We start from the raw sequence: 121,896 nt of genomic DNA on the forward strand, positions 1-121,896 counted from the left end.
CCTGGGCCAGCACCGTCCTCACAATTGTGCCATTGTTTGAGCCCATTGTGTAGCCACTGGGTCAATTCGTCTTGTAGAATCTTCCTCATTTTTACTGCTCCCCTACTTCACCAAGCATGCTATCCTTTTCCAGGGACTGATCTCTCCTGACCACAAGTTTGCGTCCTTTTCATAGAGTGATTGTTCATTTATCATGATGAGCTAATGAACTCACCTCTCTTGCCCTTTTGTCAGGAATGTTGGCATCACTGCTGTTCTGGTCTTTCTGAATTTCCTTTATTAATTTTCTTTAAAGTTTCTTTTGTCCTGGATTCTAAACAAGTTCTAACACAGTAAATAACTGCTGACAGTTAATGTGTGATTTCAAGAAAATTTTCAAAGATGAAGGAGATTTGTTCACTTTTTAAAAGCTCCCAAAGTTTCTGTACATTTTACAAATCTAAAATAATTGGCTCTTCCCACTGTCCCTTCCTTTGTGTCTCACACAGAGTACAGAAGTTAAGGAATTATTGTATAACTAATTTTTATTTTAAAATTTCTTTTAATCATATTTTAATTATAACTTCTTGGTCATTTGAAAGTAACTTGATAAGCAAAAAATGGGATAACAGGTTTTTGAGGCAAAAAAATCTGGAAATCAATCACAGAAATATGATTACATGAGGGGGTACCCCCCAAAAACAAACAAACAGGAAAAGCTCCATGGGGAGGAGCTTTCATAGTACACATTCTCCCCCACTAGGCAAGCATCCAACAACTTGCTCTGAGTTAGTGCACCCACTGGTGTCCGCCTGGGAGGTTCTCTCTGGTCCCAGTGATTTTTTTGAGTGTGAAAGCAGTTTCTCTCGGACCTCATTTCTTCAGATGGCCGATTTAAAAGAACAATGTGCAGCTGTTTAATTTTGTTTCTTGCTTGAGAAAAATCACAGAAGTCGTTGTGATTTTGAACACAGTTTACAAGGACGGCGCTCTGGAAAAAGAGTGGTTTTCTCATTTCAAGACTGAAAAGTCGATTGATGACAAACCTTGGTCTGGATGTCCTTCAACTTCCTGAATGGATGAAACTGCTGAGAAAATTCATGCACTTGTGCTCCAAGTCCAGCTACAGACCATCGAATTGCTAGGGGAGTTCTCGGGGATATCTTGGAGCTTGGTTCAGTGAATTTTGATGGGAGATTTGGGAATGACAAGGGTCGCTGCAAAATGTGTGTCTTAGGTTCTGACTGCCCAGGAAAAAGAGCGTTGAGTGGAAGCATGCCATGCTTTGAAAGACCAGCTCCAACGTGACGCAGACTTTTCTCCCAAGGTGACGAGACATGGTGCCATTCTTATGACCGACCCTGAAAGGAAACATCTTCAAGCCAGTGGTAGAGGCCATTTTCACCTTACCTCCAAAAAGCTCGTCAAGGGAAATCAAAGATCAAAATTGTGCTTATTTGATTTTTTGATGTGAGCGAGATAGTGCATTTGGAGTTCCACCAGGTCAGACTGTTAATCAAGCTTTCTATTTAGAGGTTCTGAAAAGATAGCGTAACAGTGTGAGAGAAAAAAAGGCCTGGTTTGTGGCAATGGGGGACTGGTTTTGCCACCACGACAGTGTACCTGCTCATGCAGCCATCGCAGTGCACCAGTTTGTTTGTTTGTTTTCCCCAAAAAACAGCATGCCTCTCTTGCCCCACACATCTGACTCACCTGCTATCGTTCCATGTGACTTAATTTTGTTTCTATGAATGAAGAGGGACATGAAAGGACAGTGATTTGACGACATAGAATAGGTGAAGAAAAAAAGAGGGAGGTGATGGCAACCATTCATACAGATGAGTTTGTAAAATGTTTTCAAGACCGAAATCACAGATTTGACAAATGCATTAAGTGTAATGGAGAGTCCTTTGAAGGTGACAAGGTTGTTTTATATAAAAAAATTAAATACATAGCTGGGAGGGGTCCAGTTTTTTTTTTTTTTTAGTATGCCCTCATATGAGTATCACTGGATTTGGTTCTCTAGACATTCCAGCCTAATACAAAGGTCAATGTTTAACATTTCATTATTTGATAATTTGTTTGCATTTTAGATAAAAGGCTACTTACAATGTCAAAAGACAAGAGATAAACCCCAATATGAAACAAACCCCACACATAAAATATGTTATAAACCAGATCAAGCCCAAAGTGTATCAGGAGAGGGATCAAGAGACAGGGTTTTAACCGTTCATGTCAGATTTATCATTTTAATCTACTGTAGTCATCTCTCTAATTCTCTCTGACAACCATGCTATTCCCACCCCTCAAGTATGTTCAGAGGGAAGTCACTGGAGCCTTATTCCCTGTGTAGATCCTGCACATGTATTTCGGGCTTCCACTCAGTCACAGCAGCGCTCCTTCCAGTTCATACCTGCATCAGTTTATCCAAACAAAACATGTTTAAACATGTCACTGCCATCCGTGGATCACTGTGAACAACTGCTGTCAATAATATCCTGTCTCAGCCTTAGCAGAAGGAGCCCTGATTATGCTCTGAGCTGATGACTGTCACGTTCGCAGTTTGAAACCACTGGCCGCTTGAGAGGACGCAGATCAGGCCTGCGACTGCTCTAGAGTTAGTCTTAGAAACCACAGGGAGAGTTCTGCTCTGTCCCGTAAGGTTGCTATGAGTTGGCATCAACTTGATGGCAGAGAGAGAGAGAGAGAGAGAGAGAGAGAAAGAGAGAGAGAGAGAGAGAGAGAGAGAGAGAGAGAGAGAGAGAGAGAGAGAGAGAGAAGTCTTTATAGAGTGCCTTTTAAAAATAGCCCAATCAGAACAGTGTTTTTGGGAGATGTGTTGGGCAAGTTAAACAGTGATTTTGAGGATATGTATTAGGAACATTAAATTCAAAGCCCAGAGCTCATGGTGACTGTTTCGAGGATCCTTGACAGGTTTTCTTGAAGGAAATAGCATGATCAGGGGACTAATTAGGAAGGCATTTTAATCAAATTGAAAGTGTATTGGTGAGGGGAATTGTGCTGACGAGTTTTTTTTAATCACAATAAGGCATCTGCTCATTCTTTAAGAATTAGCAAAGGCTGTCCTACAATCATTTCCATGGGAAATTTTATCCATCCACCTGATGGCCCTGATCTTACCCTTCAGACTTTTTGATCCTAAAACTCAAAGAATATTTAAACGGAACATAAGTTAAATCCCTCCAGGATATCAAAATTGCCACTAAGTTGAAAAACGCAGAATTCAGGGAGAGTTAAAACTAGCAAATTCACTGCCATTGAGCTAATTCAGACTCAGAGCAGCCCTGTAGGATAGAGAAGAACAGCCCCTTGGGGTTTTGAAACTCTAAATCGTTCCAGGAACAAAGAGCCTTTGTCTCCCTCTCCTGGACTGGTCCCTGTGTTCAAACCGCTGGTTTTGCCCTTAGTAGCCAGAAGCATAATCCATTCAAAAGCCTCACTGCCACTAACCTGATGCAGACTCATGCGGCCATTTATGACAGGGTAACACTGCCCCCGTGAGTTTCTGAGACTGTACCTCTTGATGAGAGTTCCAGAATGCCCCCTCCCTTTCTCCCTTGGAGTGGCTGGTGGTTTTGAACTGCTGTTCTTATGTAAGGTTAGCAGGACACCGCATAACCACCATGCCACCAGAGTTAGAGAGATGGGAACATTGCCTTTGGAAGTGTCTATTGCTTGCTGGGGGTATGTTGAGAAACAATGGCTTCACATTGGATAGTTTTACTTAATAAAATTTTCTATGATTTTGTAGCAGTACTCCCTTACCCTTGTGTGTGTGTGTGTGTGTGTGTGTGTGTGTGTGTGATTCACTCTGAGCCAGGAAAAGTCCTGTCCTCAAGGAGATAGACAAATAAATAGGCATTTAACTTACCGTAATTGTCACCCGCTATGACAGAGACGAGTCCCAAGAATAAGACCATCTCAGGAGCACCAAATACAAAGTCTGCAGTAGAGAGAAGAAGGAGTAAAGCCCCGGGAATGCTTCTCGGAATGAGCACCTGCAAAGCGAGTCTTTAAGAACTAAGAATTGTTGGCTAGAGGAGAGGAATACAGGCATGGAGGCCGGAGGGAGGACTAGGCAGTCACAGAACTTTGCATAGTTTGATTTGGCTGGAGTTCAGGAGTACTAGCAAGGAGCAGCAGGAGATGGGCAGAAAGGACGCTGGAGCCCACCCACATCATAGCTAATGTCCTGAGTTGGTATTTTTTTATTGTGTAATAATTAACACATCACACAATTAAATGACTCAACTCTACCCAGAAGGGCTGTACAAATGTCATCACAATCAACTTGCTCATCCCTGTGTCCCTCTCCCTCCCCCTCCGAGTTGCCAGGTAAGCACCAATTCCATTAGCATCTCCTGTTTCTTTGATCCAGAGTTGTTGCAGTGAGTCAAGTCCAAGGCATCCCTTACCTTGTGCTGCAGTCCTGTACTTGGTGGCATTCCCTTCCTCTAGGCCCTAAGGGCCAGAACAAAAATAGAGCGAGAAGGGCGAGGGGTGGTGGCGACAGTTACATACTTTCCTGTCAACTTGAAGATATATAGTAGTGTAGGGGTGGCATCCAGTCTGTCAATGGGTCACAGCCTGATGGTGCCTCCTGGTAGGCATGGCCTTCTCATATGGAGGGTCCTGGGAACCGCCCTCTGCCTTCACCTTCCTGCTGGCTGACTCTGGTTGCTGCAAGACCCGTGAGGCAGCCACCGCCATTGGATCCACACGACTCTGCACCCACCGCCTGTGATCATCCTGCATCCCGCATCGTTGCATGTGGCTCTGTGACTCTGAAGAGGGACTCATGGACTAGGATCAGACTTAAGGACTTGAGTTGCACTGGGCTGGGATATTTTCCTGATACACATTTACTCTTTGATACAAGGCTCTTCTTACACATATATCAGTTTCCCTGGATTTGTTTCTTTAGTCAACCCAGCCTGACACAGGGAGTCAAAAAAATATTTTCACAGGTTGCATGCTTGCCTCTGAAGACATTTTTTGTTGCCAAGTGTACTGAAACAGAGAAACAGGGCTACTGAAAAGACATCATTTCAGCCTGACCGCAGGGGAATGATTGAGAGGTGATGGTCCAGCATGGCCAGGCCAGGCCATGTTTGCTCTTTGCAGGTTTTATCCCGGAGCATCGCATTAACTCCTCTGCTACTGCATAGCATTTGCATGAGGCGAGTTGTGGAAAAGGGAGGGCTGTCTCCTTAAGGGAGGCTGGGCAATTCTTTTGCTAGCAGAATGTGAAGAAGAATTCCAGGAGTGGCAGCTAGCCTCCGCCCGCTCAAAGTGCACAGCAAGCAGGCGACTTGCTTAACAGGACGAGAGGCAAAAGCTGAATTACCCATGGTACAATCTGATGGTCAAAACCATTAATTAGGAGTCCTCTGACCTGAGCCTTCAACTTAAACACTGAGCAGTTTCCGGCCTCACCACTCCAGATCAGGGACTGGTGATTTCTTTCTTTCTTTCTTTCTTTCTTTCTTTCTTTCTTTCTTTCTTTCTTTCTTTCTTTCTTTCTTTCTCTCTTTCTCTCTTTCTCTCTTTCTCTCTTTCTCTCTTTCTCTCTCTCTTTCTCTCTTTCTCTCTTTCTCTCTCTCTCTCTCTCTCTCTCTCTCTCTCTCTCTCTCTCTCTCTTTCTTTCTTTTCTTCTTTCCTCTCTCACTGGTTTTGATTCACCCCATATGAGCTCTGAGCAGCACTTCTTCACAATAGCCTGAAGTGGGTCATCGATTTCCTGGGTCACTCGAGGAAGAGACAGGGGTGGAATGAATGTGGTTGCGGGGGATCTTTGCGTTTGCTGTTTATTGGACAGTGTAACAGCAGAATATATGTGATTTAATAAAATATAAAACAGCAAAATGTACTGTGGAGTTACACACACACACCATCTAAAAAATTGACATTCTAAGAGGCCTAGAGCAGTGGTTCTCAACCTTCCTAATGCCATGACCCTTTAATTCAGTTCCTCATGTTGTGGTGACCCCCCCCCCAACCATAAAATTATTTTCGTTGCTACTTCATCACTGTCGTTTTGCTACTGTTCTGAATCGGGTCAGCCCTGTGAAAGGGTCGTTCGACGCCCAAACAGGTCGTGACCCACAGGTCGAGAGCTGCTGGCCTAGAATGAGGTTGGGCGTGTTGCTGCTTTGGGGGTTTTAAGCGTTTTTAAAGTAGATAGCACGTGGTGTTGCCTAAAATTAAAGGGAACACCAAGTTAATAGCACAGCGTAAATGTTCTGCCCAGCTCTGAGTTCCTGTCCCCAGAGGTAGCCATTGCTTCCAGCTTCTGCCACATCCTTCTAGAACTAGTCTGGGTGTACAGAAGCATGTCAAACCGTACACTTTGTGTGGATCTCCCTCTTTTAAACAAGTTGTACTAGCTTCCTTTATCCATCATGTAGAACTTTGCCAGAATACATCTTTCTGGGCTTTTTTCTTCTCCACATCTCCCATTTTATGATGTAGAGTTATAAGCACAAAGAGGGTCAAGAGCTAGTAACAAACTACATTTATCGAGAATTTACTATGACTGCCTTTCCCATAATAAACCTAGCAGGGGAGTGAAATTTCTCAGGATGGTTCTTCTACGTAAGTCTCTGTAACTCCCATCAAAACAGGGTGTGGGGAACACTGATAAAAGGGGCTGGTCAGTTTTCATAACCTCCCACCCCCAGCCCCCACCCTAGCTCATAGGATGAGATGCTTTTGAAGCAGGAAAGATAAATTCAAGGAAAATGGTGTTGCGTTCATTATCAGAAAGAACAATTCAAGATCTATATCGAATTACAATACTGTCTGGGATAGGATAATATCCTTATGATTACGAGGAATACCCATTAATATGACGATTACTCAGATTTAGACACTAAAACTAGTGATGAAGAAATTGAAGAATTCTATCAATTTCTTCTATTTGAATTTGATCAAACATGCAATAGAAATGTATTTACTGATAGTTACTGGTGACTAAAATTTAAAAATTTGGAAACAAAGAGGAAGGATCAGTTGTCCCAAAATATGACCTTGGTGATAGAAACAAAGCTAGAGATCTCCTGATAGAATTTTGCAAGACCAAGCACTTCTTCACGGCCAGACCCTTTTTCAATAATAGAAATGACAAGTATCCATCGGGACCTGGTCAGATGGAATACATAGGAATCAAATTGACTAAAACTTTGGAAAGCGATGCTGAAAAATCCTAAGCCATCAACGGAAACAAGATCAGGGACCTACTGTGGAACAGACAGACCATTAATTACTCACACGCAAGTTCAAGTTGAAGCTGAAGAAAAGTAAAACAAGTCCAAGAGTGTCAAAATACAACCTTGAGTGTGTCCTACTTTAATTTAGATAGTTTCTGAATAAATTTGACACATGTTAAAACTCATGCCAGAATACTAGCTGAGCTGGGGATGATATCAAGAACATAATACCTAAAGAGCAAAAGGTCATTAAAAAGACAAGAAAGAATGAAAAAATCAAAGTGGGTGTCAGAAGAGACTCTGAAGTTTGCTCCTGAAAGTAGCGATGCTAAGGTGACGAAGAAATGATAAAGTACAAGAGTTGAACACAAACTTTCAAAAGACAGCTCAAGAAGACAAAATAAAGTATTGTAATAAAATGTGGAAAGACCTGGAGTTAGAGACCCCAAAAAAGAAGACTATGATTGGTGTTTCTTAAGTTGAATAAACTGGGAAAAAAACACCCCCAAAAAACATCACGACTTGAGTTGTGCTATTGCAGGGTTTTATAGCTAAAATATTGAATGATACAAGAAGCATCAGAATAAGAGGGAAGGAATACATTGAATCACTGTATCAAAATGAACTGGTTAATGTTAAAATATTTCAAGAGGTAGCATATAACCAAGACTGATTGTATTAAAGAAATTCAAGCTGCACTGAAGGCTGACGCCAAGAATGAACAGAATACCAATGCAAATGTTTCAAGAAACTGCTGAATGCTGGAGGTACTCACTTGTCTACATCAAGAAATGGGGTTGGTCAAGTGCACTGTATCCGTGAGGAATCACAGAAAGCTGAATGGAGGCTGAGTATGATAGTGGGAAAAGAGGAAGGTGAAAGGAAATAGAGGAAAGAACTAGGAGGCAAAAGCTATTTATAGAGGTATAGCTATAGGCATGTATAAATGTAAATATATTATTTTATAAGGAAAGGGATAGAAACTGATGTACATATATTTATATGTTAAGCATTAAAATAGCAGACTGTCTTTTGGGTCTCGACTCAAGGCCTCCCTTAACACAAGAACACTTTCTTCTCATAACCTGGCACTCTTTGATATTCACCTTCCCAATATGATCCCTGAAGACAAAATGGGTGCATAAGCAAATGCGGTGAAGAAAGCAGAAGGTGCCCAGCTATCAAAAGATATAGTGTCTGGGTTCTTAAAGGCGTGAAGTTAAACAAGCAGCTATCTAACAGGGAAGCAAATAAGTCCACATGGAAGAAGCACCCCAGCCTGTGTGATCATGAGATGTTGAAATCAAAAGACTCAAAATAAACAATTATATCGATGCAAAAGAGGGGGTTAAGGTGAAGACCCAAAGCCCATCTGTAACAATTGGACATCCCCCCACAGAAGGGTTATGATTCAACCAGGGTTCAGTATAGCATCGATGACACACACATCATTCTAGTTCCTGAATGCTCCCCCGCCCCACTACCATGACCCAATTCTAGCTTACAAATCCGGCTAGACCAGAGTACACACATTAGTACAGATATGAACTCTTGACACATGGAATTCAGGACAGAAACCCCTCAGGAACAGTAGTGGGAGTAGAGATATCATAAGGGTAGGTGGATTGTGGGAGTGGAGTGGGGGATGGGGGAGAAAGGGGGAACTCATCAGAAGTTTGGATATATAGCACTGCCCCCACCCAGGGGGATGAATAACAGAAATGTGGGTGATGGGAGATAACAGACAGTATAAGATATGAAATAATAATATATAATTGATCAAGGATTCATGAGGGTAGGAGGATGGGGGAGGGAGGGGACAAAAGAGGAGTTAATATCAAGGGCTCAAGTACAAAGAAAATGTTTTGGAAATGTTGAAGACAACACATGTACAAGTGTGCTTAATACAATTGAATGGCGAATTATAAGATTTGTAAGAGCTCCCCAATAAAATTATTAATGAAAAAATAAAAAGACATTTGGAAAACAGCTACTTCATGAACTGAGTGGAAGAGATGCATATATTTGTACCCATTTCAAAGAAAAGTGACCCAACTAAAAGCAAAAATTATCAAATAACATCATTAATATCACATGGAAGTAAAGTTTTGCTGAAGATAGTTACAAACAATTGCAGCACAACATCAACAAAAAAGATTCAGAAGAGGACATGAAAGGAAGTCAGATGTATCTTGATTGAAAGCAGAGAATACCAGGAAGATGTGCAACTGTTTTGTTGACTAGGTGAGGTCATCTAACTATGTGGGTCATAAATTATGGGTAACCTTGCAAAGAATGTGGCTTACTAGTGGTCCTGTGGAACCTGTAAAAGACCAAGAGGCAGTTATTTGAACAAAAACAAGAGGATACTGAATGTTTTAAAGTCAGGAAAGGCGTGCATCAGGGTGGCATTCTTTTACTTGCTTATTATTTACTTTTAATTTTTTATTGTGAAGGTTTACAGGGCAGAAAGCTAGTTTTATATTTAACAATTTGTGCACTTTGTTTCAACTTGTCCATTGTAGTCCCCTCAATGTACCATTGCCTATCCCACGACCTCCCTGCGTTTGTTTACATCCTTTCTTCTTTCCTAACTCTTGGACTTTGTCCCTGGTAAATGTTGACCTCTTGAAGGTAATAAGTTGATTATTCTAACCAGGGGTGAGTTCAGTTCCAGACCTGAAGGGTGATTTAGGGTAATAGTCTCAGAGTTCCACCAGTCTCTATCCAACGAAGAAGCTTGGTCTCTTTTATGATTTTGTTCCATATTTTTCCCTCACTGTATCCAGGACCGTAGCCAGGCACCACATAGTTCTTCTGGCCTCAGGGTTGTAGAGACTAATATTTTCATGGTCCATTAGTCCATTGGACTAATTGATTCTGCACGTCTCTCAGTTTTCATCATTCTTCTTTTCGCCTATGTCAAAATACGTATTCAGTCTGTATCATGAGCAAGATGGACTATATAAAGAAGAACATAGTGTCAGGCGTAGAGGAAGCTTCAGTAACAACCCTTGATATGAAGATGACCCAACCTTGGGCTCAGGCACAGGAACCGTTAGAAGGATGACCCAGGGCCAGGCAGTGTTTCATTCATTTCGCTCTCTTGTGCATGGGGTCGCTATGGGTCAGGACTGACTCAATGTCACCTAACAACAACCACTGCCTTGCTTGCTGAAATTCACAAAAACTTGAAGCACTTACTGATAAAGATCAGAGTTTTCTGTAGGAGTTACATCTTAATATGTAGAAAATAAAAATCCTTACAAGTGGATCAATATAAACTTCATGATACACGGAGAAAAGGTCAAAATTGCCAAAGAGTTCATTTTACTTGGGTCCACAATCAACATATATGAAAGCAGTTGTCAAGAAATCAAATAACATGACACACTGGGATGCTAACGCCACCAGCAGCATAGAAAATTATATGTAGACATTGGCTCTGTCGTTTTAATTTTAAGGCATGACCTTAAGATATTTGAATGACATGGAAGGAGTTGCTATTGTTTGTGTTTATTTCTTTCCATATGCTATATGATTAGTATTGATGGATTGGCATATCAATACATATATACTAAGAACTGTTTTTCACACTCTAAACCACTGGTTGGTTCTCAACCTTCCTAATGCCATGACCCTTTAATACAGTTCCTCATGTATGACCCCCAAGCATAAAATTATTTTAGTTGCTACTTCATGACTGTAATTTTGCTGTTATTAATCAAAATATAAGTATCTGATATGCAGGATGTATTTTCATTGTTACAAATGGAACATAATTAAGTGTAGTGATTAATCACAAAAATATGTAATTAATTACATATTGTGAAATATTTTTCTTTTTTTTTTGAGTATTTAAAAATTTTTTTTTTTGCCTTTTCTTTTCTTTTTTTTTATTTTAACAATTTATTGGGGCTGATACAATTCTTTTCACAGTTCATACATATACATACATCAATTGTATAAAGCACATCTGTACAGGAAATATTTATTTCTAATTACAAGTAAACGAAATTTCGTCTTGAAGCATGGTGTAGCATGGGTAACAATCTTCATGCCGGGTACTCACTCTTATGTGGGTGCATCTGCATGTGGGCACATCCGCCTGGAGATGGTTAGAGGAGCGGTGTCTCAGTTCCTGAGACCATCGGAAATAGGTGTTTTCAAACAGTCTTACGCAACCCCCGTGAAAGGGTCATTCGATCTCCAAAGGGAGCACGACCCACAGGTTAAGAACCACTGCTCTAAACATTGTTTACTAAAGCTTTACTTCTTCTTTGGCACTACTTCCCACAAAGACCTTAAGGCAAAGCTACCTATAGATATGGAATGAGCTGACCCAAAGATTGACTTAGTATTTGTTTTGAGGGAGTTCCGGCATAGTATGTTGATTACATTTTTCAAGTTGGGTAACCATTTTACTATCCCCTCACCCCCCGAAAAAAATTATCCCACCACCATTAGAATCCTAGTAGCTTGGTGGGTTGCACATTGGACTGCTAACCATAAGGTCGGCAGTTCAAACCCACTAGCACTCTGTGGGAGAAGGATGATGCTTTTTGCTCCCACACAGATTTATGGCCTTGGAGACAAAGGGACAGTTCCAGTCTGACTCATAGGATGGCTATGAGTCAGAACGGGCTCCGTGATAGTGCATTCAGATGAGCGTACTTTCAATGAATTCTAACACAAATCCCCACTTTCTTTTTACCCCTCTCTCTCACCCCTGGTAACTTCTAATCCTTATGGATTTTATGTTTATTTCATACAAGTGAAACCACACAGTATTTGTTCTTCTGTGTCTGATATTGCACTCAGCATAGTAGCTTCTAGGTTTAACTGTTTTGAGGAGCTCTGGTGGCAAAGTGGTTCTCTAACTGCAAGGTCAGCAATTCAAAACCACCAGTTGCTCCTTAGAAAATATAACAGGGCTTTCTACTCCCATAAAGAGTTAACAGTCTTGGAAACTCATGGGGGCAGTTCTACCGGGTCCTAGAAGGTCACTGTGAGTGGTCATCTACTCCATGGTAGTGAGTTTGGTTTGCTTTTTGATTTAACCATTTTGTGGCATGCATCAGAATTTTATTTCTCTTCAGGGCTCCATTGTTTGTATATACTATATTTTGTTTATTGTTATCAGTTAATGGAGAGTTCAGTAGTTTCTACCTTTTGTTTATGAGAACTGTGTTACAATGAACATGGGTGTATATAAGAAGCCTGCTCGGGTCTTTTGGGTACATGCACAAGAGCGGAATTGCTGAGCCATAATCGCCATTCTGTTCTGAGGAGCCACCAATCAGCTTTCCACAATGGCTGGACCAATTTACAATCCCACCCGCAGTGGATGAAGTTCTGGTTTCTCTATAACATCCTCAATACCTAGTATTTTCTGTGTTTTTTATTATTGCTGTTCTAAAGAGTGTGATTGTGTCTCATCATGGTTTTAATTTGTCTCTCAATAATGGGCAACATTATAATTTTAAGATAAGGGATTGATTTATGGTTAGAAGTTGATGTATTTAGACTAGGAAATTATTATAGGTCCAAGGATGCAGCTATATTTCACATTCTGACTTAATGAAGGAAATCATGCGGAGAAAAGTTGAGACTGAAAAGGGTGTTTGTTAAATGTTTGCAAGAATGAATTTGAATGAATACATGATAGAGATATGTAAAATATGCAAATTAAAATGTAACACTTCCATGGCTTATCATAGAGCAGAGTTCAAACGTATGCTTAAAGAAAAAATGCATTCAATATGTTACTTTCCATAACTAACAAAAATACAGTGCACTAATTTTTAAAATTACTAAATATCTTGTGTAATTTAAACTCTTTCCAGTGTATGTGGTAAAGTGGCTCCACAGTAAAAATATGCAAAGAAAATGAGAATATTGATTCCTTCTTAACATTGATTACCTTATAAAATACATAGTATAAAATAGAAATTACATGGTAATTGGCTGTCCAAATAAGTCAAGTACACCACCAGGGGTCCTTCCATAAGACTGTATTGAGAATGAAAATTTAAAATCTGAATAATCATTATTATTTTAGTAACAAAATACAGTGCTAGGCATATTTATTCCTGTGTTGAGGTGATTTTTACATTTAATTACTTTGTTTAAAGATTGTTGAAATAAATGATTTTTACATCATCAAAGAATTTTGAAAATTACAAATGAAATACTTTTAAATGTAAAATTATAGTAATGTAAAACAACAGAAATTTTAATCTGAATTGTAATATTCATCTTGATGCCCAACGATCTAACATTTTGAAGAGAAATGAGAAGTTTTAAGCGTGAATTCTATTGAGAAACTCTGGAAGAAAAATATTTATCTAAGAGGTAAGCCGCTGTGTTCAATGGAGGAATTATGGATGCCAATGTTGGAGATGATCTTTACATGTAAGTGGTAAGTTATTATACCTTTTAAATCATGTCACAATGTTTATTGCACTAGTTATGATAAATCTTTGTATAAGGATGATTCTGAGTAACAGATCATTCACTTAATAAATATATTTTCCATTACTCATAAAGGTTACATGTGATTACTACAAACAGAGGATAAGAGGAAGGGAAAGGGTTTGTGGAGGGCAGTGTTAGGTGATGCAAATATTCTTAAAGGAATTTCAAGCAAAATAGAGGCAGCAGCATAGAACAATATTAGAAAGTAAAAGCGTTAGTCAATCCTTCACTGTATTTTCACAGCATGACAAAACTTAAGCATTTAGAAATTGCTTAGAATGGAGTGAGTTTGTATGCTTAAGTTGACATCAAGAGAGTGGGCAAAGCATTGAGCAGAAGTGGTGGGTGGGTGGTCGGGAGGGCTCACGTTAGCTGCTTCAGCCCTAGGTGAGCACAGCAAGTTAGGGGATAGGGATGTAGGCGGAAGAGTCTGGGGCACACGGGCAGGCTGGTAGGGGAGTAGTTTCAAATGGGGACACTGCTTGTTGAGACACAAGAGAACGTTTTTAAGACACTGTTCGAGAAGTACTCTAGTCGTTGACTGGATTGAAATGTATTTTATTCTCTATAGGCGAAAGGCAGTTAATACTCAGGCGTTTGTTAGGGAGCTGGTAAACGTACTTGATCTTTAATAGTACCAGTCAGGCATGCTGAATGCAGTTAATGATTGCTCAGAAATCCCGGGAAGTAACTGCAGAGGAAAAAGGAAGTGGTGGATCTGTCTCAAAGGTTCCGATATTCTGAGATGAGAGATATGCATACGGAAGAGGTTTCTTTGAATGACAGGGTAGGCATCTGACTCCCCTCCACCCCACACACGAGGTGCCAAAGCCAGAAATGGGACAAGCTCTGTTCTCATCTCCTGCTCACGTTTGTCCATTTGTTTTCCATTTGATGTCAGGGCAACATTCTATAATGGTTCCTGGAAGACCTGCCAAGTTATAAAATTAGGCTGTTTTATTAAAAACATCATGGGGCGTGTTGCATTCACAACCGACGTCCCACTTCCATACGTTTTCCAAACCGAAAAGCCGAAATCCGTCGCCATCTAAGTTGATTTCAACTACACACACCCTGCAGATGGTTTCTGGGATTGCATTTACGAGAATGGGGCCCCCTCAGCCTCTTCTTCAGCGGAAAGGCGGCTGGGTAGGCTTGAACCATCAACCTGATGGCTAGCATACATTTCAGGGGTTCCCAAAATTCGTGGTGGGGAAAGACGGCGCTCAGGTCTGAAATGAGAGCGCATTCAACCCAACGTGCATTTTAAGTAAATAAAACGCACTGCTCCACAATCTAGACCCGATAACAGACGACTTTGTAAGTCAGGAATGAGAGGTAGAGAGGCAGGTAACGCGAGCTGCCTCATCTCCGGGGCTCAGAGCAAAGGAAGGGAGAGGTGAGCGGTGGTGGGCGTCTATTCTCGCCCTCCCCCCGGGATGCAGGGTCGGAGGGGCTGCGGGAACGTCCGCGCGTCGGGGGGAGCCGGGGAGGCACGGCCCGAAAGAGGACGGCGAGGGGCGGCAGGGGTGGGAGCGCAGGCACGGGCAGCGAGGAGCCCCCGGGCGGCCGCGTGCGGCCCGCCCCGATCCCAGGGTGCACCGCGCCCGCCCCCTCCCCGCTCCGCGTCCCGCCTCTCCGGCCCCAGCCCCCTCCCTCCCGGCTCGGGAGGCGGGGACGCGGCGGCGGCGGCAGCGGCTCCTCAGTCGCGTCTTTCTCACTCACTGGGGAGCCCAGCGGTGGCGGTGCCTTCCAAGGTAGCGCAGTGCAGCCGCGAGCCCGCCGGCCCGACAGCGAAAGGACGGGCCGACTGACCGGAGAGCCGACGGGCGGACGGACAGCGGGACAGTCACGGCCGCAGTCGCCTCAAGTTCCGCCATGAGCTGGGGCACAGAGCTGTGGGTGAGTGGGGTGCGCCGCGCGGACCCCGGCCCTCGGGAGGCGCGGCGCGGGCGGGGAAGGCGCCGCTGGCCGTCGGCGGCGGGGGCGCGGCTGGCCCTCCGCGCTGGCAGAGCCTGGGGGTCCCGCTCCTCTTTGTGTGCAGACCCTCCTCCCTCGTCCGCTGGGGGTCGGCTGCGCGGGGCCCGCGCTCCCGCCGCTGCGGCGCGCAGGGTCTGGGCAGCGCCTGGACGGTCGGGGGAGCTGCCCGCGGGCGGGCGGGCGGGCGGGCGTGCGGGCTCCGGCGCCCTGGGCCGTCCGCGCCAGTCCCCTCGCCCCCTCCGCCGATCGCTTCCCCGACGCCTGGCTCCGCGCGGGCCGCGCGCCTCTCCCTTTGTATCCCCGCGCCTGGCGCGGGGGAGGGGGGCCCATTGTCCCGAAGGGGCGCCGTTCCCGTGCTGCTCGCAGGCTCCGCCGACCCCCGGCGGGCCGAGGGGCTCCGTGGGGCGGGCGTTGGCGGCGCGGGGAGCCGGCCGGCGCCGCCCGCAGCCCTCGCTCCCGCCCCGGGTCGGGGGAACCGGGCGGCTTTGTTCGGCGCCCGGCCCGCGGCCAGCCAGGCCCAGCCCACACGCCCATTTCCCTCTCCCGGTCTCGAGACCAGCAGCAAATGGTCGGGGCGCTCCCGCTGGGTCACCTGAGGCTGCAGCCCTTGGGCGGGTGGGTTGGCTTTAGGGATCTGAATTAAATTGAGGGTGAGGGATCGGTGGGGCGGCCGATTGTTGCCAAAAGGCGCGCTCCGGGATTCTACTTCCCCTGCCCTTCGTCTTCCTCCTTACTCGCCCCCTCGCCTGCTCCTGCCTTTCTTGGGCGCGGGAGGATCCAGACAATGCCCAGTGTCTCGCCAAGGTGCGGGTTGTGTAATAGGTCGGGGAATTTGCGCCCGCCCGACGTCGCCGCGGAAGGGTGGCGGTGTGGAGGGCTGTGATTTCTCAGGTGGCGCCGGGGGACAGGGGGCGTGGGGGCGCTGTCCCGAGAGCCGCCGAGTCCCAGCCACTCCCCTTTTATCCCACCTGTGCATATTTTCCAGGCCTTTTGTTAGCACGGACCTTGTGATAGCACGGCAGAGAAAGGGGTGGGGGGGAGAGAGAGAACTTTTTTTGGTGTGTGTGTGTTTATGGTTAGGGTGGGAGTGGAGAGAGATCCGTTAATTGACGGAGAAAATGTTATCTTTATTAATTTTCACATCTTACTAATAGATTCGGAATCTCAGGAACTGAAAGAGACTTTAGAGCTCATCTAGTTGAACACCCACTTAGCCCAGGAATCTGTCTCTCTTGCAACATTCTGTACAATTGTGTGGCCTATGAATACCTCCTTTCCTGTGTTTCTTAGATAGCATTAGCTGGCCACATAATGAGGAGGCTATGAATTAAATAAGGAGCTGTGGTGATGTAATGGGTTACGAGCGGACTGCTAACTAGTTCGAAACCAGCTGCTACACGGGGACGAGGCTTTCTATTCCCATAAAGGATTACAGTCTCAAACCACCAGCGGTATATTTTGCCCTGTCCTACAGGGTTTGCTATGAATAGACTCTGTGGCTGGGAGGTTTTTTGTTTTTTTTTAAAATGCTTTTGCCCTTTCATTTTGTGCAGGAGCCTTGGTGGCTTATGGTTATGCATTGGGCTGCTTATCTCAAGGTCAGCAGTTCAAAACCACCAGCCACCCTGCAGGAGAAAGATGAAGCTGTTTGCTTAGAGTTCAAGTCTTGGAAACACAGGAGCAGTTCTGTCTTGTCCTGTGGGGGTTACTATGAATTGGAATCGACTTGATGGCAGTTTTTTGTTTTAATAGATGATTATAGTGTATCATCAATGAAAATAATTGGTATAGCTTTATTTTCCACTTTCTAAAAACCAAAATCAAACCCATTTTCCTCCAGTCAGTTCCCTCACAGGGAGACTCCTGTAGGAGGAGGACAGAGTAGAACGACCCTGACAGGGTTTCCAAGGCTGTAAATTCTTGCTGGAGAACCGCCACCTCCTTCTCCCTGTCATCGATGGTTGACTTTCAGCTTGACAGCTGAGTGCTTTAACCACTGGACCACCATATTGCAAAGGAAGCTACTTTTAGCAGACAGCATAAAAAGGTACATATAGAAAAACAACGGGGAAATAGTACTTAGAAATCATTTTTCATTTACATTTTAAATACTCAATTTGTGTCACATAGAAAAACGGGGCAAATTATTTTAGTGAAGACTAAGATCCATTTTAATGACTAGTTTTTAAAGAATATACTTGGTACAGAAGCTTGTCTAATCCCCCACTGTCACCTGCTGTTTGGCTGTTAGCCATTTAAATAGTTTCTTAGCAGTTTGAAAAGGTAAACTATAGAAGAGATGGGCTGGAAATTCTGATGTCATACAATTTCATATACTAAGGTTGTTAGAGGTTTGATAATTTGAGGGAGTATTAGAAACTAAATAATATCAACTAGTAGAAGTTGGTGTAAAGGGCTATTGTTGGGACTAGGAGAGACCTTAGGAAAAACTGACTTCCTGTTTCACTCTGCTCAGTTTTGAATAAAGATACTGTACTTCCAAGGAATCGTAATACAAATACCTACACTGTACCCTTGCCATTGAGGAAGCTGAGGTCAGAAAATTCCTTTGAAATTTTGAATTATTTCATGTTTAGGCTCATGTTACCACTCCAGACCATTTTAATCAGTCAAAATTTGTTGTATTATATAAAAAGATGGTATGTGATTATGCAATCAAACTTAAAGTCTGTTTTTTATAACATCCACTGGATTTTTATTGCCATTTTAATGCTTCTTAAATTAAAAAAACATTTTATTGGGGACAGCTCTTATCATAATACATATACATCCATTTATTGTGTCAAGCACATTTGTACATTTGTTGCCATCATCATTCTCAAAAGATTTTTTTCTACTTGAGCCCTTGGTATCAGTTCCTCATTAAAAAAAATTTAATCATTTTTGGGGGGTGCTTCTTAAGTCTTGTTAAATTTGAGAATAAAGTGATTCTATAGAACTACTTTAACACTGACTCTGGGGGACAGGACTAGCACCTAAGTGAGGTTATGTCAGCTAAGTGGGTTATGCCAGGCTTCTCTTGTATGGTTGTGAAGGAACATGAATTAATTGGTAACAAATTTAAGCTGTGCTTTAGGGAATTTCTTGTGTTGAAAATGAGCATTTAATAAGATGGTGTATATATAAAAACAAATCAAACCCAAACTCACTGCTATCGGGTCAATTTTGACTTACATTGATTCTATTGGTCAGGGTAGAAACTGCCCCTGTAGGTGTCTGAGACTGTAACATAGGAGTGGAAAGCTCCTCTCTCTGAAGGGGCTTAAACAATTTCATAACTTTTGAAATTTCCAGTCTCTTTTCATTCCATTGTTCCATGGCCTTTTTGAAGCTCCCTTGACTAGAGTTACAATTGTAGCTTCTGAGTAACCCCAAAGATGACTGTTTTCATTCCCTCAGGATGCGTGCAAAGTAAATTATAAGATAGCATCTTAAGCAATTCTTATTGTGTTGATTTCCAAGAATGGTTAAGTCAGTCCAAATTAGAGAAGTGTTGAGTCAATACAGTCTTCTAACAAAGAGAGAAGGCTTTTTTGTTTTTTCAGGAGCCAGATAGAGTTCAACAGAAATGAAATCTGTATATGGGTTGTTTTGTGTGTGTGTGTGGATATGAAAAATAACATCACACCCATGTTATGATTTATTTTTAAATTTGCTGCTTAAAGGAAAGAGTAAAACATTAGAAGCTGACAATGGATTAACTAGTCTGGAGTTAAAAAGACAGGCATAAATATGTGGTTTAATTCATGTTAGTTCAAACCATTGTATCTCTGTTCTACCTCACAGAGGGCTGTTTACAAAAGAATGAGCCACAACCCAGTCCTGTGCCAGGCTTAACACTTGTTGCTGTGTTTGAGCCCATTTTTGGAGGCACTGTATCAACCAGCTGATTGAAGGCCTGCTTTTTTTCCCCCCACCGACCCTCTACTTAACTAAATCTGACGTCCTTTTCCAGGAGCTGGTTTCTCTTGATAATGTGTCTAAAGTAGATGAGATGTCTTGCCGTTCTCTCTTCTAAGGAGCATTCTGGCTGTACTGCTACAAAGACAGATCTGTTCGTTCTGGCTATTCGTGGTATATTTAATGAATAGGCTTGACCAACACCATAATTCAAAGGCATCAAGTCTTACCTTTCCTTTATCATTGCTTTGCTTTCACCTGCATTTGAGGTGGTTGAAATGCTATGACTTAGGTCAGGTGCACCTAGAACCTTAAAGCCACATTTTGTTTTTTAACACTTTCAAAATAAGTATTTTGCAGAAAATTACCCAGTGTAATAAGTCATTTGATTTCTTGACTGCTGCTTCCATGGTTGTTTATTGTGGATCTCAATAAAATGAAATCCTTGACAACTTTTTTATGCCTTAGCTTTCTATACTCGTGATCTTTAGACTTTAGTTTTAAGAAGGTATAATTTAAGAACCATTGTTATTTTCATCATGTTAATAACAATGCATATGACAAAGCTCTTACATGTATTTGTGAGAAATTGAAATATGTGAGTTGGGTGATAGTTTAGATGATTTCTTAATATTAAACCGACAGTTTTAACCTTTTGTTAGCTGCTTCCTCATCTTTGTCCTTACTGCACTTTATATTTGGGGGCTTAGAAAATTTTGTGGAGAATTTCATTGTCTTTCAATTTTCCACAAACTGCTTGAAGCCCCCCAATATAGTACTTACATTTTTGGAACACTTATCTTTTAAGTGTACTAGATTATGAGGCCCTTGACTCATAGAAACGTATAGGGCAATAGATCAACTTCTTAAGGTTTCCATGCTTTAAATCTTTATGGGAGCAGGCTGCTCTGTCTTTCTCCCATGTATCAGCTGGTGGGTTTGAGCTATTTACCTGTAGTTAGCAATCCAATACTTAACCAAGTGACACCGAGACTCCTAGTCTCTATTTTAACATGGTTTAAATGTACTAGATTAGAAGGCCCTTGTAGAGGCTGGGTTAAACTTTGTTTCTTCAGTTTTTACTGACTAAAACAATGCCTATAGCTTGATCTGCATATTTTGCCTAATTGAATTAATAGCTGTTTGCTTTATCCAGTGTATTGATTACTGATTAGTGAATGTTCTAGGAGGACTTTAAAGAAAGTTTCTGAGACTAGTCTTCCCTTAGACCTTAAAGGGGATATAAAAACAGGTGAAAAGAGTAAATTTTGATGCTTAAGTTAAAAAATTCATAGATTAGGAAAGAACTGTTCTAAAGCCAATTAGTATGATTGTATTTGACTCACAGCTTGGTGATACAGCTGCCAGAATAACTGATGGTATTTTAATCAACCTGTCTGGATCAGAGCGTTCGAGTTCCATTGTAACCTGTACTGGCTAGACCATTTCTGTAATCTTGGCTTAAGTTTGGTTTCATACTCGTAGATGACATTTCTCTACGAGAAGAATCTATATGTTAGAATGCTGCTCTTTGACAGGCCATGAAACTGCTCTGATGTAGGTTACACATTAAGCTACTAACTACTCACTCTGTCTACTGTAAAGATTTAAAGTTTTGGAAGCCCACAGGGATCATTTTACCCTACCCTAAAGGATTACTTTGAGATGAGAATGGACTCAATGGCAGTGATTCTTTTTTTAAAAAAAGTAACTTAATATTGAAAATCTGTCATAGGTGGTAGCTCACTGGTAGAATTCCTGCTATCCATGGCAGAGACCCAAGTTTGATACCTGGTTTTGATTCCTGACTGATCCACCTAGTGTGCTGGTATTTGCCAGTAGGAGATTTTTTTGCTATGATGCTGAACTAGTTTTAGCAAAGTGTCTAGACCAAGACAGACTAGGTTGAGAGCCTGACGATGTACTGTAGAAAACAGCCAGTGGAAACTATGGAACATAGCAGTCTGATCCCGTTTTGCATAGGGTTGCCGTAAGTTGGGGTCCATTGGATTGGCAGTAACAATAACAATTATACAGTGAGCACTTCAAAAGATGTTGAGCATTTACAACAGCTTTTAATACTAGCCTTTCCGTGACGGAACTTGAGTCATCTTGAGGCTATACTGTTTTCCTCGTTCTGCAGTACTCCTTTACATTGCTATTCCTTTCCTAAATGTTGTCTGTTGAACAATGCTTACCAACTCTGTGCTGTTTTATAGTTATTCCTTGTGCATTCAAATCTTTGGAAAACAGCATTGAATACATATGTGGGGTAGCTCCCAAACCCCAGAATTTTTATCAAAGCTGTTTATTTAAATTTTTTATTGCAAAACAACCATAGCACTTTCAAAGTACTTTCCATTACACTTAATATATTTGTCAGATCTGAGATTCCTTTCTTGGGAACATTTTTCAAACTCAACTGTTTGAATGACTGGCAGCACCTCCCTCATTTTTTTCTTCACCCCTGCTCAGGCCTCAAATTGCTGTCCTTTTATGCTCCTCTTCGTTCTCGGAAACAAAAAGAAGTTGCACGGAGCAAGGTCAGGCGAGTAAGGTGGATGGGGCAAGAGAGGCTATTTTTTGCCAAAAACTGGTGCACTAAGATGGCTGTGGGAGCAGGTACATTGTCATGGTGACAAAACCAGTCCCCCGTCTGACAAATCAGGCCTTTTGTTGCACATTGTTATGCAACCTTTTCAGAACCTCTAAATAGAAAGCTTGATTAACAGTCTGATCTGGTGGAATGAATTCCAAATGCACTCCTCCTCACATCAAAAAAACAAATTAGCATAGTTGGGTTTTTTTGGGGGGTACCCTTTGACTTATGTGTGCTTTATGGTATAAATTGTTGTGCTCAACATTGTATTACAGATGTTGCCATTAGTTAAGGAGGTGACAAGTTGCAGGACACTTTGGAAACGCCTTAACAACCTTACTATTACTATAATGAGGTGCAAACTGGAGTGCTGCTTCTATAATCAGGATAAACTCTGTGTCATTTTTACCTTTACCTGCCCCATATTGATGTCTATTGAGATCTATATTTAGGCTTGTTTAAAAAATCCAGGAGAATGTTGGACAAAGACTACAAGCCTTCAGTATGGATTTCACCTTAACAAAACAAAATTCCTACAATCAGATCATTAAACAATAATAAATGGAGAAAATATTGAAGTTGTCCAGGATTTCATTTTACTTGAATCCACAATCACTGCCCATGGCTCAGTCAAGAAATCAAATGATGTGTATTGCATTGAACAGATTTGCTGCAAACCAGAAAACAGCCAAACTTACTGTCACCGAGTTGATTCCAACTATGGGACAGGACACACCTACCCCCTTGGGTTTCTGAAACGAAGTCTTGATAGTAGTGCCCACAGCCTCCTCTTTCTCCCTTGGAGTGACTGCTAGTTCAAACAGCTTACTTCATAAGTCACCTTCTACATCACCAGGGCTTCTCTGCTGCCAGAGACCTGTTTAACGTGTTAAAAAGCAGCACAGATAACACTTTCAGGACTAAGATGCACTTAGCCCAAGCCATGATATTTTCAGTCACTTCGTATGCATCCAAAAACTAGATAATATGTGAGGGAGACCAAGGAAAAATTGATTCATTTGAATTATGGTGTTGGTAAAGCAACATACCATGGAGTGCTAGAATGATAAATAGTATAGCCTGAATTTCTAAATGTGCGCATCGTGAGACTCCCTCTCCCATACTTTGGACATGTTATAAGGAAGAATCAACCCCTGGAGAAGGACTTCATGCCTGGTAAAGTAGAAGGTCAACAATAACGAGGAAAACTCAATGAGATGGATTGACACGGTGGTTACAACAGTGAGTTCAAACACAACATCGTTTTTGAGAAGGGTGAAGGACTGGACAATGTTTGTACACAGGGTTGCTATGAATCACTGGCACCTAACAACAACACGGTGTTTTCTTTTAAGTAGTTTTATTGACATATAATTCATGCATACTTCAATAGTGGATTTATATTTTAAAAACCTGTAAATCATTGGTACAATTTAGTTCTAGAACATATCCTTCCTTCTTGTACTCATTGTTATTAGCTCCCTATTTTTCTGCCAACATCCCTGCCTTACCCTAATAAGCTATTTATCTACTTATTGTCTCTACAGATTTACCTATCCTGTGGATTTCACATATAGGAAAACATACCAAACACACACAACCCAACAAACAAAAGCCCCATCCAAACTAACAATAATAACAAACCAGAGAAACCTCACCTGAAACGAAAACAGGAAATATTAAAAACTAGAATAAACTTAAAATGGGTCAAGAGGGAGATCAAATGATAAGATACTGCATTTTAACCTAACTACATCTGCCATAGTCAATTTTACAGTGCTCTTGGTCGGGTAGGAGGCTATTCACAGGCCTCAACTATGGTCGGGGGGGATTCACTGGAGGCTTTAACCCATGCAAATCCTCATTTGGATTTTATGATTCTAATTTATTATTTATAATTCTTGGATTATACAGGCTGGTGTGTGTCTTCTTCCTTGTGAACTTAGTTGATGCCTCACTTAGATGGCTGTTTGGTTTAAGATAAGCCCAAGTCCCAGCTGCTATTGTTTTTAATAATTGGCCACCATCTGAATTCTTCACTACACTTTGCTATATTATTCATATCTGCAGTAATCTATTCAGGAAGCAAACACTGAACTATATCATAATAACCAATTGTTCTTAGATTGCATCTAGAATTAAGTGTGAGCCTCAAATCCATTCACATCTTTGGTTTATATATGTCTGGTTCACTTTAGAGGCCGCATTATAATCTAAAAATTTTTTTATGAAAAGATCACTTCATTGGGGGCTCTTACAGCTCTCAGAATAGTCCATGCATCAATTGTATCAAGCATATCTGTACATATGTTGCCATAATATTCTAAACATTTACTTTCTGTTGAGCCCTTGGTATCAGCCCCTCTTTCTCTTCCCCCACCTTCTTGACCCCCCCTTTTTTGACCCCTTGATAAAGTTATTATTTATTATATTATAAGTATAAATTATATTATTTTCATACCTTATACCATTTACTGTTTCCGTCCCCCAAAGTTTTCTTATTTTTTACTCCTGCGGTGTGTGCGTGTGTGGTTACATGTCCATCATTGCAATTGTTCCCCCTTCCTCATCTCTCCTCATTGTCATTTTATAACAGAGAACGTTATCAATCATCCCCCAACAGTGTTTTCAAGGTTTATCCATGCAATAGCATGTTGTAGTTTATTTATTGCTAATTAATCATCTATCCTATGAACATACCACTTTTTTAAACATTTTATTAGGGGCTCATACAACTCTTATCACAATCCATACATATACATACATCAATTGGATAAAGCACACCTGTACATTCGTTGCCCTAATCATTTTCAAAGCATTTGCTCTCCACATAAGCCCTTTGCATCAGGTCCTCTTTTTTCCCCTCCCTGCCCGCTCCCCACGCCCACATGAGCCCTTGATAATTTTTTATAGATCATTATTTTGTCATATCTTGCTCTATCCGGCGTCTCCCTTCACCCCCTTCTCTGTTGTCCGTCCCCCAGGGAGGAGGTTCCATGTAGATCCTTGTAATCGGTTCCCCCTTTCCAACCCACTCACCCTTTACCCTCCCAGTATCACCCCTCACACCCCTGGTCCTGAAGGTGTCATCCACCCTGGATTCCCTGTGCCTCCAGCTCCTATATGCACCAGTGTACAACCTCTGCTCTATCCAGTCTTGCAGGGTAGAATTCAGATCATGATAGTTGGGGAGGAGGAAGCATCCAGGATCTGAGGGAAAGCTGTATTCTTCATCGGTGCTACATCGCCCCCTGACTGACTCATCTCCTCCCCTTGACCCCTCTGTGAGGGGATCTCCAGTGGCCGACAAATGGGCTTTGGGTCTCCCCTCTGCACTTCCCCCTTCATTCACTATGGTTTGTTTGTTTGTTTTTTTTGTGGATGATGCCTTTTGATAGCCAGGCACCATCAGCTTTCTTCGCCACATTTGCTTATGTACCTGTTTGTCCTCGGCGATCGTATCATGGAGGTGTGCAGCCAATGATATGATTTTTTGTTCTTTGATGCCTGATAACTGATCCCTTTGGGACCACGTGATCACACAGGCTAGTGTGTTCTTCCATGTGGGCTTTGTTGCTTCTGAGCTAGATGGCTGCTTGTTTATCTTCAAGCCTTTAAGACCCCAGACACTATCTCTTTTGATAGCCGGGCATCATCAGCTTTCTTCACCACATTTACTTGTTCACCCGCTTTGGCTTCAGCAGTTGTGTTGGCAGGGTGAGCATCATAGAGTGCCAACTTAGTAAAAGAAAGTATTCATGCATTGAGGGAGTGCTTGAGTAGAGGCCCAAGGTCCTTCCGTTACCTCAATGCTAAACCTACAAATAGAGACACATAGATCTATTTCCCCATCCTATATATGTATTTGCAGAACATACCACTTTTCATTTATTTATTTATTCTTCATTTGATGGACATTTGCATTAGTCTTCCAGGTTACTTGGCATTGATGAGTAGTAAATGCTTTCAGTGTTTTATCAGCTTGCTGAAACCTTTTACTGTATATACTCAAGTATAAGTCAACCCGAATATCCGCTGAGGCTATTTTTACCACAAAAATGGCATAAATGCTCAAAAACTCTGCTTATACTCGAGTATATATGGTAATTGGTATTCCCTCAATTCCCGGTGCATTGTTTTTAGCTAATACTTTCAGTGCAGCTAAGACTTCTTTCAGTACCATTGGTTCTTGCTCATGCTCTCTCTCGAAATGGTTCTTTTTGGTAACAGTTAAAAAAAAACCCAAACAAACAAAAATCCAAAAGCTACAGTCACTACCATTAAGTTGATGCCGACACATAGTGACCCCATAAGACAGGGTAGAACTGCCTCTGTGGGTTACTGAAGTTTAACTCTTAAAAAAAATCATTTTATTGAGAGCTCGTACAATTCTTATCACAATCCATACATTTCATCCATTGTATCAAGCACATTTATGTATTTGTTGCCATCATCATTCTCAAATCATTTGCTTTCTACTTGAGACCTTAATATCAGCTCCTCATTTTCCCTTCAGAATGGCTGGTGCTTTTGAACTGCTGACTACAGACTGCAGCCCACTGTGTAACCACTCCGTACCAGGGGGAGCGATACAGTGACTCTGTATTCTTTCCATCTTCGTTTGTTGCTTGCTGCATCACTCAATAGTTTGCCCTTATAGGTTCTTTCTATATTGTACCTTGAGGCTTGAGTTCTTTTGTTAGTTCTTCCGGTTTAAGATATGCTGAGTGTGTTTTTCCTTTTTGGTTTTTAAACTCTAGACGTTTGCACAATTCATTATAATATTTTACTTTTTCATTTGAGCCCCAATAAAATGATTAAGAAAAATATATTTTACTTTGTCTTCTCAAGCTGCCCTTTGAAATGTTTTATTCAGCTCTTTGACTTCATTATTTCTTCCTTTTGCCTTAATTATAACTAAGAGAAAATTCAGTCTCTTCTGACAACTACTTTGTTCCTTATTTCCTGTTTTATTAACGACCTTTTGCTTTCATCGTGTATAATGTTCTTGATGTCCCATATTTCATCAAGTCTTCTGTTATTAGTGTTTAATGGATCATGTCTGTTCTTGAGATGTTCGTGAACTTTGAGTGGGACATGTTTTAATTTTCCTCAGCTTTAACCTGAACTTAGATATGAACAATTGTTGGTCTGTTGCACACTTGACCCCTCGCTTGTTTTTAGATAAACTTATATCTGGACTCATTTCTATTTCAATACCTTTCCAAAGGCCAATAATACCGCATGATTTTGGTTACAGTAATTTGTAGTAAGCTACAAAATTGCAAAGTGTGATTTTGTAGAATCATACAGGGAATTTAAAGGTTACAGTACAGTAGGTTTTCTTCCTCCATGGTGTATAGGGTTATGGAGTGGGCTGCTTACCACAAAGGTCAGCAGTTCAAAACCACCAGCTACTCTGTTAGAGAAAATTGAGGCTTTCTATTCCCACAAAGATTTACTGTCTCACAAATCCATAGTCAGTTCTATTCTGCCCTGTAGGATTGCTATGGTTTAGAATCTACTTAATGATGTGAGTTTAGTTTGGGCCTTAAATTTATAATTTTCCTCATGATTATTGGCTGCGCCACATTCTTGCAAGAGATTGGTCAATGGTTTATGTAAATAGTAGTTTGAAAATCTACCCAATAGGATTGACTGACTTGTGGTCTAGCTAGGGGGTTGGCAAGTTTTGCCATCCTGCTAGATGAGTGTCAATATGACTGGGGCCGAATTGGTTTGGCAGTTAAGAATTAGTAATTAATCCCTCATGATGTGATCTGACACAATGTAATTAATAACTTCAATAATGGGATCATTTCTCACTGATTATGAAAAGAGCAGAGTGAAACTCAACATCCTTACTTAGATTATAACTCTGATACACCAATTGAAACAAATTTCTTTCTTTTTCTTTTGATACAAATTTCTGTGGGATGGTGGGGTGAGAAGTGGTTGTGCCTTCTTCCAATGTAAGTAGAAGCTGTGGAAACGCTTGCTTGTCATTTTGCTAGATCTGGATCCTTCATCAGTGACTTCTGCTTCTTGATATTTGTGCCAGCAGCTTGCCGTGTTCCTTGCTGATCTTGGGTGTCATCTGCAGCCTCCCTCTTAACTGCACTGTCCTGGAATTCATTTACTTCTGCAGCCCCAAGACTGTTGTCTGATTACTCATCTTGGCCTCTGAAGCTACTTGAGTCAGCAGTAGCCCCCAATTTAACAAGAGATGAGGTTTCCCAACAAAATTTTCCTAGGACAGGCCTTGCTATTTTCCGAGAATGAGCAACTGCATTGTCATGTGGAAAAAAGTTCCTTGGTGCAACTTTTCTGGCCTTTCCCTCCCCAGTACAGTTTTCCGTGTTCCTAAAACTGTATATAATAAGGCCCTTTGATTGTTCTGTGGCCTTTGAGAAAATCTATGAGCATTTTCGGTTCCTCAAACACCGTAATATTCTGAATTGACAGCTGCCGTGAATTTGCCTGGCTTAGTAGATAACTGCTGAAGTCACCCTATTGACTGTCTTTTAAAAAGGGAGACATGAAAGAAACTGACACAAGTATTTGAGGGAAATTTTTGCGGTTATTCACTGGTCAGAAATACATATTTAAACATGTTTTGTCTGGCATCAATACTTGTATCTCTGAGCTGGAACCCGAGTGTCAATATTTTCCGACTTACCCTTATTAGTAACTGCTGAATTGTCTATGGAATGAAATCTGTGAGGTAAATATAATTTTAGTTAGATTTATTAATGTTTCCACCAACTAAGGTTTTAAACTTAGAGACAGGATAGCAAAAAAATGCTTATCAACAAAATAATAGATTGCATATGTTCTTTCCTCAAACTTCTCTCGGCATTTGGTGCTATAAAACTCTTCTCTCTCATTAGGCCTTCAACCCCCAAATAAATGATATATTTTTGTATGAGTTATTGCTGTTGATATGGAAACAGACAAAAGGACAAAGTGAATTAAAAGGAAATGACCTCTCACTGTAAATTGAGACTAAATACTTTGCTCTAATTTGAACAACTTATATTTCAAGCACCCTACTGTAACATCTTACATTAATGCACTTTTAGGTTATTCCAGAAAGTGGAAAGATATAATAAGGCATTAAAATTTGTTTTTAATAATGTGGCCTTTCCCACATGGAAGAAGCACACCAGCCAGTGCGATCACGAGGTGCCAAAGGGACCAGGTATAAAGGCATCATGCAAAAAAAAAAGATATATGTGTGTATATGTATATATATGTGTGTCTATATATGTATATGTATATATGTGTGTATATGTATATGTATATATACACCATATTGAATGAAGGGGGAAGTGCAGAGTGGAGACCCAAGGCCCAAGTGTCGGCCAATGGAGATCCCCTCACAGAGGGGTTTAGGAGAGGAGATGGGTCAATGAGGGTGCGAGGTAGTACCAATGAAGAACACAGCTTTCCCCCGGGTCCTGGATGCTTCCTCCCCCCAACTACCATGATCCGAATTCTATCTTGCAGGGCTAGATAGGGCAGAGGTTGTACACTGGTGCATATGGGGGCTGGAGGCACAGGGAATCCAGGGTGGATGATACCTTCAGGACCAGGGGTGTGAGGGGCGATGCTGGGAGAGCGGAGGGCGAGTGGGTTGGAAAGGGGGAACTGATTACAGGGGTCCACGTGTGACCTCCTCACTGGGAGAGGGATGGCAGAGAAGGGGGGAGGGAGACTCCGGATAGGGCAAGATACGACAAAATAATGATGTATAAATTACCAAGGGCACATTGGGAGGTGGGAGCGGGGAGGGAGGGGGAAAAAAAAAAGAGGACCTGATGCAAAGGGCTTAAGTGGAGAGCGAATGCTTTGAGAATGATTGGGGCAGGGAATGTGCGGATGTGCTTTATACAATTGATGTATGTATATGTATGGGGTTATGATAAGAGTTGTGTGAGTCCCTAATAAAATGTAAAAAAAAAAAGAATTACAGACGGCGTGACAAGGGTAACGGATGTACAAATATGCTTTATACAATGGATGGATATATGGATTGTGCTAAAAGTTGTATGAGCCCCCATTAAAATGATCAAATCAATCAATCAAAAAAAAAGAATTTGTTAAATTATATTTCACACATAAAATGGTTTTCAAAGTCTCAAACAAACAAAAAAAATAATGTGGCCTTTCTGTTTCTTCAATAACTTTTAATCCTTAGGGACCTTAGTAGTGTGGTGGTTATTCATTGGTCTGCTAACCCCAAGGTTAGCAGTTTGAAACCATAGCCACTCGATTGGAGAAAGACTCCCATCAAGAGTTACAGTCTCAGAAACTCAAAGGGGCTGTTCTGCCCTACCTCACTGGCTCTCTGTAAGTTGGCATCAACTAGATTGCAGTGGGTTTGTTTTTGGTTGTGATTGAAATTACAATCGAAAGATACAGGCCAACTGGTCTATCAATTGTTAGAAATAAGCTTTATATTTAAAAGTGTTTGGAACACACACAAATCCACTTTGGTTCTAGAATAAGCAAACTATGAATTAGAGGCGCTTCCCCATTGTCTCCTCCTACTGATGTAGACAGTTGGATTTCTGTGTATGTTATCTGGCCAGATCCATGTGGATAGTTGCCCTTTATGTTGTTGTAAGAAGGTATTTGTAATGAAAAAGTGTGTTTGTCTTACAAAATTCTATCCCTCAAGCTGCAACATGGTAAATGTAATTAAGGTACTGAATTGTACATGTGAAAGTGGTTGAAAGGGTAAATGCTTTTTGGTATATACATGTATGTTTTACCAGAATGAAAATGTATTGAAAAGTAAATAGCTGACCGAAGTGGAAATAGAAAGCACACAAGCACAGGTCTTTGGAAAGGAAACAGGAAAAGGGCATAGTTTTTTGTATATTTATGAGTGGGGAAGACCTCGAGGACAGGGAAAATGATAATGGATCAGAGGGTATAATTTCAGAAGTAATAAACTTGAGAAAGAAGGCTTGGGGTCTAGTGCCTAAGAGAATAGGATGGTCCTAGGAGCAGGGACTAGTGTAGCAGCAAGGAAGGCCAAGTGTGCCTAAGAGAAGAGGATGGCCTTAGGAGCAGGGACTAGTGTAGCAGCAAGGCAGGCAAAGTGCAGGTTAATGGTTTAATGATGGGCAGATGAGGCAGCAATTTACTGAAAGCTTCTTTGTATTTGCCTTCAGAGATCTTTATACTGTTCTACTGATGACCCTAGGACTCCACTTTGGGCCTTTCAGGGTCTTTTAATTTAAGGCAGCTGCTCTTTAGATTTCTTCAAGCTTGTATACAATATAGTCTCCAGATTCTATTTAAAATCTTCCATTAGTGCAAAAGCAAATAGTAATGGGGGAGGTAACATTGTGAAAAATTCATAATCCAAATTATGTTTTTCAATGAGTGATAATGATTAATCTTACTGTCTTATCATAGAAACCTCCTAATACATGCTACAGTGGAAGACGTGTATCACCAATTAACTGTCAAAACTTTCTGTTTGTTATAGGTGTTTCTCTACAACAAATAATCTCAGCATTTTCATATGTTAATCAAATTTACTAATTTGTATGAAATTGTTAGACGTCAAAGGACTATTTGTGTTCCTTTTAGTCTGAAAATCTCAGGCCACCATTTGTTGGTTTCTGTCATTGTGGTACAATTGAGTCCCTCTCCTAGTTGTCCGATACAGTACAGAGTAGAATTGCCCCATAGAGTTTCCAAAGCTGGACTCTTGAAGGTGGCTGGTGGATTCTTACCAATAACCATTTGCCACTAGGGGCCCTTTGCCTCCTATGACTTGAATATTCTACTAAAAGCACACTTCAAACCCAATCTTTAACATTATCAGCCTTTCAGTAAGGAGCCCGGTGGCAGTTCTACTAGCGGTTCTACTCTGTCCAGAATGGGTTTTCCTTCATGAGTCAGAACCGATTCAATGACTGTGGATGTTGGGTTTAATACTTGTAAATATGGTTTTAATTTCTGATAGTAATAGCTATGTATAATTTAAGAATGTTTGCTGTTATCTGTTAGGTGTCATTGAACTAGTTATGAATCATAATGACCCTGTCTACAACAGAACGAAACACTGCCCTATCTTGTCCCATCCACACAATTCTCCCTATGTTTGAGTCCACTACTGCAGCCACTGTGCTAGTTCATATTGTTGAGAGTATTCCTCTTTTTCGCTGACCCCTCTACTCTTGTACCAAGCATGTTGTCCTCCAGGAACTTGTTCGTCATGATAACCTGTCCAAAAACGCTAAGAAGAAAGACTTTCCCTTGCTTTTAAGAAGCCTTAAAATCTTGCTTTTAAGGAGCATTCTAGCGATATCTCTTCCAAGGCAAATTGGTTCTTCTGTGTATTTATTATTCTTAGCTTACATCATATTTTAAAGGCACTAAATTTTCTAAGTCCTCCTTAATCATTGTCTTAATTTTTATATGCACATGAGGCAGTTGAAAAGACCTTGGCTTGGTGAAGCACACCAGTCTTCAAAGTGACATCTTTGCTTTTTGACTCTTTAAAATGTCCTTTGCGTAGATTTTCCCAATGACTGCTGCTCCCATTAGCATTGACCTTGGTTCCAAGTGGAAGAAACCCAAAGATTTCTACTTGCATGACGAGTTACAGTTTTGGAAACACACATGGGCAGTTCTGCCTTGCCCTTTGGAGTAGTGATGAGTTTGAAATGAGTAGATGTCAATGAATGTGGGGTTTTTTGTTTGTTTGTTTGTTTGGTGGATCCAAGTAAAATGAAGTCCTCGACAGTTTATAGCTGTTACAGATTATAATGATGCTTATTGGTTCAATTGTGAGGATTTTTCTTAAAATGCTTTTTTGAAAAATACCTATACTATAGACAATAAAACAAGCTTAGGACCTTCTAAAATTACCAATTTACCCCATACATTGGGAAAACATATTTGGCAATGTCTTATCACATAAGAAGCACTTGTGGCATAGTGGTTACTTATTTGGTGGCCATCCACGTGGTCAGCAGTTCAAAGACACCAGCCGCTCCTTAGTAGAAAGATGGGCCTTTCTATTCCCCTAGAGTTAGAGTCTAGGAAACTCACAGGGACAGTTCTATCTGTCTCACACACACCCCCCACACCCCAAGTAAAACTTTATAAAAGGAGATGGAGGGCTAGATTTAGCCCGAGGGCTATAATTTCTGACTTCTGCCATTGATGAAACTCAGGAAATGACTTGGCTGTCCCTGGGACTGTCGCCCAGCCTGCTCCCTGGTGAGGTGAGGTGGACTCCACTCTGGGCAGAGGAGGTGTGCTGAAGGCAGTTCAAGGGGTGGGCTGCACCAGGCTGAGCTTCCTCAAAAGAGGCACTGCCTCCTTTATTCCGGCTCCTAGGGTTGCTTGAGTCAGCATCGGCTCTATGCCAGTGAGTTTTATATCAAATAAAGGGCTAATTAAAAAAAATCTTAGAAAACTACAATCAATAAGAAAAATACAAATAACCCAGTTGAAAGATGGGCACAAGACATGAATATACAATGGCCGCCACAATCATTGAAAAAATGCTCGAGTTCATTAGCCATAAGAGAAAAACAAATTAAAACAACAATGAGATATACTACCTTACACTGACACTCTTGGCAAAATTAAAAAAAACACCAAAGCAAAATCAACTTTAGAAAGGGTGTGGAGAGATTGAACCCCTCATACATTGCTGGTCAGATTGCAGAATTGTACAACCATTGTGGTACCTCCTTAAACAAATGCAAATATAAGTACCTTGTGATCCTATAATTTCTCTGCTGGGTACATACCCAAAGGAAATAAAACATGAACAGATACGCACACCCATGTTTATTTCAGCAACTTATAGCAAAAATATGGAAACAATCAAAAGCCCACTTGGAGAGGAATGGATGAATTCTGGCACATACACACAATGGAATATCATGCATCTGTGAAAAAACAAGAATCTGTCAAAATACCCCATGACATGGACAGGAAAGCATTAATTCTTAGCAGTTAGTCAATCTCATAAGGATAAATATTCTAGGACACCATTATTATGAAGAAATAAAGAAAAATAAAATGGTTTGCACACCAAAGGAAAAGACTTTGAAGATTACGACTAGGCCAGTATCTGGAGGGAAAGAAGAGACAGGCAAATGAGGAGAGAGGGTGAGTGGGGAAAAAAGAAGAAAATTGAACAATATATACAGGTGGTTTAATGGAATACTGTCACGGCATTGATGAAATGGAGTGTGCAGTTACATATATGCTTTCCTTGTTATATTCCACAAAAAGGGAAAATGTTAAAATTAAGAAATGAAAAAGAGGTCTTAAAAACCCTCCAAAAGTTTTACCCATCAGACCTAAATCTGAGTGGCTATTAAAAGGAAGACCCATAAAATTGCAAATAACTTAAAATTCATTTGTGACACACAAACTAGTTTAAAAATAAATCCTTTTAGTATTTTATATCTCCTTGCTGCCTCTGAGTAAACAGCTCAGTTATGTATAATTGCTAGTCATCTCAAATCTTTTTTCAAGTAGCATCAGTTCTTTTTTGGTAGTAAACAAGGAAATAAAGAAAGGAAGGAAGGAAGAAAGCTACTTTAGGTTAAGGCGAGGTTTTTTTGATACAAAATTGCAGTTCTGTGCCCCTGAAAACGAATTTTTGTCTTTTCCTATTAAATTTCCTCAATGTATATACTTTTCCTCCCTAATTACTATTCTGACATATGACATATTTCACATTAGTAAACAAAAACAATCCCTTTACTGTTGACAGCCATTTTTCTGTAAACATCAAACGTCTGGGTAAGAATTCTATTTAGTATGCTCCCATTAGGCCAGTTTCCAGTGTCATAATAATCCCATGCACAACAGAAAGAAATGCTGCCCAGTTCTGTCCATCTCAGGATCAGTTGTGGATCGAACCTATAATAGAACCTAAAATTATTTCATAGCTATATGTGTAAGTACATCTCCATGTACAGAATAAGATTCAACCCAGTGCTATTGAGCAATAAAGAACCTTAAAGTGGATTTTCTATTAAAAGTCTGATAGTATTCATAATAATATGCATGTACATGGAGGTGAAGACATGTCATACCTGCTTGATCTGCTCAGATTATTGAGGCTGATAAAAGAGTCACATTGAGTCAATATGAAAGGAACAAAGTAAGCAACATAAATTTAAAATATTAATAGTGTCTAGTTTATATAATAAGGAGCCCTCCTGGATATGCATTGAGCTACTAACCACAAAGTCAGCAGTTTGAACCCATCAATTGCTCTGTGGGAGGAAGGTGAGGCTGTCTGTTTCTGTAAAGATTTAAAGTCTTACCCCCTGAACCCTTGATAATTTATAAATTCTTACTATTTTGTCACATCTTGTACCATCCAACAGCTCCCCTCACCCACTTCTCCACTATCCGTTCCCCAAGGAGTAGGTTATATGTAGACCTTGTAATCTGTTCCCCCTTTCTCCCTCACCTTCCCTTGACCCTCCTGATATCGCCACTCTCACCACTGGCCCTGAGGGGTTCATCTGTTCTAGATTCCTGGTATTTCCAGTTCCTATCTGTGCCAGTACATCCTCCGGTCCAGCTGGATATGTAAGGTAGAATTGGGATCATGATAGTGGTGGTGGGGGAGGGAAAGGGGAAGGAAGCATTCAAGAACTAGAGGAAAATTGCGTATTTAATCATTGCTGCATTGTACCCTGACTGGCTCCTCCCTGCAGCCCTTCTGCAATGGGATGTCCAGTTTCCCATAGATGGGCCCTGGGTCCCCACTCCGCAATTCCCCTCATTCACAATGCTATGATTTTTTTTGGTCTTTGATGCTTGACACCTGATCCCTTCAACATCTTGTGATCTCACAGGCTGGTGTGCTTCTTCCAAGTGGGCTTTGTTGTTTCTCAGAATACTACTGTTTTTGATGGATGATGGAGATTCGTCTGTTTTCAATTAATATATAATATTTTTATATCAAATTTTACCATGATGTTAAAATTAATCAGTCATTAATTAATCATAGTTCTAAAATATTCCAATACTGCTTAAAATCAGTTGATGTCCAATCGATTCTGCTCAGTAGGGGTTCCAAGGCTGTAAATCTTCATGAAATTAGACTGCCACATCTTTTTCCTGTGGAACAACTAGTGAGTTCAACCCCTCAGCCCTTTGGCTTGCAGCTAATTACGTTAACCACGATGCCAACAAGGTTCGCTTTATATAGGCGTGGAGTCCTGGTGGCTGCGTTACAAGTTAGGCTGCCTAACCACAATGTCAGCTGGTCCTTAGGAGAAAGATGAAGCTACTTTCTCTCCTGTAAAAATGTATGGTGCTGTGAGATGGAATTGACTCAGTGGCAGTGGGCTTGGTTTGGGGTTATAGTTAAATTGCTTCATTATTTAAACCATAATTACATAGAGTAGTATGAGGTCACTTCTTGGAATTATTCCCATGAAATACACCAACAACTAAGTATGCCTACAGATTAGATTAAAGCCAGGAAGCTCATTTGCTCTCTAAATAATGAATGTAGTCTAAGAACATTTACTTAGCTAAATGTGCTGATTTGAAGCAGCAAAACTGGAAAAACTAAAACATCTGGAACCTCAACTCAAGCTGTTAACTTAGCTCTCTAACCTTGGGCGAATGGTTTAATCTCTAGGCTTGAGTTTCTGTTTTCGTTACCTAGTGCTGCTATAACACAAGAGACCACAAGTAAGTGGCTTTAACAAACAAATTTGCTTTGTTTCTTTTCACAGTTTAGGAGTAGCAGCCCATGGGGAAGGCTGTTTGTGTCTGTCAGTTTCATGGAAAGGTCATATTCTTTCTCTGTCTGTCTTTCAAATAATTTCATTAGGACATGATCCAGACATCATACGATTGAATAGTTTAGCCATATGCAGCTTTCTATAATTGCTACGACCATCACTTTCAAAACATTGTCTTCATTCTTGTACTTCATGATATCAGCTCATCATTAACTTCCACCTCTCTGCTGCTGCAGGAACCTTTATTCTAGTTATTATCTCTCGAGATTCACCCAACCTGGGTATCATATACCAGAAAACATAGAAAGATACATAACAGTCCAGAACATACCAATAGTAACAAAATACCGTATAGATATACCCTAATCCAGAAATAAAAACAAAAGACAAAACCCAGAAAATATTAAAAGACAAGATCAAGCTCAAGGCTTTAACCATTCAAGTCATATTTATACTTTAAATGTACTATAATTGTGTTGCCAATGTTCTCTGATGTTCCCATCTCTCACTTAAGGTCAGAGGGGAGTCACTTATTACCCTGTGTACATTCTGAAAATATATTTTGGGCTCCCATGGTCATCCATAGCCTTTTGTAAACCAGAATTTTAGAATTTAAACTCATATCATTCCTTCTTTGGGATTTGGATTAGATCTTTTCCACTCCTTAGATCACAGATGTTGGTGTGCTTCTTCCATGTGGGTTGAATTGACATCTCACTTAGATGGCTGCTTGTTTGAGAATAATCCTTTAAGACTCTAGTTCAGTGGTTCTCAACTTTAAGACCTCAACCCTTTAATACAGTTCCTCATGTTGTGGTGACCCCCAACCATAAAGTTACTTTTGTTGCTACTTCATAACTAAGTTTGCTACCTTTATGAATCGTAATATAAATATCTGGTGTGCAGGATGTATCAGGCGACCCCTGTGAAAGGGTCATTCAACCCCTTAAGGGGTTGCGACCCACAAGTTGAGAACTGCTGCCCTAGTTACTCTTTCTGATAGCCAGGCAGCATCCAGTTTCTTCATTACACTTCCTACAGCACCCATATCTTCTGTTTCCTTCAGGAGGGCGGATTTTGAGCAGGGCCATGTCGAGCATTATCTCTTTTTCTCCTAGGCAATCTTCATGTGGTTTGGCCTCTCTCATGCCCCATCTCTGCTTGCTTCATTTGTTCAGTTTTTATTTTGTAAGCTGGCTCAAGACAACGTAATCTAAACCTGTCTCATTAACATAACAAAGGCAACTTGTTCCCATATGGAATTATAATCACAGGTATATTTGGGGAGCACACAGTTCAATTCATAATCATTTTTTCCATCCACAAAAATAGGTGATTGTTCAACTCCTTTATAGCCATATGATTCCACTTCGTGCATGCATTGAACTCACTGAATAGTAGTCTCAAACAGAGGAAGGAAGCCAAGATCAAGGGAGTGGACTTACAGGAACGCTTACACCAAACCAAACCCACTGCCGCAGAGTGGATTCCTACAGTGGCCCTTTAGGACACAATAGAGATGCTCTACAGGGTTTCCTAGGCTGTAAGTCTTAGTGGGAGCAAATAGCTTCATTTTCTCCTTTGGAGTGGTTTTCTCCTGTGGTTTGAACTGGCAGCCTTGAGACAAGCCACCTACAGCCTTCACCTACAACATCACTAGGGCTCCTTAAAGGGATGCTTAGACGGTTTTTAAAGAGTTTACAAGTTAAAAATATGAATACATAATGCATAAAGACTGACTCTGCTCTTGTGTTCTCCCTTTCTCTCCTTGCAATTTCTGGTCTCAGGCTAAGAAATTAAGTATCAACTTCAGGGATTGACAATGGGTTGCTCATGGGTCTGGGGGTTGCGAAACCAATGGCAGGAGGAGGTTCAGTATGGAGGTATGGAAGACTCTGAAAGCAGGTAACCAGATTCTAAGCAAGGGCAAGAATATAATGGAAGGAAAATTAGATTTAAAGTGGTTATCTCCAAAATGTAGTCTCTGCTTAACCATGAACAAATGATCTTGCCCTCAAGCTTGAGATCTTGAGAAGCAGAGCAGTGCTAACTGATGGTGCAGACCAATGTGGATGAGAAATAAAGCCAGTAGGATGCAAAAATTCCAAGGAATCGTGAAATGAGAGGGTCAGCTATAAAGATGGCTAATTACTATGGAAATTAGCCAGAAATTGTAGAATGCAAACATTAGATAATACACAGTTTTATATCTTGCTTCACTTAAGAAACAGGTTCTGATCATATGAAAATTTACTGTGGAACAGTCACATTATTTTTAATTGCACTACGAACAGTGGGTTTTTAGGAACCAACTTGAAGGCAATGGGTGTGATTGAAAAACAACAACATATAATGAATAAAAAGGGAACAGGAGTGATTCAGAATGTTGCCTTCCATGCTGCTGGCCCCAGGTGGATTCTCAGCCAATGTACTTCTTGAGCAGCTACCACCCAAGTGGTGAAAGAAAGGGTTGGCAATCTGCTTCTGAAAGCCTGTGGATTACAACTCATCAATGTGCAGTAATGAGATGGCACAAGACAGCAGCATTTTATTCTGTTAAATGCAGCGTGTTAACAATGGATCTGGTTGTCTTCATGGCAGCTAAAATAACATCACAGTGCACAATCATTCTGTGACTTAATTGGTAAGTATGGCATTTATATATTGAGTTTGCTTAAAGGCATAAAATTTACATGTTGGTTTAGGTTTAAATATATAAACCTGGCCACCAAAAAATTAACAACAGTCATGTCATCACTGTATTTAATATACTAGAGGTACTAGGTAATGAAATTAAAGAAGATAAAGAAATTAGCACTCATTCTCGGTTGTGATTAATTTAGTGACTTTCCCATTAAGGATTTTTTTAAATGTTTCTAACTCTGTGCCCACAAACTCCCGAGCTTCTCCAGGCCAAAGAATGTGTTTTCAGATTTTCTCATCAAAATATGAATTTCTCATTTTCTCATGGCAGACTCTACCCTCCCACCCCCACTCTCTGCCCCTTGCTGCCTTTATTGGGTGATATTTGGGTCTTAAGGCTTACCTTAGGGGCTCATAAAGACTTTTTAAATATTTGGCTATTAAGGGTATTTTTACTCATACTGTATCTGTAGTCCTAAACTCAACATGAATTCATTTTTTGGGTTAAAAATAATAATAGCTGCCGGTGCCAAACCACTAGGCTGAATATTTTCATCTCATTTAATCTTCTGCTTAAAAAAACAAAAACACATTGCCATTAATTCAATTCTGACTCATAGCAGCCCTCTAGGACAGTTTAGAACTGCTCCCTAGGGTTTCTAAGACTACTAACAAATCAGCCTCATCTTTCCCCTCAGGAGCTGCTGCTAGATTTGAACCATCAACTTTGTGGTTAGCAGCCCAACACATAAGCACATAATTCCATATAATTTTAGATCTTGTAATTAATTTCTCAGTTTTTACTGATGGTGGAATGTGAGGAGATACAGAGACTAATGAAATTGAGAATTATAAATAGATCCTGCATTTATAATTTATGGTTCACAATGAACAAAATGGGCTCAGTCATAGGAACAGTTGTGAGAATGATGCAGGACTGGGCAGTGCTGCAGTCTGTTATGCACAGTCTCACTATGTGTAGGAACTGACTTGATGGCATGAGCAAAATGCACACTGCTATCAAGTATTTCAGCTTATAGCGATTAGATGTAGGTCTCATATCTATGGTCTTGGAAAGCCTGTGGGGGGTAGTTCTGTAGGTTCACTGAGTCAGAATCAACTTGATAGCGATGCTTTTTAAATTTGTTTTTAAGAGTAGATTAAACCATATTGAATGAAGGGGGAAGTGCAGAGTGGAGACCCAAGGCCCAAGTGTCGGCCAATGGAGATCCCCTCACAGAGGGGTTCAGGAGAGGAGATGGGTCAGTCAGGGTGCGAGGTAGTACCGATGAAGAACACAGCTTTCCCCCAGATCCTGGATGCTTCCTCCCCCCAACTACCATGATCCGAATTCTACCTTGCAGGAATGGATAGGACAGAGGTTGTACACTGGTACATATGAGGGCTGGAGGCACAGGGAATCCAGGGTGGATGATACCTTCGGGACCAAGGGTATGAGGGGCGATGCTTGGAGAGTGGAGGGTGAGTAAGTTGGAAAGGGGGAACTGATTACAAGGATCCACATGTGACCTCCTCCCTAGGAGATGGATGGCAGAGAAGGGCGGGGAAGGGAAACTCCGGATAGGGCAAGATATGACAAAATAACAATGTATAAATTACCAAGGGCACATGAGGGAGGGGGGAGTGGGGAGGGAGGGAAAAAAAGAGAGGACCTGATGCAAAGGGCTTAAGTGGAGAGCAGATGCTTTGAGAATGATTGGGGCAGGGAATGTGCGGATGTGCTTTATACAATTGATGTATGTATAGGTATAGATTGTGGTAAGAGTTGTATGAGCCCCTAATAAAATGTAAAAAAAGAAAAGAAGAGAAAAAAAAAGAAAATGATTAGGGCAAAGAATGTACAGATGTGATTTATACAATTGATGTATGTATATGTATGGAATGTGATAAGAGTTGTATGAGCCCCTAATAAAATGTTTTAAAAAATTCTTGATCTAGCTATACCCAAAGTCTCCTGAACTTCCCTTTTATATCATTTAATAAATTCCATTACTCTACTTAAAAAAAAAAGAGTAGATTAAATGGTGTAAGTGACTGTAAAAGATATTAGTGTGCTATTTGTGAATAGTTATTGCAAATGTTGATATTCTGATAAACCATGTGTTATTTGTACTGTTTCTGTTGGTGGGGTACAGTTAATCAACTTTTAAGAAAGCTAATGTATTTACCTAGTTAGGTACTATTCTACATTAGAATCTTAGATTGAACAAAGGTCACTCTTTGATAACTAACTTTTCAAAATGAAAATATTATAATTGATAAATATAGTTCTGTAGCAAGGACAATTCTTAATTTAATTCAAAGATTTTCTGAATAACTAGAATATGAACATGAAAGTACTAAAAATGATATGAGTAACTATGTTGGAATTTTCATTTCTATATGATGTAACTGAAGACCAAACCAAAAATATTTTCTTTTTTGGGAAATAAGAACATAACTTTCTGTCAGTAAGAAAGATTCAGTTCCTGTAAAGAGTGGAAAAGGCTTTTAAAAAATACTCCCTCAAAACTTATGCAAGAGATTGATTAAAGAATAAAGAGCTTGAGGAAAAATGTTAGTTTATAGTTACCTCCTCACTCTTTTCTTTGGATAGAAAGTTTATCAGCAGCTGGACAATATTGCATACATATGGTTTGAACAAAATGGCAAGATTGGTGCTTTAAATTTAAGATTGCATTTTAAAAACTGGCCAAATGAAATTATTTTGTTTCAGGACTTCAAACTTATTCATTGGGGTTAACCCCAGGCTGGGAATTTGTACTTCTACCCCAGATTTGGGGAATTGAGTAAGAATCATACTAAAAGTGTAGATTTTGAGTCAGTATATCTGGGGTAGAAATGCAGATCCTCAGGGGCAAAACCTGCTTGAAGCTCTGCTTTAGTTTTCTGTGATTAATTGTTCATTACATATACTGCTTTTGTTTGTGTTAGATTATTTGTATGCTGATTTATGTTAAAATAGCCATGTATATTGTACATTTATATTTTATAAAGTAAATTTGTATTTTATATGTATATATTTTAAGTGTTTTGTTTTCACTTGATTTTTGTTAAAAAGTTTTTGAATTCTCAGTACTTTGAAATATAATATTGACACCTGTATATTAGAAGAATAACTAAAGTAAATGCCATAATAATTTAAATACTGATATTTAAATTATTGCTTTACTATTAATGAGAAAAATGAAATAACTTTGCAGTAGAATGGAAAGAAATTCAACTAACATTTAATTGAACACTAGTGAGCTAAGAAATTTAGAACCTGTATCTTAGTTGTTTTCAATGGAATGTGGATTGGCACACAGGATTGTGAGGATGGTGCTAGAGTAGGCATTGTTTCAGGTAGCTATGAGTTGGAACCAACACCAGAGAAAATAACAGCAGGAGCAATGCCATACTACCTGTGCCTTGTACAGTGCAGTCATTTCTAATATCATGTGTCATCATATTTCTAAATATTACAATTGGATTATATAATTAAATCACCTGGCTTATATATACTAGGGAACAAATGTGTCTAGATATATGTTAACCAAAAGCTGACTGCCACCAAGTAGCTTCTGACTCATAGTGACCCTTTATAGAGTTTCTGAAGTCTTTAAATCTCTATAAGAGCAGATAACCTCAGCTTTGCCCAGCAGCGTCTGGGGGGTTTCAACCACCAACCTTGGTTTAGTTGTTCAACGTGTACCCCACATCGCCACCAGGTCTCTTTAGATAAATATTAAAAGTTATGAATTCCGCTGAAGGATTGATATGAGGGGGTACCCCAAGAACACCCGGAAAAAAACACTGGGTGGAACTTTCATAGTACATATTTTTCCCACTAGGCAAACAGCAAGCAACTCACTCGGAATTAGCGCACCCAGTGACTTCGCCTGGGGAAGGTTCTCTGGTCACAGTGAACTTTTTCGTGAAAGCTGTTTTGCATGAACCTGTTTTCTGTGATGGTTGATTTAAGAGAACAATGTGTGGCTGTGAAATTTTGTGTCCTGCTTTAAAGAAAAATGTCGCAGAAACTGTTGTGGTGTTAAACACAGCTTACAGGAACAGCCGCTATGCGAAAAACTCGAGTGTATGAGTGGTTTTCTCCTTTCAAAATAGGTGACATGTCGATTGATGACAAGCCTTGTTCCATCAACTTCCTGAATGGACGAAAATGCCAATGCCTACTCATAGTGCATTTGGAGTTCTTTCCAAAAGGTCACACTGTTTTTTTTTGTTTTTCAAAAGGTCACACTGTTAATGCACCTTTCTATTTAGAGGTTCTGAAAAGATTGTGTAACTGTGTGTGTCAAAAAAGGCCTGATTTCTAGCAGTCAGGGGACACTGGTTTTGCCACCACAACAAAGCACCTGCTCATTTCAGTGCTCCGGTTTTTGGCCAAAAGCATGCTTTGCATGCCCCACACACCTTACTCACTTGACCTTGCTCAATGGGACTTTTTTTTGTTTCCTCAAATGAAGAGGGACATGAAAGGACAGCAATCTGAGGGCTGAGAAGAGGTGAGAAAAAAAGAGGGAGGTGCGTGTCAGCCATCTGAACAGATGAGTTTGTAAAATGTTTCCAAGAATGGAATTGCAGATTTGACAAATGTATTAAATGTCATGGAGAGTACTTTGAAGGTAATAAGGTTGCTTTGTAAAAAAATAAATGCATATAGCATAGTGGTGAGGGGAAATTCTGTTTTTTGGGTACCCTCTTGTACTATTGCCTAACATTTTGTTTTCTTCTCATTTTTGTTCTGTTACAGTGGTATCCTTTTATAAGTTTGGCATGGCATTGGAGTTGTTAAGGAAGATGAAATTAAATGTTTGTGATCTGACTAGTACAGTAGTTCTCAACCTTCCTAATGCCGTGACCCCTTAATACCGTTTCTCATGTTGTGGTGACCCCCCCAACCATAAAATTATTCCGTTGCTACTTCATAACTGTAATTTTGCTACTGTTGTGAATCAGGTGACCCTTGTGAAAGGGTCGTTGGACTCTCCAAAGGGGTGGTGACCCACAGGTTGAGAACGACTGAACTAGTCATTGTAAGGCTTCATTCATATGGTGATGAACCATATTATACTAAGTGCCTTCTGTTTCTTTGCTCAATTATCTACTTGCCTCACCTTGATAGCATTACCTTTAGCAGGAAATATGAGATAGGAGGATTGGTATTATGTAACACTCATGCTTTGTATTACTAAGCTCTGTGAGTAAATCCTTGCCTACCAAGACCAGGAATACCTTGAAAAAACTCTGCTAATATTTCAAATAGCTCTTTAAAATGTCTATGTCCAACACAAATATCTCTTCTTAGTCTTTGTAGATTACCTGGCATGAACATAAGCATAGAGAAGAGAAAAGAGCTACTTACATATTGCAGCTTTTCCCCCAATTCATTTTTTTTACATTTGGGATCTTTTTTAAAAAAAATTAATTGTATAATGATTGACATTCACCAGAGGTTTTCATTAAGCAAGTGAGTTGTATTTTTAAAATAAAATCTGTTTAAGTAGATTTGATGAAATGAATTGACATACAGCATTATGTTAAATTTGTAAGATCCAAGCTGGAAATTCAATGCGTAACAATATTTTTAGATGCATTTGTAGATATAATTTATATATATAGCTTGTAAATGTTGTGTTTTTTTTTTCAGCAAGTGGAGAGGGAATAATTTGATGGGGCACTTATTTTAATAACCTCTAGTACCTGATTATTATTAACTAAAATATTGACTTATTTTAATATCCCGCCAGCACCTGATTTTATAGGTAGGATGGGAAGTGAAAAGAAATAGTAAGATAAAATAATGTATATAATGTTAAAACCACTCACTAACTTTAGAATTCTGGTGTGTTCTTTGAATTTTGATTTCTAATGAGCATTGTTTATCTTTTTTAAAAGTACAGAAATGAAAAGGCAAGCCACTAACTAGGAATTAAGTTATTTATAGCAAATCAAAATTTGAGTCTCTTTGTCTTCTTTCTTTCTTGTTCTCTTTAGAGATGAACAAATGAAAGATGAATTCATTTTTAAGCAGAAGTCTTCACGTTCCTGTGTATGTTACATCTAAGCATGTTCTAGGTTTAAAATCATGTGCTCACGTAAACTTTATGACAACTTTGGTAATTGTTAGCCTTGTGCCAAATGAAGGATGTGATGCTTGGGGATAAACCAAGAAACTTCCTGCTGTTGAGTCACTTCTGGCTTGTAGCAACCTTGTGAGACAAAGTAGGACTGCCCCATAAGCTATCCAAGCCCATCATCTGTGGAAGCAGACGGCCACTTCTTAGGTGGGGCAGCTGAGTGCGGACTCACTGTCACCAGAACTTCTTTTAAGGATAAACACAGAACCCAAATTACTTGTTCAAGGGTATGGGAGGTGGGTAGAGAAGTATTAATACAAAAATCATACAAACGTTTATTAAACAAAAATAGTAAAATGTGCAGTGATTGTTTCTTGGCATATCCTCCATCTAGGTCTATACCCTGATGAAGACTGCGTTTCTAACACTCTTAACTCTTCCCCCCACAAATTCTCTGCTCTTCATCACATAAAAACTAGAGTTTTAGCATACTCAGGGGACTTAAATCATGTTCTTTTCAATGTTCTTAGTGTTAGAGGAACAAAAAAGAAGCCTGAAGGTGCAATGTCAGGGCTGTATTGGGAGCATTGTCATGATGGATAAAAAAGTTCCTTGGCACAAGTTTGCAGCCATGGTAGATCCCCTTGGAAGGCACTGTTTTGATTGAACCTTTTTTTGAAGTCATTCTAACAAGACTTAAGTGTGTTACTGACCACTGGTCCTAGAGATGTTAAAACATGGTGCACAGTGGTTTAAGCATGAAGCTACTAACCACTAGTTGCTTTGAGGGAAAAAGATGAGGCTGTTGCTCTGTACAGGTTTGCCGTCTCAGAGTCCTGTGGAGCAGTTTTGCTCAGTCACTATGAGTCAGAATTGATTCCACAGCAGTGAGTGGGAAATATGAACTGGAATCCTACTTTTGGACTGACTTAACACTGACATAGTTGTAGTAGAAATCTTAAATTCCAAATGCCCATTTATATGCTAAGGTTCTACTCATACCTTTTGGAATGATTTATAATTTGATCTTTAACTCTTTTCAGCATTAATTGTGTGATGATTTATTGGAGAATATTAAAAGTGAACTTTTAAAAAGACCTCGCTTATGAATGATAGCTACCTTAAAGGCAGGCTGCATCTAATATTTTTGTAGAACAACTATCTAGCAGAGTGCTTTGCACATCTAGACATAGAATTATTTGTTGGCTGTTCAGTGATTTCCCCTCCCCCCCAATTTCTCCTTACTCTTTAAACCTCAACCTAACTTCCTGTTGGGCAAAAGGAGAACCCAGCATATACAAATATAGATAATACCTGCTTCAATTCTTTCCTTACTCCGAGTTTAGCTTCTGATTATCTTTGCATGCTTTATTTTACTATGTTTGCCTTTCTGGAATAACCTGTAATTTGTGTGGGCTTTTATTTTTTCCTTTTCCACAAGCCTCTTCCCTCCTTTAAAACGTGCAGTGTAGTTACATTTAAGAAGAACAAAACAAATTAAACAAAACAAAGAAGTGCAGCAATACTTGTCTTGCTCCATGTAGCAAGTAAATTTTTATTTCATTCTGGGATCATTTTTTTTCAGTGAAATTTGTTTTATGAGATGTGGATGAGAATGATGACATTTGAAATGCAAGCTCTGAAAATCATAGAGTTGGAAGAGGATTTGGCATATAGTCATTTATTTTAATTACTCATTCATTAATTGACCTCTCTTTTCCTCCTAGTTTTTTGCCTCTGTTGACCTTTTGGCTCTTATGTTTTATTGGCACTGGGCTAAGTCTTTCTCTTAAATTCTTACCGTCATTTTGGGTGACTCCACAACCCTAAGGGTAACCCACCTTTGAAGGTTGGTTTACGTTTGAAAAAGATCCTTGTGGTCATTAAGTGGATAATGAGTTTGAGAGATACAAAGGAGAGATAGGCTTCTTTCCCCTCATGTTCTGAAGATGACTGCAGAAATGCTAGGTGTTTTTTATAGATCCAACCATGTCTAAGGCAGAAAGGGGATGTTTTCTTCCTTCTCTTTTGTAGTTGGAGCGAAAAACTTCTCCAGGGCATAGGAAGCAAGAACTTCTAATATTCTCATCTGTCACCTCAACGAATGACCTTGCTTCTTGTTTTAGGAGGGCAGTGTGGGGAAACAGTCAACAAGAGAATTTCCACAAGCAACCACTGCCACATTTACCAAACTATCGAAACCGTTGCCTTTTGACATTGCCTTGCTCTTGTTACTGTAAATGAACTGTGTGTCCTCTTTCCACTTTGCATCATCCTGGACCATGCCAGCCTCATCTTTGACTAGATTATTGAAGTATTCTTCTCGAAGGTCTCATTGCTTCTTTCCTTGCCCCAATTCTGTATTTTTATCAACATAGAAGCCAGAGTGACCTGTCTAAAAACCTGTGTTAAGTCATGCCACTCTTCCATACAGAATCCTCTGAGGAGTTTTTAAGACTTAGCCAAGATCTTTGTGGTAGAATACAAGGCATATATGATATACATACCTGCATCTCTCCTTCCCTTCCCTTTTCCTACCCATCCATGTACCCTCATACACCTTTATTTCTACTCCTGTTATTATTATTCCTCCTGCTCATTCCTCTTGCTCCTTCTGGAATACGTCAAGCATATACAGGCCCAGGATCTTTCTAGCAGCTGGACTTGAAATTCCGGTGGGCATAGTGTGGGAGGGGCATGGACAGGTTATCCAAAGTAAGTAGGTTGAAAGACAAAACACAGATGTTTGAGGTAAATGGAGAGGGGGAGAAAGAGGACATTATGATCTGATTGCTTCTTTAAGTAGAATGAAGTCATCAGCGGTGAGTGAGGATGAATGGGAAGCAGTGTTATTTCAAGGTGAAAGGAGCAGGTTCCATGTAGTTACCTAGGATAATAGTACAGAGTGGCTTAAGTAAGGGAAAGCAACATTCAAGCCTCCTTAGGATAACGGAAGGTTAGCTATTGAAGTACCAATAACAAGGTCAGGGTTTAAACCTATCAGTTGCTCCTGAAGATAACGATAAGGTTGTCTGCTTCTGTAAAGATATACAGCCTCAGAAACCCAAAAGAACCCTGCACTGTAGGATCACCAAGCATTGGGATCAACTAGGACAATGGGGAGAATCAGTGGTAGAATTCCCACTTTGCTTGTGGGAAAGCTAGGGTACCTCCTACACAACCACCTCACCTCACCCATCTATCAGTGGAGGTGTGCATGTTGCTGTCATAAACTGGTTTCATCGGAGCTCTCAGACTAGGGAGAAGGATTTGAATATCTAACGCTGAAATATTAGCCAATGAAAACTTTTTGGAGTGCAAGGTCCCATCTTTAACATTTTATAGAGTATTGTGTAGCATCGGGCATTGTTTTGTTCTGCCACGAGTCAGGGCCACCTCTAGGGCAACTAGCAACAATGTTAATAGGCACAGACTGAAGTCTGATCAGTCAGCCTGGTTGCGTATGTTTTAGCTTTTGACAGCAGGGGCAGGGCAGTGAGGCCATTAGGCTCTGTGTTAGGGGTGCTTATAATGATGGCTGAATGAGATCTAAAGTGTGTAAAGATCGAAAGAAACACGTCGGCATGAAGGTGAGTACTCATAAAAAAGGATCTAACAGATTAAAGTCCCTAAATTAAAATGATTGGATGTGGGGTATTAGAAGAAGTTGTCTGAGAAATATTCTTGAGATTTGTGTAGAAGGGATTGTCATTGTTAATGATATGAAGTTGACTATGGCAGTGAACTGCTGAGGCAAGGCAGAGGAGAAAATCACGGGAAAAGCGACCAAAGAAATGAGCAGCTGGGCATCTAGGCACTGGAAGTCACTAAAAGGAGTCCACAAGAGCTCTGGCTGTGTAGTGGATTAGAAGTTGGGTAACTAACTGCTGTCAGCAGTTCAAAACCACCAGCTGATCCAAAGGAGAAAGATAAGATTTATAGTCACAGAAAAATACTTATAATCTCAGAACCCCACAGGGGCAGTTCTACTCTGTCCTCTAGGGTCACTATGAGTGGAAAGTGACTTTAATGGCAGTGAGTTTCAAGGATCTAATAGAAATTTTGGGAGCCCTGGTGGCAGTGTGGTGTTAGGTGTTGGGCTTTGAATCTAAACTGTGTAAGATGGAAATAACACATGGGAGTGAGTGAGAGTAGTAATAAGTAAGAATTGGGGTCTCTGTGGGATTCTCCTTGGGAGAAATACGGGGTTTTCTACTCCCATAAAGTCTTGGAAACCCACAGGGTCAGTTATGCTCTGTCCTATAGAGTAACTATGAGTCAGTAAAGAGTTGATGGCAGTGGATATAAATTTTAATGGTTTAAATTAAAATTTTTGTGAGTTGTATTTTACCCAAATATTCAAGTTTGCATTATCTTTTAAAAATAAGAATAAAACTATCAGAAGAATACATAATTAAATATGAAATTAAGTTAATTAAAAAAACAATAAATATTCCTAATTTACTTTGGTGGTAGATGCTATTGATCTAGAATTATGAGTTGGTTCCTTAACTCTGAGATGTAAAAGAGAGAAAAATTTCTATAATCCCTTGTGAATTAGAGGGAAATAAGTCAGTTGTGCTAGAGTTTTAAAATGTCTTTGTTTATAGTTTAGTATTCAGAAATGCTGGAGGAAATTTGGCAGAAAATCAGAGTCATAGAGTAAACCCAAACTAGGACAGCAAAGTCATTATTCCTCTCTTTAGCGAAGGAAGTCCCTTTTTCAATGGTGTGACCCTTGGTGTTTTACCAAAAGTACTTTTACCAGAAGTACTTTATTGGGACCTCATTTAGATGCAAGGCTAAGTGTCAAAGTAATTAGAAAAACACGGCTTGAATATTAAGTAGTGACTTCTAAAAAATACATATAACATTTTGTGATACACAAAATGGTTATTTTCAATTAAAACTATTGTTCTTAGATAAAAATAAGATTAGGTAATGTGTTTATTATCACACTGAATGCAATTGCACACACTATCTGAGTCATTTGTGTTATGCTACATAGTGTGGACATTTAAGTGGTGCTGATACCAGTTTAAGAAGCTTCCTTGCCTCCCCAACTGAATAAAGTAAATTAATTTCATATATTTTACAAAACTAGTAAAGAATGAATGACTAGAGGAATGGGAAATGAGATTTTATGTGAATTCAAATATGAAATGATAGGATTTAATTTTGGCAACTCCTTTAACGGAGAGATAAATTTCACAGAAACTGTGGGAAGAATGTGTTGAAAAAGGAAATGAAGACATAAGGTAAATATATATATGTACATATATATATAAAGTTGGATATAATCTGAAAATTAGTTCTCTTAGAATAAAGACAGTGTTAAAGGTAGAATAAGGAAGTAAAGGTCAGTTACCTGTTTTGACGATTTATTATTTTTGTTTCTAATCCATATAATATTTTAGAATACTGACTTTTACTTTTTATTACAATTTTAATTATTAATATAGATAATAATTCCATGGTTCAGTCATGTCAAGAAGAATTGTACAGTTGCTGCAACAATCAGTCTGTGTCCCCCCACCCCAATCTGGAAATCCTGTTCTACTTGCTGTCTCTTTAGGTGATCTTCCATCCTGGGTTTTATATATCAAAAAATGGGAAAAACATAACACAACTTCAAGAGGGTGACCTCTAATGACGTGTCAGTTCTGAGGTACATCTTAGTATGGACAAGCAAAAACCAGACAGAATAATAATGCAAACCAAAGATACAGATGATTTAGGAAATTTAGGTCCAGCCTGCATTGTAGGGGGGATCTACTGACACATTTTTAGCTGTTCAAGTCAGGTTTACCCTTTTGATCTTCTAAACTCATCTCCCCAAAGCTCTCTGCTTAGTAACCACTTTCCTTTCACCCTCAGTTGTAGATAGACAGAGTTCTCTGGAGACTTTTATTTCCTTTGTAGTTTCACAAATGAATCTTGAGATCCCACTCTGAACCATATCTCCTGTGTACTGGGTTCTCACAATTTAGGCTCTCATACTAATCCCTCCTTTGAATTGGTTTATATGGTTTACCTTCCTTTGGTGACTGATGATGGTGTGGTTCTTCCATGTGGACTTACTTATTTTTAATCAATCATTTCATTGGGGGGGTGCTCTTACAAGTCTTATGACAATCCATCATTCAATTGTATTAAGCACACTTGTACATATGCTGCCATCAACATTTCCAAAGCATCTTCTATTAGAACCCATGATATCAGCTCTTTTCCACACCCCCTGATTCTCCCACCCTCATGAATCCTTGATCCATTATATGTTATTGTTGTTATTTAGTGTCTTACCCGGTTTCTTGTCTCCCTTCACCCACATTTCTGTCATTCGTACCCCTGAAGGGTGGGCTATATAGCCAAACTTTCTGCCCCACACCCTCACCATCCCGTATCCTCATGACATCACTACTTCCACTATTGTTCCTGAGGGTTTTATTGTGAGTTCCACGAGAGCCCTTATCTGTACCAACGGGCATATTCATGTCTAGCTGGATTTGTAAGGGAGAACTGGGTCATGGTAGTGGGTGGGAGGAAACATTCAGGAACTAGAGAAATGATGTATGTTTTTTCAGTGCTATACGCTACTACCCTGGTTGAATTGTCTCTTCTGTGTAACCCTTGTGTGGGATATCCACCTGGACTTATTTGACATCTCATTTAGTTGGCTGCTTCTTTGGAAACCAGCCTTTAAGACCCCAGGTGCTATTTTATCTGCTAGCCAGGCACTATCTGCTTTCTTCGCCACACTTCGCTGTGGCACCCTATCTTCATTGATAATTTTGTGAAAGTGAGTATGGAGCAGGCCCAAGATGTAAGAACGGATTGGTTTTCAGTTGGAACTAGGATTTAATGGGAGCCCAAAAGCTATTTCTGGTGCCACATATTAAAAAAAAAGCCATTTCTGGATCTGTGTTGGTTCCCCCCCCCCCATTATGATTCCGTAGATAAATCTCGTTAAACAGAATTGTACGATTGCTGACTTTTACTTCTTAGGTTTTGAAATTAATAGGGGCTGGCTACTGCCTTTGAAGATCTAAGACTTTGTATATTTTTAATTATTATGTTTTATATCTTAGGTTTTTGGACATTTGCATTCCTATCTACAGACACAAGTCAAATTGATGTGAATGAAACTATACATTTTCTTTAAATAACAACTTATTAAAATTATATACTATTAATTTGTAAGTAAAACTGTGATACTATATATTTATATAGAGTTTATACTATTTACCATGATACAACATTTGAGATACTGGCTTCAATGTTTCATAAGGGTCACTTGGGTCACTCAGAATGACTATCTCCACTGCACTGTTTGGCTTTACGTTGGATGTTTACTTCCTAAGAATTTCTTGACTATGTTTGTATTTATTCCTAAAGTACTGCTTTCATGAATGAAACTGATTTCCTAGGATTAATACTCATTTTAAGTTCAATTCAAATTGACATGTATCCTTCGAGATAGGTAATGCCATACAGAGAATTTTGAGATTAGACAACTTGGCAAAAAAATGAATTTGGATATATATTTTGTCTCATTAAATGGATAAAAGTCAGCATAATGGCAGGAGGTAAGTGTAAAAGGTTTCTGTGATTTTGTTGAGGAAACTGAAATGTTTCAAAGTGACACGTGCAGTAAACCTAGTGTTAAGGAATCTAGTGTTGTTGTTACTTTTTATTATATTTAAAATCATTTTTTGGTTTCCAGTCTGCATGTCTCATATCACACTTCTGGAGTTGTTTTAATTGTTAGAGAGATGATTACTGAAGAAAGGCTGGCTGACCTTTAAAGAGAGTTGAAGTAGCTAAATAAAATTGGATCAAGTAACATTTAATCTTGAGAGTTTTGATGTGTTTCTTTGATTATTGTTTCCTGAGACCAACAGATTGTTTCAGCTGTATATTTCTTTGCTGGTGAAGGTGGTGTATCTTTATGTTTGAAAATTTTGATTAAAAATACATTTGAAAAAATATATAACAAAACACACCCTTTCAACAATTTTTACATCTGCAGTTCACTGACAAAGGTGACCTACTCTGCAGGCATCCCCAGTCTCACTGTCTACGCATACTGTTTCACCACTGTTAATTTGGGCCTCCGCCCTTCCTTAAGGTTCTCATTTGCTTTACAGTGTCACTGTTGCCAGTGGGACCTCATACAGAGAGATAGTTCTTTGAAAGAGCGATGCTCCAAGCAGAAACATCGTCTACTATCAGAGTTGAACTGTTTCCTTTACAAATGGCTTCATGGGGTAGTTTCAGTTCAAGACTTAAAAAATGTTTCCAGACAATAGATTTAGGGATCCACTTGGGTTCAGTAGTTCTGATAAGTCTGGTTTCTATGACAATTTAAACTTCTGTTTTAGGTTTCTCTTTCTTCCTGATCAAGATCTGTCTATTATTAGGTCCTTGATCCAACAGTACTGGTAGCAGTGCACCCTCCGTTTTATCTAGTCTTATGGCAAAGGAGACAGCTTAAGGAGAAGAGGTGAATCATTTTTAACAACAGTTTTCACAACACAGTCACTTAATATTGATGACTGGACGATGAAACTGGCAGTGATTTCTCTTTTCATTGACAGTGGCTTTAAGATGCAATCTAAATATTTTGTTTGGTTGCTGGCCAAGTATAGGTGAATTGCTTAAATATTTCTGAGCATTAGTTTCCAACTTTATAGAATGAGGGGACCGGGACCTTTATTTACAAATAACTGCTAATTATTAAAATGACAGTGTCTTAGTAGAAGAATTTCAGAGTCAAAACATTGAGTGAATATTTAAATTTCAAAAATTTGATTTCTTCATTTGTAAAACACCTTATCAGTCGGGTATTGCAGGTAACATCTGTAATATATATGGAAACAATTTGTAAATGCCAAATGACTGGGATCTTAAAAACTTGTGGACGGCCATCTAAGGTGCAAGTATTGGTCTCTGTCTTGAGAAGAGTGATGGAATCGAAAGACATGGAAATAATTAGTTCAGTGGGTGAATGGACCATCACTCTTTATGACCCTGAGAGCAGAACTAGATCATAGGTTCGCAAACTTACTTGGCTTACTTCTCCTAAAAGAATTTACCAGCACTTCCCTGATATTAAAAGCTTTTATTCTATAGCCCATAGTCTGGATAAAGTATAGCTCGCTGGGGTTTTGTTTGCAGCCGTTTCCCACCCCAAATCCCATATTATTCCAGCGCCCCCAAAAGGGCAGTATCACCCACTTTAGGAACACTGACCTAGATAGTGCCCAGCTACCACCATCAACTGCCCTTGAAGGTTGTGAATAGAGTAGGAGAGATATGAAACAAAATTCAAAACCACCAAAAAAAGAGTAGGCCTACCGGTCAGATGGAGATTGGTGGAATCTGTAAGACTGGGGCAATTCGTCACCCCGCAGGCCTGGAAGTTAATTCATAACTTTGGCTCAATTTTTCAGCCAAACAACAGACCGATCTATAAGGAGTACAGTAACACTCACCAAAACAGACTCACTGTCAATTACTTGTTGGGCTGAGCCACAAGGTCAGCGTTTGAAATCACCAAGTGATCGGAACAAGAAAGATGGGGTTTTCTGTTCCCAACCAGTTACCGTCTCGGAAACCCATGGGAGCAGTTCTACCTGTCCTGTAAGGTTGTTAGGAGACAGTAACACTTGTGAGGTTCAATCACCTTAGAATAATCAAGCATTTGAGATCAAAAGGGCAGTATTTATAACAGGTAAGAGTTCAGAGGCTTAGCAAAGAAGGATGAATGGAAACAAGAAACAGGAAATGAGACAAGTGGGGGTACATTGAGGGGATTGCAGTGAATGAATTGAAATAAAATGTGTATAGATTCTTGAATGTGAAACTCTTTATTTGCTCTGTAAAAACCTTCACCTAATTCACAATGAAACATTAAAAATGGATCTGTTCATATTCGATTCTGCTTAGAGAAAAAGGTGACTTAAATTTTATTTGTTGACCGAGTATTTTAACCTTTCCGATGTGGATAGAGTTTGGATTTCTTACTATTATCATTTGTGTAAAATTACTAAGTTAGTTTTTCTGTTCACTTTTAAAATTTAACTCATTCAGTTTGAACATCAATAATTGTGCTGCTTCTGAATGTATTATAAATCTCTTGTGTAGCCAAAAACCCAAGATGTTATTCAGTAGATTAAACAAAATTATCTTAACAATAAATAATGATTCTTCTGCATTTTAAATATGTTTGTGTAATTTACATTTCCAATTAATGCTTATTTACAATCTGTGAAGTGAAAAGAAAATATTTACATATATATTGTGGTATGATTTTTAAATTTTCTATTAAAAGACTTTTAGAAATACTTTCCTGCCTTCAAATCAGATTTTGTTTTCATAGTGCTTGCAGAACAAAGAATATGTTTCATATGTAACCAAACTTTTGCAACTTTTTAAAGCTGGTTGCTATCTATTCTATTTGGCTTTTATTTGGGAACTAGCTGTTACATAGAAGGTTGTTACTGATTAGAGACTTGACAGCAATTAACAATAATTTAATTAAAAAGTATAGTAAAGCCTCAGTCATAATTCATTCAATTATTGGGATTCTCTTGTACTTTCTACTTGAGCAATTATCCAGTGATAATTTAAAAAGTCTTGTCAGCATTACCAAGAATATAACAACCAGCATTGTATTCAAAGAAAGTTTGTTAACCTTTAGTAACTGAAAAGTAAAATTTGACTAGCCCTCAGATTTCTGATTAGTTGAGCATTTATAAATTTGTTACATGGCCCAGTTTAAAAATACCTATGGAGAGCTAATAGTAGATATAGTTCAAGTATATGTTCAGTGTAATGGCAGCATGAATGTAACCCTGTAGATGATTCAACTTTTCTTTGGAAATCCTGCAAGAGCTCAAAATCGATGAACATGTGTCTTTAGAGAAGTAGAGTTTGAATTTAATTCAGAAGATTGTTCTTTAAATAGGAAAGTGGAATCATGTATACCAGAAAAGATGAGATGACAGAGAACAGAACAGCAAGACTATTCCAGTTGGGTAGGAAGGACTTGATATAAATCAGGTAACGGATGATGCATAATTTAAAGCCGGGGTCTTCAAAGCAGGGCCTACAAGATGATCCACTGAGATAAGTAGAAAAGAGTTTAGTACTTTATTTATATGTGCTATCTAAAAATACAGGAAAGTTGATTCCCTATTAGTATTTAAGGCACAAATCAACGCTGTTGTCTTGTTTTAGACGGTCAAATACAATTTCAGGAGGCTCTTTTCCCCCTAAGTGCCTTTATTTCTCTCCCAGTAATCCAGCTGAGGTGGTTCAGAATTAAGCACCCTGGCTTTTGTCGTTGAACTAACACACACACATTACGAGCTTTGTTCACACAGCTCTGTACATGTTTACCTTGGTCTCCACACATGTGCACACCACAACCCATGGTGACAAATGGATGAAGGCTGAATGACTAATTTTAATTTTATATATAGAAAACCAGCCGTGTGCATTACCTCAGTTTTGTAGCAAGTTCTGTGACCTTGGACTTTTCCAGCTTGGTCCAGGATGTTGCCACTCCAATGATGGCATGTCTCATCATATCTGTGGTTATATATAGGGTTTTAGTTGGTGCTGACGGTGTTGCCCAGCTTAGCCAGGGCTCCTCTATCTTCTGGGTTCACGTGTGTGAAGGTGACAGTATTGCAGGTTTTCTTGTGAACCAGCTGCCCTAATTGGGCTGTCCTCTTGATGATGCAGTCGGGGACCTCTGTCTTAGGACACAAGGCTAGCAGGAAGAGAACAACCAGCTGCAGGGGGCCCAGTTAAGCACGTTCACAACTAGCTGAGCATCCTTGGTTTCCAATAGCTGGTAACAGTGTTAACTCTGGCCTGCAGGACTGGTAGTCTCTTGGTGGAGGGTGTCCCTTCACTAGCAGCTTTCTTCCCTTCTGACAACAGACTCCGCTTGAAGGTCTAGGACCTGGATGAACTAACTGGTTGATGTTGGGTGGCACTTTCGGGCTTGTGTAGAGAATCATCAGGTGTCGCGGCAACTAGAAATAGTGGGACCATCTGACAAAATGGGTAAAATCTCTTGGGCATCTGATACCTTGCCTCATGTCAAAATTCATGGGCCTTTTTCGAAACAGGAAGTTCACCACCTGCTTGGTCTTTTGCTTCTTGGCAACCACTAAACAACCGTAGCACCTTCAAAGTACTCTCTATTACACTTAATATATTTGTCAAATCTGCAATTCCACTCCTGGAAACATTTTTCAGACTCATCTGTTTGGATGGCTGACAGCACCTCCCTCGTTTTTTTCTTTACTTCTGTGACATCAAATTGCTGTCCTTTCATGTCCTTCTTTGTGAAAACAAAAAGAAAGTAGCATGGAGGAGGTTAGGTGAGTCAGGTGTGTGGGTCAAGAGAAACATGGTGTTTTTTTTGGCCAAATACTAGCACACTGAGATGGTTGCATGAGCAGGTGTATTGTCCTGGTGGCAAAACCAGGCCCCTATCTGTCATAAATCAGGCCTTTTTTTGTTGCACACTGTTACATAATCTTTTCAGAACCTTTAAATAGAAAGCTTGATTTTAATAGTCTGACCTGGTGGAACGAACTCCAAATGCACAGTCCCCCCTCAACACCAAAACAATTTTGGGGAGGTGCTCCCTTGTATAAATATCAGAAGCTGGATAACATTTGTGGTTAAAATGTTAGATTTTTAATGCATTTTTAACTTCCATTTTTAGGATCAGTTCGACAGCTTAGACAAGCATACACAATGGGGAATTGACTTCCTGGAAAGATATGCCAAATTTGTTAAAGAGAGGATAGAAATTGAACAGAACTATGCGAAACAATTGAGGTAAGTTATTTTCCCTTTATAAAAAAATAAGGTTATGTGTTAAACAATTGACTGTTAGGTAATTTATAGATAAACATGTCTTTTTGTATTTATATGATCATTTTAAATTAAATGATTGCACCAATGCCTAGTACCACAAAGAATATCTTTAAATGAGTAACTTTCATTCCAGAAGATGCTAAAAATAGGAAACCCAGTGCCAGGATATTACTTTAGCTTTACAGTTTTATTCTGCTGTAGCTTTTTTTTCCCCCTTCAGTTATCATTCCCGAGCATTAGCCATTTCTTACAAGTTTCTACGACATGGTAATTATTTAATGAATTGAATTTTTATTTCTGTTAATCAGATGTGTATTGATGATGAACACGATTTTAGAATGATTTGAAGTTAAAGAGTTTTATAAGAGAATTTCAGCCTTAAGTGAAATTCATCTTAAGATTTTGTTCAAACATCAAAATTATTATTAAATCACAACTTGACGAATAGTTTTGTTGAAATGTAATAAAATGGTGCCTGAGCACTGAAGCATAGTCACCCATGCAAGATTCTATCCCAGTTTCATTGCTAGTGACAGACAGTCCACCTCAATGGCTTTCAAGGGCTGAAAAGTCTAGGTGTGTTTTGACTTGAGGGTCAAATATCTTCCTCGTCCATTTTATGGGCGCTGTTTCTTTTACTTCCTTTATCTTCAGGTTTCATTCAGTAAAATCTTGTCTACCTCTTCAGCTCCAGATTTCCTATCTTTATATCCCCACAATCCTGGAGAAGAATGATTGTCTTTTCTGTGAGTAGGTTTGGGGGATCCGGGAGGAAGAGAAGGGAAGAGAAAGAACAAGGAGGAGGAGGAGGAGGGACTGAAGGAAAAGAGAGTGTGAGGCACCACCGTGCTAGAAAACTCCAGCAAATGTCTCCTTTTGTCCTGCTGAGTGGTTAGGTTATGTGCTCATCTTGAGCAATTGACTAGCATGTAAAGATGGAGATTGATTTTTAATGATGGTAGTCACACAAGGGAATTTCAGTTAGTGTTCTCCAGAGGTAGCTTTTTAGCAAGAGCCAATGGTACTGAAGGAGGGTGCTTAAACTGCACTGAAAGCATTAATCTAAAACCAAATAAATCTTCCAGGAACCGATAGAATACCAATTGAAATATTTCAAAAAGCTAATGAAGTACTGGAAGTGCTCACTTGTTTACGAGGGGTACCCCCAAAACCTGGAATCTTCTTTTCTTCAAAGCTATGTATTTAAATCTTTTTACAAAACAACCATATCACCTTCAAAGCACTCTCCATTACACTAATACATTGGTCAAATCTGCGATTCCATTCTTGGAAACATTTTTCAAACTTAAACTGTTTGGATGGCTGACAGCACCTCCTTTGTTTTTTTCCTTCTTCTCTTCTATGTTGTCAAATCTTTGTCCTTTCATGCCTCTCTTCATTTGCACAAACAAACAAAAGTCCCACGGAGAAAGGTTAGGTGAGTCAGGTGTGTGGGGGGCAAGATTTTTACCGAAAATTGGCTAACTGAGATGGCTGCATGAGCAGATACATTGTCTTGGTGGCAAACTGCCACAAATCAGGTCTCCCCCACCCTCCACCCCCCACACACACTGTTACACTATCTTTTCAGAACCTCTAAATAGAAAACTTCATTAACAGTCTCACCTGGTGGAATAAATTCCAAGTGTACTATCCCCCTCACATAAAAAAAACAAGTGAGCATTGTCTTTGTCTTTGATTTCACTTGACAAGCTTTTTTGGGCAAGGTGACAATGGCCTCTTCCACTGGCTTGATTGATGTTTGCTTTCAAGGTCGTAGTAATAAAATAATGTCTCGTCACCAATAATGACCTTGGGGAAACAAAGTCTGGGTCAGTTCGGAGCTGTTCATTCAAACCACAGCATGCTTCCACTCTCCGCTCTTTTTCCTGGGCAGTCAGAACCGAGGACACACATTTTGCAGTGCCCTTCTCATTCCCAAATCTTCCATTAACATTCGCTGAACCAAGCTCTACGCTAGTCCAGATAACGCCCCCATCTCTTCGGTGGCCCATCATCATCAGTCTTTGAGCACAAGTGTACAAATTTAGTTGACATTTTTGTCCATTTAGGAAGTTGATGAACGTCCAGAACGAGGCTCGTTATCAATTTACTTTTCACCTTTTTTGAAATGAGAAAACCACTCGTACACTTGAGTTTTTCCCATAGCGCTGTCCTTGTAACCTGTACTATGAAAATACATACTATGAAAACTGTCCAGCGGAATTGTTTTGTTTTGTTTTTTATTTGGGTATCCCTCTGTATGCTAGGAAATTTGGAAATAAATACTTAGCCAATTGACTAAAGAAATCTTTAGTTGTTCCCATTCTTAAAAAAAAAAAAGATGGCCGAACAGAACTCTCAAAGTATAGAACAGTATCACTGATAACAAATGCAAGCAAAATTTTGCTGAAGATCATTCACCAATGGTTGCTGCCGTAAGTTGACAAGTAGTTAGCTACCAGAGGTTCGGGCTGGGTTCAGAAGAGGATGTGGAACCAGGGTGTGTTGGACAGGGTTCTCTAGAGAGACAAACCAGATCGCTAGTAATTACATATAAATATATTTATAAAGATAGATCTATAATACAATAAATGAACCGTTAAATTATATACAGATAGATAATACAAGAAATTAACAGTTAAATTATAAAGCAGTGAGACACTAGCAGTCCTTTAGGGCTTGAGAGCCGCCAGTTGCCAGTCCCTTTCTGTAGAGAGAGTTGGGCTATATATATCCAGGCAGCAAACAGCAAGGCAGGTCCCCAACTGTCACCAACTGTCGGTCCCCAGCTCCAGAGATGAACATTCCAATCGTGTGGGATTAAAGGGACCTCAATTTGCAGCGACACAGTCCACAGGCTAGGCATCCCACAGGTAGTGTACCCCTTTAAATTGAGGCACAGAACAAGCAAGGCGAGGCTCACGGAGCCTTTTATCCCTCCGCCCTTCAATTAATCCTACTTGTATTTATCAGCCAGGCTGGCACAATAAACTATCGCACAGAGATATAGGTCTTAGCTAAAAGCAGAGAATATTAGATGTCTACTTGTGTTTTACTGATTTAGCAAAGGCATTTTGACTGTGTGAATCATAACAAACTATGGATAATCTTGAGAAGAACAGGAGTTCCAGAACACTTTGTTATATTCATGGGCCCAATACATGGATTAAGAGGCAGTTGTATGAACCAAACAAGGGAATACTGCATGGTTTAAAATCACTAACAGTGTGCTTCAGGGTTGTATCCTGTCACCATACTGATTCAATCTGTATGCTGAGCAAATAATCAGAGAAGCTGGATGATATAAAGAAGAATTCTGCATCAGGATTGGAGGAAGGCTTATTAACAGCCAGACATATGCTGATGACATGACCTTACATGCTGAAAGTGATGAGTACTTGAGGCACATTGCAGCTTTTAGTAAGGATTACAACACAATGTAAAGAAAACAAAAATCCTCCCAACTATATTAATAGGCAACATCATGATAAATGGCGAAAAGATTGAAGTTGTCAAGGATTTTGTTTTGCTTGGACCCATAATCATGCTCATGGAAGCCTCAGTCAGGAGATCAAATGTGCTGCATAAGGCCTCTTTAAAGTGAGTGAAACCAAGAAGATTACTTTCAGGACTAAGGTGCTCCCTACCCAAGCTGTGATATCTTCAATTGCCTCATATGCATGTGAAAGTTGGACATTGAATAAGGAAAACAGAAGAATTGATGTATTTGAATTGTGCTGGTGAAGAATATTCAAAGTACTATGGACTGTCAAAGAATAAACATCTGTCTTGGAAGAAGTACAGTCAGAATGCTCCTTAGGCAAGTATGGTAAGACTTTGACTAACTTATTTTGGTTATGTTATCAGGAGAGACCAGTCCCTGGAGAAGGACATCATGCTTGGTAAAGTAGGAGGGCAGGGATAAAAAGGACGGCCCTGGACAAGATGGATTGACACAGTGGCTCTGGAGGGTCGCCTCAAACATAGAAAATTTTGAGCCTGGTACAGGACCAAGCAGTGCTTAGTTCTGTTGTACATAGGGTCCTGTGAGATGAAACTGACTTGAAGGCAGGTAACAAGAGCAACAATCTAGTACTCTTTGAGCTGCTGGTTTGTACATACAAACTTTGTCCATGTTTAGGAGCAGATCTTGGTAGATAACACTGCAAATTAATTTACAGTGGTTATCTTTGAGCAGTGGAGGTAGGTGGGTGGGTGGTAAGGGAGTTTATACCTTTTGTTTCATATATTTTTGATTGCCAGTCATTTCTTTAATTGTGTATTACTTTAAAAAGGCAAAATATTGGCTCTTAAGGAGATAATTATATTTCAAAAGAGAATATTGCCTTAAATTAGTAAGTAAACATTGGTAAATCATAGGACAAACTGTCAGCAATCTGAATTGTGTATCTTTCTTTTTAAAAATGTTTAAATTTAATTTTTATATTTTTTAGTCATTTTATTAGGGGTTCATACAACTCTTATCACAATACAGACATACATCAATTGTGTAAAGTACATGTGTACGTTCATTGCCCTCATCGGTCTCAAGACATTTGCTCTCCACTTAAGCCCCTGGCATCAGCTCCTCATTTTACCCTCTTTCTCCCCGCTCCCCCCGCATGAACCCTTGATAATTTATAAATTATTAATTTGTCATGTCTTACACTGTCCGATGCTTTCCTTCATTCACCCACTTTTCTGTTGTCCATCCCCAGGGGGGAGGTTACATGTAGATCCTTGAAATCGGTTCCCCCTTTCCAACACACCCTGCCTCTCCCCTCCCAGTATCGCCACTCACACCCCTGATTCCCTGTGTTTCCAGTTCCTATCTGTACCAGTGTACATCCTCTGGTCTAGCCGGATTTGTAAGGTAGAATTGGGATCATGATAGTGGGGTGGGGGGAAGCATTTCGGAACTAGAGGAAAGTTGTATTTTTCATCGTTCTTACATCGGACCGGCTCATCTCCTCCCTTCTGTAAGGGGGATGTCCAGTGGCCTGCAAATGGGCTTTGGGTCTCCACTCCACATTCCCCCCCCCCTATTCACTATGATAAAATTTTTTGTTTTGATGATGCTGATACCTGTGTTTACTTTTCTAGAATAACTCTGGCCTTAAGAATTTCTACTTTATTATAGTTACAGATAACAGACTGGTTTGCATTTCAGTCTTTTCAGAGATTGTTAATCATAATTTTCACTTACCCTATTTTTGTATGAATAAAACGTGTTTCAATGTTTTTGAAAACCCCTGATTGTTAGTTTTTTGTGTGCTATGCGCATGTGCCCATTATTTATGTCGGTATGTTAAAAAATGAAAAGCATACAAGTATTTGCAGAAAATGGCATTTGAACACCAGTTCACTGAAGCAGAAGGCTCAACTGCTTTACTGGAAAAAGATGGAGCACCCTACTTTGATTGTTTTGCCTGGGAAACCTATTGGGCAGCTCTCTTCTGTGCTACAGGGTCCCTCTAAGTCAGAATTGACTTGATAGCAACAGGTTTGTTTTGGTCACTGCCTCAAGGGTGGCTAGAAAACAAAATTTGCATGATTAACAAAAAACGTGTTTGCAGTAAGAAAGTAGATCTTATTTATGTGCAAAGTAAATGCTCTAGAGGGCTCTCTTAGTGAAGTGCATTGTAAGTTAGCCTGCTAAACGCAGATTGGAAACCACCATCAGCTTCATGGATCAAGGTGAGGTTTTCTGCTTCTGTACAGGTTTCCCACCTTGGAAACCCCTGTACAGGGGCAGTTCTTTGCCTTGCTATGGAGTCATTCTAAATTGAAATGGACTCAGCGGGAGTGACTTTTGAGATGCTCACAATCAGTTATTTGCATCTTTATTGTTGTTCCAACACACTTAAAAGAATTTAGTGTATTTCCATCTTAACAATGGCTCTCAATTTCAGTAATTCTCAACAAAGGCAAGATGATGGTAAGTATTTGGTTAAGGAAGAATTGGGTGGCCTTAACCCCAAACCTCTTGTTGACAAGCCTATTTTGTCTCATAGAGACTATAAGGACAGAAAAAAAAATGCTCCTCAGGGTGTCCCAGGCTGTGAACCTTAAGGAAGCTGACTGCCTGATCGTTCTCCTGATAGAGTGACTCGTGGGTTCCAGCTGGCAGCCTTTCGGTTTGAACCGCTGACAGTAGCCCAGTACCTGACATACTGTGCCACCTGGCACCTTATGAGTCAGAGGCAAGTGATGTGTAACTTGACACTTTGGACTCCCTTCTTTCCCCTGCAATTGAGGTTTACTGCTGTGGATGAAATCATAGAATTAGCAGCTGCTGTTTATAGTATCTATTCCCCAAAAGGGAAGGTGTTTGCCCTGTTTATTTCCTTTTCTTTAATGAGAAAAATTCTTTTGGTTAACTCCTTTCTGTTGTTGCTACTACAGAAGCTAATTTCTTTTTTAGTGTACTGTGAGACAGCTTTTTTCCTCCTAAATAATGTTCTTACTGATGAAAATCAAGGATTGTGTTTAGTATGAATTGCAACTCAATGTAAAGAAAATTAAAATGCTCACAACTAGACTAGTAGGCACATCAAGATAAATGGAAAGAGAAGATCAAAGCTTTAAAGATTTCATTTTGTTTGGATCCACAATCAGTGCTCATGGAGGCTGCAGCAGCCAAGACACCTTAAATAACACATTGTATTGGATATCTGCAAGACATGTTTAAAGGGTTGAAAAGTAAGGTGGTTCCTTTGAGGATTAAGGTGCTCCTGACCCAAGCCATGCTATTTTCAATCTTTTCATATGCATGTGAATGTTGGACATTGAATGAGGAAGACAGAAGAGTAATCAATTCATTTGGATTATGGTATTGGCACAAAATATTGAATGTTCCATGAACTTCCAAAAAAGAATAATTGAATCTGTCTTGGAAGAAGTGCAATCAGAATGCTCTTTATAGGCAAGGAATAGTGAGACTTTGTCTCACTTACTGTGGACCGGTTGTCAGGGGAGACCAGTGCTTGGAAAAGGGAATCTTGCTTGGTAAAGCTCGGGGCAGCAAAAAAGTAAGATTTTGAACAAGATGGATTGACATGGTGGCTGCATCAATGGGCTCAAACCTAAGAATAATTGAGAGGATGGGACAGGACCAGGCAGTATTTCTTTCTGTGTGCATTTGATTGCTATAGGTTGGAACAGACTCGAGTCACCTAATAGCAGCAACAACAAATAATGATTATATTCATTTACATTTTAGATGTATGGCGAGGTTAAGTGTTCACAGTTAGTTTTTGGTACTCCCAGTTGTCTTCTTTTTACTTCTATCCCTATGCTTTGATTGTTTTGACTTTGTTTTGTACTGGTTTTCGGTTTTGATTTGAGTCAAGGATTAGAAAGAAAATAAATGCACTTGACACATAACCATTTGATTGAGGCCAAGTGGTCACTTTATAACATATGCTAGTATTGTGTTCCTTTTATGAAATTTATACTTAGTTATATTTTAGACATGAAAACTTCCAAATAAAAGGAGACCCCATATACTATTGTAGATGCAATTTCACTTTTTCTCCAGGAATAGTAGTTAATGGTTAAGTCCCATCACTGAGCTAATGCGTGGTGAAGTCATATCACCTCTCCCCACCTCGGACTGCTTTGGATTCAGAGACGCTACTTTGCCTTTTGAGCATACAGTGCTAGTCCTAAGCAATTTTTAAAAGCCCTTCCTGCCTCCTTTTACATAACACTCATCCACCTATAGACAACTCTTCCTAGTGTACAGAACTTTCAGTTATCACTAAACACCCTATGTAAACCACTCTTGTCGTTAAAACTTGCTCCATGGTCTAAAAGGACCATGCTTCCCATCCAATGAAAACTTGTGCTCAGGACAAACTTCTAATCTAAGATAATGTTCACTTCTTGGAAGAACTGGAAAGAAACTTGGAATTTTTTATTATTTACTTAAGTATTACAAATGTGCATTTATTGTTTTCAGAATTTTTCTAAATACTTATCATAAGGTATTCATAAAGCATTTATTCCCACTCACACAGTTGATTTTTTTTTGATGTTTCAAAAGATGAGATTTCTTTTTATTTTATTTTTTTTTATTTTAACAATTTATTGGGGCTCATACAATTCTTTTCACAGTTCATACATATACATACATCAATTGTATAAAGCTCATCTGTACAGTCTTTGCCCTAATCATTTTTTTCTCTTTTCTTCTTTTACATTTTATTAGGGACTCATACAACTCTTACCACAATCCATACATATACATACATCAATTGTATAAAGCACATCCATACATTCCCTGCCCCAATCATTCGCAAGGCATTTGCTCTCCACTTAAGCCCCTTGCATCAGGTCCTCTTTTTTATTTTCCCCCCTCCCTCCCCATTCCCCCCTCCCTCATATGCCCTTGGTAATTTATACATCGTTATTTTGTCATATCTTGCCCTATCCGGAGTCTCCCTTCCCCCCTTCTCTGCTGTCCCTCTCCCAGGGAAGAGGTCACATGTGGCTCCTTGTAATCAGTTCCCCCTTTCCAACCCACTCACCCTCCACTCTCCCAGCATCGTCCCTCACACCCTCGGTCCTGAAGGTATCATCCACCCCGGATTCCCTGTACCTCCAACCCTCATATGTACCAGTGTACAGCCTCTGTCCCATCCAGCCCTGCAAGGTAGAATTCGGATCATGGTAGTTGGGGGGAGGAAGCATCCAGTATCTGGGGGAAAGCTGTGTTCTTCATCGATAATACCTCACACCCTAATTAACCCATCTCCTCTCCTAAACCCCTCTATGAGGGGATCTCCATTGGCCGACACTTGGGCCTTGGGTCTCCACTCTGCACTTCCCCCTTCATTTAATATGATATATATATATACATACATACACATACATATATACATATACACATACATACACACACTTATATCTTTTTTTTTTTTTTTGCATGATGCCTTATACCTGGTCCCTTTGGCACCTCGTGATCGCACTGGCCGGTGTGCTTCTTCCATGTGGGCTTATTTGCTTCTGAGCTAGATGGCCGCTTGTTCACCTTCAAGCCTTTAAGACCCCAGACACTATCTCTTTTGATAGCCGGGCACCATCAGCTTTCTTCACCACATTTGCTTATGCATCCATTTGTCTTCAGCGATCCTATCATGGAGGTGTGCAGTCAATGATATGATATTTTGTTCTTTGATGCCTGGTAACTGATCCCTTTGGGACCACTCGATCACACAGGCTGGTGTGTTCTTCCATGTGGGCTTTGTTGCTTCTGAGCTAGATGGCCGCTTGTTTATCTTCAAGCCTTTAAGACCCCAGTCACTATCTCTTTTGATAGCCGGGCACCATCAGCTTTCTTCACCACATTTACTTGTTCACCCACTTTGGCTCCAGCCGTTGTGTCGGGAGAGTGAGCATAATAGAGTTCCAATTTAATAAAAGAAGGTATTCATGCATTGAAGGAGCGTTTGAGTAGAGGCCCAAGGTCCTTCCGCCACCTTAATACTTGACCTATAAATATAGACACATAGATCTATTTCCCCATCCTCCTATATATATTTGCATGTACATGTCTTTGTCTAGACCTCCATGAATGCCCTTTGACTCCTAGCTCTTTCCTCCATCTCCCTTGACCTTCCTCCTGCCCTACTACCATGCTTCATCGCCACCTGGGCTAGAGTATACCTCTTCTCTAAGCAACCTTACCCTTGATCATTTCCCACCAGGCCTGCCACTCCCCCTTCTCTACCATTTGGGGTCCCATGTTTTTCCCTTGTCCCTGGGTTTGTTAACACCACTTCCTTACCCCCCCTAACCCCCACCCCAAGTCCCCCCAGAACTGTCGGTCCTGTTGTTTTTCCTCCAGATAGTTCATCCAGCCTGTCCTATTCAGACAGACCTGTGGTGTCACTAACATGCACGAAAACTAGACAGAGGAAAACAAAGCAACAGTATACAACCAGACAACAAAACAACAAAAACAAACCACTGACAAAGAACAGAACAAAACAGTTCACAAGAGAAAAGCTTGTAGTTAGTTCAGGGATCGTTTGCTGTTCCTTAGGAGCGTTTTCCAGTCCAGTCTGTTGGGGCACCATGCCCTGGCCCCAAAGTCCACTTTCAGCCACACAGTTGATTTTTAAGACAATAATCTAAAGCCAGTAAAAATTCACAGCAGGGCGTAAATAGTTAATAAATCCCACAAATGTTGGCTATTTTTGCATTTTAAGATAATATGTTTTTAGCTGAAGTAAATCTCAACTGGCTGATCTCAAATATGCAAGGGCAAAACATTTAGGTTGTGCCTAAACTAACAATCTTTTAAGCAGTTAACCTCTCTTAAGGAATCTTACCCATGCATGACTACTCTTTTCCAGAGATGCTCCGTTCTTTTATTTCTAAAGGCCGAGATTCTCCAAGACAACAATTGTGATAGCAGTTACATAAGATAGTCACTTGAGTGCTATAAGTCAGACTTTTGAAGCACAAAGCTTTATACATACCATACCAAAAAAACCAAACTCACTGCCTTCAAGTTGATACTGACCCTGTAGGACAAGATAGAACTGCCCCTGTGAGTTTCTGTTTGTCACTCTTCACAGGAGTAGAAAGTCCCGCATTTCCCCCAAGGAACTGCTTGTGGTTTTGAACTGCTGACTTTATGGTTAGCAGCCCAACTTATATCCACAACACTACCGGGGCTCCTTTTTATACACATATTATACATATTACAAAAATCGTAATAGAGGCAATTCTAATATGCTTTGTTTTTATGGCTTCACTCTGGACACACAGAAATTAATGTTCGTCCAGTGGCCTGAGACAGCATCTAAATGTATCGTTATTTACAAAGATTATAGTCTCATATACATATTAGTTATATATACAGTTACAGTAACAACAACAAAAAGCCAGTTGCAGTTGAGTTCACAACAACGCATAGCAATTCCATGTGTTCTACAACTCTTCCAAATGGTTTTCCTGGCTGTAACCTTCTTAGAAGCAGACTGACAGGCCTTTCTTCTGAGGCACCTTGGGTGGGCTCAAACTGACCACCTCTAGGTTAGTAGTCACGTACAAACGATTTATACTAAAGAATTGCTAGATAGGTGATAAAACTATACAGTTTTACTACTATATTTAATATGCAAGTTGTTAATTTTGATCTTTTAAACCATTCCAGTTTTATTGATTATATTCATTTTTTGGTTTTGTTTTAGTGAAAACTCTAAAATACTATATTTTCTGAAAACTCATTCTTTTTTTGAAACTACATTTTTTAGTTAAATGATAAAGGATAAAATATCTCAAAATTCTAAAAGTTAAGAATTCTCTGTATTTTCAACCTTTCAGCGTTTGACAGGCTCTCATTTATTATTACATGTAACAGGTGATCAATGTAATTATTGATAAACTGGGGTGTAAACCATGTAATTCTTCTGGCAAAAGAATAGTAGATACTTGAGAATAGCTGATTACTATTCCGTAACTTCTCTCTTTACATCTGATGGCTAACTTGAAAAAGAGCTACCAGATCAATAGAAATGGCCCTATTTGTGGTCTCACATAATTGATCCAAAGAAAGAAAACAGAATCAAGATGCACCAAAGAAATAATAAGACTTTGAACCTAAGAGCTTTGAGAGCTTGGAGATTTGTCTGAGAGGTGAAGTTCTCGGACATAAAACTGGCTCAGTTGGTGACAGTGTTTCCTGTCATGTGGAGATGGCCAGTCTGCACTGAAAGAATAAAACCAACCCACCAAATGAAGCACAAAAAGACAAAAGACACTGTATCTCAGATAATGAATTTTTTTTTACACCAACCATCAGTCTCTATTTTTGCTCTATCCTCAAAGAGTACACGCCAAAATCCATTACTAGGGTGTGATAATCATAACATGGTTTCTTGGCAAATGCAGACCTTTCACAAAATACGTTTAAAGTCTATTAAAAATAAGAAATAAAATTGTATCTGCCCATTTTTGACCAAGGGAAAGGTGGATTGGCACCAGAGATTCTGTATTATATTTTCTTGGGAAAATTCTATCCTGTAGGTTGGTAGCTCTTTCTTAGGGACAACTCCTACCGGCCCTCTAATTGTAGGGCTTCTATGTGGTTCTTCATGGTTGATGAAGAGAAAGGGAGACAGACAGAATTTCTCAGGGTAACTGAGAACAGGTCGAAATTCTGGAACGGAGACTCGGAAGAGGAGTCTCATGAGCTCTTTGAGGAGGCTGGTGTGGGGGTTGAGTTGTTGGCCGAGCTATGGAGAGCCACGCATATTCAATGAGGCAGTCACCAGCCATCTTTGGAGCCCCGTTTCAGCGTTCCATACATGGCCCTCACTTGAAACAGTTAAACCAACCTCTAGTCACAACAAATTCTTCACCACAATCACCTTCACCTGATACAGGTGCTGCTTTTTTTAAAAAATAGCTGAAATGGCTTAGCAGTTTTCAGCCTGTGGGTCACGACCCCTTTGGAGGTCGAACGACCCTTTAACAGGGGTTGCCTGATTCATAACCATGGCAAAATTACAGTTTTGAAGTAGCAACAAAAATAATGTTATGGTTATGGTTGGGGGTCACCACAACATTAGGAACTATATTAAAGGGTCATAGCATTAGGAAGGTTGAGAACCGCGTGACCAAACTCACTGCCATCAAGTCAATTCTGACTCACAGTGACCTTCCAGGGCCAAGTAGAACTGCCCCTGTGGGTTTCTGAGAACATGAATCTTTACAGTAGTAGGAAAGTACTTAGATACGGCTAAATAAGAACTGTATGTATCCTGAAACAACATAATTCGGAAGAGATTTAAGGGAAACAACTACATATATACAACTTTTCAAGTCCTAGATTCAAAAATAAGAGAAAGGATGGGTGGGGGGCTATTTGTGCAAAACACAAGATTATTAAGCAGCTGAATCGATCATGTTTGCTATTTGTACATGTAAGATCATGGTGGCCCCATGTGTGCAGAGTAGAGCTGATCCAGGGTGTTTTCAAGGCTATGGCCGCTTGGAAACACATCACCAGGCCTGTCTTCCAAGGTGCTCCTGCTGTGAAAATGTCAACTGCCAAACTTTTGTCCTGTAGTCAAAAACTTATCCAAGTAAGACAGGCAGAATGATGAAATTAACATTTCACCTCACTTTTGAAGTTCAAACGGCTGTCAAAACACAAGTACCGTATATACTCGAGTATAAGCCGACCCCAAACATCAGCGGAGGCACCTAATTTTGCCACCAAAACCACATTTAAAATGTGCTGGGAAACTCGGCTTATACACGAGTATAGACAGTGGTTTGAAAATGAAGCGAGTCTAGGCATTATGAAGAAACTAATTGAATAAGTGATCTAAAACTGACTTTTTTGGCCAGGGGTCGTAGGAGTGGAGGGGTGTAGTGGTTGTTTAAACAGTGAGGTTTAGATCGTCATCACTGGAAAACTCACTAACAAAATCGTTTAAAAAACTGGTCTAAACTTAATCCGCTGCATCATTTAGCTTAAGAGATATTTTAATATAAACCTCAAGAATAAGCTGTGCAGGTCTTATTCAAGTGGACAGTTTCTTCACTAACCAAGTGAGCCTTTTTCTTGATCATTCCACAAGAGTTCACTGCTGAATGCCTGTCTACTAAAGGTCAGGTTTGCTGCAGGCTTTAGAAATACAATAATGATGAAGATCAACAAATTTCAGTTATATGAACTCTCAAATGTAAGCTAAAACCAACACTAAATACAGTTGAAAATGTAATGGTTTGGTGGGCAATTCAGAAGAGAAGAGAGATACCTTCTTAGATATAACTTTACAGAAGGAATGCAGTAAAACCATCTCTGTGGCACACAAAAATACAAGGAGCAGAACCACAGTGATAAAAAACAGACAAAAATACACTAATGATAACAGGATGAGTGCCAATCCAAACATGTAAAGAAAGCAGAGTTAGATGACATTAGAGAAAGGGTCTCTAATTGCCATGCTGTGAGAGAAAACAGCTAATGGAGCTAAGGAAAATGTTGGGTGTAAGCATCAGGGGAAACGAGAATAACACTGTACTACCTCTAACTACAATTTATAATAGGTATGAGAATTATAAAAGTAAATAGTACTTATCTTTAATCTTCATAATTAAAAAAACACTTCCTAAATGAGGTTTTCAAAACACCCAGAAGCATTCTTTATAGTATTTTATCTGATTAAAAATATTTTTATTGGGAGCTCATACAACTCTTAGCACAATCCATGCATCCATCCATTTTGTCAAGCACATTTGTACATTTCTTGCCATCATTTCCAAAACATTTCCTTTCTACTTGAGCCCTTGATATCAGCTCCTCATTTCCCCCCTCCCTTCCCCGCCCTTCCTCCCTCGTGAATCCTTGATAATTTATAAATTATTTTTTTCATGTCTTACACTGACCAATGCCTTCCTTCACCCAATTTTCTGTTGTCCATCCCCCTGGGAGGGGGTTATAGGTAGATCCTTTTAATCGGTTCCCCCTCCCTCACCTTCCCCTTACCCTCCTGGTACAGCTACTCTCAACATTGGTCCCAAAGGGTTTATCTCTCCTGGATTCCCAGTATTTTCAGGTCTTATCTGTACCTGGGTACATTCTCTGGTCTAGCCAGATTTGTAAGGTAGAATTGGGGTCATGATAGTGGAGGGAGGAAACATTAAAGAACCAGAGGAAAGTTGTGTTTCATCGTTGCTATACTGCACCCTGACTGGCTTGTCTCCTCCCTGCGACCTTTCTATATATAAGAGGATGTCAGTTGCCTACAGATGAGCTGTCTCCACTCCACACTCCCCCTCATTCACAATGAAATGATTTTTTTATTCTGGGTCTTTGATGCCTGATACCTTATCCTATCGACATCTCATGATCACACAGACTAGTGTGTTACTTCCATGTGGGCTTTGTGGCTTCTCTGCTAGATGGCCGCTTGTTTATCCTCAAGCCTTTAAGACCCCAGACTCTATATCTTTTGATAGCTGGGCACCATCAGCTTTCTTCACCACATTTGCTTATGCACCCACTTTGTCTTCAGTGATCTTGTTGGGAAGGTGAGCATCACTTCAAGTGTGCTATTTATGCTACGTTTAAGCTGTGATAGGCTTTTGGTGATACTGTAGGTCTAATGTTGGGTTGCTAACCACTAGGTCAAACCCATCAGCTACTCTGGGAGAAAGATGAAACGCCAAGTGAAGATTTATAGTCTTGAAAACTTTATGGAGCAGTTCTGCTCTGTCCTATAAGGTTGCTTTGAGTCAGAATTGACTCAATGACTGTGGCCTGGTTTTATGGCTTTTATGGTTAACCTCTATAGTAGTCAACATTCTTTTCAAGCGTCAGAAGCCCAAGTCAGGTTGATTTAGCTAAGAAAATAATTTGTTAACTTGAACAACTGAAATATTTGACTTCTGCCCCAGCTAGATCTGGTACTTGGAGAAATATCCAGTATTCTTCACAGTTTGGCTCTCCTTTCCTCTTTGCAGGTTTAATTTTTAATTAGGATCTTCCAACATGATGGTTCTAGGATTATCTTCCAGCAGTTTAATAATTTCCTCAGAAAGAATGACAAGAATTACAACAAAAATTTTACGATGGACTCTTTTATTGGCCTAGGTTTGGGCCTGTGCCTTTTCCTTAATTAATCATTGTGGCCTTGATTAATGACGTGTGGCTCAAATTAATACTCCTGAACCTGAATATGTGGCCAGCTGTACTCTTATTTTAGGATCTGCTAGGTTGGCCTCGGGTAGTAACTCTCAAATCTCAGAGGTTTTTTCTAGCAAAAACTTAGTTCTTGCTCATGCGAAGTCTAGCAGATTATCTCCACGTTATGAGTTCTAACTCCATAATCCAGGCTCTTTTTACATTCGTTTCCGTTGGATCCGCCAGAGTTGCTACAGCATCTGAACTCAGTGGCATACAGAGCACACAGCCCTGTCTTAACTTTAAGGGGACTGGAAGAGTGGAACAGAACATACTTTTTTTCAGAAGTAAAATGTTTCTGCCGTAAGCTGTTAACAAAAGGAAAAGGTGGTAGAGAGGCACAGCAACAAATGTCTACTAGAGATTGAGAACTGAACCATGCTTAAATGTTAGTGTATGAGCATGTATTAAGGGTTCTAAACGACTCTTTGAAAAGGTTTTTGCCCAAAGTTGCCCTTTTTTTTAAAAAAAAAAGTAAATCATGAATTCATGCTTGGAAACCACTGACTTTATTTAAAGTCAATTTCTAAAGTATTATCTTTATAGGTAAAAAAAAAGTACCTATCATAAGGATGTGCTAAGTTGTAAGTCAGCACATAGTTGCTAGATTTCTTGGTTATATTTGGTATTTGTCTTGCTATACCTTTTTTATGAATTGACTGTTGTGTCTTCTCAGAACCCTAAGGGAAAAAAAACACCCTAGGGCTTGATAAGCTTTCTTTTGTTTTCTGAGTGATTATATATACTCAAGAATAAGCCCACCTGAATATCAGCCGAGGCACATAATTTTACCACACAAATGGCATTAAAAATGTGCTGAAAAACTCAGCTTACACACGTGTATATCGGGTACCTCCTTCAGGAAAAATACTGGATAATGAACATTTTAGGCTTTGAAGGCTGTATGTCACAACTGCTCAATTATGCTGTTGTTCAACTTTGCCCTTGTGCAAAAGCAGCCACAGAAAATGTGCACACGAATGAATGTGTGATGCCTTCCTGTCAAACTTAAGTCATAAAGGCAGACCATGGGACCATAGTTGGTTGACACCTTAATCTACCTGGTAGGAGCCCTGGTTGGCACAGTGGTTAAAAGCTTGGCTGCTAACTGAAGGTTGGTGGCTTGACCCTGCCAGCGTTTCGTGTGACAGAGAGGTGGTAAAGGCTAGACTCTTTGAGGGACAGTTGTAGCCTGTCCTCTAGAGTTGCTTTGAGTCAGTTGATTTAAAAGTGGCGGGTTGGATTTTGATTTTTGGTGATCTGGTTGGATGCTCATCCTTAACTCTTCTCCCAAGACAAAACTCTTCCTCTTTGCCTAGATTCTCATCATTTTATCTCGTGTGTGTATGTGTTCCAATAAAATTTTATTTGCAAAACCGACAGAAGATGGATTTGGCTAATTTGCCAAATTTGCTAACCCTGCATACTAACATCAAATGGAAAGAGGCTTATGTTCAGTGAAGGGGGACAGACAACGGCCAATGGGACCTCTGTAAATTCAATCACAACTTGGGACCTGCTCTGTCAGAACCATAAATAGAAGTCTTAATTCATTTTCTTCATCTCATTGCCATCAAGTCCATTTAGACTTTTGGTGACCCTATGGGTCAGAGTAGAACAGAAAACCACATCTTTCCCCCATGGAGCCAGCTGATGCATTTGAACTGCTGACACTGAGGCTAGCAACTCAGCATACAACCCACTATACCACCAGGGTACCTTTCTTGAAGAGAATGCCAGAGTGAAAAGGGGTATTGACAAATTAAGAGAAAAATATAGGCAGAGAATTTCCTTAATTAAGTTGTAGACATGGGCCAGAGAACACTCGCAGGAGTTTTCCTAGGTCTAGGAACTGCCCTCTGACACTTTTGTGTGTCACTGACAGTTAATACTCCAACTGTTCCAGGTGTTGGTATCACATTTGAGATGAATTTTTAGCTATTCCTCTTATTAGTTATACATCACAAGTAAGTTACTTAATGTTTCTGAGTCTTGTTAAATGGAGCTGCTACTAATTTGTCTGGGCCTATTATAAGCATGCAATTAATGACATAAAAGTGCTTAGTACCGAGATAAACAAATAATGTTGGCAAATGTAACTTGTTATTTTACCTATTGTTGTCAAACACCATTAGCTTTTACATCTACCTCTTGGTTCCTGAACTTCCTTCAGAGCTCCAGTTTAATCAGTAGTTCTCTATCTACAGTTTAACAGGATGTTTGATCGTTGAGAAGCATTCAGTTGCAAGTATCAGAGCCTTCTCACATAACCAAAGTCTGGAAATGAGAGTCCAGAGCTTAGTAATGCCAGGGGATTTCTGTGCCTCTCTTGGTCTTAACTGTCATGGTTCTAAGATGACTGAGTAACATCAAGCAACTTGCCTTCATAAACCTCATCTGTAGGATAAAGAACTTGGTTTGACCCATTGACTCTGGTTTTGAAAATAACTCCAGCAATCAAGATACCTTTGTTTTTTCAAAAGTAGCCTGGCAAGTAAGGGATACACAGGCCTTAGGTGTCATTGAGTCTGAGTCATAACTACCCTTGTACCGGAAAACAAAGTACTACCTAGGCCTGCACCATGGAGGAGAGGTAGGCCTATGAAGTAATGTACATTCTCATGGCTTGGATTGAGGAGGAGTGGTGTGGGCAGGACGAGCTGGTCTAAAGTTCAGGGAGTTGTGCACTTTCAAGTCTACAGCTGCTCTTTGGTGAGCCAGCCTAAGGATAGCCAAGGATGAGATCAGAATGGTTAGGGTCAGAGAGAGTGTAGATTGTGATAGAAACAGCTCATGAGGAGTAGTGGATACGTGTGAGCATGAGGCCTGCTCCCACTTCAGCTGGGAATTGAGTTCATTTTGATCCTGGTCACACAGTTAGTGATAAAGTTGGAATTTATAAAGGTAGGCTCACCTTGCCCCTTTTATTATACAGTTTGTAGCATGTCGTCCTTATAGTATCTGATGCATTAAAATGGGAGCTTTTCCAGTGCAGTATTTTCCCTATGGGAATTAGCACTTAAAAACAAAATAGCTAACTAGAAAACAGAATCCACAGAACCTGAACACCTTAAGTAAGATGACAAAACTTTAAAAAGGATAGGATGATTGCCAACTTTGACTTACTGTGTAGCCTCGAGTACAAGCCAACCTAAACATCAGCCGAGGCACCTAATTTTACCATAAAACTGTATTAAAAATGTGATGAAAAACTCGGCTTATACACAAGTCTATACGGTAAATATCTTGGCTCTAGGATGACTGTACCACGATTTGATTTGTAAAAGAAGATAATTTCTGATTTAGTTTTGTTGAATTTGAGCTACCTGTAGCAGCTGGATTATCCTCTCAATAGCTGTTCTTCCTCTTACAAAAGCCTGATTGATTTATGATTCATACCATAAAGTCCATTCCTGCATCATTACACTACTGCCAAATTGTATCATTACCTAGATCCATTGCTGATGAGTTCATTCCAACTCATAGCATACCTATAGGGCAGAATAGAACTGCTTCGTAGGATTTCCAAGGCTGTAAATCTTAATGTAAGCAACCTACATACTTTTTTCCTCCAGAGCTCCAGTTGGGTTGAACTGCTGACTTTTTGGTTAGCAGCCGGCACTTTAACTATGGGTTCCTCACATCATTACATAACTGCCAAATGTCGTCATTTCATGGCTGTCAGACCACTGAGGCCCAGCCAAGATGACACACGGCTGTCGTAACCATCTTTGTAACCTCCAGCTTTGGCACTTACTGTCGAACATACATTGATAATGCACAAAATAGTGTGACAGTGTATATTTTTAATATTATTATAATGTGAAATGTCAGATAATGAAAGAGTCAATAAGTGGAGAGGTAGTATATTCACAGATTTTTGAATATCTAATTTAGAACACCACTGCTACCTAATTTAGAACATTTTCATCAACTCAAAAGAAAGATGGTCTTCCAAAGTGGGTACATAAGCCAATGTGGTAAGGAAAGCTGATGGTGCCCAGCTATTAGCGTCTGGGGTCTTAAAGGCTTGAAGATAAACAACTGGCCATCTAGCTGAGAAGCAACAAAGCCCACATGGAAGAAGCACACCAGCTTGTGTGATCATGAGGTATCGAAGGGATCAGGTATCATGCATCAAAGAATCAAAAAATCATATTGTGAATGAGGGGGAGTGTGGAGTGGAGACCCAAAGTCTATCTGCAGGCAACTGGACATCCCTCGTAGAAGGGAGGAAACGAGCAAGTCAGGGTGCAGGATAGCAAAGATGAAACATACAACTTTCCTCTGGTTCTTTAATGCCTCCTACCCCACCCCGCTTATGATCCCAATTCTACCTTACAAATCTGGCTAGACCAGGATGTACTCTGGTACAGATAAGAACTGGAAACAGGATATTCAGGACAGATAAATCCCTCATGACCAATAATGAGAGTAGCGATACCAAGAGGGGAAGGGGAAGGTGGGGTAGAAAGGGGAAACCCATCACAAGGATCTACATATAACCCCCTCACTCGGGGGACAGACAACAGAAAAGTGGGTGAAGGGAGACATTGGACAGTGTAAGACATGACAAAATAATAATAACTTATACATTATCAAGGGTTTGTGGGGAGTTAGGGGGAAATGAGCTGATACCAAGGGCTCAAGTAGAAAGAAACTGTTTTGAGAATGATGATGGCAACAAATGTACAAATGTGCTTGACACAATGGATGGATGTATGGATTGTGATAAGAGTTATATGAGCCCCCGATAAAATGATTTTAAAAAAGAAAAATAGAAAGAAAGATGGTCTTCATTAACATTCACCTCTCCTGCCCGCCTCACTGGCAGCCTCCAGTTACTTTCTGCCTCTGTGGATTTACTTATTCTATTTAACTCTTATTCATCATCTCCACCCAGTCTTAGTTTTTTATTTCTCTCTTAGTACTATTTTGTTATCCTTTCTCTGTCAGCCCAGTACTTGGAATACTTTAATGCACCACATAGGAGACTTGCTGGTGTTTGGGTGAATTAATAAATTAATAAGTTTAATCACAAAATAGTTTATTAGTAGTGTTTCAGGTAACCGTGATTAGAAGTATTCAGTGAGCGTTCTTAATAACACCTTAGAATAAGCTCTCTCTGATCAGTTCCACCTACCTTTCCATCCTTGCTGCGTGGTCTTCTCTAGCACAATGTTCTAAAAACATGAACTTACAGTTCCTCTTGACTGCCACGTTTCTTCTTTTCTCTATTTAGAATTCCTTAGGACTTTTTTTTTGGCCAATTTCTCTGAGTTCAGTAAAGGCATCAGCATTTCCGTTTTCTTCACTTAGGGGGAAGTCCCTGAAAAGACCATATATTATGTTACTTTAAAAAGTGGTTGTATATTTTATTTCTTTAAATATGGGATCTCTGAGCATTTCATTGTTCATGTGTAAAAACTTAGCATCTACTTGCAGGGTTATTTGTACCTTATATGTTCGTAGAGTATAGCAATATATTAAACAGAAAAGATTTTTGTAAAAAAGGTGAATGTAATGGATTATGTTTAATCTTGTGCCTTGTATTATTGGTAATCGCTGCTCTAAACTCTTTTCTTCTGCGTCTTTTCTCCACCCACCTCATCTCCTTAGGGGACTAGGTCTTCCCTAGGGATTTGGAGAACAGGTTCTGATTTTTTTTTTTTAATTGTTAGCTCAACAAACATAAAGCTGCTTTCAAACTTTGTTCTTTACTTGAAGATTCCTAACAAAGAGCCTTTGGACCTTTACTGGTACATGAAGCATACATTAGGGACATTGGCATAAAGCACTGTGGTAGATGCTTTTAAAATATTACCTCATTTCTCATAACACCCTTACGAGGTAGCAACTGTTTATCTATACCATTTTTAGATAAGAAAAGGGGGCACAGAGAAGTTAAGTAAATTGTCTTAGGAAACATAACATTACCCAAAGTAATCAGGTTTCAAACCCAGGAGTCTAGTCTGGCCCCAAAGATTGTGTGCCAGTTTACCTCTGCTTTCACAAATAGCACATAAGGTAGCCTTCTCCTTCCAGACTGTCATGAACAAACATGGATGTCGACACAGACAGTTACAAGCCAGAGTATTGAGCCAGCTTGATTTAATTAATGAGTGTGTGCCATATATTTTAATGGGAGATGAATACTAACATACAGGGAGGCCTTCAAGGGTAGCCATTGGAATTTTTAACTTGTGTGATAAGTATTTAAATATATCCTTTCTGATAAAAATAACTTATTTTCCTAAAAATAGGTTAGAGTCACCTAATAATTTTTAAATAAAAGAAGTGTTAAAAATGATGCAGACGAGACTGATTCAGCATAGACTTATATTTTACCTTAGTATTAAAAGCTGATTTGCAAAACAAAAAACATGACAATATTTCTTAGAAATGTACTGACTACTTTGTTTCTCTTATACTTTCTCTTACCCGTTTTCTTATTTGATCATCGAATCAATCAAATTGTTTTGCCCACATCAAAAGAGAACTAACTTTTTTTCTGCAGCTACCAACCAGTGCTTTAAGAGCAAAATGTAAGTTAATGACTTAACATTATGGTGTCAATGGGAGTACATATTCAAATTTGTTTTATATCATGAAGTCATAGATTTAATGAATTTGGAAACTTTTAGAATATTTAATCAGCAACAGTATTCATATAACTTTCAAAATCATCTTTCTTTCTATAGGAATCTGGTTAAGAAGTACTGTCCCAAACGGTCATCCAAAGATGAAGAGCCAAGGTAACTTTCAATACTTCTTTATTGCTTATTAACCAATGTAAGAAATACGCACACTTATTGTTTATTAAGATAGATAATTATAGCTTTATTTTGCTTTAATAAAAAAATAATCATAATAATGTTTATTAAAGAAGGAGCTATTGTTTCTTAAAATGGTGAATACCTCCGTGGGGCTGATCAACAGCTTCTTAGAATAGTTCAGGTATGGTTTATTGAAAAACAGACTCAATGTCATCGAGTCAATTTTGACTCATAGTGACCTGATAGGACAGGATTTCCTAAAACTGTCCCTATGAGTTTCTGAGACTGTAACTCTTTACAGGAGTAGAAAGCCCTGTCTTTCTCCTGAGGAGCTAGCTAGCTGATGATTGTGATCCGCAGACCTTGCAGTTAGCAGCTCAACATGTTAACCACTACAGCACCAGGGCTCTTCATTGGTTATTAAGTGAAATGTAAATGGGACCCCTCCCAATTGAGTGGTTTAGTCTTCAGAAGAGAAGGGTATTTTCTTACTGCTTATATTGTAGCAGTCTGCTTGTCCGAAACGCTGGTTTGCTCTTACAGGTAGGAATTGATTTCAAGGGATAATGAAACATTTTCTGGGGAGTTTTGGAGTTCTGAGTAAAAGATGAGGAACATCCTATGGGTTTTGGGCAGTTTTCAACAGGGATCTTGACGATGACTCTAGAATGTGGAGAAACAGAGGGACTAGACTTAATCAAAAATCCTTGTGTGAAATTATTTATTGTTAAGATTCTAAGATTTGTTGTTAGTGGGCTACTACTAGTATCTGAGTTGTCAACATACCTCAACTGTAAAAGAATGTTCCTTAGTAGACACCTACATTTTAATACAATGATTCTCTTTGTTTCTCAACTTCCCTCCACACGCTTTTTTAACCCTTATTTTTGTCCCCTCAATCCCCCTTTGGTACCAACCATAATGATACTTCACTTCCACTCAGGATGTGGGCAGGCATACAGGCAGTTCTGTGCAGAGCTGATAGCAAAGGCATTCCGTAGATCAGCCATCGAGATGCATTTGAGTGGTATGATTGCCAGGTTCTGCCCCCCAGAGCACGCACAACTTCTCTGCGACAGTTCAGCTGCCAGGCCTAGGAATCCAACCAGGGTCATTCCCAAGCTCAGGCCAGTCAGTTGGCAATTTAAGAGATTCCAGTATGTCAAAAGAGCTGGCAGGTAGTATTCTTATTACTTTTTGACCCCAAATATCCCTGTATTTATAAGTTGAATCTAGTTGAAGAGATGCAAACATGTATAACTTGAGGTCAGTGCAGGATTCTTCCCAATTTAAGTTAATTTAGAATGTAGTTGAGATTTGGTTGATTTTTTTTTTTAATTTGCCAAGTGCCAGCCTCAATCTATATACCTCACCCCCCTAAAATAATGTGTAATAAGCATGAAAATAAATCTCACCATTTAAAAATATGTTTTTGTCAGGTTTACCTCGTGTATAGCCTTTTTTAACATTCTGAACGAGCTAAATGACTATGCGGGACAGCGAGAAGTAGTAGCAGAAGAAATGGCACACAGAGTATATGGTGAATTGATGAGATACGCTCATGATCTGAAAACGGAAAGAAAAATGGTAATTATTTTTATTCAGTTCTCATGTTGTTTTTAACATAAATTAAAAAATAATTTGCTTTCCAAAAACACAGGGTGGCTTTAATTAATGTAATTAGAAAGCACTGGAATTTTTCCATGAACATTTTGAAGTTCTCTTGTATATATGCTCAACACAAACTGTTTTTCTCTTTCACTAAATTTATTCTATTTGCAGATTATCTCAGGAGTTGACAAACTATGTCAACGGGCTATGTGCTTTCTTAATTAGTGCTCTCTGTTTTACCTTTCGGGGTTCTAACATCCGTTGCAATGACTACACAGAATTCGCAGACAGTGTTCATGATTAAAGAATTTATTAGGGAAGTTGACAGGTGGTAATACAAGTGAGAAATGTTCAGGATACAATTGTTTTTCAAGACATGTTACAAAATTCATTCAAGTTTAATAATAAATGTCCAAAGGGGCATACCATTCCGATGTAAGTAAGCGTCAACCCAAAGGCATTCAGCTCAAGTTCTGTGGGTTAGCATGTCCAGCTCCTAGAATTACGTGCCCCGAGGCACCACCCTCCAGTTAGCCTCAGCCTGAAGGCCTCCAACTTCACTTGGAAAACCCAGCTTCCCAATTTAAGTGCCAGAGGCACTGCACTGCACAAGCCAGCCTCCGCTCCCAAATACTCAGCTTTAGTTGTTCTGAGGACTGGGAAGTCCACCATTGTTTCAAGTTCTGGCTACTGGTTCTGTTGCTCCTCTTCCTTTGATGTTATGGCTATCTTTTGGATCCAGGAGGTTCACTGCACCGGGGTCTCAGGGTCAGAGGATGTACTCCACTCCTGGCTTTTGGCTCCCCCTGCTTCTCAGAGGGTTTCATTTTATGAGGAGCAAGATAGCATTCCAGGGAATCCTGTTCACAATTACTCAAGAGTTGAATCCTAGCAGTCAGTATCTCCCCCACCTTCTTACTAGACCAAGCAAGAAAAGGTCACTTGGTAGTAGTTAGAGACTTTGACTAGAAGAGCCACATTAAATAATTCACTCCCTCTCAGGCCAAATCGAGCTTCCTCTATTTTTGTCCCACAATTATCACATGCAAAGAGTGATTTTTTACATTTTTAAATGGTTAAAAAAAACTAAAGAAGAAGAATGTTTAATAACCTGTGACAGTTATATGATACTCAGATTTAATTGACTTGTTAGGTGCTGTGGAAGAGATGGTGACCCATAGGGTGTCCTACTCTTCAATCTTTATGTGGGAAGATCACCAGTCTTTTGTTCCACAGAGCTTCTTGTGGGTTTGAACTGGTGATCTTTAGGTTAGCAGCTGAGCCCTTAATCATCACATCATCAGGGCTCCTTCAATATTCATCATAGCTCTGTTGGAACAAAGCCAGACTCGTGGCTTTTGCACTGTAAGAACAGAGTAAAGGGGTATATGGTTAAAACCTGAAATCAAGCCCATTGCCTTCATGTTGATTCCATCTTAATAAACCAGTTGCCTGTGAAGCAATTCTGACTCCTAGTGACTGTGTAAAACAGTGGAACAGTTCCCTAGTATTTTCAAGGCTGTAAAACTTTATGGGAGAAGATAGGGTGCTTCTTTGTCCCTCAGTGGAGTCGAACTGCTGATTTTGCAGTTAGCAGCCAACTTGTAATGTACTACACTCTTTGCTGTTTGCTCCTCATCAGAAAATGCTTGCCAACCCCATACACAGACAATCATCTACTTTTGCCAAAGATTATAGATATTATTTTAAGGGTTATATTTTAGTACTGAAAATAATGTCCTTTTAAAGTTTAAAGAGTTATATTTTAATAATAATCTCTTCTTGGATATTGATAAAGTAATTTGTGCTTTTTGGGGAAAAAAGCAGAAAGGCTTTCTGTGGCTTTAGACGGCATTTTGGTATTGAAATATAATTATTTATTTATTCATGTTGTTATAATCTTTAGCATCTCCAAGAAGGACGAAAAGCTCAGCAGTACCTTGACATGTGCTGGAAACAGATGGATAATGTGAGTTCTAGTGCTTTCAGACTTCAGTTGGTCCTTAATTCTCTTACATTTTACATCTGAGTTTACTGTTTCTTGAATAATAGAAAAGTATAGATGTGGAATGTAGGATTTTCTGTTGGCTTCTGTGTATGTACTAACTATATAATCTTCAGATCTTTGGGAACATTTGGAAAGATGCTTTTTTGACTTTGCTTAAAATGTTGATAGAAAGTAGAAATAATAGGGAAGCAGGGTGATCTCCTGTAAGACCATCTGAAACTTGGGGAACCCATATGCTAGTTCTCCGCCTTTCCCTAGCACTGGCGTTCTCCTGACTTCATTTTTAGCATGTGAAAACTGAAGAGGGTGACTTCTGTGATGTTCGGTGTTTCTCCCAGGTCATTGCATCTGGAATTCTGTGCTTGTCATGTGTAGCTTCTGGTCAGATACATCATGCATTGTAAATAAAATATAGGCCAAAATCATAAAAGCATAAAAATGTTTAGGCTTTTCCCCAAAGGCACTTGCTAATATTGTTCTTAAGTATCCTGGCATTTGGACATTTAAAAAATTAGATGGTGCCACCATTACGTGTGTGTTAGTCTGGGTACTTTAGAGAAACAAATCCACAGAAGCTCATGTATAAGAGAGAGTTTTATGTAAAGGTTAAGTGTGCATCAAGAAAACATCCCAACCCAGTGCTGCTCAAGCCCACGAGTCCATTATTAACTCGTTAACCCATATGTCCAACACCAATCTACAAAGTCCTCCTCCATCTCACAAAACAGACGCAATGACGCCAAGTGCAGGAGGAAAGCTGGGCCAGTGAATGTGTAAGCAACTCAGCGCTGGCAGGTCAGTGAATGTGTAAGCATTTCAGCGCTGGCAGGGGTCTTCACACGGCTGCTCCAGCACCCAGGGCTGCATTGGAGTAGGTCCATGTGGCTTCTCCTTGGGGGTGTCTTGCAGGAAGTCAGCCTTGCAAGCTGAAGCAGGGAATGGCTAAGGCAGCTGCGCCCTGGTACAACCATCACAAAGCAAGAGACCTGAGAACTGGAAAGGCGAGGCTCACTGAGCCATTTATCCCTCCTCCCTTCAATTAACCACACTTGTGTTTATTGGCCAGGTTGGCACAATAAACTTAACTAAGTCAACGTGCAACTATTAACTACTAGTCTACGTACAAACTCTAGTGTCTTTTTGTTCAAATGCTCTGTCAAATGCTTTGTAATGGAAGATTCATGTTCTTTTTGAACTCTTAGATTAGCAAGCCATTTACTCTTTACTTCCATGCTTTTGAGTGGAACAATGCATATTTCTTATGCTGAGTGGGGTTTTTCCTCTAACCTGTGGTTATTGGATCAGAGGATGGTAACGTCAAGAAAAAGCAAACTCATACAGTACTTTCAGACGTTCTTCTCTCCCCTTTAAAATGAATATTCACAGCTTAGGTTAAATTTCAACTAGATAGCTGTCATTGATAAAAGTTTTAAATTATTTGATTAATTGAGAATTCTTAGGTATATTAATAGTCTGTTTTCATTTCCTTTTTAATTGGTTGAACCAAGACTTTTAGGGAGTGCTTATGTTTATAAAATTAAAAACTGGCTTAGTTCACATTCTTAGGATCTGCCAGCTAATAAGAATGTGTGTGTTTTCGTTTGCACAAAATAACAAACTCCTACACTTGTGAGACACTGGCATTGAAAATTGGCATTGGCATAAATCATCCTAGCTGGTATGTACTGACCCATTGTAGAACAGAGGTGTTCTGTAATGCAAAATTTAGGGAGGAGAGGTTTTTTAAGTTCTTAACAATGCTATGCAGTAAAGGTGAGTTCAGCTCAACTAATATTTTTAGAAGGCATCCCTAACATGCTATGAATGTTCTGGAGACATGAAAGTAACTATGAGAGGAATTTTTGTATGTGTATGTGCATTTGGGGGTGGAGCGCAGGCAGCAGACTGACATAAATGAGAGATGTCAGAAAGTTTGTGGAATAATGGAATTTCTCCACAACTTTTTACTGTTCTCGTAATTTCAGTGTAATGTGTGTCTACATGTGCGGGGTCCCATTCCATGCCTTCTTGTTGTGTCAAGAAAATGAAATTGGTGGAATTCTTGGCATGTTTGAACTAGTGGCGATTTCAAGAACTGGGGCAACAAGTTGAACGAGTGGCAATAGTAGAAGCTGAGAAAACGTTTGAAAAAGCCAGTTATTAACCCCAGGTTCAACAAAATAATACTCAATAACTGTGCTCGGGGAGCAACTGGCACTTAAGATGTGGACAAACAAGAGCAGCCTTGTAAAGGAGATTTTGAAGGACTAGTCAAAGTTTAAGAAGACAGAAATCTTAGATGCCAGGTATATCCAAGTAGCACAAGCTTACAAGAGCAGTCTCAGGGTTGAGCAGTAGCTGAGTGACATCACTGAGGCAGCCTCCATTTCTGTCTGCCCAGTCTGCATCTTACCATGTGATGTCTCCCACCTCAGGCTTGCCCCTGTGCTTGGAAGTTGGCTTAGAGACCCAGACAGCACAACATACTCAGTTGTTTCAGAGTCAGTTCCATAGGGAGCATTTTTCTTCTGACTGTCTCAGATTTTTTTTTTTTTTTTTTTGTTAAATCAAAGAAGAAAACGCGTTTTCAGAAATCCCCCAATGGACTTTAGATTACTTACCTCAGCCTGACTGTGGAAGACTGGAAAAGGAGTGTCTGCTGCGCAGGGAAGGACTAAGGATTAAGGTGTCTTCCACACAAGGATGGACCAAAAATTCTTTGGTGGAGGGGGGTGGGGGGGGTTATATTCGTATAGTGTATAATGATTCCATTCAGAGGAAGAATATTTGTTAATAGCACTACGGTAGTGGCGCTTTTGTAGTTGCAAAACAATGAGATAGGCTTATTCCCCGCCCTATACACAAATATTAAGGCAATTAATATAAAAATATTATTATATAAGTACCCTCAAATTATACCATAATTAATAACCTGTACCTATTCAATTTGAAAACATCTCGGAATTGTATTCCAGAGAGTTAAATGTATAGTTAGTTTTCATTTTCATGGGATGTTCTATATAATATGCACATTTTATGTGCTGAGAATAAATTGTACGAATAAATTCACTGCCTTCTATAAATTAAAACGTTGGCATCAATAAGGTCTACATTTTAAAAATTACTAAAAATTTTCTTTGAAACAAATTATAGGGACTTCTGTCATGAGCCAACACAGAAGCCTTTGGACTACAGATGCCTATATGTACTAGCTAATGTATTTTTTAGTACATTTTAAACTTTTAGCTGAGCCACCTAGAAGAGATGGAAATCTCTTTAACTGCTAGAAACTAAGAGTAAACTGAAAAGTCAAGATAATAGGTATATACGAGCTGATGTGGGACCATCCTAAGAAAAAGAGTGCAGAGATTTGGGGTATAGTGAATGCATGGACTTGAAGTTGTAATTGTGATCCCTTTTTACAGTTTGAACCTTTGAAAGGACTGAAGCCTTCTTAGTAAAAGGGGTAACTTTGAGCACTTTGAGCACTGGCGAAGAAACTTATTCTGCCTGAAGGTCAAATTGTGGAAGTAGGAAGTTTCCTCTGAGAAATTGAGACCCTTTGATTTAGTAGTCATAGGCTTTAGAATCCAGGTTTGTACTCCCTGTGTTCTTTTGTAATCTCCAAGATAGCTCCCCTCCTCCCCCGAAGAATTCTTTTCAGAGGACAGCATTGAAGCTACAGTTCAGGGAGAGGGACATGTCTGACCCAAGATAAGAAATTGAGATTGTGACTAGTTCTGAAAAAGGAGTGAGTAAATTTAAAATGTTGAGAGTCCCTGATTCCCTCTCTTGAGCATTTCTCAGAATGCAGGCAGTGGGGCAAAGCATTGCAAGAGTCTGCTCTGGAGATTCCAACAAGCTAGAGAAAAAACGTCTTAACAGTGCTACCATACCGATAGTAGGGTTTCTCCAAGGAGACTGGCTGCTCACATTAGCTTATCCTGAAAGACCATAATCCACAGCTCCATTTGCAGAGCTTCTAATTGGCCTTTTAAATAACAGATAGCCAATCACTTAAAGAAAACATCTCATCATAGTAACTGAGACTAGAAGCGCGTGAGAGTGAGAGAGCGCAAAGGTGAGTGAGTTGGGGAGAGGAGAATAAAAACCAATTTAGAAGAAATGGCAATTATGCAAGGAAAAAACAAGAAAAAAGCTGCAAAACTCTTCTAAATGTTCTAAAAGAAAATGGGGACAATATATCAAAACAAGAACAGAATACGACTTAAAAGGAATATATACAAAAATAGTATTTTGTATAGTATTTTTGTGTATATACTAGCAGAAACAAAAAAACTCACTAGAAAGATGATGGATAAAGTTGGACATTTTCTTCAGGAAATAGAGTGAAACGACAGATTGAAAATAGGAGGGAAAATAGAAGACTCATTAGTAGGTTATTTTCAAAATAATATATATTCTAAGCAGGAAATGACCAGGCAAAAATAATTTGAGAAAAATATCTCAGAAATGATAGATGTGAGTTTTCAAGAGGAAGGTATTTTCCAGATGCCCAGCACAGTGGATCCTACAACAAGAAATGATAACTGTTTATGAAATGTCAGAACAGAAGAAAGGGACTATATACCAGCTTTCAGAAAGGGGAGAGAAAAGGAGAGCGGGGGTGGGGGGGTGCTTTATACCAAGGATCAGGCGTCAGGTTGAGATTGAACAGTAGTCGCACAGGAAATTAGAAAACACTGGGATACCTTTAAATTTCTGAAGAAAAGTCACTTTCGGTCTAGAGTTCTAGACTCAGTCAAATTTTATCAATTAAAAGTGATGCTAATTTCAGCATTGACACTCAAAAATGTTCTCCTTTTAAGGAGTTACTTTACTACTCAGTGTGTTCCAGCAACGTGAAGCCGTAAACCGGGAAAGGTGTGTAAGCCTGGCAGTGCTGTTGAGAGTTGTCAGGTTGGTGCCCATGCACAGCGACCCTCCCTACAACAGAATGGACCGCCGTCCAGTCTTGTGTCACCTTCACAACTGCTGTCACATTTGAGCCCATTAGTGCAGCCACTGTCTCGGTCCATCATGTTATGAGTCCTCCTCCTTTTCTCTGTCCTTGCACTTTACCAAGTACGATGCCCTTTTCCAGGGACTAGTCTCTCTTGAAACCTGTCCAAAGAATGTAAGACCAATCTCACCATCCTTGCCTCTACGGAGCTTCCTGGCTGTACCTCATCCAAGGACAGATTTATTTTCTTTTGGCAGACTATGGTACTTGGAAATAGGGAATCTAGGGAAAGGACAGGAATGCTCATGACAGTGGTGAAGGGAAATCTCATCTAACAGTTATGCAGATGTCTAGATGGTAATGTTCCTATTTCAGCAGATCAGGGGGACCTGAGAGAGATTTAATCAGGAAAACTACCCTGTGAGAATTCCTAACATGTTTGATTTGAATCAGAAGGTACTTATAAAGACTTGTAAGTGAGTGGGATTGAGTTAGAAGTAAGCACAAAGAAACTGAACAACCACATAGGATTGAAAAATCAGGGAAAGGCAAAATCCCGTTATACTATGAATGCTGACAGAGTCACAGTAAAGTCAAGTTATTTTTTAAGAAGACTTGGTTCTAGTGTGAGCTGAAGCATTTCTTGGGACACCAGTAGAACCTGTACAGCAGTCCTTTGGAGAGAGTTCTAAACCACGTTAGAGAGAAGCGTTAAAAACAAACTCTAAAACCCATTACGCAAACAAAACCAATGAAAACATCAAGGAAACAAAAATTCTTTTGCTGAAGATTATGTATATAGTAAAAAAAATTAAAAGCACATTTAGTGTTTTTAAAAAATTATTGGGAGGAGTTGAGTATGTAACAAATATTAACTCATTTGTGCCTTTGATGTATTCTTTTTTTCTCCCTTGACAGTTTAGAATTAAGGCCTGATATTTAAGCTCATGAATTGGTTTAGTAGTAAGGTTTATTTTCTAAGAAAGGACAGGCTTTATTTTTAGTGTGCAATTCATTTTAGTTATTTCTTCAATAAGATAGTTGTCATTGTGTTTCTCAGTGTGGTGTTTCACTTCTTTTGACAGAGTAAAAAGAAATTTGAAAGGGAATGCCGAGAGGCAGAAAAGGCACAGCAGAGTTATGAGAGATTGGATAATGACACGAACGCTACCAAGGCAGATGTGGAAAAGGTAAGGAATGCGCTGACTCGCTCTCTGATGAAAATATTGTTACTTGAATAATCATAACGTTGTGTCCACATTAGAGTTCCCCAGTAGATGAAATTGCATTTGAGTCTAAGATACACAGATATTTGTCTATAATTTATATGTATTCGTCTAAAAAGAAAGGAGCTAGCTAGCCTGGTGGCAAACCCATCAACCGTGCTCTGAGGGAGAGAAGAGAGGCTGTCTGTGCCTGAAAAGATTTATGGCCCAGAAGCCTGGACAGGGTTTCTCTGATTGGGGATTGGCTTGATGGCAGTGGTTTTGGTTTGATCTGAGAAGGTAATTAAGGTGTGCTAGTTTTATTTATTGACCAAAGCTGTCATATTGTTGCTACATTCAAAATGTATAGAAAAGATAGAGACTGAGCTTCCAGTCAGAGAGGAAAACCAAACAGAATAGCAAGCCTAAGGTATGTTAATGTGGCATGCAAACAGAGTCTGGGAGCTTGCTGCCCCAGTTTTACAGGAGGGAAATGGTAAGATGGTCAGAAATATGTGATATTCGATATTTATGTATGTATTCCTTCATTTTGAAAACCAAACTCTTTCTTGTCATTGATTTTGGGGTAGGTGTTTCGTAGCATAACTTTTGATAAGATTAGCCACCTGTTCATTACCATTTAGCTTTCCCCATACATCCTGTACTGTTGCTCTGCATAATGACCCACTTTGTAGGACAGAGTAGAACTGCCTCAGATTTTCTAAGGATGTCATCTTTATGGAAGCAGACATTTTTCTCCTGCAGACTGCCTGGTGGGTTGGACCCATCACCTTTTAGTTAGCAGCAGATGCTTTGTCTGTTATGGTATCTTTCAAAAAGCCTACTGTGTCAAGTTGTCTACAGCGCATAGTGCCTCTTAGGACAGGCTAGAACTATCCCCTGCAGTTTCCTAGGTTCTGTCCTTACAGGGGCAGACTCAACACAGCTGGTGGGTGAGTGTGGACCTTTCCGTTCGCTACTAAGCATTTAACCACTGCACCACTGGAGATCCTTAGCATTTTATAATCCTCTATAGGATCAGAATGAGAATAAAGATAGCAGAAGAATAATTTATAACTTAATGTCCATTATGTAAACACACACACACCAAATGAAAACCCCCACCAAAGCATCAAGATCATATAAAGTCCATATTAGAATGGCCTGATAGCTCTTTCAGTGTGACTCGTGATATTTGTATCTTTCCTACATAATGATATCTTTAGGGTTAGGATGTTCCTTGCCATAAATACTCTAAAGCAGCGGTTCTCAACCTGTGGATCGCCACCCCTCTGGGGGTTCAAACGACCCTTTCCCACGGGCCACCTAATACATCCTGCACATCAGATGTTTACATTACGATTTATAACAGTAGCAAAATGACAGTGATGAAGTAGCAATGAAAGTAATTTGATGGTTGGGGGGCCCCACAACATGAACTATATTAAAGGGCGTTGCATGAGGAAGGTTGAAAACCACTGCTCAACAGGCAGTTTTACATGTGAATGTGTGTGTGTGTGTGTATATACACATGAGAGTGTGTTTGCAGTTTTAACATTTTCTTTTATTGACACCACTGACTCCCTACTTAGTTTCCATTTCTTTGAGATATCACAGTAAAATAAAGTATATATATATATTTTTCCCCTCGTGTCTTAGATATTTGTAGATAGATTGTTGGTCACCAGATGCACCATCTTTTTTCTTCACTTCACATGTTCAACAGCTATAAGTCATCTTTGATTCTGATTACTTCCCTTTGGGTAGGCGTACTTTAGCAATAACCCAATGAAAGCACATTACCTCTAAATGGATATAATATTCCAGGTATGATCTCATCAGTCCTGAGTTTGAGTGTTCTCTGTCTGAATACCAAGTTTGTGTTATTACAGTTTAAATAAATTAAGCATCAACATCTTGGACACTGCATAGTTTGAATTGACTCATGGTGAGTTGATGCTTAGCTGACCTCCCGGTGTCTTTTCACATAGGCTGCAGTGTGTGGATGTGTATTTCTCAAACAGAACCTGTACTATTGGTATTTGACATTTAGATAAACATCTGAGTGAATTATTCGTTTCAGCCCTGTTGCTAAGATTTTTAGATCCTGTTAGTAGTGGTCATCCATTTCCCCCGCTAGCATCATGTTATATACACAATTAATCACTGTTATCAAGACTTGGTTAAATGTGATCTACATGTTGCTTAGAAGGCATCGAGTTTCTGTTAGCAGTGGTGGATTTATTGAAAAAGATAACAACAATGGCGGTACAATACGTATAATCAGTGGCACTGAATTATACATGTAGATGTTGTGGAACTGGAGTTATCTGTGTATATTTTATGTAGTCTGTATGGTTTTGCCACAATCAGAAAAGATAATTACATTGAATAACAATGAGTCCAAGGAAGAGGAAAATGTTCAAGAATTGACTGTGGTGATAATTGTATAATTCTTCTTGATATGATTGAATTATATGACATGTGGATGAAGTGCTAATAAAACCGTTAACGTGAACCACAGGCAAGTAGGAGATAGTACTATTTCATTCATGGGAGACTTCCTTGCAGATTGACATTGACTCCTTAAAGATTCATTTGGTTTATTATCAAACATTGGTTGAGTACATACTTTATAAACTAGGTAAATTAACTGGACTAGGTTTATTAACTGGACTCTTCTTTGCTCACTTCATTTGTCTGAAGGGGTATCACTTAAGAACTAGGCAAATACCTTTTGATCTGATAGAACATGTCTATAAGCACTAACTTGGCCTAATATGTTCAGAATTATGTTTACAGCTTATGCTTATTTGGTTTGGTTTGTTTATTTGCAATTCCTTTACTTTTCAGAGAATTAGGAATATTTTGAGGAATTGCTCTAAGAATCGAAGAGTAGAATTCTGTTTTAAGTAACCAAGGAGAAAAGGAAACATAGCTGGGGCAACTCAGAATAAAACAAACCCAAGCGGAATTTCTGTCACGGAGCCATGCCAACTCATAGCGACCCTGTCAGGCAGAGCAGAAGGGCCTGTGCGGGTTTCCGAGGCCGCAACTCTTTAAGGGAACAGAACACTCACTCTCTTCTGAGGAGCCACTGGGATTTTGAACTGCTGACTTTGTGGTTAGCAACCCAGCTCATGCTCCACTCTGGCACCAGGGCTCCTTCTGGAAGCAATTACTGATGATAAAAATTTGTTTTGGTTGTAGGGGTGGGGATGGGGGTGGAGAAAGGTGGAGGAGGAGCAGGCCGATTACTGAGCTTCCTTAAAAAAAAAAAAAGAAGTTATCTATGGAGCCAAGAACATGCCAGCAGGAGGCTTCAGTTGTTAACTCCAAACCTTGTTCTCCTTACTTGCTCTGCAGGACCAGGCACCTTGGTGGGGTACCAACAAAGTTTGTAGGCCAGTTTATCCCCGAGTTCAGAAGAAATAATGAATGGCCTTAGGTTAAGGACTACTGCAGTTGTCGAAACTGAAATTAAAACAAATCAATGTTGTATTTACAAGTGCTTAACAATTTGTAGAACACTCCCATACTTGTATCAAATTATTTCTTGGATCATTGTAGGAAATTGAGCTTAATTCTAACTTTGATTTTTTTTTCCTATTACTTTAAAACAGTTGAAATTTTTCCCCTTTAATAAATCCAGAATTGACAAGCTGTGTTAAGTATTTACTTTGACTGTCTAACCAGTGTAAGCAATATGAATTTAACGTAGTTGAGAAGTGTTTTTGCCAGAAGAGATTGAGATGAACATAGCTATATGATGGGCTTCAGAAAATTCACCGAAAAGTGAAATTTAAAAATAATGGAATTTTCCCATTGACTTTTTGAAGTTGTTATTATATTTCTTTAAGTATTTCTGATTTGGGTAAAGAGATTAAAATCATTGTTGAATACTGTTATTGGAATATTGTTCCTTTCTATTTAAAATATGGTCTCTTGTAATTATTTGGTTTCAGTGTGATTCTGAGTTGGATATAAGTTTAGATGATTTAAAAAAATGTTTTTTTTTTAACAATTTATTAGGGGCTCATACAACTCTTAACACAGTTCATACATATACATACATCAATTGTATAAAGCACATCTGTACATTCTTTGCCCTAATCATTTTTTTCTCCTCTTTTCTTTTTTTACATTTTATTAGGGACTCATACAACTCTTATCACCATCCATACATATACATACATCAATTGTATAAAGCACATCCATACATTCCCTGCCCCAATCATTCTCAAAGCATTTGCTCTCCACTTAAGCCCTTTGCATCAGGTCCTCTTTTTTTTTTTTCCCTTCCTCCCCTCTCCCCCCTCCCTCATGTGCCCTTGGTAATTTATACATCGTTATTTTGTCATATCTTGCCCTATCCGGAGTCTCCCTTCCCCCCCTTCTCTGCTGTCCCTCTCCCGGGAAGGAGGTCACATGTGGGTCCTTGTAATCAGTTCCCCCTTTCCAACCCACTCACCCTCCACTCTCCCAGCATCGCCCCTCACACCCTTGGTCCTGAAGGTATCATCCACCCTGGATTCCCTGTGCCTCTATCCCTCATATGTACCAGTGTACAGCCTCTGCCCTATCCAGCCCAAAAAAACGTTGAAGCTATTTTTCTCTTCTGATTAAAAGCTTATTATTTCAGGCTATGATGTTGTCACTCATTAAACTCTAAATGATAATTATCGTTGAATAGTATCAGTGATATAAATTAGAAAATTAGCAAACTTACCACCTTGTTACTCTCTTGATGTCCAGATGTTGGCTTTTCTGTTGATATGACTTAGTTGTAGTTTAACCTAGCAGAATGAATTAGCCGTGATTTTGTCGATGGTGATGATTTTACTAACTGGCTCGCAGGCGAAGCATCAGTTGAATCTGCGCACACACATGGCTGATGAGAATAAAAATGAATATGCTGCACAGTTACAGAGCTTTAATGGAGAGCAACACAAACATTTCTACGTAGTGATTCCCCAGATTTACAAGGTAAAGTTTACATGTTTGAAGTTAACCCAGTTTGAGAGTTGGTAATGCTGGCTTTTAAATGTAAAATTTAACTTTAGAATTCTATAATGGGTTCAGAATATTTCTAGGTTCATAGTCTTTGAGAGATTTCTTTATGGTTATGGAACCCAAAAGTAAATTTTTACTAACTTCTTAAATCACAAGTTTTTCTATTTATTATTTACAGTTATAAACAGTCCACCAAAATAGTAACTTTTTGAGAGAAACTTTAATGTTGTATCATTAAATATTTATCACGAAAAGAAAATATCCGGATCTTGCCGGGAACTCACTGGAAATTTCTACTGTAACATACTCACCCAAGTAGAGCTACTGCTGCCTTTTGACACTATCCCAGAATCATCGGCATTCTTCCAGGTGTCAGCATAGCCTTAGAAAATGTATTTGCCGGCCTGACTTCTCGTGATCATAAATGTAATTCAGGCCTGGGGCTGGTTTCGCAATCCTACCCAACTTGATAGGCATTCCCTAAACACAAACTCCAGAATCTATGTAAGGGTTAAATTATGCTACTGCCTCTTGTAGAAAGAAGAGAAAGTAGGAACAAAGAGTTTCGAGAAAGTGAGGGTAGTATCTGGCTAGCAGAAGAGTGTCAATACAAATACCCTTTTCCTTGTTCGGAAAGTTAGTTGATCAGAAGCAGCTCAGGAAGAGTTGGTGGAATAGGGAGGTATCAGATTCTGGCCATTTAATCCAGAGCCTCAAGCCTGCCAGTCCTTAATCCGTGGGGTTTTTCCAGGGGTACTGGCTGAGCCTCCTCCATGTTGTCAGGAGGCCCTAACCAGGAGACCAATTGCCCTTTATGTTTTGGGGCTGACCTTTTTGTTAGTCCTCACTGCTGAGCAGTTGTGCCACTTTATGATGTTGGGGAACCCCCCCCCCCTTTTTTTTTAATGGAACTCCCAAAATAAAACTGCGAAGCTTGAGAGGAAAAATGGTAAGAAGACTAGCAGGAGTGTAGTTGCGTCATGGGAGAGAGAAAAGCTCGTGGTCTAAGGAAATGTTTCCTGAAAGCATAAACAGAACCTGCTGATTGAAGAGTGAAAGTTGAGCGTGGTGAGGGCCAGAGAGCTTGCAAGGGGTCCGTTGAAGCAGGTCTGAAAACCAGTGTCACCTGATTTTAAGTACTAAATGCCTTGATTTTTCCCCTCCATTCTTTTGCTATTCAACAGGCCTCAGGTTTTAAATATTGTAAATCTATAGCACTTGTTAAAAGGAATTAACAAGAACAGTATAACTGTTAGGCGAAGGAAACTTTTTTTAGGAGTCATTAATTGATTTCTTTTAAAATGAAAAAGAAAATTTGTTTTCCTTTTTTAAAACATTCTTTTAAACATTCTTTATTAGCAACTACAAGAAATGGATGAAAGGAGGACTATTAAACTCAGTGAGTGTTACAGAGGATTTGCAGACTCAGAACGCAAAGTTATTCCTATCATTTCAAAATGCTTGGAAGGAATGATTCTTGCAGCAAAATCTGTTGATGAAAGAAGAGTAAGTGCTATATAATAATCTTGGAATACATGTGTTTGCTTTAGTTGTATAGCGTGTCAAACGAGCAGAGAAAGGAATAAAGTAGTCTTATGAAAAGTTTATTCTAAATTATCTCTAGAAGAAAACTTTGGAATGGGTTGGAATGGGCTAACTTGGGCTTTTAGGACCGTTCAAAATGCTCATATTTTATTTAAAAACTAAAAATCCGTGTTCCTTGGGAAAGCAACAGTTAAAATATTCTTAAATGTACTCAATGGGTCAACAAAACATCCAGTTGAAGTAAGAGTAGATTTCTGCTCTGCCTTATGTTACCTTTTCACATAATGACGCTGGCCTTTTGTTATCTATGTATTTTTATATAATTACGAAAACAGAACACTTTTTAAAAAGTTCTAACTTTTCTTCCCCTCTAATTTTTATTTAAGGTTTAGTAAGACCTTTAACAGATCATTTCTCAGAACATGTAGAGTGAGTGACCTGAAAGTAGGCTACAAATACTGGAGATGTGAGGGGGAGGGGGCAGCCAGAGGGAACCAGTGTGTGTGGAATGCCTGCTGTTCACCGTCTTTTAATCTTCACAGCAAGCCTATCAAGTTGATCTTATATTGGTGAGGCTCTTCTGGTGACAGATAATGTAATTCTAACTCAAATTAGAGCTAAGAAAAGACTTTTGAAAATTGAGCGTTCTGTGGCGCATTTATATTTGCATATTGCTGGATTCAAAGTTATATGCACGATGATATAATCAGACCCTTCTTCCTCTTTCCTCCTCCTCCTCCTCCTCATTCTCTTTCCCTAGAGCTTAGTGAAAACGCATGATGTGAATTAAGGATGACTTTTGACTAAATGACCGACTCTACTTTTAACAGAAAAGGGAACAAAGGAGAGAGAGTGGAGTGTGGTTTATGGAAATAATGCATTATGTTTGGGGAGAGTTTTCAGTATCAGTAAACCATGCACGTGGAAATGTATATAGCATTTATAATTAAATTTCAGTAACACTATTAAACTTTATATTATCTTCACATTTGTGTATTTTACTTTCAGCAGTGTTAGTGAGAAGTTTCCCAGTTGGCTCTGTTAGCATTCCATAGTGTCTCTTTTTTATAGTTTATGTAGGGTCTCTATGAGTCGGAATTGACTCCTTGATTGAGTTTGCTTTTCGCCCTGCTGATGGAGGAGTGAGACCTTCCTTTTGCTCCTCTGTGAACTCTGGCAGTTCCATACTTTCCCTGTGTTCCAGACAAAGGCCATCCCCTCAGGCAGAGTCATGTCCTTTGAGACTTCTGAGACTTGCCATTTGGGAGCCCCAGCTTCCTATGTGCTTCCTGCCATTTAGACCTTTCTGGTTGACCAAGCAGTCCGTAGATGAGTTTCAGTGGGTTTTACATAAACTAAGTGAAAACATTTTGTGATTATAGATTAATAAATTGATCAGTTGCTTCTAAGATAGTAGCGCTTTCAGAAATTAAACTATTTGGGGTTTATTATAAATTCACAGAAGAAACCATCCACATTAAACTTTGAATGATTGTAGAAATAGTTCATCAGATGTTTTTCTTTTTTTCATTTATGGTTTTATTTCAGATGTTTTCTTTTTTCTGGTATTGATGAAAGTTTGATAAGCTAGTATGGCATTGAGTACGTAGTTTTAAAAACTCTTATTTCCTGTGTGTGTAGGACTCTCAGATGGTGGTAGATTCCTTCAAGTCTGGATTTGAGCCTCCAGGAGATTTTCCATTTGAGGATTACAGTCAGCATATTTATAGAACCATTTCTGATGGGACCATCAGTACATCCAAACAGGAAAGTGGGAAGATGGATGCCAAAACTACAGTAGGAAAGGCCAAGGGCAAGTTGTGGCTCTTTGGAAAGAAGCCAAAGGTAAAAGTCATAAAATTCTAATAAGCTAATTAGCTTTTAAAATATGTCAGTCAAATCAATGTAGGTATAGAATTGATAATGGTTTACTATTAATAGAAGATACATTTTCAACTTGAATGATTCAGTTAACTTCTCACTTATTAGGAAAGAATTTATGCTTAAGAATTTAAAATTTTTCTATTTATAACATTTGGCCACCATTAAAGCAAGTTAGAATATTGTCATTTGGAACATCTACTTAAATGATAAATGATATGCTTTTGAAATTTCATTTAATTTCAAACTTAAATAAAGATTTCTAAGTAAATTTTATGACATATCTAAAAGACCACTAAATTGCAATTTTCAATTTGAATGAGTGGGCAGCAGTAAATGGCTCACTGCATGATAACTGCCACAGTAGGTCTTCTAGATCATAAAGAATTATTTGCATCATCCATATAAATTTTTAATGGTCAGAGTTTAAGATTCTTGCTTAGTTGAAGTTTTAGAAAAACTCTTAAGGACTAAGAATTTCATTTTTTGTAGAATCCAAATTTTAACGGGCTGTTTCATTTTTATTCTTGATAGGTTGTTTATTTAAAGAGAGAGACCTAGCTCAGATGGAATAGAAGAGTGCTTTATCTTTCTTGAAAAGTTAGTGATTATAATAGCAAGGGAAATAGGCATGTATTTTTAACCTGCTTTTCTGTAATTATGAATTACAAAATATATCTGATTATTTTAATTCTTTTTTATGGTCTTGATAAGGATATAGATAAAATGAAAATTAAATCCAAATTATGATATACCTCTAAGTATCTTTAAATGCACAATTATAATTAATTCTAGTTTTATTCGTGTTTTTAATAATGCCCAGTTGAGAAGCCGAGCGATGAGACCTTTTTAATCACTTCAGAGTAGCGAGGAGAGCTTGGAAATCTAAGGAATGCAGAAACAAAAAACAGAAAATGAGGTGAAACAAGGATGGGATAGATACAGTTTGAGAGGAAAACTGCAATTTCATGAAAAAGTCTCAGGTGTATGTGATAATTTCATTATAGTTGTATTTATATGTAATATTGTCTATTTAGATAATATTTGCTTTGGGTGCTGCCTTTATTTCATATTCATGTTAAATATAACCAACTAGGAATTCAGGATGATACTAATATTTTAGGAATTGGAAGAAAAAATTTAATCTAGGTCATATTGCGCTCTCTAACATTATAATGTGTGTTCTTATTTTTAATCTCAATTTGTAAGAAATGATCGAGTGATATGGTATGTGTTTAAAAGTAAGTGTGAGTTTTTAAAATGACAGTTTTGGGGAAAGCTGATGTTAATTTATGACATTTTAACAGAAAATTTTGAGATATATTTTGTGAAAAGTATGTTGCCAAAAATAGAATTTTCATTTAGGAAAAAGCTATGCACATTTGGCTTATTGATTCCTTTCTTTATTTCCATATTAGCCACAGTCCCCACCCTTAACCCCTACTAGTTTATTCACATCCAGTACTCCTAATGGGTCCCAGTTTCTCACATTCTCCATTGAGCCCGTGCATTATTGTATGAATGAAATAAAAACAGGGAAGCCCAGAATTCCTTCTTTCAGAAGTCTCAAAAGAGGGGTAAGTTTAATAATGGGTTAAAATGCATGATGGCCTATTGTGTGTGTAGTGTGGCTTTCAATACTCTCCACCCTCATTATAAGGCTCTCCTTTAAATACGTAGTTAAAAACACCCCAGAATTAAGTATAGCTGCCCTCAAGTTAAAAACAACTCCTCTTTATAGCATTTGAAATATTCAACCATAAAAGAATGGTATTATAAAGAGGGTGCTGGGTACAATTCATATTTTAGCTTTTTTTTGGTTTGTTTATGTGAAATCATATGTCCAACCATTGTCTTGTAACGTATTTACATTTTTTAAGACTTTCAGTAATTTGTCACTGGGTAATAATTTGTCACAAGTGCTGACTTCTGCCAATTTTTGAAATATTTTATTGATACTATCAAATATTTAGCTCAATTTTGATTGCCCTACTTTTAAACACAATTTCTAATCATTAATACGAAATTAAAGATAGGAATTTGAAATACCAAGATTGTTTGTGAATCAATTTAATATTATATTTTAGAAAGTGTTTTGTAAGTTGTAAAACCTATAAAAATATTAGATACAAATGATAAAGTTTCTATGAAATTTGCTTTTGAATTAAAAAAAGCAAATGTTTGTTTAATAGTTTTTTCCTTTATTTTGTTTTGTAAAGTTGGCCATCCTTTAGCATTTGGCTCATTAAAGAACTCAGCAAATGAAAATGTTTAGAATAGTAGAAAGCAAATATTAGACTGTTTCTTCAAATTACTGATAAATAAATTAGTATAATTCATTATGTTAATGAGGCTTATGTCTCTAGTTTATGTTTGACTTTAAGAGCGTGTTTAAGATGTGCACAGCTCTTAATTTAGATACAAGTATAAGATTTGTTTGGGCATTTGTGTGGACATAGGAAAAACAAAAGTGATGGCCCATAGTTATGATCAGAATCTATCAATGTTATAGAAAGTACCATTATTAACAAAAATCTACCCTGTGCTTGGGTTCTCTCCTGCCTCCCTAGCCTCCCTCCCCCTTCTTTCCTGCCTGCAGTTCTGATTCACTTTCTATTTTCAGATTCCTTTCCTTGAGTTCCCCTCTAGGCCATGAGTAGAGCAAGGTGATAGTAATTCAGAACAGGTGGCTTTGTTATAAGTTTATGTTCCCATGAAAGCAATGACCAACTTCTCTGACAATACTAGTGCAGCAGAAATGTCCCACTGTGGTAAGTCCTTATGTGGACTTCCTTTTGTCCTTTATTGACACAAACTTCTGTATGTCTACCTTACCTAATTCTATATGTGGATGACATCAGAGGTAATTGATGGCATTTTGAAAAGTCTGGATAAGCCTGTAGTACCTACCAGCGCTGCCAAATGCCTTTAATCACTTTTTAAAGCCCTTAACACTTTTGTTTGAAAGACCTTAAGAAATCATATTTGGAATTTTTGATGCTTCAATTATGAGGGTAGAATTAATTCTCATGTTGCTTCTGTGTGCTACTTTACATGAATGATGAGAAATTACCTGGTGACTACTTTTGTAGTAGTTTTTTAATCTGCTGGGCTCGGTTATAGAATTGTACATAGAACAGTCATAGGGATATGATAAAACTGCAGAGCTTAAAACTATTTGCTTGGTCATTATTTTTATTTTTATATATTGCTTTAAGATTAATTAAGAATACATGGGTTTTATGAGGAGCCCCGGTAGTGCTGCATGTTAAGCATTGGGCCGCTAAGCTCTAGGTCAGCAGTTCAAACCTATTAGCTGCATTGTGGGAGAAAGGTGAGCCTGTCTGCTCTGAACAAGATTTGGGTCACTATGATTCAGAATTAACTCAATGGTTTTTGTGGTTTAGTTATTTGTAAAATCTCAAAATGTTCCCAATTGTTGGTTTTTGTTCTGGAGAATAAAGTGATCTGCGAGATAGAAGATATGACAGATAAATGAGCTAGGAGATGAGACAGGGACATGGAGCCAGCATGGAATGCTGTCTTGGAGTTGAGAAATTTGTTTTGTTTGCTACTTGATAGTTTACTAGATATCATTTTAAAATTAACCCATAAAGATGTTTTCTTTCCACTTAAAAAAATTTTTAGTGTAGACCAAAAAAAGAAACAGGTATGCTTAATAAGCCTATTTTTGTGGCTTTAAATATATTTCCCAATCCAGTAAATAAATCTTCATTCTTCTTAAAGCTAAGTTGTACCACTCAATCCAGAAATTCTCATTTTAAGCAATTTTCTTATTTGACATTATGTTTCCTAAATGCCTGTGTTTTTGTTTGAGGTCATTTCTAAAATGCCGTTTCGTTGTTGTTTTGTTTTTTAAGGAAAAACTAGTATATATGGTTCCCATTAACAGTAATCAGTTGAGGAATGTTAATATTTTCGGTTTGAAAGTGGAACTTTCCTGAGGGATGACTAATAACTTTTACTCTATAACTAGTTCATTTGCATTTCACTCCATTTTTTAAAAGCAATAGATTTTTAAGTAACACAGCTAAGCTTTATGCCTAGATTATTCGCAGGTTCATAGCCTCCCAGAGTTCTTCTCATCTTTCTTTCCAGAGCTTAGTTCTCAGGGTTGTGGTCTGTCTTCAAATGAAGTAACAGCTAATAACTTTAATAGCTTGACTGATCATCTTTTTAGCTCCATTGTTTATTTTTTTAAGTATAGTGAGTGTATGAAAATTTCTAGGTAATTGAGAGTAAGGCATTTTTATAGTGAACATGTATTTCTTTTCAAAAGAAAAAATGTAATGTTTTTACAAAGAATATCATTTTTATACCCCAGAATCTAAAATTAATGAGTATACATTTATTTTCTAATAAATAGTAAGATTATGTAACTGAAAACAAACACTTTATGTTTGAACTATAGCTATGGTAAGGTTTTCTGTAAAAGATATTGGCATAGAAATTAAACATGTACATCATGTGAAATTTCAAAGATGAAAATGATCATATAAAATACCAAATTCATATTATATATTTCTTGTCCATACATGATTTTATTTTGATAACATTTAATGAAGACATGAATTTTGGTGTTTAAGCTGCCTTATTTCCTTACCAGATGTTTTATCATAGTTAAACAGGTTGTGCTTTTTGTTTCTTAAAACTACTGACAGTCTAAAGAATGTTAAGCTTAATTTGGAAAGATAATGGATAACATGCCATCTTTGCTTATCATCATAACCATTAACACATATGGCCAATTAATCATAGATAAGGGGTAGATATTTTTGTCAGATATTTATTAAAATGTATATTGTTTTGTAAAATTCTGCCTGACATCTCCCGACCCCCTAAAAGCATCATGATTTAGAAAACGGTTAAAAACCAAACATGTAAGGACTGTGAGTTCTGTGCAGGTTAACTTTCTGGAGAAAGCTGCATGGTATATTCTGGGCAGGAGAGTGTGTGAGTGTGATGTCTGCCCATGTCTGTGTCTGTATTTGTGAGTCTGTGTGTCTGACGTTGGGATAGCTGCAGACCAGACGCAGTGCCAATTTCAGAATCCTCCTCACCAACCGACGGTCACAGTGCGTTAGCGACACATGCAGGGTATTCTGTATGTGAGAACACTCTGGCTGACCTGTCCCGACTATGTACCATTTCATAGTTTCAGAAAGAATACATCTTAGTTTTCTATAAGTTAACATTTATATTTAGTGTTGCATTTTGAATACATGGATTTAAAAACAAAGACTGAAGAATATAAACTATTTTTAAAGCCAAATTAAAAACTATCTTTAGGAAATATTTATGGGGAAACATGAATATCTAGGTAACTCATTTTAAATGATTTTGATGATAATATGCTTTTAATGTGTCAGAGTATAAAACACCTTAAGCTAATGAAAGTATAATTGTTTCCTTCATCTAACACATTTAAATTAAAAACTAGTTTGAACTATAAAAATTTAGATGGTGGTTACCTCTCAATATCTTCATAGAAATCTTTTTAAAATGACAACTATTCATTCTTGAATGTTCTGCTTTTCAAATACTTGTATTTTGAGAATATGAAGAGCTATATAAATAAAATCTATTTGTATGAAGATTTTCTTTAAAAAGTATGCCTTATTGACAGAATAATTACCATTTACTTTTGAGTTCCAGTGTCGTAAACTTAGAAAATATCTGCCCATTATCATCAGTGTATGCTTTTTATTTTTTTGCAATTGATTTAATTTTCCAAAATGTGCTTCAAGTTGCTTTTCTGACATAATTATTTGGATTGTGAAATGTACTTAATTTATTATACTATTGTGAAAAAGTATAGGTTATTGCATCTTCTATATTATGATTTCATGTGAATAATTTACCATTTCTTTCTGTTTTCCATTGAACTATTCAGTGGTCGGTGAAGATGGTAAGCCTCATGTGCGGATCTGTATATTGTGCCAACATTAAATACTCTCAAAACATTGTTTTGTTTAAAACAAGCTGTAAAGTTCATCAACACGTTTTCACCTGTGTGATTTTTCTTTTGATTCTGTATCCAGTGTTCTGGCATATGCCAGTACCTACCTCTGAATTTCTTTGTACAGTTAATTGTAGCCAGCCTGTTAAGTTCTTACATGTTACTGGGAGACATCCTTGTCATGTAAGAGAAGAGGACAAAATTATTGTTGAATATTAATTTTAAAGTTACATGATGAACAGAAGTTCAAGTCTGATACAAAAGAGAAATGTAACAAAAATTATTGTTGGTTCCTTTCAAGAAGAGCATATAAATTTGATTTTTAGTTTATCACAAGAATCATTAGATTTTCCAAAAATAAGAAACATAGTTTTCCTATCAGTTTCATTGTGGTGTTCAGTGCTGTACTTTTTGTTTTTCATTGTTGAAAGAGAAGCACAAGTAATCTAAAATTGTGTGTTCGTGTGTGTGTGTGTGTGTGTGTGTGTGGAATATCCCTTTGCACTTTCATTTCAAGCAAATTAATGGAACCAGAAATTATTGGTGCCTGTGTAGTTTCTCTCTCTGTTTTGGTGGAAAATAGACCATTCTTTTTCTTGCTGCTACCGTTGGACCTTTGAATTCCCTTGTAGTAGAAGTTGCTAAGTGTCTCAGAGGGCTTGTTTACATCCAAAAGAGATAGAATGAGTCTAGTTTTCATATTGTATAAAAGATTAAGTTATGTTAAAATGAGATATTAGAAGTACACATGCTAAGGTGTTTTACTAATAAATTTGACAACAAAGTTTGATTAGGGATTAATAGAACACTGGACAATTTACTATAATAGGTCTGGAAAATTACTGAAATGTTTTTCATTAAATGACTTCAAAAATTTAAAGATATATAAATGAGAAAGTTTTATCTTTGGCACATATTAAAATTCTTTTAAAAATCTGTATCCAAAATTAGATTAAATCTGACAATTTATGTTGAAAATTTGTTACTGCGTTTAAGGATGCCTCACACTGCAAGTTCTGTCCATTGATTTAGGTCAGATTTGGCTGATTGACTGATTCTTGCTCTTGGTAGAGTAGAAGATGGAAAAACAAAAGCCTCTTACACAGAATGCCCTACTTTTTTTAGTTAGGCGTATTGAATGTGCATCTTGTGCACCCCACTGGGGACAGATTCCAGGAGTTCTATTATTAATTAAATGTTACATTCCATTATGGCTCATCCTAAATGTGAGTTTTCTTTCTCCTTTTTTTTTTTTTTTGGTTAATTATTAAGTAAGTGAAGCTTTCTTAGAGATGGTGCAGTAAAGCTCCAGTCATTTTATTATGTCACAGGCAGAAATGGCCCAAAGAAGAGAATGCCCATGTATATTTGTTTTGGGGATCATTTTAGCAGCATTTAAAATAAATGCAATTGTATTTTCTTAAAAATCACCATTTGGAGAACAAAAATAAGGAATGATAGATACCAGCAACTTTTGAAGTATACAAAAACTTACATAAATAAGAGTTTATATTAAATGACATCAATAGTTGCTAACACTGATTCTGCTGAGTAATCTAATAGCATAGCTAATCTAGCCGATTAAAAAGACAAATTAATCCAGAATTCCATATCAAATCATATGTTTTTTTGAGGGAGCCATGAGAGCTTTGTTAGCACCCAGTACACAGACCAATGGGTGGGTTGACAGGCCAGTGGTTTAAAGCATAAAAGGAAAGTTTATATCTTTCTTTTAGAAACAACTGGAGTTGAAAATAGACTCCATGTTGGAATATAATATATACTTAAATTTGACTCAGCGTGTAGTTCAACATTTTCTTTTTAATGGTCAGATGTGTTTTGGCTCTGAGTAATGGTTTAACAAATCCAGTCATTCAAAGATTGTATTTAGTATCCAGGTATGTTTATTAATGAGATTCCCCTTTTGAGGAAGGGAGCCTTTGGCATCGTGGCTGCATGTTGAGATACTAACCACCAGGTCAGCACTTGGAAGCAGCAGCCAGCCGTGAGAGAAGGACGAGACTGGCTCCTCCAGTAGAGTTACACAGGGGCAGCGCTGCCCGTCTCTCAGGGTCGATGCGAGTCAGGATCCACTTGATGGCAGGGAGGGTTGCTTTTTTCTTTTTTGGTTTTTAAGAGGTAAGTTGCTTACTTAGCTGAGTTCTATAAACTGATCTTTTCAGTTTGAACATTTGTAATGTGCTGACTATCAGCAATGAGTTTGACTGGGGAATGTGGTAATAGGTTTTAGATGAAGCAGTACTTTGTGTGGATGAGAAATGTTACATGTTTTCACATTGTTGTTGTTGCTGCTGAATAAAGACGCATATTGTATTTATTTAACTGCCAAGACTTGAAAATGATGTAATGCAGATTCTGTATCTGGTGATTATCTTTTCCATTTCATTGCTTTATTAAATAACTGAGTTTGAGCTTTTTCCTCCACATAGTTATTTGAATTAGTATTCATGTACACATACCTATATAGCATATTGCTTTTGCTTTTAAGCAGGTTGTTTGGGGCTAATTTGATTTATTTAATTAGTATTTTTAAAATAAAATGTCTTTCATGATGCTTTACCCCTCTTTTCACAGGGCCCAGCACTGGAGGATTTCAGTCACCTGCCACCAGAGCAGAGACGCAAAAAACTGCAGCAGCGCATTGATGAACTGAACAGAGAGCTGCACAAAGAATCAGACCAAAAGTACATTTCTCTCGAGCATGCTATTCTCTTCTCAGGGTCTCGTTTGATGATGTGTTTTTAAATGTGATGTTCATAAAGTTCAAAAACTATACATTGTGTTTAAGTATCTTTGAAGGGATTATGTACTCCTAAACTTTGAACATGTTAGGGTTTTCGGGTCACCAACTATAAAATGGCCTGTTAGGGAATTTTTGTTACAGATTTTTCTTGGATGCTCATATTATATACTTATGCCTCCTATAAATTTTCAGAGTACCTTGATGATTGTTATCAAGAATTGTCCAACCAACTGACATTAACCATCTCTTACACTTTGACCACTGTTCTTTGAGTTAGGTATATTAAATGAGTTTAACAGCAACTTGAATCTATAATTATTTTATTTGTAGGAAAACATGTTGACAACCAGTGCTTTATTAGTCTTTGCTTCATATTTGTTCACACGTGGATGTAGGTTTTTTTCATTTTTCGCAGCAAGTTCTTTTTAGGTCTACATTTTGAATTAAAGTAAAGAGCAAATTGAAAGTTTTAAAATTGGATGCAGAAGACCTGTTAAAGAGGTCTTGACTGTGTACATTCACATAGAAGATAAAATCGAGGCTTAAAATTTTAACATGAATTATCCCAACGTTGGTATTGATAGTTGATCATAAATAGTACAATAGTAGCACAAACACTTTTTAAAGCAAAATATTTCTTACTAGAGCAACATATAGTCCTTGAAAATTTTTAACAGAATCTGATACTTGGTGTTTACTATATGTAACAGATTGTAGCGGAACTATAAACCCCAAAAAGCAAACCTGTTGCCATTGAGTTGATTCCTATTATAGCCACACTCTTGGGCAGCGGGTTTTCAACCTTTCTAATGCCCTGACCCTTTAATACAGTTCCTCATGTGGTGACCCCCCAACCATAACATTATTTTCATTGCTGCTTCATAACTATAAGTTTGCTACTGTTATGAATCAAGAGACCCCTGTAAAAGGTCTTTTGATGCCTTTTGAACACCCCCCTCCCCCCAAAGGAGTCATGACCCACCAGTTGAGAACCACTGGATTAGAGGTAAGAGCCATCAGGGGATTTTATAATCCTGGTTAAAGCAATGAAAACTAGGGCATGGAAATAAAAAGAGGAATAAATAAAATAATTCCAAAGACTTAGTGGGTCAGGTTTTTTTACCTGATTGATGTTTGTTAAGAGAAAAAATAGAGGAGTAACAACAACAAAAAGTTTGTAGAAAAAATTAATTTGGGATTAAGATCATGGTTATACTTATTTGATTGTTAAAAATCTATATGGAAAGAAGGCTCAGTTGAGTTTTGGTATTGTGAATCAAGAACTTTATGAAAGGAAGAGAGCTGGAGGATAATATATGTAAGAAATATCAAAAGAGAAGTGATAATAAAATGATAGGTCATTTCAAAGAGCAATGTAGGATGAGATGAAATGAGACCTTTGTCACTTCACGCAACATTAATTTAAAGGCTGGACATTTAAAGTGGAGAGGTTGCGCCACTGAAAGAAATTTTGAGCAAACAGGTGAAAAAGGAAGGAGACTGGACTCTGGAGTCCAGGGAGAAAGACCATCAGAGAATGCTGGAGTCAAGAGCCTAGAGTTAAGGAGAGCTGAGCATCACCTACTGTGATTAGAGAAGAGGAGGTGGTTAAGAGGAACTGCAAATGTGATTGCATTTGGAGGAAGAAGGGCAAGTCAAAGAGTACATTGCTATTTCTAGCAAAAAGGAGGAGGAGGAGGAAGGAGGGTGCTATGAACTGAGATACAGAATGGGGTGGGATAGTGTGGCTGGATGGGAATGTAATGTGTGATTTGGAACATGCTGAATGAGAATATTCAGGAATATTCTAGCCCTTGATTGAATCGATCTATTAGATGGAGGTGGCTGTGTGTTATTTAGGAAGCAAGAAATGAGAAGTGGTATTTTACTATTTTGTTTAAGTGGGATAATGTTTCAAATCTTCCAAATGACTGTCTTCCTAAATTATTAACTACTTTATTATGCAGCTTGTCATTAAGCAAGTAATGCTTGACTAAACTCAAAAGAGTTAAGGCTATATATTAGACTTGGCTTCTTGTGTATGAGTCCTTAAAATCAAATAAAACTTCTTTCATCTGGAAGCATATGATGTGTGTGTTCAATTCTATGGTTTCTTTCAGAGATGCACTCAACAAAATGAAGGATGTGTATGAGAAAAATCCACAAATGGGAGATCCTGGGAGTTTGCAGCCCAAATTAGCAGAGACTATGAATAATATTGACCGTCTGCGTATGGAAATCCACAAGAATGAGGTAGATTTTCTATTCAGCAATTGCTTGTTTTCATTAGCTTTGCTATGATAAATTGGTTTTTGCTACAATTACTTTCAAAGATTAATTAATTATAGGGCTTATGGTCTAAAAGTAAGGCATAATTATGATATATAATTTTTGGAATTAAATATTCACTGAAGTGTTTTCTGGTTTAAATTTAAACCTTTATATAACAGTTAAACACATACTTGTTTTTGCCAGCTGTAATGTTGATCATTGACCATATTCAATAAATCCGTTCCCTGATCTCCAAGAAATACATAATTGTAAAATATCAAAGCACATTTTAAATGTACGAGCTTTCAAAAATATTGAACTCTGTTATTTTCCCCCCTAAGGCTTGGCTCTCTGAAGTTGAAGGCAAAACAGGTGGGAGAGGAGACAGAAGACACAGCAGTGACATAAATCATCTTGTCACACAGGGACGAGAAAGGTCAATTTTTTATTTTTTGCATGTTACTCGTATTTCTCCTTTTCCTCCAAACTTTTCCCACCCCTTTGTTCTAAACTTCATGTAGTCCCCTTTTCTTTCATCCTTAATAAGTTTAGCCTTTAATAATCTGGCTTCTAAACCTACATACTTTTCTGTTTCTTCACAATAGCCACAGGTAGGAGTATGAGAGTGCTCAGTGATGGAGCTAAATTCCATCCCATTTTATGATTGTAGAACAACTTTAGATTAATAGAAAATTTGCAAGGAAAATACAGAGTTCTCAAATATGCCCTTTCTTCCCTTATGCTTTTTCTTATTATTAGCATGTTGTACACAAGGGATGCCATGAGTTGAAATCCGAGATCATGCTAATGTTCTCAGTCTTTTATTTTCCTAAGAGGTCGATTAAAATACCATCATTGAGGCTGTTAGTAATAAATGAACTCATGTGCATAAAGCTCATAGTAATATAGCACCTGGCAGGAAAATGGGCTTAGCAATGGTGGTTCCTCTTCTCCCTGTTAACACTTTTTGTAATCGTATTTATTTGTGGTATATCAAGATGTACCCTCCATCCACTTATCTTTGCTATTAGGTAAACTCTAGAGTAAAAGGATCTAGTCTCCCTGGCATGCACTGTCTAAGCATATGGCTTTTAGCCTTGCTGAAAGTACTGTTAAACCTAATTTTGTAGGTGTTTTTTTTTTCTTTCATGATTAAAATCTTGTCACTGCTTTTATTTATTTTAACATTTTGTAAATTTGGTAAAGGCTTTCAGAACAGATATTTTCTATTCAATAATTCGTGCATACTTTGTTCCATATTATTGATTGCAATCCCACAATGGTATCTCACTTGTTCTTGTGTTTCCTGTTTCCATTTGCCGTTTTTTCATACCTTCCCTTGAACTTGGGCCTTAGGCAAATGCTGTCCACTCATAGAAAATGATTACTTTAAAATATGTGACATTCACTAGAGTTATTATTTCCCATACAGATCTATCTGTATGTTGTTTGGCTGAAAATTGAGCCATGGGTGTATGTTCATTTTCAGACCTGAAGGTGACTCTAAGGCCTGACAGTCTTGAGGTGGTAGGGGAGGTGTTCCACCAGTCTTCGCAGTGATGCTGGTTGCTTAGGATTCTGAGATTTCTTTCACATTTTCCTCCCACTCTATCCAGGGCCTTCTAACGTGATCTCTTTCAGAGCAGTTGGTCGTGGTAGCTGGGCACAGGGTCATGGAGACTAATGTTTGCAATTAATGTCTATTTGTTGCTCACAGATGCCTTCGATTTTCATCACTCTCTTTAAATTATGAACCTAATTTCTCTTTGAGTAAAAACAGTCAACAAAATTGAGATGCTGGTTAGGCAGGGTTCTCTAGAGAAACAAAACCGGAACACTTAGGAATACGTATATGGATAGGGCTGTACAGCAAGAAGGAACATAATAGCTCAGTAGTCCACAGAGCAGTACAGAGGGCTCAGTTCATCTCACTTGTCTGAAAGTTTAATACACTCATGTGGGCTGCCTGGTCCAAAATCAGGGAAATGACAGCAGAGTCCTCCCTGGGGCAGGGCAGGCAGAGTGTGCCCACAGGCAGCAAGCAGCAGGAGGGGTCAGCATCAGTCAGGAGCTCGGGAGTTTAGCGAAGCAGGCCAGAATGGGATATCGAACTCAAGCAATATAAGGTGACAGGATCCACCAATCTGAAGCTCAATGGGTCTCAAAGGAGCCTTAAGCTCTAGCAACATGATCCACGGTTTGGCTTGGCCCACAATTAGTGTAGCTCACAAGTTGTGGCAGAGAACTAGCTAAAGCAGTTGCATGCTAGTCTGATCACCAGAGGGCAAGAGAGTATGGGTGGGCCTTTCAGAGCCATTTATCTCTTTGCCCAACAATCAGACTGCAACTTGATTAACCCCACATGTTCCTAATAGCCAGTTTGGTACAATAAACCTAACTATCATAGATGCCTTCTGATTACTTACCTTTTTTGAATTACTGATTTTCCTGTTAACATGATTTAACTAGAAATTTACTGTCTGCCTTGGTTGGGACTTTATTGGCTAATTTCAGAGTGAGCTTGTCCTATAAGCTCAGATGGTGTCTACAGGGTGTTTTGTTTTGCTCTACTCTGGTGACTTCATTATGCAGTTGAATATGTAGTCTTCCGAAGCCCTAGGCTAAGATTCCTCCAGTAGAAGAGACAGTGAGCTTTTCAGCGAGCTGAAGTCCCTGTGTATCTCTGTATCTGGTCGGATTACAGGCCTACTTATGAATTATGTCAGCCATATACGTGCTGTGTTTAAATGGCCCTCTGGATCCAGGATGGAAACACCTCCACCTGAAGCCTGTGAGCTGTACTTGGCTCTGAATCTTTCCCCAAGGAATCTCTGGGTTCTTTGGACACAAGAAGGGGGAGGAGAGACAAGTCCTGAGTGATGAGATGCAAGTTGTGCCTACCACATTTTTCCATTTTGTCTCTGAGAGGTGATTGTAAGATGTATTTACAGTATGTGTATAAATCACTGCAAGCTTTTGATTCCTTCCCCCCCCCCCCCAGAAAATACAGCAAAGAAACATCCCATATTAGAAGCAATTTATATACTCAACGTTTAAGAAAATAAGGCTTGAATTTTGAACTGTTTTTGATTCCTTGATTTGATCCTGAAGTGATCAACTTGTGGTTAATGGGAGGAGTTTCCTTGTGAGTGACTTGATCAGAGACACTTTGATGCTTTGTAGCCCTGAGGGAAGTTACACCGATGATGCCAACCAGGAAGTGCGTGGGCCACCGCAACAGCACGGTCACCCCAATGAGTTTGATGATGAATTTGAAGATGATGAGCCTTTGCCTGCTATTGGACACTGCAAAGCTATCTACCCTTTCGATGGTATGATTTTCTTCATATATTATACTCTATAAAAATGAATTTCTTCAAGTCTAAATGTGTATCTGTTTAGTATCCCTCGACAAATAACATGAAGGTAAGTTAGACAGTGTTGCTACTGGTATTCCAGTTCATAAGTGCATGGGTGTATTCAAACAAAGCTTGTTGAAGCCTGTTTGTGTGACAAGTAGATGACTGCAGACAAGGCCTGTCCCTAATACACTTGTCTTGGTTTCATTGAGGTGCCTTTAAAAACAAATCTAATTGAAACCGCAACTTCGAATAGGACCTGCTGGATCAGTTAAGGTCAGGGCAAAGGCCGTTCAGAAGTCTCTGGCGACCAGGTGTTTGAATTGCCAAGGGTTAACCTGGATAGATTGTTTTGAACATGTTCTAAGAAAATGGAAAACTGTATTGATGAGAAAAGGCCAGGAAGTTTGCACTGAAGAGTTTTTTCTATCATGACAATGCACCTGCGCATTGTTCAAAGGTAGCGAAGGCTCTCTTAGGAGAATTTCATTAGGAAACCTTACCTTATCCTTACTATGACACTGAACTTACCCTTTCAAATGTCTTTGTTGTCAAAATTTGAAGATCATTTAAAATGAACATAATTTGAGTCCCTGAGGGAAGCCATGTCTGCTGAATTTGTGTGTTGGCCAGGGGCGGAGGGGGCCGTGTAAATCCAGAGAGATGGAAGCATTGGTTTCAGAAATCTCTAGGTGGAGAATATGTTGAGAAACAGTAGCTTCTCATTTTGATATTTTTGTTTACTAGCGGTTTCATTGGTTTTTTTTTTAGCAATACTTTTTGACTTACCCTTAGACATTGTCAAAAAATTAAAATTTCGGTTTGTGTAAGTACTTTTGTTTCAACTTACATATTTATAGAGAATCTTCTTTTGATTTTGTACATAGTGTTGAAAGAAAATTATGTTATCAGCATCCTAATGTAGGTCAGTATTGGCCTCCTAATGTTTGCTGATCAACTCTGGTTGATACAGAGTTCCCCCTAGAGATCTTAACTAATGGCTGCATGTATTCAATGAAGACAGAGCAGGTGGAACACAACACAGCTCAGGAAGTAGAAGGCTGGTAGCTATCACTTCATGCCTTCCCTCGCTGCTTACTGGCAGTGAGGTTAAGGTGAGTGTGAGTGTAAAAGGCAGGGTATAAGGTTAGATGGCGTAGCCATATGCCGCCGTCTTTTTCTGACTTTAGGCTGCCTTGCACGTAAGGTGGGGAGATGATGTGTAGGTGTTCCAGCTCTGCCATTCTTTCGTCTGGGAGGAAAGTAAGGACTGGTGGCTGTCTGCTGCAGGTTTTCAGTAACCGGTGAAAAATCCCTAAAACACAGGAGCAGAGGGACACCTCCACAGATACGTTGTTGCGAAATGGTATATGCTCTAAGGCCCTTCCCCACCTACCTACTACATTGGATTTTAAATTGACTAGGCTTTAATTACTTCACATCTGATATGAGATATTGCATAAGATCTTGCTACAGGGTTATTTAGTGAGTGGGGAAGGACTTTAGCATTTGCCAGTGCAGATTCCCTGTAGAAAATGACTCTTGATAAGCAGCATGGGTGTGGTTGGGGATGGGAAAGGAGGCTCGGAGGCTGGTGGTGCTTTCAAAGGATGTGACCATTCTGCTCCTGCCACCACCAGAGATGAACTTGAATTTCTCTCTCTGCTCTCTTCTCAAACCATAGTATTTGCCTCTTTCTTCTCATCCTCTCACTGACTTGCTACTAGAATTGGAATAATGAAATAAGATTTAGAATTCTTGTTGCATAACACATATAATGTCACTATGACTGGTGTCGTGGTTGAGCGGTTTGAAACCACCAGCTATTCTTGGGAGAGAGTCAGGGCTTTCTACTCCAGTAAAGAGTTAGAGTATTGAAAACTCACAGGGGCAGTTCTACTCTGTCACACAGGTTCGCTATGCGTTGGCATCGAATTATGGCAGGGAGTTGGGTTTTGGTAGCTCATCACTTCATCTGTTCATGAGGGTTCTGTTGATGCCAATCTCAACGGGTTATTGTGCAGCTCATATGAGCCAGCATGTATGTGAAGGGTAGGCTGTGAAACATCTTAGAAATGTTATAAGCAAGAGTTACTGGGTTTCTTGATTCCAGTTAATGTTTAATAATGTTTTGTATTTGTCAACTTTTATTAAAAATTGTAACTGGGCATAAAGTATGCTTGAACTATGAAAACTCTCACCTAGGACACAATGAAGGTACTCTGGCCATGAAAGAAGGTGAAGTTCTATACATTATTGAGGAGGACAAAGGTGACGGATGGACCAGAGCTCGAAGACAGAACGGTGAAGAAGGCTATGTTCCCACGTCATACATAGACGTGACTCTAGAGAAAAACAGTAAAGGTGCAGTAACTTATATCTAAACTAACTGTGCTGTGCTTGACATAAGAACAATAAGATAAAATGAAAGCGCACTCATCAGGTTGGAGAAGAGAAAACTTAAAGGGCACCCAAGACTTGTTCACTATGTGAGCAGAGTGTAGGCTTGATCTTAGAGATGTGACAAGAAGAGGTTCTCATGATGTTTCACCGTTTGAGTGGTGTTGGTGTGAAGCTTACTTGGTGCCCTTGCTCTATGTCCTGCTTCAGTCTGTGTGAAGGATTTGTGTTTTGCTGGCTTATAGATCATAGAATTTGAGTTATTGGATAGGACTCCATCCGCTTCAGATTATACAGTGACTGTAGTGAATTGACTTAAGTAAGTTACGCTCTGAATGCTACAGAAAACTGATTCCCAAAGGAGTGGTCTCTTCTAGGAGTTGGGAATTTTAGCTATATTTTTCAAGAAGAAGAATAGTCGATTAATGGGTAAAATAGTGTATTGTGATGATTTTCTTTTGCCTTCTACTTCTAACTCTGATTTCCTAAAGGAAGAAAACATGGCCCTAGGACATAATCTATTTAAGTAGTAGGGTAATAAAGAGACCTTCAAAATAGACCAGCCTGGTCTAATATGTTTCTAATAATGTGCACGCTCCCTTCTTAATTAATCATAGGTTTGTACTTTTCATTTTGAAAAGTCCTTTTGGGAAATACCACTTCAGTGGTGATGTAGGGTTTAGTGGTGACATATTGGAAAATGCATTCTAAATGAACTCAGGACATCTTGATTGGAGACGAAGTACTGGCAAACACTTGTAAAAGGAAAGGTTTTTATTTTTAAAACTGGCTGATCTGGTGAAGATACCTGTATCACCTTTTAGGGCATTTCCTCATTGTAGCTGAATCATTTTTATTTTGCTAGATTACTTTTCCCCCAATGAATTTCAACAAGCATTGGTTGTAAACAGGCATACAGTCAATCCCACCGTTTTCTCACCAGGCCTGTGCAACTTGACTTGTATGATCACATCCTAGGTCGGTTGATGGGGAAACAAGGTGAGGGAGGAGCAAAGAGGCCTCCCCTTAACTTGGCACGTGCTCCTGATTTTTGGGGTGTTCAGTAGCTGGCAATAAAATGTAGAGACATTTAGGGCGGCCACTTTTGAACTGAACACCCTTTTGGTCTTACCAAAGGTCTTCAGTAATTGTTCTTTTCTTTTTCCTCCTGGACTGCAGGTTCCTGAAGAGGGTTTCTGAGGAAATGGGCAAGATGTTGAAGGAGGTTACATGCAGCTGCTTTTGGGGGGAGGGTCTTAGAATTTTCAGGCTCAAAGAGAGAGAAGCAAGTTGCATGAGTGCATGCAGACATGATTATTTTTTACTAACTTCATTAGCATTTCCATACATTGTGTTTTATAATCCCAACCCTTAAATTCCTAGTTCTCCTTATGAAGGAGAGGGGGCAAAAAGTGTGGCTGACCTTTTCTTCCACGTATTTTACTGATGTTTCAAATCAGCAAGAGCTCAGAGCCGTCATTAACTTTGTCTCACATTTGGCTGTCCCAACAGGACTGTCTCCATCCCAGCTCTCTCTTAATTGGCTTTTAGATCCGTTGTCTTCTAGAATCCTTGCCATCTGTCAGTGTCTGCCTGCGCCATCTCCGTGCTCGCGTAACATCCTGTTGCATGTCGAGAGTGATCGGGCTAGATTCTTCAGGCATGTCTGTATAATCCCCTGTTGTTGTCAGTGCCTCTGTTTTGTTCTACATCGGTAGTGCAAACCACTTTGTCCAAGCATCTCAGCACTAATGCGCCCATCCTAGTATTTGTGTATGCTGCTATAACGTCCCACTGCACAACATTCCAGTTTTGGCATTATGAAAAGAAGTAGCCAATGCACCTGAAGTGTTTGTGCTGAGAAAAAGGAAACATCTCTGCTCTAGCCTACAGCCCAGTGGAAAGAACTCTGTGCAACGTCCCATATCTGTCTTCAGCACCTCAGTCTGGGAAGCATTTCTAGTCAGCACTCAAGTCCTGGCATAACAGACACGGAAGATGCTCGCCACCTCAAGACAAAGGACTGTTTTCAAAAGTCAGCTGCTTCCATTCAAATGCTGCCTTAAACTCGAGTGCCTAAATCTGTTGATTGCCAACACTACCGCGACAGTATCCCACAAAGGGCTTTATGTGTCAGTGCAGCGCAACCTCCTTCAACACTGCAGCTCTGCTGCGGCTGCCGAAACCTCGGTAGGTGGCTTTAAGAGCTCTACCATGTCCCATGGTGCATCTTCAACTTTGTGCATCCAGCTCAAGGCATCGCCGAGTCCCTTGTCCTTTCCTCAGTGTTCCTAGCGAAGTTCTATGGATCCTCCCCTCTGTCTTTTAATTAAGGGTTATGAAGTCCTCATTTGATTCTTAACAATGATCATCTGTTTCGAAGTGATACTTTTGTTTTAAACTTGATATAAAAATTAGTGAAACTTTGTAAGGATCTTTGTGCACTTTTAATTGTAAAATGAACATTTCTTTGTTTATACCTGTAAATATAATTGTTGTTAGTGGCCCCTGTTGCTCATGTTGTCCTGCTTTGCATTTGTGGTTCTGTTGCTGACTTGGATCCTAACTAATTTCTTAGTAATGTTGTAATAGAGAAATGGGCGGGGCTTGGGTAGGGGAGGGGTATTTGTACCACTGAAACTTCATTAATTTGGTTCTTTACTGTTTTGAGGGAAGAAAGAGAATGTGAACTGGTCTGTGTATTCTTGTATTTTAAGCAATATTTTAGAAGCTGTGTGACTGCTTTAATAATTTTTCCCCAGTGTTATTTGAATCTTACTACCAGTTATACTAAAGCTGAATGACAATTGTGTGAACGTTAATAAAGCCTTTGTAAGATCAAGTATGCCACTGTTACACAGCTGATATAGAGTGTATTATCTTTGAGGCTAGTAAATGATAAAGTTTTAGATTTTGAATCTCGTTACAGGGTTATTTATATAATGTGACATTATTCAGTACTGACAGACTACGTGAAGTAGTTTTAAAATCTAGTGCTATTTTTGTTTTAAAGGTTAGCGATAAGGAGGAAATGTGATCTGGCTGTGTTTGTCTTCTGTACAAAGCCTGACGTGCTTGTATTTTTTGGCTAGCCGCCACGGAGGGCAAAGTTTAAGGCTTTCTTATAAGGACTAACTGTTCTTTTCAAGCGACTGTTTGTTTTTGTAAAAGCAGGATTTGCTTCCGTAGGAGGCAAGTTCTTCCCGTGGACTCGTGTAACCTGTATATGGATTATTACACTAGGAGAGACATTTGTACTTGCACAGTTTAAATCATTCTTAAATTTTGAACATGTGAATTGTCCCAAGAGGTCTTTAATTTTCCAGTAATTTTTACTCTTTGTGTGCACATGTTGATTTCTTAATGTTAAATGCTTTGTTTAAGATAGTGTTCTTGGTTGAAAATATTTTCATGGAATAAAGCAATCTTTTCAATGGTCAGCTAAGGTGTGTGATTTATTGTTACCTGGGGAACTAATGAGAAGTAACAGATGTGCCCTTTAATGTGCTGCGCTTCAGACTGTTCCGAGTGGGTGAGAGATTGCAGAAGGAGGAACATCTGTGTTGGACAAAACAGTTTGTAAAAGTCCTGTTTTACTTTCTCTCAAACGTTCTTAAAGGGAGGAAAAAAGCTAAACATTTCCTCAGAATGCACTTAAATGATGTAAAATAATTAGCTTTGTTTTACAGTAGTTGTGGTTGGTTCAAGGACTTTGCTGTTGTGTCACCCTCTCCTCCTCCCGTGAGCTGTGCCGCTACCTCAGACCGGAGCCAGCCACCGCAGCTGGCCGGCGCTTCCTAGTTCCTCTGGAGACAGCGCCGCGCCTTGCTGGTGTTTCTAAGCAGAGAAGGAGAGTGCTTTCCATAATGAGTGCCACACCTGCCATTTTAGGAACTCTACTGTCAGAAGATTTTTCTTTTTTTTTTTAAAGGCAGTCAGGAAATGTCAAAAGGGATTAAAGCTCTGAGAGCTCCTGAACAATGAAGGGCTGCAGCTCGCTTGGAGAGGGCCATGCAGGCCGTGCTGCAGGGAGAAAGGACCGAATGCCACAGCCTGGGATGAAGGGAGGACGGCGTAAACACACACAAGAAAAGCGCAAAACAACATGTGCACTTTGCCTCTTTCTGAACTAGATCAAATGCCTCCTGGTGACAGTACCCTTGAAGCGGTATTAATGACAGGAAAGGGCTCTCCAGACTTGCTAATAGATTGTCTTTTTTTTTTTTTTAAACAATTAGGGGCTCATACAACTCTTATCACAGTCCATACATATACATACATCAATTGTATAAAGCACATCTGTACATTCTTTGCCCTAATCATTTTCTTTTCTTTCTTTCTTTCTTTCTTTCTTTCTTTCTTTTTTTTTTCCCTTTTCTTTGTTAATAGATTGTCTTTATGACACTGTGTGTTCAAAAGAACAAAATCATATCCTTGTGAATGAGAGGGAGCGCAGAGTAGAGACCCAAAGCCCATCTGTAGGCAACTGGACATCCCTTACAGAAGGGTCGCGGGGAGGAGACAAGCCAGGGTGTGCAGTATAGCACCAGTGAAACATACAACTTTCCTCTAGTTCTCTAATACTTCCCCGACCCACCGCCACCCACTATCATGATCCCAATTCTACTTTACAAATCTGGCTGGACCAGAAGATGTACACTGGTACAGATAAGAGCTGAAAATACAGGGAAGAGCTGGAAACACAGGGAAGTGTAAGACATGAAAAAATAATTGACAAATTATCAAGGGTTCATGAGGGAGGGGGGAAAAATGAGCTGATACCAAGGGCTCAGGTAGAAAGAAAATGTTTTGAGAAAGATGGCAACAAATATACAAATGTGCTTGACACGATGTATGATTGATTGGATTGTGATAAGAGTTGTACAAGCCCAATAAGATGATTAAAAATAATAATAGAAAAGTAAAAATAAAAAATATGTGTTCAGGTGAAAAAAATGCTAACAAAACACCCAGCAGATTTCAACAAACTCATGTCCCTGGGATCAGATAAATTCTTTAGAGTCATTTGTAGTATTCTTAGAAACTGGAAGATATGTTTGAAAGAAGCGAAACACAAACCCTAAACCAGTTGCCATCCTGTTGATTCTGACTCACGATGCCCCTCATCTGGTGCGTTGGTGTGTGCCCGATGAGGTTCACAATGGCAATGATCTTTCAGAAGCAGGTGACCAGGTGTTTCTTCTGAGAGGTTTCGGGAGGCACTCCAACCTGCTGCCTCTTGGTTAGTAGACAGACACTTCCTTTTTAAACGACCCTGGGGTGCTGCAGAAACCAAGTGGTGTCAGATATTGAAGGGTAGGCAAGCAGGGTTTGTTTTTTTTATTTTAAAGCATAGTTTAAAGAGGGAAATTTTCTGGGAACGTTTTAAGCAGCTTGGGTAATTTTATCAGCATTTAGGAGGAAGTTATATAATGGGGGAATCTCTAGGTTCTTAAGCATTACTCATGGTGAATTAATCTCGTGCCTATTTTCAGATACAGATTGGGACCTCTGGCTATAATTAGTATCTTGATTTCATCACAAGTTCCGCCGTGTGGCAAAACTTCCGATTTTTTAGTAGAATGATGGCATTGCTGTGGAGGCCAGGGTCTTACAGGAAGCTGGTTTGGTAAGCCCAGAATGTCAACCCAGAAGAGAGTTTCTGGTGGGAAACCCCAGGGCTCTGGACTCAGCCTCTTTCTGTTAAACAGCAAGTTAGCTTTCATAGAACACCAGAAGGCAGGCTCATCAGTTGTAATTGATATAAAATTCTCCTGGTACTTTGGACTCTAGATTTACAGCAAGATAAAA

At 39.1% G+C, this 121,896-nt stretch overlaps 1 protein-coding gene across 2 annotated transcripts; it reads left to right on the forward strand.

Moving 5' to 3' along the window:
- Positions 1-15,375: 15,375 nt before the first annotated feature.
- FNBP1L (formin binding protein 1 like) lies at positions 15,376-119,519 on the forward strand. 2 transcript variants are annotated; one of them, XM_075558525.1, is made up of 15 exons: positions 15,377-15,587; positions 58,443-58,558; positions 81,011-81,064; positions 82,525-82,672; positions 84,603-84,665; positions 90,753-90,857; positions 95,730-95,858; positions 97,245-97,391; positions 99,072-99,275; positions 107,887-107,996; positions 110,176-110,308; positions 110,668-110,762; positions 113,510-113,658; positions 115,891-116,049; positions 117,265-119,519. In XM_075558525.1, the coding sequence occupies exons 1-15, from the start codon at positions 15,564-15,566 to the stop codon at positions 117,270-117,272; spliced, it is 1,644 nt and encodes a 547-aa protein (XP_075414640.1). In that variant the 5' UTR covers positions 15,377-15,563; the 3' UTR covers positions 117,273-119,519. The 2 variants fall into 2 exon arrangements, with proteins under 2 accessions (XP_075414632.1, XP_075414640.1); XM_075558517.1 differs by lacking the exon at positions 117,265-119,519 and having other exon boundaries at positions 15,376-15,587; positions 115,891-117,258.
- The last annotated feature ends 2,377 nt before the right edge of the window (positions 119,520-121,896 follow it).

Source organism: Tenrec ecaudatus, chromosome 1, assembly GCF_050624435.1.
Source record: "Tenrec ecaudatus isolate mTenEca1 chromosome 1, mTenEca1.hap1, whole genome shotgun sequence".
Lineage (NCBI taxonomy): Eukaryota > Metazoa > Chordata > Mammalia > Afrosoricida > Tenrecidae > Tenrec > Tenrec ecaudatus.

Bases quoted from the DNA above. Each gene is read 5' to 3' on its own strand.
- FNBP1L (XM_075558517.1), top strand. From the start codon at position 15,564: ATGAGCTGGGGCACAGAGCTGTGG. The intron at 81,065-82,524 runs GTAACTTTCAAT...TGTTTTTGTCAG, and splicing joins TCCAAAGATGAAGAGCCAAG to GTTTACCTCGTGTATAGCCT. The intron at 97,392-99,071 runs GTAAGTGCTATA...CTGTGTGTGTAG, and splicing joins AATCTGTTGATGAAAGAAGA to GACTCTCAGATGGTGGTAGA.